A 144179-nucleotide genomic window follows, 5' to 3' on the forward strand; every position below is an offset into this window, starting at 1 on the left:
TAGTACATTTCGATCCTAACAAGTGGTATCAGAGCAAGGTCGTTCTTCGCCGGAATCATTGTCGGAAGGGGCAACAAGGCTAGAGGGTGAAGAAGTTGGAGCAAAATTCTTCAAGTCAAAGATTTCATCAAGCTCAACTTTAAATGGAATTCGGAGATGGATTCGGATTTGACATGAGGGTGCCTCCACCATTTATATCCACAAGCTTCGATCTTTGGAGATCAAGGATCGAAAATTTTCTTATAATGGAGATAGAGCAATGGTTTGCTCTAATAGAAGGTTTTGAAGCTCTAACAAATTAAAAGGGAAGAATTCTCAAGAGGAGAAAGTGGAGCCAAGAATAAATTCAAAGGAGCGAGGCAAATGACAAAATAACCAAGCTATTGGTCAATTTGTTGCCAAGTAATATTTTAGCTGAAGTTGGAGAATTCAAGGATGCCAAGGAGCTTTGGAGCAAATTGTCAAAGATTCATGAAATCTCCTCCACTGTACCAAATCAAGAAGAATCCAAAGAGGGTGATTCAGTGGATCAAGACCAAGAGGAATAGGATTTGGAAGTTGGGAGATGCTCAATTTCCGAAGAAAAGGTCCAAGAAGCTTCATCTTCAAAGGAATGCAATGAAAAGGGCAAGGAGAGAACATACTTCTTGTCCCATGTACAAGATGAAGATGGAGAAGTCTCCACATCTAGGATTGAGGGGGAGCAACCCTTGTTGACATCGGATCAAGAAGAAGGAGAAGTTTCTACATCCGAGTCAAGTGGAGAAGAAGATGATGCATCCTCCAAAAAACAAGAGACGTCAAATGGAGGATCAAGTGTCATCCCTACATGCGAAGGTAAAAATATTTCAATTAAAAATAAAAATCATATTATATGTTTTGAGTGTAGGGAACATAGGCACTACAAGAGTAAGTGCCCTAAATTGGCCAAGAAGAAGGGCCAAGTGGCACCCAAGGGCAAGGAGAAGCCCAAGGAGACTGCCCCCACAACAAAGAAGAGCAAGGAGCACATTGTGTGCTTCTCGTGTCATCAAAAAGGACATTATCGGAGTCAGTGTCTGAAGGGGAAGAAAGTGGTCAAAGCTAAGGGAGGAAGCATGAGTCAAGGGGGAGCTTCAAAGGCAAAACTCAAGGTATCATTTATTGAGCCTATCCCCTTGAATTATGGTAAAAAGCATGCAAATTCTAATTTATTTCATTTTAATGCTATTTACCATAAAAATAGAAAGCATGATAGCATTAAGGAAAAACATGTAGCTCTTCATGCTAAAACCACTTAACCCAAGGTTAGTAGGGTAGAAATAATTTAGGTAACAACTCTAAGGATTCTAGGTATTTGCCTAAGAAAAAGAAAAATCAAGGTGTTAGTGAAAAATCTAAGGTTGAGGTATTATGGAGAGAAAATCAAGTCTTGAGGTCAAAATTTGATAAATTGGAGAGGACCCTTAGAAGAATCACAAATGAAACACAAGGGTTCAAGAATCAAAACCTAGGTCTAGGAGCACATAAGCCATCCAATGGCTATAGGGGGTTGGGATACAAATCTTAAACCAAGAAGGATGTGTCTTCTTATCATAGGGTTCTATATAGCTATGGAACTAACCCTAGGTCTAGAGGTCAAGTCAAGGATACAAGGGAAGTTATCCCTAGGAGTATCTTTGCAACGACAAGAGTGACTAAGACTTATAAGAAGTCTAACAAAGTCACTAAGAAGGTCACTGTTGGTGCGGTTAGCACTAACGGTCTAACCCAGGTTTTGATCAATGATAAAATAGGTTAAGTTAGTTTTGTTGTTGATCTAACACTCTGACCGAATGTGTAGGAAAAGTCCAGACAGGTCAACGGGATGACCTGATGTCTGGCACGAAGCCCAACTAGGTCGACGGGCCAACCGGATAGTTGGTACGAAGTCCAAACGGGTCGACGGGCTCACCGAACGTTTGGCACGAAGTCCAGCTAGGTCGACAGGCTGACCGGATAGCTAACACGAAGTCCAGACGGGTCGAAGCGCTGATCGGACATCTGGTAGGTAAGTGAAGGTAAGTCACTGGAGGGGAGTGACTGTGAGGACACGTTCCCGGGAAGGGAACTTAGGCGCCGATCTAACTTAGAACCATTTCGGAATTCTAAGTCGAGATCGTGACTAGACTTCGGTCTCGGAAAGACAGAATCTAAGTCATACTCTTTCTATTTTTGAATTATGAACTATGCTAATAATCTGTTTTGCAGGAGATATGAGTGCCTCGGACTAACATTTTTCTTGCAGGAAGGAATCTGCTGGAAAATAGGATTCGGGCACCCAGGAGGTACCCAGGCGCCTGGGAGGTACCCGGGCGCCCTGAGGCGGAATTTTATCCCCAACGTCACTGTGCCACGTGGAGTTCACTGGTTGACTCGGCTATGTCATGGTCGAGGCACCCTGAAGGTTCCAGGCACCCCGAACCTCCTATATAAGGAGGGTTAAGGCTGAAGCTCCAAAAACAACTCTCAATTCGATCTCTGGTGCTCCTGCGACGCTGCGAAAGATCTCCGACAAAGTTCTAGTTCACTCCTTCTTTACTAATTGTTGTTTTTTATTTTTCCTAATTAATTATGTACTTAGTCCTGTAATAATATTTCGAATTATTTAGTGATTGCCCATCGAAAGCACTCTTGTGTGCGGGCCTTGGAGTAGGAGTCGACACAGACTCCGAACCAAGTAAATCGAACTGTGTCAGCATTGTTCTTTTCGCTTATTTTTTTCCACTGCTTAACTCTTTACGAAAGTTTTTCGATATTCACCCCCCCTCTATCGAACGATCATGATCCAACAGTTACAAGGGAAGCTATCCCTAGAGTTGACATAGAGAAAGTGACCAAGGCTTCTAAGAAGCCTAACAAGGTCACTAGGAAGATATCTAGGGAAGTTATCCCTAGTGAGTACCTAGAACATCCAAGGAGCACCAATAGATTTTGGGTTCCTAGGAGCATTTTCTCTACCCCTTAGATGGGTTAAAGAGTGGCAACTCTAATCGGAAAGATAGTTAATCCAACCTTGATGAAGTTGATACTCGGAGAGCATTTTCAAGGTTGTTATTAACCTTTGAAAATGAAATGGATTATTTGTTTACTCTTTGGAAGAGTAACATGTGCCAAAAATTTGAGAAATATGCTTAATTTTAAATTGGAACAATTAATCAAGTACAAAAGAAATGCCAAAGTGGGTTTTGGTTTTTTCTTAAGAAGATATGGCTAAATCTAGGATTACTTTTAGGTTTAGCTAAAGATTTAAGGATACTTAGAAAGACAATCTAGGTACATTCTACTTATGCTAATTGTCATGCCTTGTTTGCCCATTACATGCCATGACATCATTTTTACATTCATGATCTATTATGAAAATATAAAAATATCATGTCATGTCATATATACATCATGTAGTTATAGCAAATTTTCTTTTGAAAATTATTCACTTTGATGTATGCCATAACACATCATGCATTGTTATTAATTCCTTGCATTTAAGGACAAATGACATTTGCTATCAAGTAACATCTTAGGTGGATGTTCATAATCTCAAAATGCCTAAGTAGATGTGCATGATCCCTAGTTTAGGGCAAAACCAAACTTTACATCTCATAAAGAACTATAAGGTGACTTGTATGTATTTTAGTATACATTAAATACAAGTGAGATATTAGGGTGATGAACAAGATTCAAGACGTTGATTTAGTGCATCCTTTTGAGTTTTAGGTTCATCAAAACATATAGTTATATGTATTCCAATCATTGAGAAAGCTAATGTACAAGTCATGTGCATTGAGCCCAAAGAACATGATTGGATATTGGTTTTGAAAATCATTTTTAAATACTTTTGGAAAACCTTAATGAAGGTTATCTTTTGATAGTAATCATCATTGAAAAGTTAGACACAAACTAGAAGAAAAATATTGAAGATTTTACAAGTTTTCAAGTTTGTATCAATATTTGAAAATAGGAAGTATTTTCATAGAAAACTATTTTTCCTTGATAGTATATATCCTAAGTAATGTCTACACGAAGTTTCATGATTTTTAGAATTTTGTAGAAGTTTTAGGGAGTTTCTAAACTTCACAGAAATCAAATTTCAGGATATCAGACATTCAATCAATCACCCAATCGATTGAAATGCCTCAATCGATCGGGGGATCGATCGAGAGAAGTGTTATCACGAACAGAAGCTCACTGGATCGATCCATCGATCGATCCACACCTATTGAATCAATCCATGGATCGATTGGATCAAGTTCAATCGATTGGGACCCAACCTCAATCGATTGGAAATGCTAAATTTGGCTGGAAAAACTTGATTTCAGCATGTTAACCCATTTTTATTCTAGGTAACCATTTCTAACCTCTCAAGACACATTTGTATACATTTAGGGGGAGTTTTCATGATGAAAACAAGGATGGTTTGGTTAAGGAAGACTAAGTGGATGTTTAGGTTGAGGTTTGGTTTCATTATTAAATTTTTGAACCTCAAAACTTCTAAATTTGGGTTTCCTAAAGATTTAGAGATTCCAAGTCATTGTTGGTGCAATGACAGAAGTTACGTGTATGTCTTTAGGGGGGAGTTACTCTTTAAGAACATGAAAATTGATTTTTCTAAAACCATTGAAGGTTGTTAAACCTTCGTTTAGAAAAACAATGCTCAAGGTTGAGCGTTGAAAAATAATGAAGAGTGGATATCTTCATTGTGGGGTTGTGGATGCTCTAGGATGAGCATCATAACGTGGAATAATGCTCCAGGGTGAGCATTTAATACAGTGAAGGGTATGAGACCTTCATTGTTGATTTGGTTAATGCTCAAGGGTGAGTATTGGATAATGAAAGGTATGGGACTTTCATTATCGTGTTGAACATAACAAGAGAAGTTGTGAACAACGGTGAGAAACTCTTCAGGGGGAGAGTTCTTTTTGATGTGTGCCAATAGGGGGAGAATGTGTGGTTAAGTTAGGCCTTCATTACCTAAAGAGGGAGTTTGCCCTCTAGGAAAGGCAGAGAATGAAGGGAACCTTCATTCATACATTGTTATGAAGAAAGTTGAGGCTATAGGATTAGCTTAACTTAAAGGCATTATCAAACATCAAAAATGGGGAGATTGTTGGTGCAATATTCCCTAAGTCAAGGTTGACCTGGTTGATAAAGCTTGAGAAGACTCAAGTTTGAGTCTTGATGTTTAAGTTTCGATGTTTGACAATACATGGAGACTGACAATACATAGAGATTGCAGGTGCAATCGTTCATTTGGGGAGATTGTTGGTACAATTCTCCTCTGGTCAAGTTTGACCAGTTTGAGTGTGAAGAAGAGTCAAGTAGGTCAAGATTGATCGGATACTTGACTGGTAAATCCTGGTGAGTGGAGCTAGATGAAAGACCTAGTGAGTGAAGCCAAGCAGTATGAAAATCCTAGTGAGTGAAGCTAGGTGAAGGCCCTGGTGAGTGAAGCCAGACAGATGGAAAGACCTGGTGAGTGAAGCCAGGCACGTGAATATACAGATGGGTCAAGGTTGACCGGACACCTGGTATTGAGAAGTCCAAGTAGGTCAAAGGATTGGCCAGATACTTGGCACGAGGAGAAAAGTCTAAGTGGGTCAAAGAGATTGACCGAACACTGGTGAGGAAGTCCTAGCAGGTCGAGGGTTACCGAATGCTAGGCGCAATGTTCCAACAAGTTATGGTTGACCGAATGTTGAGTTTTTAGGTCTTTTGGACTTGATTAAGGCAAATAGAAATGGGTCAATCAATTGATTGATCGATTGAACGGGTGTTGCGATAAAAGCTCCTCCCAATCGATCACCTGATCGATTGGGAGCCTCCAATCGATCGAGCGATCAATTGGGAGCCTCCAATCGATCGGGCGATCGATTGGGAGGCTGGGAAATCGTGCTATAGCCCTGGAAATCGTGCGAGACATGTTGAATCGATTGGGCAATCGATTCAAATGATTTCTGAGAGCATAGAGGCACTCTGGATCGATCAACCGATTGATCCAAAGCCTCCCCAATCGATTGAGAGTAATTCAATCGATTGAGATTTGACCGTTGGCACTGAATAAAGTCGTTGCGAGCATCTTCTTCAGCACTGCTTCACTCGATTCTTCTCCGATCTTCACTGCGACATCTCCAGAGCTCACCGCCAGTTCTTGAAGCTTCTTGGAGCAGGGTGTTCTTGCACTTCCAAGGTCAAGAGGCATTTCAAACAAGAAGGAGAAGCTAGCTAGGGTTCATTGTATAAAATCTTGTAAGATTTACTTGTATTTGCTTCCTCTTTTCTTCTTGTTGTTGTGTGAGTTTGTACAAGGCTTCTCCACCTTCGGTAGTTACCGTAAATGAGTGTTTTTACTAGTAGAGTGTGTGTCGCATGTGGATTGTTGGTGCGGGAAGCATCCGACGATCGAACTCAAGTTTTAATAATGGAAAAAGGATTCAAAGTTAAGGTGTGGTGTTATTTGATATGTTGATTGAGCTTTGCAGGAAAGTCCTAGCTGTGGTTAGGCAGATGGAAAACCCTAGGGGATGGTAACCTTAGGCAGAAAGTCTTGGCAGGTCAGAGCTTGGGACAAAAACCCTAGGGGGCGGTAACCCTAGGTGGAAATCCTGGTGTCGCGAACCAAGTGAAAGTCTAGACGAGTCGTGGAGCGGGCGTCCAGCATGAAGACCGGAAGATTTGAGCACCGAGCAAAAGTACAGTTGGTCTGGAGGATCGAACCGGCAAAAGGTAACTTCTCCTGGGTGGAGTAGGAGAGGACGCATTCTCCGGAAGAGGGAACAGTAGGCATCGGTTCGACCTAGGATTTCCGGTCGAAAACCCAAAGTCAGAATCGGACAGTCCGAAGACTGTCAATCTATTTACTTATATATCTGCTATATTCTAACTCTGTTTTGCAGGAGAATATTTCTAACAAATTCTGTGCAGGGTCAGAATTGACCAGGATCGGTCAACCGAACCGGGTTATTGGTAGACCGAACCCCCAAGGCAGCTGATCAGACTTCCAACGAGTGGACCGGGCTTGACCAGGGGATCGGTCCACCGAACCAAGGTTTCGGTCGACCGAACCAGTGATAACTCTTGAATAGATTGAAGCGGAGCGAGCGGAACGTGCGGATCGGATAGGAGGAGACCGCCTGATCGGTCGACCGAACGCGGGGATCGGTCGACTAATCCGCCTTGGGTCAAACGTGATACCGAGACTTGGGGATCCGAATCAGTCTTGCAGAGCCTTTAAAAGGGAGCCTCGGGAAGCAACCAAATACACAACTCGATCAGAACATCCTGTGCACTCATACGCTGCTCCGAATGCTCAAGCAACGCTCTGCTGCTCCGACAACAAACGACTAATTTCCATTCATCTCTTATATTGTCGGTATTGTCTTAATTTGAGCTGTAAACTGTTATACTTATACACTTTCTCGATATTATAGTTGTTTCCCACCGAAAGCGATCAACGATCGCGGGCCTTGGAGTAGGAGTCGCCTTAGGCTCCGAACCAAGTAAACTCTTGGTGTCTCTCTGTGTTTGTGCTTATTCCGTTTATCATTTCCGTTGTTTCTAACTCGAACGTTTTTCTGAATCCGAAACAAGTGAAAGCCACGAGCGCTATTCACCTCCCTTTAGCGCTTTCGATCCAACAATTGGTATCAGAGCGGGGTAGCTTCGATTTGGTGCAACCACCAATCAAGCAATTTTTTCGTGGTGTCTTTTAAATTTTTCGGAGTCAATTGGAATTAGCATAATTGCTATATTCCAATCTGTTTTTTTTTCGTTCGACTCCACTTTCGCTCGAAGTTGGTGCAACACCACTCGAGTTCATTTTTTTATTATACATCCCACACTGCTAATCCAAGACCAAGTCTTGGAACAGATTTTTTTCCCCTTTTCTCTGTGTGCAGGCATTAAAATGACACTTCAAGAAGGTTATAGCACAGCTCGACCACCGCTCTTCACCGGAGATGATTTCGAGTACTGGAAGGGTCAGATGGAGGTGTACCTGTAAACCCAGTTCAAAGTCTGGATGATCACCAAGACAGGCCTCGAACTCCCACTTGACGGCTCAGGCAAATTAGTATCATACCAGAACTATGACACATCCTTAATAAAGAAAGTAGAGGCGAACGCAAAGGCAACTTGCATACTCCAGTGTAGTCTGACAAAGAAGGAACTCAACAGAGTAGGACCATTCTCAAGTGCAAAGGAGCTATGGGAAAAGCTAATCGAACTACATGAGGGCACATCAGAAACCAAGGTAAGTAAGCGAGATCTGCTTTTCAATAAATTATATAACATCAAAATGCAGGAAGGAGAGACAGCAAGCCAGCTTCATGCTAGAATTCAAGATCTGCTGAATGGACTCCATGCAATAGGACAGAAAGTGGAGAACAGAGATGTAATAAGGTATGCACTCAACGCCTTCCCTAGGAATACTTTGTAGGCATCCATGGTAGATGTGTACAAGGTATCCAAGGACTTGTCTTCAATTAAATTAGACGAACTCTTCTCTGAATTTGAACTGCATGAGCAGACTAATGCACGCCCGGTCGAGAAGGGTATAGCTTTGGTTGCAGGTAGTAGCAGAATTCGTAAACCGAGGTCGAGATGAAGAACTGAACCAGAGTCAGAAGAACAACCAGACTCAGATGATGAAGAAGACGAACTTACGATTGAACTCGTTAACTTAGTAAGGAAACTCTACAAGAAAAAGAAAGGCTTCACCAAGAAGGACCTCAAGAAGGCAATTCAATCTAAGGAGGCTCAACCAAAGTCAAAGGTAAAATTTGAAGTGACATGCTATGACTGTAATCAGAAGGGGCACATCAAAGCCAACTGTCCAAATCAAAAGGATGCAAAGAAGCAGCAACGGAAAAAGAAGGCTCTGAAGGCGACCTGGGATGAGTCATCCTCGGAAGAATCTGATGACGAAGAACTCGAACAGATGAGTTTTCTCGCGATGACAGCCTGGGACTACATCAAAGAATCCGGAAGCGAGGACGAATCGGAAGCTGAGTCTGAGAGAAGCCACGGATCCGTATCCGTTTCCGAAGGGCCTGACCCCACTGTAAGTATCCCGCGTTTACACAATTTAGTAAATTATTTAATGCGAAAATTAGTAAAATCAAACATTAGGATCAAGTCACTTCTAAAGGAGGTAACAACCCTTAAAGAAGTGACTAACTTCGAATCCTTGCCTGACCCAGTTCAGACTAGAAACTCAACTCAAGTTCAAAAGCTTGAGGAAGAAAAATCCAGCCTGAAAACTCAGGTCAAGGATTTGAAGAAAATGTTGGAATGATTTTCTTTGGGCTCCAAGAACCTTGACCTAATTCTTAGAAAACAAAGAGTCATTTACAATAGATCCAGATTAGGATTTAAAACTAAATATCGATCCTATCTATCCTTAGTTAATAGACCAAATAGAAAGATAGTTCAAACCTGGGTACCCAAGTCCAACTTAGTTAATCAAGTTGGACTTGGTCAATATTGGGTTCCCAAGGATCAAGTACATTACCTTGATAGACCATATTGAGGCTATGATCCAGAGGGAGCCAAAAGAAAAACTGTATTAATAAACAGATAAATCATTAAAAGAATATAATTAAAATATAATTAAAAATCTAATCTATAAATTAAATAAAAATATATAAAATTATCAATAATTTAGGTGGAAGCTCCAGAATAGCTGGCACCTTCAAAACTAATCTACCCGGCAGGGTAACCTAAACCAAGCTACCCGACAGGGTAATTAGAACCAATTAGAAAGGGAACGAGTTTAACTTGACCTATGGTACTGGTGAAATTTTGGATGATAGTTCGTTAGGGAAGCTTAGTCTATGTATGTTTAGGAAGATATGGTTTCAACCTGGTGCATTTGGCTAAGTGGAACTAACCGAAGCTACCCTTTATAGATCCTAACCAGTTAGACCAAGGTTTTGTATTAAGTTCAGTGAATAGGACTATTTGGAAAACCTCGAAGGCATGATTACATTAATGAAGTCCAAGTGACTCACCATAGCCTAGAAGTTTATCCAAAGAATGTCTATTTGTTGAGCCCAAAACTAAACCTGAATCTAACACAAAGTTAAACCAAACACTATAATTTAACCTAATTCATCTCACAAAATTATAGGATTCCCTGATTGAAAAATTTAGATTGGGTGAGATGACTAAGGATAAAATTAAATTAAAATTAAATTAAATAAAATTAAAACTAAAATTAAATTAAAATTAAATTAAAATTAAATTAAATTAAAGTTTCAAATTAACTAACTTAAAGTTAAAAAAAAATAAAATCAAGTGAGATGGATCTAGGTTGAATTTAGCCTAACAACTTAAAATAAATTCAATTTAAATATCTTCAAACAATTTAAAATAAATTCAATTTAAATATCTTCACATCAACTCAATCTAACTAATTTAATATACCATCTCACAACCACCCATAGGGATACCATGTTTTGATCATTTAGATTGGGTGAGATGGAAAATTAAATTGATTTCAGTTAAACTATCCTCTAAAATCCATTAAATTAACCCAAATCAACTACTTTATGTAGGATCATAAAGATTTGGATCAATGGATGTTAGATAGTGGATGCTCCAGACACATGACTAGAGACAGATTGAAATTCACTAAGTTGAAACTCAAGAACCTAGGGTCTGTCGCATTCGGCAATGACGGAACTCTTAAGGTAATCGGAATAGGTAATATCCAGTTAAATTCTGATTTTTATATTCGAAAAGTGCTATTAGTTGAACAGTTTAGTTTCAATTTACTTAGTATTAGCCAGTTATGTGACTCAGGATATTTAGTCACATTTTCAAAACTGAATGTATAATTAAGAATATTAAAAATCCTGAAATCACACTTAAGGGAATTAGAAAAAAGAACATTTATACTATAGACCTACCAACTTCCTCACTAGAGTGTTTATTAACACAACAAGAGGAAACTAAGTTGTGGCACAGGACACTGGGTCACACTCATACTAGACTCATTTCAAAAATGAGTCAAAACGGTCTAGTTAGAGGTTTGTCCAAATTAAAATTTATTGAAAATGTAACTTGTGATGCTTGTCAACAAGGCAAACAAACCAAGTCAAACCACAAGTTAACCAACCTAAACAGAACAACTTCAATACTTGAGCTCCTTCATCTAGACTTGTTTGATTCTCATGGAGCCAAGTCACTAAGCAAAAATCAATATTGCTTAGTAATAATCGACGACTACTCAAGATTTACTTGGGTAAAATTTTTAAAAACTAAAGATGAAACTTTTGAAGTCTTTAAAATCCTTTGTAAATTAATAGAAAATGAAAACGATACTCAAATAAAAAGGATCAGAAGTGATCGAGGGGGGATTTGAAAATTATAACTTTATTGAATTTTGTGAACTTAATGGGTATAAGCATGAATACTCTTGCCCTAGGACCCCTCAACAAAATGGTCTAGTAGAACGTAAAAACAGAACTCTACAAGAAGCTGCTAGGACCAGTTAAACGAATACAAACTATCTAAACAACTCTGGGCTGAAGCAATTAATACAGCCTGTTATATACAAAATAGGATTCTAATTAACAAATTTCAAAATAAAACACCCTATGAAATATACTATAATAAAATTCCTAACTTAAGCTATTTAAAAGTATTTGGGTGTAAAGTATTCATTTTAAACTCTAAAGACTACTTAGGGAAATTTTCGTCAAAAACAACCCCAGGAATATTTTTAGGGTACTCAACAACCAGTAGGGCATATAGAGTTTACAGCAAACACACCCTAAAAGTTGAAGGAACAATAAATGTAATATTTGATGAAGAAAATAAACCACCCAATGTAATAAATAATAATGCAGAAAATACTAATTCAAGAAACACAGAAGATGATGATGAAATTCAAGCTGAAGTTAATGAATCACAAGAACCAATTATCAACCCAAATATAAGACCAACTAGAACAAGTACTAATCACCCACCTGACCAAATTTTGGGTGACCCAACTCAAGGAGTCTTAACTAGGACATCTTATAGGAACCTAAGCCAAATAAACCTGATTTCCAAAATTGGACTCAAAACTATAGATGAAGCCCTACCAGATCCAGACTGGACCTTAGCAATGCAAGAAGAATTAGCCCAATTTGAAAGAAATCAGGTCTGGGAATTAGAGCCTAAACCCGTTAACAAGACCATAATTGATACTAAATGGGTCTTTAGAAACAAATTAAATGATCAAGGTGAAATAGTTAGAAACAAAGATAGGTTAGTAGCTAAAGGATTTAATCAAGTAGAAGGGTTAGACTATGATGAGACCTATGCCCCTGTAGCCAGACTTGAATCCATTAGGATGATGTTGGCCTATGTAGTACATAAGGGATTCAAGCTATTTCAAATGGACGTAAAATCCACATTCTTAAATGGATTTATTAAAGAAGAGGTATATGTAGGTCAACCCCCCGGATTTGAGGACTTAGAACAACCAAATCATGTCTTTAGACTAAAAAATGTCCTATATGGACTAAAATAAGCACCTAGGGCCTGATATGAACGTCTGTCTAATTATCTAATATCAAAAGGGTTCAACTAAGGTCAAATAGATCCAACCCTTTTTGTAAAAATCTTAGAAAAATACATTTTTATAGCCCAAATTTACGTAGACAATATTATTTTTAGATCAACCAACTCCAAATTTTTAAAAGAATTCACCAAACTAATGAAAAATGAATTTGAAATGAGTCTGGTAGGTGAACTTAATTTCTTCTTAGGATTACAAATTAAACAAACCTAAGATGGAATTTATATTTACCAAACTAAATATGCTAAGGAATTAATTAGAGAATTTGGAATGGAAAACTCAAAAAATATTAATACACCAATGGCTACCAATGTTAAAATTGACTCAGATTTAGAAGGTAAACCAATAGACTTGAAATACTATCGAAGTGCGATAGGAAGTCTACTGTACCTAAATGCGAGCCGACCAGACATTCTTTTTGTAGTAGGTATGTGTACAAGATACCAATCCTGTGCAAAAGAGTCTCACTTAACCTTTGTCAAAAGAATCCTAAGGTATATTAAGGGAACCCTAAATGTAGGACTATGGTACCCTAGAACTTGCACCCTTGACCTAACCGGCTACTTTGACTCAGACTATGTCGGGTGCAAGCTAGATAGAAAAATCACAAGTGGTAGCTGTCAATTTCTAGGTCAATGCCTAGTAAGTTGGCCAAGCAGAAAGCAACACCGTGTTGCTTTATCTACCACTGAAGCTGAATATATAGCTCTAGGTGAATATGCATCTCAATTGCTATGGATGATGCATACCCTTAAAGACTATCAACTAGAATATCAGAAAATAAAAATTTCAATTGATAATATAAGTTCAATAAATCTAACAAAAAACTCAATTCACCACTCAAGGACTAAACAAAGTAAAGTATCATTTTGTAAAGGATCAAGTAGCTAAGGGTGATATTGTACTTGACTATGTTGAGTCAAAATCAAACCTAGCTAACATCTTTACAAAACCCTTACCTGAACTTGAGTTCAGTTCACTTAGAAGACAAATAGGGATGTGCTTAGTAGAATAGGACTTATCTTTACTTGAAAGTTTAAATCGGTTTGGTTTTAAAATCCTAGGAAAAATATTTTTCAAAGTTCCAAATTTTGTTAGTTTTTCAAAAAACCGGTTTAGCCTTGGACTTTACCCCCTAGAAATCATGAACTCCTAGTTTCAGCCATACCATCTCACAAGCACACTATGACTAACTTGCTTGTGTTTGAAAATACTTAGAATGGTGTGAGATGCATAGGGTACTGCCTGGACTTCAAAATGCTTATGTCAGTGCATCGACATAAGTTTGGGCGTTAAATACTAAAAAGACATTAATCAAGTTAAGTAATCATGTCTTAGTCAAATCTAACTAGATCACTGACTTAACTTGACTAACCAAGTGAAAACTGTTGCCCTCTAAGTAAACAGCGAATAGCAAATGGTTAGACATGTGGCTAAAGAATTGAAGTTACTCATGCTTGAACTATAGGACTCTTTAAATGTTAGCTATGAAAGTGGCCTTAACTAAACTTATTTAATCAAGGAGTTTTAAATCGATTTCTTTTCTCTTTCCTATTAAACATCTTTTATCCTAAAGTTTTTACATCCTTTTTCAAATCCTTTCTGCTAAATTATTTTTCAACCTTCCTTTAGCCAAATTTTTTTTCTATAATTAAGCCTTGAAATTTTTAGTTTACTTGGCCTTGAAATGTTTAGTTTACTTGGCCTTGAAATGTTTAGTTTACTTGGCCAAAAAATGCCTCTAAAAAGCTAAGTATTCTTGCAATTTTTTTTTGACTAAGTACTTTTCAAAAGTCTTTTTAAACTTTTACATAAAAAAAAGGTTCCTCTAAAAAGCTAAATATTCTTTCAAAAGGCTTTTTACACTTATAATAAAACTTTTCCACTTAGCTAAAAAGTGTTACAAGAAAATTTATTCTAAAAAAGCTGTGTATTAAGTTAGCTAAATTCAATTGATCTTAAGATTATTTTCTTAATTTTGATAAACATTTGTTCACTTAGCTAAGTGTTTTAATATTTTACATATCTGTGTTCTTTAGGTATTAGCTAAGAAGACTTTGTGACAAACTAAAATTCTCTAAGTCTAAATTTCTTTTTAGCTAAGTTATACTAATAACTTAGGGGTAGAGTATAAATAAGTTTTGATATATGGCAAAGGGGGAGAGTATAAGAAAATTCAAAAGAAGTTAAGAAAATTCAAAGAAATTTAAAGAGGAGCTTTTATTAAGGGGGAGTTCTTCACTTACTATACTTAATTTATACTATCATGCTTGTATTGTTCTTTGAAAATTCTTTATAGCATTATTTTACTTAACTTTGAATTTTTTTTGTCCTAATCAAAAAGGGAGAGATTGTGTTGGTGCGGTTAGCACTAATGGTCTAACTCAGGTTTTGATATATGACAAATCAGGTTAAGTTAGGTTCGTCGTTATCTAACACTATGATCGAGTGTGCAGGATAAGTCCAGATAGGTCGACGGGCTGACCAGATGTCTGGCATGAAGTCCAAGCAGGTCGACGGGCTGACCGGACGCTTGGCGAGAAGTCCAGATAGGTCGATGGACTGATTGGATAGCTGGCGAGAAGTCCAAGCGGGTCGACGGGCTGACCGGATGCTTGGCGAGAAGTCCAGCTAGGTCGACGGCCTGATCGGATAGTTGGCGAGAAGTCCAGACGGGTCGAAGGGCTGACCAGAAGTCTGGCAGGTGAGTAAAGGTAAGTCACTGGAAGGGAGTGACTGTGAGGACGCATTCCCAGGAAGGGAACATTAGGCGTCGATCCGTCTTAGATCCATTTCGGATATCTAAGTCGAGATCGTGACTAAATTCCGGTCTCGGAAAGACAGAATCTAAGTCATAATCTTCTTTGATTAAAGTATAAACTGTTCTAACATCTTATTTTGCAGGATATACATATTGTTTGCCTTGGACTAACTCTTTCTTGCAGATAAAGGAGTTTCAAGAGAAAAAGTGATCCGGGCGCCCTGGTGTCTACCTTTTTGCATGTCACGTGGCACCCCAAATTGATAAAGATTGGAACTCACATTAAATAAATGAAACATGTGTAGTAAGGAGTCCCAAGTCGTATTTTTCCAAGGATTGACTAGTAAATGTGTGAGTGTTTTAGAATTGATTCAAATGAAGTTATTAGGTCGGCGATGTCTATTAAGCTCTTCCACTTGATTCACAAAACAAATTAAATTCTTCTATAATCAAAGATAAAATCAAAGAAGATTCATTCTCATCAAACTAATATCAGTGAAGTATCATTAAACACAATGACACTAAATCCAATCAATTAAACCAAAGAATTTGTAACTCTTTGAATTGAACCTAAGCACTAACTTATAAAAATCAAAGTATCATTCAATTCACATTTACAATCAAATGCAACATTTAAATTCAAAAACTCAATCACAGTAACATCGAACAGAGGTACACAACCAATAATTTCCAATTAACCATTCACCAATTAAACTCAATCACAGCTATAATTAATCTCAAGAGCTCAAATTAAACATCCAACATTCAAGCAAGATTACAATCACAAGATCAATTCAATTGAGCAAGAAATTGCTGATTAAATGACCATCTACTAGTTAGCAGTTAACTAAACTACGAAATCAGAATTTCAATGAAGAAAACAGAAACAGGATTGTAACAAAACTGAAACAACAATGAAATTGCAAGGGAAAGGAAATCAGATCTAAAGATCTGAGCAAGTTTGAGACAATTCAAAGACAAGTAATGAAGAAAACCTAATCTATGGCATTCCACAAACCAAAACCAAGCTCCACATCCTTCACCTCTGCCATGGCACAGAGCTGCCTCAGGGAACGCCCTTGTGGCAATCACCAGCAATCCACTAAATAACCAGCACATTCAGGAGAAGTCCAGAACTATAGAGAACGCCCTAGTTAGCTCAGATTCACCTGAAATCTCCAGTCGACGAAGAAACAGAGCACTCTTGCCAAATCCGGAGACGCGAGGTGGAAATGAAGATGGATCGATCTCTGGAGAACCGGAGAACGCCCCTAATCCTCCAGAGAGAATGGCAGCAGCTTAGATCGGAGAACGCCCCTAAATCTTCGCCTGGATGAAGCCCGCGGACAGCAAGATCACAACCGGAGAACGCCCCTGCATCGCTGCTCTGCGCTTCGTTTTCTGGTTGCTGGATCATAGAAAGCTCGCCGGCAACGAAGAGATTGAATCCTGGATCTGGAAGTATGGAATGGGAGGCTGCGGCGTCGCGGAGAAGAAGGATGAACAGTGGCTAGAATCGCGAGATCGCCGAGCTCGTCTTCTGCACTGTAGCTTCTCAGATTTAAATCAGATCTGGATCTGATCGGACGGCTGAGATGATTCCGGGCTAAATCAACGGTGAAAAGTCATTCAAAATATGATCTGAAGGTACTGATGTTGTTCTAGGGTCTGGATCTACTCTACTGTAGGTCGGATCGATCAGATCATCACTGGATGGTCCAAATCCGCCCAGTCTTCAATGAATGGTCCAGATTAATCCGGCTGGATCAATGGCTGGATGAACTCATATCTGGATCAAAACTTATGGATCTTCATAAATAGTTAAGATCTGCTCCCCATTAAGTTGGATCGGCCATATCTTCAACGGATGGCTCAGATCTACTCAATCTTGGATGAACGGCCTATAATGCTCCGAGGCTTGATCGACTTGATTAGCCCTTGATTTGAGCCCAAATGCAGCCTGATCTGATCGGGTCCATGACCCTTTTGATGCCTACAAAATAAGGATCAAATATTAGCATCAAATTAAGCCATAATAACATAATTTACAATTTAGTCCAAAATTGATACAATGTATAAAAATGTAATGTAAATATGGGTTCTATATATGAAAACTACATCAAACCATGATTATATGAATGAGAATAGTATAGTAAAATCATGGTTATCAAATTCCCCCACACTTACTCTTGAACGTCCCGTGAAAGTAAAGAAAACTAAAAATCATCTCCACACAAATTTCCTAGCAATACCTAGAAAATAGTAAAAAGAATTTAACTAAGATCATCTTAAAGATCACAAACATTCATGAATACAATTCAAACAATAATCAGTAGGTATGGTGGTTTCAATCCAATTGAAGAATTAAGCAAGTTACAATCTCACAAGGTATTCACCTATTCTAGCCCTCACACTCAAGCATGCATAAAAGTAGAGCTCACTCAATGTCACTCACAACATTTCACTACCATAAGCTTGCTTATTTTCTAATTCTCCACCACCATAAAACATAGCATACATGAATCAAAAGGATTTTATCATCAAGAATTGAAATGGAAGCAAAAAGAACAATGAAAGTGAATGAAAATGGCAAAAGAAAAGTATTTAATGAAGAAAATGAGAAGATAAGAGTATTGGAGGAGTATACTTGATGAGTTGACCATTTTGATGTAAAAAGAGATGAATACCATTTGTTATTACCACTTCAAAGTATCAAGCTAACCTCTCCTTCAATTTGAATGCAAATATAGAATCTTGATACTCTATCTCCAACTTTGATACTCTCTTGAATGTGTCATTTTTTTTTCTCTTCTTCACTGTTTTTCCACTTTAATTCCATCACTTGGAGACTAAAACAATCTCAATTCAACTTATAAGGAAGAGTTCCCTCCCCCATACTTAAAGTATTGTCCGTCTCGGATAATAAAATACAACATGTATCCAAAAACTTGATACTTTCCTTGACACTTTCTTAGTCTTCCTTCATTCTGCAGATTTACCTTTCTTCTGCTCTACCCGAATTTTTCAGATTTGAATTCATTTCTAGAATAAGTTCTGGAAATTTCAGAATCTGCTCAAGCCACAACCAATCAAATGTACAGCTACACATTTTAAAAATCACAGCAGCCACACCAAATCTAATTCCAACTTGACAAGCAAAATTTCCTGCCTAGTGTGTATATATTTTTCTCTGTAAAATGACATTCCTTTTGCAAGGTTGGGTCATTCCTGAACTTGGTCCTTAACTGATCAGATGTTCAAATCAAAGTCTTAGTTTAATCTTAACAAAATTGATAACTGGTTCCTGATCAGAATCAATTTCAGCAATTGGTACAAAATAGCTTCTGAATTCATTAGTTGTATATGCATTTCTATTACATTGGTGGAAAACCAAATCAAGCTTCATAGAACACCTACAACAGATTCAATTACAGCATTCTTCACAGCATGCCAAAACTGAAATCAGAACAATCTAAATATTACACGACTTAAGCTCATCACTAAGGATTCTGTCTTCAAAAATCCAGCTTCCAAACCTAGATTATCAGAATTGATGAACCAGAGAAATTCCAGCATTTACATAACCACTTCTGCTATAAAGATTTCACAAAACTGCAGCTGAGATGAAAAACATTTGTTACATAGAGTGCAAGATCTTCACTAACCTTCCCAATAAATGTAGAGCCGGTGATAATAGATGGATACAACATCTCAAGCTAAACCTAAAAGCTATAGCTCAGCTCATAGACAGCCACACCATCATGATAGGAAACTAGTTCCACCATTAAAAATCTGCACAAACAAAACTCTGTTTCTGAATTCTTGCTAATCAGAAGATTACAACAAAAATTCTCCACATGACATATTAAACTAATAGTTGCTCAACAATTCCTAGAACTCAAAATCAGCCCCTATTTTTTTCAGTCCAATTTCAGATATTGACATATTCAACTCAGCAATATATTAATCAGCAACACTTGTTTCATCAAATCAAACCAATTCTGGATTCAGATTCAAGATTTCAGATGTACCATATACATACTTCAGTTTCACATCTTACAGTAAGGCATTAGCAAAACTCTGAAACAGGGACCCTCAAGTTTGCTGATATTAATTCTGTTCCCATACATTTCAGCCAAATTCCCCTAGCTAGCAAGCCTTGGATGATAGCACGTTTAATAATGAATCAAGATGGCTTAAACTCCATTCATTTTAGATTGGATTAGCAAGAAAACTTGGCACAAATCAGCAACTTCCCTATGCCACCAAACTGTTCTGCATTTAAATCAGGACTTAGTTCCAATTGCATGTGCATACTTCTTTTACCTTAATATCCTCTTCAACAATTGCACGGCCTCAAAACTTAACCTTTTCTCTTGTAATAACACAAAATTACAGCTCTAATTTTGACTTTCTCCTGCTGCAATAACAGTCCAAACCACTGCCACTGATTTGATTTTGTCTTCAACATTCAGCTTCCACAATTTTGTACAATTACACAGCTTGATCACAGAATTATAGCTCAATTTCATAATATGAATAGAATGATTCCCACCAATTGAATTTCAAATTTTCCTTCCCAATGTCAGATTCCAGCAGCTACCAGACCCACTGTTTCTGTTTTGTTCTTAGATTTTCAGAAATTCTTAACTCTGAAATTCTGATATAGAATTTGAAAAGATCATGGAGAGAAAAGAACACCATTTGTTTTTAAAATAGACACAACCTTTACTTAGTTCCTCACTGATTAGAGGGAAAATGGTTTCATTTCTCTTGGCACAAGATTTCATTTAGCTTTGGAATGATTGAAACTTTATTCGAAACATCATCAGTTGGCACACAAATTACTGTTAAAATCCTCAGGACAATCAAATGAGCTATTGCTGAATTTAAATCTGAAATGATACAGAAAATGCAGAAATGAACTCATACTTCAAAATTGATCAAAAATCAGCATGTATCTAATTAGTTAGATTTCTCAAATTGAAAACTTCTCCTTTCATTGGCTTCCTTCTTCTCAGCAACTCGTGTACATCAAAAACAATTCTGATTTAATTAGTGATCCCATTACATTCTACTTCTTGCATTTCTCCTTGAAAGCAAATTGATTGGAGAGAAAAAAAAAACACCTCATAGTTTCAAATTCATATTCACTATTGTTTCCTTGTGCCAAATGATCACCAAAATTGAATTGACAGTAGCATCAATTAAAGGAATTGCTAATTAAAAACATCACTGTCTTTCTTCATTTCTTCTTCTACAGCTCGCATTAGTCTTCATTTGCTGTCAATGGTACAAAAATCTATTTGAAGTTTAACTTCCTCACTGTTCTCTAAGTGCCAATTCAGATCTCAACTCAAGGATTTAGCTTCAGTGACAGAATTGATGAATTTAAGCTAAAGGAGTTGCACATTTTGATAATTTCCAATTGAAGCTTTTCAAACAGAATAATGGACATTTATAGCTCCACAGCTTCAACTTACTTCGAGAGCATTAGTCAACAACAAAATCTATTATTAGAAATCAGTTTCAACCCTTCCAAGTCCAGGATTCATCACATAAAAATTTAAATCTTGATATTTGCATTCCCATTGTATTGACGAAACAGATTAAACTCATCAAATTCCCTGCAGATCAGTTCAAAATACCATCACTTCATCAACACAAATAGCTCTCACCAAATAAAGATATTACATAAGCTCTAGAATTCTGATTTCCCATCATTTCTTGCACTGCAGATACTTAGTTTCAGAATTCAGTTGCTGGAATATGAATCAGAATTCAACATAGCTTCATCTTCTTTACACCAAATCAGAACAACAACCCGTGGTCTCTTTTAAAGCATCAGCAGATTTTTACACCAACATGAATTACTGATGCATCAATTTGAATTCCTTATTCTAAAAATCAGTAACAAATTTCAGTACAATCTAGAGAAAGTTTCACTGGTTCTTGTTTCTTATACTGCTGGAAAAACAGAGCTTCCTTAATTGAGAGATTTCAAGACTGAATTCAGTTTTTTTTTTTTTTCAGATTTCATTGCTTATCATGCATTTTTCATTCCTGCACAGATTCCCTAGCAGACTCTAGTAACCTCTTTAACATTCCATAAATGCTTCATGGCATGCATCTTCAACACCTCGAATACTCAAATAGCTTCTCAATTAATTGCACAACCCATTCATTTCATATCAGAGTTACTAAGGACACTATAGCACAAAGATAATCCAGAAAACATTTATTTGTATTAGTTTCAGAATTCCTGATATCAATTCAGATTCAATCTAAAATCTTTATGCAACATCAGCAACTTAGTATCACCATAGTATCAAACTCCAACATTCAAAGCTATTGGAACTTTCTCTTTCCAAGAATAGACTCAAAGAACAATTAGATTTAGCATTCAATGCAAAGAACCATCCAAAACCTTCAACATCTTCAAATGTATACAAATATCTCCCCCACACTTAAACTTTACCCATTTTGCAAAAATCAAACTCATCAAGAATTCAACCAAAACTCTAAATAAAATAGAGCAAGCAAAGGTAATAAAAGGATAAAATGCAAGAGGAAATTATTTTAAGAGAATTATGAAGAAAGGAATTAGAATTAATAAGGGATCAAGAATAAAAACAATCCTTCATTTCCATGCACACTCATGCTATTGTGACTTTGAAAAGAAGCTAAGCAAGTTCTAGAGTTTAATTTGCTATGAGTGCATGTCACACAAAAGAAATTAATGAAGCATAGGCTTAAAGTGGACCTCACTAGGTATTTTTATATGCAAGCAAACTCAATTAATCAATATAGAATCCACCACCAAATTAACCAATATCATGTGAGAAAAACATCCAATCATGTCACATGACCTAAATTGATGATCAAATTTAAGAAGCTTTTACCATCTTAAAAATATCACTAGAAAAATTGATGGAGAATTTTATTCAAATGACATGCTATGTATACCAAACTAAATGCAAAGTATGGAAGCAAATGTGAAAATAAAATACAAAATGTAAAAACGAAGTGCAATTGCAAAGTATGTAACTAAAGAAATGCATAAAAAGAATTTATTAACAAAGCATGAATTAAAATGCAAGATAAAGTAAAATTAGAACCAACTCCCCTTTCATTCAGGTGGTCGAAGAAGATTTAGCAACAAAATCCACACCGGACATGTAGTAATCGTGGTTGCAATCAATTTCTTTTTATTAATCATTTTTCCTTTCAAGGCTTTTTCTGGAGGTCTGAGGCGGTTCAGTTCAAGCATCCACTCCGGAAGCTTGTGTTCTCCTACAACATCATGAAAAGAAAAAAACTCCCACACGCATATGGGGTAAAAAGAAAATAGGAGAGTATTAGTGTGGGTATAAAATATATCAAAAATTGAATCACAACTAATGAAATCAACAATTGGTACCTCTATTGAATTTTCTGATAAATCACAAGAAAAACTCACCTTTTCATGTTGAAATCATGTTGAAAGGTACCTGGAGTGGTGATTGTTACCTCTTCCTCATCATATTGATATGGCTCAAGCTCTTGTTCTTGTGAATGTTCATCCTTATGTAGTGATTCTTGGGTGCTTGGCTCCAGAGCACAAGTCCCTACACTTACATCTTCAACTCTTGGTGATTCTTGAGGTAATGCTTCCAGTAAGCACTCCCCTACACTTAAATCATCTTCAAAAACATGTTCAGAACCTGAATCACTAACAACATCTTCAACAACAAAATCATTAGGATCAGAAATCTGCATAATTACATAATCATCACAAAAATTACTAGAAAAATCATGTGAAGTAATGGGAGTAGGGTCAGGCCTGACAGAATCACTACTTTCCATCCCTTCATTGGCACGTTGTATTTGTAACTGATGAATGGATGATGCAATTTGATCTATCTGACTCTGTATGTTCTGAATCCTTGAAAATTGTTGCTCTTGATGTTCACTCATTTGTTGCATAATCTCCTTGAGTTTCCATGTTGATTCATTCATCTGAAAATCATTCTGTTGATAAGGATGTGGTTCAAATGATGTTGAAACTTCTTAAAATCCATATGAACTCTGGTAGGTAGGATATGGCTCTATAAATGGTCCTTGTGCACTTTCACACCTGAAACATGAATTATCCACCCAATTAGCATTAATACCATTTGAAAATGACTCATACCTATTTTGTTGATCCATGTTTGGGTAAATTTGATACTCAGGTTGAAAATGATAACTCTCCATTCCACTTCCAAAATTCTGAAAATATGGATCCATGCTAAAGAAATCTCCTGTTCTTCACTACAACACTCAAAAATCAAGATTAGAAGATTCAAGAGCATAAAGTTTCAATCTCATGAAAACATGAACAGTAAAGTGATTCAAGAACAACCCAACATGAAAATACAAAAGAGAAATAAGCAATCAAATCAATCAAGAAAGATGCTAACAAATAAAATCACTCAATGATCAATCTAAAATAAACACATTGCTAGTTACTGTCCCCGGCAACGGCGCCAAAATTTGGTGTCTACCTTTTTGCATGTCACGTGGCACCCCAAATTGATAAAGATTGGAACTCACATTAAATAAATGAAACACGTGTAATAAGGAGTCCCAAGTCGTATTTTTCCAAGGATTGACTAGTAAATGTGTGAGTGTTTTAGAATTGATTCAAATGAAGTTATTAGGTCGGCGATGTCTATTAAGCTCTTCCACTTGATTCACAAAACAAATTAAATTCTTCTATAATCAAAGATAAAATCAAAGAAGATTCATTCTCATCAAACTAATATCAGTGAAGTATCATTAAACACAATAACACTAAATCCAATCAATTGAACCAAAGAATTTGTAACTCTTTGAATTGAACCTAAGCACTAACTTATAAAAATCAAAGTATCATTCAATTCACATTTACAATCAAATGCAACATTTAAATTCAAAAACTCAATCACAGTAACATCGAACAGAGGTACACAACCAATAATTTCCAATTAACCATTCACCAATTAAACTCAATCACAGCTATAATTAATCTCAAGAGCTCAAATTAAACATCCAACATTCAAGCAAGATTACAATCACAAGATCAATTCAATTGAGCAAGAAATTGCTGATTAAATGACCATCTACTAGTTAGCAGTTAACTAAACTACGAAATCAGAATTTCAATGAAGAAAACAGAAACAGGATTGTAACAAAACTGAAACAACAATGAAATTGCAAGGGAAAGGAAATCAGATCTAAAGATTTGAGCAAGTTTGAGACAATTCAAAGACAACTAATGAAGAAAACCTAATCTATGGCATTCCACAAACCAAAACCAAGCTCCACATCCTTCACCTCTGCCATGGCACAGAGCTGCCTCAAGGAACGCCCTTGCGGCAATCACCAGCAATCCACTAAATAACCAGCACATTCAAGAGAAGTCCAGAACTATAGAGAACGCCCTAGTTAGCTCGGATTCACCTGAAATCTCCAGCCGACGAAGAAACAGAGCACTCTTGCCAAATCCGGAGACGCGAGGTGGAAATGAAGATGGATCGATCTCTGGAGAACCGGAGAACGCCCCTAATCCTCCAGAGAGAATGGCAGCAGCTTAGATCGGAGAACGCCCCTAAATCTTCGCCTGGATGAAGCCCGCGGACAGCAAGATCACAACCGTAGAACGCTCCTGCATCGCTGCTCTGCGCTTCGTTTTCTGGTTGCTGGATCATAGAAAGCTCGCCGGCAACGAAGAGATTGAATCCTGGATCTGGAAGTATGGAATGGGAGGCTGCGGCGTCGCGGAGAAGAAGGATGAACAGTGGCTAGAATCGCGAGATCGCCGAGCTCGTCTTCTGCACTGTAGCTTCTCATATTTAAATCAGATCTGGATCTGATCAGACGACTGAGATGATTCCGGGCTAAATCAACGGTGAAAAGTCATTCAAAATATGATATGAAGGTACTGATGTTGATCTAGGGTCTGGATCTACTCTCCTGTAGGTCGGATCGATCAGATCATCACTGGATGGTCCAGATCCGCCCAGTCTTCAATGAACGGTCCAGATTAATCCGGCTGGATCAATGGCTGGATGAACTCAGATCTAGATCAAAACTTCTGGATCTTCATAAATAGCTAAGATCTGCTCCCCATTAAGTTGGATCGGCCATATCTTCAACGGATGGCTCAGATCTGCTCAATCTTGGATGAACGGCCTATAATACTCCGAGGCTTGATCGACTTGATTAGCCCTTGATTTGAGCCCAAATGCAGCCTGATCTGATCGGGTCCATGGCCCTTTTGATGCCTACAAAATAAGGATCAAATATTAGCATCAAATTAAGCCATAATAACATAATTTGCAATTTAGTCCAAAATTGATACAATGTATAAAAATGTAATGTAAATATGGGTTCTATATATGAAAACTACATCAAACCATGATTATATGAATGAGAATAGTATAGTAAAATCATGGTTATCACGCCCGGAAGGGATCCGGGCACCCGGGAGGCAATTTCTATCCCTGGCGTACGTTGACACGTGGAGCTCATTGGTTGGGCGGGCTACGTCACACCAGGGCGCCTAGAAGGGATCCAGGCGCACCGAGCATCCTATAAAAGGAGGGTCAGAGGGGAGCTTCAAACACAACTGAAAAAAAAAAAGAGATCTTCTACTGCTTGCTCTGCGCTCCTGCGACGCTAACGAAGCTCCGACAACACACGTTTTCTTTTCGATTCATTCCTTTGTCGGTATTGCTGTCATTTTCATTATTTTTTTCTGTACTTAGTTTGTAATAAATTTCGACTTGCTAGTGATTGCCCACCGAAAGCGGTCAACGACCGCGGGCCTTTGAGCAAGAGTCGACACAGGCTCCGAACCAAGTAAAATTGGTTTGTGTTAGCATTGTTTCTCTATTTCCGCTACATTTATACTCGAACGAATTTTACATTCGATATTCCCCCCCCCCCCCCCCCTTATCGAACATCTACGATCCAACAAGTGGTATCAGAGCAGGTACCACTCTGATTTGGTGCAACCACCAATCAGACAAGGGGGTGAAATTTTCTTTTGTTTTTTTTCTTTCGCTTTCAGTCTTACGTTTAATTCCAAACTGATACTATTATCTTTTTGGAAAGTTTTCTCGTTGTAATTAAATCTAAATTGGTGCAACACCAATTTAGTTCCTCTATTATCTTTTAATTCTTCCCGCACTACTAATCCAAGACCAAGTCTTGGGAATTTGCCTATCTATTTGTTTGATTGTGTGCAGGGATTAAAATGTCTCAGCTTGAAGGCTTCAGCACAGTACGACCTCCCCTTTTCAACGGGGACGATATCCCGTACTGGAAGAAGCGGATGGAAGTATATCTTAAGACAGATTTCGACTAGTGGATGAGCGTCACCAAAGCCTATAGAATACCAATAGACAGCTCAAGAAATCTACTGGATCCTGAAGATTGGATAACAGACCTAAAGAAGAAGGCATCAACGGAGAACAAAGCCATCAACACTTTACAGTGCAGATTAACGAGAGAAGAACTAAACTGGGTCGGACCGCATAAAAACGCTAAAGAGCTATGGGATAAACTGATCGAGCTGCGCGAAGGAACCAGCAACGCTAAGGTAACAAAAAAGGATTTACTCTTAAATAAAATATTTAATATAAAAATACAGGAAGGGGAAACTGCAAGTCAGCTACATGCGAGGATCAAGGACATCCTCAACGGGCTCCACGCGATAGGCCACCAAATGGAGAACCGGGACTTAATAAGTTATGCACTGAATGTGTTTCCACGTAATAGTTTGTGGGCATCTATTGTGGATGCCTACAAAATTTCTAAAAACTATCTAAACTTAAATTAGACAAGTTCTTTTGTGAATTAGAACTACACGAACAAACTAACGTCGGGGCCGAGAAGGATGTAGCTTTGTTTGCAGGTTCCTCTAAGGAGAGGATAAAGAACAAGTCTGAACCTGAAGACGAATTTGATCAGAACTCTGAAGATGAAGAGCACCTGGTGAACTTGGTAAGGAAAATGTTCACCAGGAGGAAAATGAGCTTCAGCAAAAAGGACCTCTAGAGGATCAACTCTCCAACCGACCCGAGGAGTGTGACATGCTTTGGATGCAACAAAAAGGGCCACTACAAGAACGAGTGTCCGAAATTGAAAAACGAGAAACCAAGGACGGCCAAAAAGAAGGCCCTTAAAGCAACGTGGGACGACACTTCCTCGGATGAATCGGAAGCCGAAGAATAGAAGAACAAGAGTTACCTCGCGCTGATGGCCCGCGAAGAAGAATCGGAGGAAGAATCGGAAGACGGGTCCGAACCCGAATCGAGCCACGAGTCCGTACTCGTTTCCGAAGGTCCTGAAGAGGTATACCAAAATTTAAATAAGAAATTTTTTAAAATTATTTCTTGCTTAAACAATAAATTAGTTAAAATAGAAAAAGAAAATGAGTTGCTCTTTGAAGAAAATCAAAATCTCAAGGAACAAATAAAAAATTCAAATCCAACTCAAGATCTAACACTTGAGGAGGAGAATTTATCACTAAAAAATGAAATTAATAATTTAAAAGAAATGTTAGAAAAATTCACAACAAGATCCAAAAACTTAGATTTAATATTAAATAATCAAAAAGCAATTTATAATAAAACCGGACTTAGTTATAAGTCAAGCTCAAATAAAACATTCAAGTCATTAATAACCCAACACAAACCAACAAAACAAGCTTGGGTTCCGAAAGCATGTTTAATCACGCAAGTAGGACTTAATCAATACTACATACCTAAAGAAAAAATATTTTATATAAACTCGAATAAATCAAGTCAAAGACCAAAATACAAACCTAAACCAAAAATTTAAAATCTAAACATATTAAAACTCAACAAATTGTAAACTATCACCAAGTAAAATATAATTACAAAAGAAGTAGACATAAACCAAGAACAAAATTAAATTAAATGGCCATTAATTCAGGGGAAGGCTTTAGAATAGCTGGCACCTCCAAAACTAACCTACCCGGCAGGGTAACCCTAACCAACCTACCCGATAGGGTAATTAGGATTAGTTAAAAAGGGTTCAAGTTTAACTTGAAAAATGGTACTGGTGAAATATTGGATGATAGTACGTTAGGGAAGCTTAGTCTATGCATGTCTAGTAAGATATGGCTTCGACCTGGTGCATTTGACTAAGTGGAACTGACCGAAGCTACCCTTTATGAATCCTAACCAGTTAGACCAAAGTTTGGTACTAAGTCCAGTGGATAGGACTATTTGGAAAATCTCGAAGGCATGGTTACTTTTATGATGTCCAAGTGACTCACCATAGCCCAGAAGTTTATCCAGAAAATGCTTATTTATTGAACCCAAAGCCAAACCTGAATCTAACACAAGTTAAAAACAAACTCTAAAATTGAATCTAATTCATCTCACAAAATCATAGGATTCCCTGATTGAAAACATAGATCGGGTGAAATGACTAAGAACATCAAATTAAAATTTGAATTAAAATTAAAATTAAAATTAAAACTAAAATTAAATTAAATTAAAATTAAAACTTTAATTTTTTTTAACTTAAAAATTTATGTTAAAAATTAAAACTTAAATTTTTTCTAACTTAAAAAATTTTAAAAAAATTTAAAAAATTAAAACTTAAATTTGTTTAAAAACTTAAAAACTTATTTTAAAAATTAAAACTTAAGTTTTTTTAACTTAAAATTTATTTTAAAACTTAATTTTTTAACTTAAAAATTATTTTGAAAATTAAAACTTATTTGTTTTAAACTAAATTTTCTACCTAAAAAAACTTACATTTTTTAACTCTCAAACTTCTATTTTTTCAAAAAAAAAAAAAAAAAAAAACAATACCGGAGTCAAAAACCAGGGGCGGGCACCCCTGGTATACGGACCCGGGGCGCCCGGAGGGGATCTAGGTGCCCCTCCCCAGTTGACCCCGGGCGCCCTGGATAAGTCCGGGCGCCCGGAGCCCCCTTTATAAAGGGGGCAGGGGCGCCCCTCTCCACTCGCACTGCCTCAACTCGCTTTCGTTAAGCCCTCTTTCAGGCTTTTCTACGAAAGTGTTCAAAAATTAAATTTTCTCTCGTTCTACGGTTAATACGCGGTCGCGAATCAACCGAGATCGTTAATTCTAAAAATATTTTTAGCAATGGCTCCTCGGTAAAATTCTTGTCTTCTGTTTAAAAGTTCAGAATATTGTTGCATGTTTTTTTTCTTTAATTAGTATAATTTTGTTTTATAATTTAGGAAACGTTCTAAATCTGGTGCTGGGCCCTCTACTCCCAGTGTTGATCCTAAGTTTCCCACTGATGAGCTTAGGATTAAGTTTGAGTCAACAATTTACATGGCCATTAGAACCAAATGCATAGATAGAGCATTCTTTTTACGCTCTTGCGTTCCAGCTATGGAGGTCATAAACCACTATAGGTTGCAGAACCTTGTTGAATGTACTAGCCCAGTAAACATAAGTTTGTGTGCCAAATTTTATAATAAACTAGTGAAAGTAGACGACTTTACCTATACTACTAGGGCAGTTGGGACTGATATCACGTTGTCCCCTACTGCCATCTGAGAGTTTTTGGAGTTACAGGAGTCTACCTATCCCTTTCAGTGTTATCCTCCCAGGGACCTACCCTTTGGATATCCCTACTCGCATATCACACTTGATACGATTTATTCATATTTTTTTGAGGGCGAGCGAGTACCCACAGTGACCCAGTTTAGGTCAGTTACCCTTCGAGTCCAGAACTACGCCCTTTATAGGGTCTTAGTCTTTTGCATTCTACCACTGAGCACTCGCGACATCGCGGTGATGCGCCCATTCCATTCTTTTCTCCTCTATGCCCTATGCCATAGGTTAGATATTGACATTAGCCTACATATATTTTCCACCATTATTTACTCGGCCGGATATGTGACGAGTGGGCGAGTTTATATGTCCTACTGTCATATTCTGACAGCATATATGTCCTCTTTGGACATTGATGTCACCAGAGGTGACATCCGCTATATGACCGAGTTCGACATTATAGGAGCTAGGAACTTTTCCCTAGCTAGTATTCATATAGATAGTGAGGGTATCATGACTTGACAGAGGGGGGGCACAGCACCAGCCTGACCCAGATGCACAGCAGGAGGAGGCAGATGAGTTTTTTCTCGCACTGTTTCTTGACGAGGCCGCTCCTGCCCCAGCGTCGGCTCGAGCCCCACGTCCCGCTCCTTGCACTCTAGCTGATCGAGTATCCGGACTAGAGAGAGTTGTATCGAGCCTCCAGCAGGAGTCCTCCGAGTTTCACCGAGACATACGGCGAGAGGTCTCCGATCTTCGACGGGAGGTGCGGCAGGAGGTCTCCGATTTACGGCGAGATGTACGGTAGGAGATCTCCGACCTACGACGAGACCTACGAGAGGACGACCGGACTATCACACTAAGATATTGGCTCTGCTTCAATCGTTGGGTTCCGGACCACCTCCGTCATCGTCTCAGTAGTCGTGATTATTACATAGCACTGTTATGACACTATTACAGCCTTTGTAGTACATATTGTTCTATTGATCTTCATTTTCAGATCTGATTGGTTAGACTCTAACTTAATAGACTAGGACTTTTCCAAAACTCAAAACTATTTTTTCAAAAATAATTGTTTTAAATTCTAGGTTAAAATTGTTTTATTTTTTCAAAACCTTCCTACTTCTAGAATTTCAAAACAATTTTAGCCTTAGACTAGAAAAATTCCCTTAGAAATCATGCTCCCCTAGGACTAGCACTTGGGCATCTCACCAACACCCTAGGTTTACTTTGCTTGTGATTGACAAACATAGAAAGGGGTGAGATGTATAGGCCAATTGCCTGGACTTAAGATGCTTATGTCAGTGCATCGATATAAGTCTGGGCGTTAAATACAAAACATACATTAATCAAGTTAAGTTATTCAGCTTAGTCAACCGCTAACTGATCACAATGAACTTAACTTGACTAACCAAGTGAAAGCTGCTATCTTCTGATATTCAGTAAGTACCTAATTGGTTAGACAGCTATTTTAGATGTCAGGTTTAGGGGGGGGGGGGGGGGGTTTAAATCATCACTTAACACCAAAATTATTCTCTCCATCTTATACATAATATTTTTTAAGTTTTTTTTTCAGTTTTGAGATTAAATTTCAACTTTCAAATTTAAAGTTTTTACAAACTTAATCAGTTTTGAAAAGTAAATATTTTTTAAAACTTAGCCATGAAATCCTCAATCTTAAAAACTTTTGTGTTAAATTTTCTAAACTAACTTTTATAAAACTATATTCTTCAATTAGATTTTATAAACTAAGATTTTTGAATCTATTGCAAACTTAGTTTAGTAAATATCTTTTAAAACTCAGCTTTGAAATCTCAGGTTTGAAAAGTGTTTCAAAATTAAACTTATGTTTGTAAATTTTCTTGATAAATCTAGTTTTGAAAACTTAGTCTTAAAATTTTAATTTTTAAAACTTATGTTTGAAAATACTTTGAAAATTTAAAACTTGATTCTTATACACGTATAAGCTTTTCAAATTTCTGATTAGAAAATTCTCTTTGAGTTTGCAAAGTCATTTTTTAAAAAAATTAATTTTGCAAAAATGATCTTTAAAAATTAACTACTCTCTCAAAACTTAGCTATTTTCCAAAAGCTAAAGCTAATGTTTTAAACAAGTCTTCCAAAGTTTAAACTCCCCCAAGTTAACTTGTCATCATTTCTTAAATTTCTGTTACTTTCTTTATACTCTGTATTGATGCTTATGTCCTTATTTGATGAATGTCAAAGGGGGAGGGATAGGTGGTTAAGTTAGAGCAACTAAATATAAACTTGAAAAACTAACTTAAAACTTTAAAAACCTCGAAAATTATGCTTGATTTTTGCATATATTTTTCATTAACTTAACCAGGTTGTCATTCCATCAAAAAGGGGGAGATTGTTGGTGCGGTTAGCACTAACGGTCTAACTCAGGTTTTGATGAATGACAAATCAGGTTAAGTTAGGTTCGTCGTTATCTAACACTATGATCGAGTGTGCAGGATAAGTCCAGACAGGTCGACGGGCTGACCGAATGTCTGGCACGAAGTCCAAGCAGGTCGATGGGCTGACCGAATGTCTGGCACGAAGTCCAAGCAGGTCGACAGGCTGACCGGATAACTGGCGAGAAGTCCAAGCGGATCGATGGGCTGACCGGACGCTTGGCGAGAAGTCCAGCTAGGTCGACGGGCTGACTGGATAGCTGGCGAGAAGTCCAAACGGGTCGAAGGGCTGACCGGACGTCTGGCAGGTGAGTAAAGGTAAGTCACTGGAAGGGAGTGACTGTGAGGACGCATTCCCGGGAAGGGACATTAGGCGTCGATCCGGCTTAGATCCATTTCGGATATCTAAGTCGAGATCATGACTAGATTCCAGTCTCGGAAAGACGGAATCTAAGTCATAATCTTCTTTGATTAAAGTATAAACTGTGCTAACATCTTATTTTGCAGGATATACATATTGTTTGCCTCGGACTAACTCTTTCTTGCAGATAAAGGAGTTTTTGGAGAAAAAGTGGTCCGAGCGCCCGGGAGGCAATTTCTATCCCTAGCGTACGTCGACACGTGGAGCTCATTGGTTGGGCGGGCTACGTCACACCAGGGCGCCCGAAAGGAATCCAGGCACCCCGAGCATCCTATAAAAGGAGGGTCAGAGGGGAGCTTCAAACACAACTGAAAAAAAGAGATCTTCTACTGCTTGCTCTGCTGCTCTGCGCTCTTGCGACGTTAACGAAGCTCCGACAACACACGTTTTCTTTTTGATTCATTCCTTTGTCGGTATTGCTGTCATTTTCATTAGTTTTTTTTCTATACTTAGTTTGTAATAAATTTCGAATTGCTAGTGATTGCCCACTGAAAGCGGTCAACGACCGCGGGCCTTGGAGTAGGAGTCGACACAGGCTCCGAACCAAGTAAAATTGGTTTGTGTTAGCATTGTTTCTCTATTTCCGCTGCGTTTATACTCGAACGAATTTTACATTCGATATTCACCCCCCCCCCCACTCCTCTATCGAACGTCTACGATCCAACATGTTGTTGGTGCGGGAAGCATCCGACGATCGAACCCTAGTTTTGATAATGGCAAAAGGATTCAAAGTTAAGGTGTGGTGTTATTTGATATATTGATTGAGCTTTGCAAGAAAGTCCTAGCTGCGGTTAGGCAGATGAAAAATCCTAGGGGGTGGTAACCCTAGACAGAAAGTCTTCGCAGATCGGAGCTTCGGGTAAAAACCGTAGGGGGCGGTAACCCTCGGTGGAAATCCTGGTGTCATGAACCAGGTGAAAGTCTGGACGAGTCATGGAGCGGGAGTCCAGCATGAAGACCAGAAGATTCAAGCACCGGGAAAAAGTCCAGTCGATCTGGAGGACCGAACTGACAAAAGGTAACTTCTCCTGAGTGTAGTAGGTGAGGACGCGCTCCCCGGAAGAGGGAACAGTAGGCGTCGGTTCGACCTACGATTTTCGGTCGGAAACCCCAAGTCAGAATCAGACAGTCCGAAGACTATAAATCTATTTACTTATATATCTGCTATATTTTAACTCTGTTTTGCAGGAGAACGTTTCTAACAAATTCTATGCAGGGTCAGAATTGACCGGGATGGGTCGATCGAACCGGGTTATTGGTCGACCGAACCCCCAAAGCAACTGATCGGACTTCCAGCGAGTGGACCGAGCTCGACCAGGGGATCGGTCGACCGAACCGGGGTTTCGGTCGACCGAACCAGGGATAACTCTTGACCAGATCGAAGCGGAGCGAGCGGATCGGGCGGATCAGATAGGAGGAGACCGCCTGATCGGTCGGTCGAATGTGGGGATCGGTCGATCGATCCACCTCGGGTCAAACCTGATCCCGAGACTTGGGGATCCGGATCAGTCTTGCAGAGCCTATAAAAGGAAGCCTCAGGAAGCAGTCAAATACACAACTCGATCAGAACATCCTGTGCACTCATACGCTGCTCCGAACGCTCAAGCAACGCTCTGCTGCTCCAACAACTGACGACTAATTTCCATTCATCTCTTGTATTGTCGGTATTGTCTTAATTTGAGCTGTAAACTGTTATACTTGTACACTTTCTCGATATTATAGTTGTTTCCCACCGAAAGTGATCAACGATCGTGGGCCTTGGAGTAGAAGTCGCCCTAGGCTCCGAACCAAGTAAACTCTTGGTGTCTCTCTGTGTTTGTGCTTATTCCGTTTATCATTTCCGCTATTTCTAACTCGAACGTTTTTCCGAATCCAAAATAAATGAAAGCCACGAGCGTTATTCACTCCCCCTCTAGCGGTTTCGATCCAACATGGATCCTTGGATTAGTCACCTCTTCTTAAGGTGGATACCAAGTAAATCCTTGTGTTAGCTTTATTTTTTTTTGTTTCCTGTTCTTTTCGCTGCATATCATCACCAAGAAGCAAGCAACGATGAGCTATTCACCTCCCCCCCTCTAGCACATTTAGATTCAAACATCTTTTACCTTTCCTATCATGTATGTAATTTTATTAGGTAATAAATCTTAAATTAATTTTATTACCTTTTGATTTATTTCCGTGTTTTAAGAAGATCATTTTAGCTCCATGCCACCGTTAAAGTCGTTCATCAGGCTGATCCGCTTCGGTCCCTCTCTAGTCTATCATAATGGATTTTTGACAACCTGATATGCTTCACCACATGGGTATGCTCCGCCACGAGCCAACCCATAGCTCTAATCACATAGCTTCTAAATTTGAAACAGTCTTTGTAGCACAAGACTGGGCACATTAGTCACAATTAACACATTTAATCATATGTAAGACAAAGCCTCTTCAAGCAGGATGAAAAGAGCATCTCTAGTGACCCTAGGGGTACCATGGAACAGTTAGACCTTTTAAGCGATTAATTAGATATTTATGCTCTATTTATTTAGGAAGATGAATTCAGAAAATTGAGAAAAATTTTCCATGCAGAAAAATTTTCGTTATTTATTTTATTAGAAAAGATAGATTATTAATTAATCTTTGTATTATTTATCTATTATCAAATTAATTGACAGACGGATTTACAAAACCATCAACGGATGAATTTTTAGACTTTTTTTTACCACTCAAATCTGGCAGAAGTGAAATCCTTCCTCTTTCGTCACATCTCTGCTTTCAACCGAGAGCCATAGGTGTCGGCAGCCTCGCTGTTGTAGATCATGACATCTTCATCACCTACACTACTAGAAAAAAAATACTTTTTGAGACACAACAAAATATGTCTTAAATTGTAAATTTGGTGTCTTAAAATGTTTTTGAGATGGTGATGAGACGGTAATGTAGCCGCCCCCAATACAAGCGTCTCAAAAAAATATTGAGATAGTTATACTGTCTCAAATGCTATTTAAGACGGTGATGAGACGGTTGTTCAATTGTCTCAAAAATATTTAAGACAGTTATTTTTTTTTGTCTTAAATGTTATGTCTTATCTTGTGAAAAAAACTAGAGACACTAAATTGAGATGGTAATGTGCCGTCTCAAATAGAAGTGAAGACAGTAAATTACTGTCCCTAATGTTTTGATTTGTTAATGCACCATTTGTGACAAAAATTAATAATCTTAAAAGAACATTTACTATACAAATTAATCTAGATCAGATTAATTAAATTATCATTTCAAAACAAAAGGAAAAACTCTCTTTATAAATTAAAAGTAATATACATAATATAAAATTCAAATATTTTTTAACTTACAAGCTAGTCAGTACATAAGTTTCATGCCAACATTCATCCAATAATAGAAATATCTATATATTCATCATTAATTTGATAAGAAAAAAACTACTATTCCCATGAAAGTTACACAAGAGAAAGCCTAAAGAACAATTCCTCGTGATCTGGAGATAACTTCTATAATCCTTCTTCATCAGAATCCTGAACATAAAAAAACTCTTATTAGAAATCATAAAGATGATTTATAATATACACTGTTCAAAAAAATCAATAAACAAAACTTTTTCTTCATCTAATACATAATCCTCTTTCTTGCAACTATGTATATAAATAAAACAAATAACCCAAGCAATTTAATCGAGCATTTATAGTTTCAACATCTTTCATAGGCTACAATAAGTTTACATGAAGTAGTCTAGTCTTGAAATGCACAAAAATTTAAGATGGGAGGAAGAAAAGCAAATATGAAGTATGATAGAAGTATGCACAATTGCTCATATTTCATTTTAGAAAACACCAAACAAACTTTAAAAGTTGAAAAATTAACACTAATTTATAAGCATTAATATTACATGTATTACATGTTAACCATCTAATATAAGTTGAATTGAGTTTTTTAAATCTTTACAATTAAAAAGACAAAAAGAGTTGACTGAAATGTATTATACTACTGGATGTTAAGGTTGTACATGCACAAAAATAACGATGGAGGAATTGTAAGTTTCCCCATGCATAAAAAGAACGATGCACCAAAAACATCTTGAACCATCCTGAATATATTATCATTTGTATCCATATCAATTGTATCTCTAGAAGATGAGGTTGTTTGTTGAGAATTGTAAGTTTCCTCATGGTAAATCCAAACTCTATATTTGTTATAAAAGCCTCTAACAATAATATGCATCCTAGCATCTACCTTAGAGACAAAATAACGATTCTTGCAATCACAACATGGGCAATAAATTATGCTATCTTCCGTCTTGTCTTTGTAAGATAACTCTAAAAATTTATCAACTTTTCTCCTATATTCTTCTGAATTCCTATTCTTTGAATAAATCCAACTTTTTTTCCATATCACGGTCTTTATCGAGGAACAATTTACTGATAAAAATAATCATTTATAAAAGAAAAAGTAGTTCGCTAGGTTTATACATTTATGAAAAATAATCTATTTGACGATCATTTATAAAAGAACAACACCTTTTCTAGAAGTTCTCTCCAATGTGATAAAGCTCTAACTTCAGAACTCTCGGTATTCAATGCCTACAAACGAAATTGTAAAAAAATTAAATGTGCATCATGACATCAAAGAATTGACCACCCATCTTCAATTGTAACGCAAAAAATTATCACTAGATCTAAAACCTTATGAATAGATTATAGAAGTGAGTGTATGAGTGAATCTTGTAAAAGTATGCTTGCTTTGTTTGGTATACAGTAAGTAATAATCTTAAAATTGTTGGGTTCTCAAAAGTATTTATATTAACCTTTTATCGAACATCATAATTTCAATAGGATGGGGAACCCAAAATAGAAGCAAAACTCGAACAACATGCTAAAACTTGTCAAATTTTGGAGTGGTGTGATTAATTTCCTATCACCAACAAACAATTTCCTCTTTCTGACTTGTAATTTATCACAATTAAAATTAGGCTAATTTCGCCACCGCATCCATAATTTTTTTCAATCAGCACCGCAACAAAATACTACTAAAATCAAATCAAAGGCAATAAGAGATATATCATGTAAATTGATTTACCGGCGTGGCCTGATCGGGCAGATCACAGGGCGGGCATGACAAGGTGAGAAGAAGATGAAGAAGGTAGAAGTGGCGGCAGCGGCGGAAGTGGTGGCGGTGGCGAAATCGACGGCGGTGGCGGCGGAAGCGACGACGACGGCGGAAGCAGTGGCAACAACAACGGGGGCGATGGTAGCGACAAGAGAAGCGAAGAAGTGATTTAGGGCTCAGGCTCGTGAGAAGCGAAGTTGAGAAGAGAAGAGAAATTAGAAAACAACGTTAATAAAAATTTACAACTTATAACTTAGTTTATAAATAAAATCAATTTTCAAAAATATACCAATTTAAATATATAATATAATAAAAATTCATTTTAAATTTTTAAAAAATCAAAAAAAAATCTATATAATCATATAAATTTATTTTCCTAAATAAATTTAATTAAATTAAATTTATACAAATTTAGAACGTATAACTTAGTTTTGATAAATAAAATTAATTTTCTAAAATAGACTGATTTAAATATATAATATAATAAAAATTCATTTTAAATTTTTAAAAATCTAAAAAATTCTATATAATCATATAAATTTATTTTATTATTAAATATTAATTAAATTATTTTTATTTTCCTAAATAAATTCAATTAAATTAAATTTATACAAATTTAGAACTTATAACTTAATTTTGATAATAAAATTAATTTTCTAAAATATACTGATTTAAATACATAATATAATAAAATATAATAAAAATTCATTTTAAATTTTAAAAAAATCTAAAAAATTCTATATAATCATATAAATTTATTTTCGTATTAACTATTAATTATATTATTTTTATTTTCAGAAATAAATTTATTTAAATTAAATTTTAATTAGTTTTAATTAATATCATCCCCCCCCCTCTCTCTCTCTCTCTCTCTCTCTCTATATATATATATATATATATATATAATAAATTTATTATTTTTTCTTATTATTATGGTACTTAGTGTTTAGGCATATCCTCATAATTCTTAAATTATCAATATGTTTTATTATATCATTAAGTAACAAATTAAATATTTAATATGTTTTACTTTCATAATTCATAAATTATCAATAGTACCTAAACACAAATTATAGATTAAAAATTTTCATTAATTAAGTTAAATTTGAAAAAATATTTTTTCTATTTTATTATTGTATAATAATTATATAATGTATATATATATATAAATTCGAGCTATGACCATTCCGTGAAATGATATTGGATCTAGAATAGTAGAGTCTATGATAGATACCGAGACCATTTCGACAAATCATAATCAATATAATTTGAGATAAATATTTTTTTTACCGTCTTATTTGAATGTCTTATATAATTATATTTTCAAACGTCTTTATTAAGTGTCTTATTTAGTTGAATTTGAGACAAAATCTTAAATACCGTCTTAAATTTAATGTCTCCATATCAAATTTAAAGACGTCTATTATTATTGTCTTAATTACGTAGTATTTGAGATGAATTTTGTCATTGTCTTAAAACATTTGTCTCAAAAGTCTAGTTTTCTAGTAGTGCTACTAGGGCGGAAACAGTGGACCTGGCCCAACAACCCTAGCAAACGACGCCCCCTAGATCACCACCATTGTGGTTGGAACCCTCAATCGCGACTTCCTGACTTACGCCCATCTCAAGAACTAAGTGAAGTACACTGGCCACCCTGCTCGGCTTCCTTAAGCGACCTCGCACAGTTTTGAAGCACATGAACAATGAGCAATCTCTTTGGCATTTGACAAGTTGTAGAGAAAGGTATGAGAAGGTTCAGGAACCAATTCCACATGGCAAGTGATATGGTGCATGTGTTGGTTGCTACTAGGAATATTGTACTAGTTCCCCTGTACAAAAATTTTGTACAAGTTCTAAATCTTTCCTAACAACCTATTGTGTTCTTTAGAAATTAAATTAGGAATCGCAAACAGAACTTAACATTATTGATTCCAAATTCAATTTATATGTTCTTAGAGGTTTAGATTGGATCGCAAACGATGCTTAACATTCTTAATCCAAATCCACCTATGTTACAAATTTGAATAATATTTATTTCAGAGATTGGCTTCCAGGTTAAAAATGGTGAGGCACTAAGCCTTCTTGGGTATGAGATCATCCACCACTTCCTAAACAAAGCCTTTCACAAAATTCAATGTTTAATCTCCTTATAGTAACCCTAGGTTTAACCATTAAGAATAATCTAATCATAAGATCGAAAAACAAAAGAAACACAAATTCGAATCATAAATCCTAAACTTAGAATCACTAGCCTCTTGTGTTTGGTATTCCAAGATCTAAATAAAAGGATGAACTAGTTCTGATGCGGAAACTAATAACTAGTTATACCTTTTGTAGCTTATAGACCTCATGATCTTTTATCGTATTCCTCGTCTTATCTCGGACGTCGTGTGGGTGACGATCTACCGAGACGAGAATCCACTCAAGCTTCCTTCTTCTCCAAGCAAGTTTTGGCCACCAACAATCTTCAAGAGATGAAGAACTTTCGGCCACCAACCAAGCTCCAAGCGATGCTAAGAAACAAAGCCTCCTATCTCTCCTTCTTCCTCTAACAAGATCCGGCCACTATCAAGCTCCTTGAGATGAAGATGTTGTCGGCCACACAAGGAAGAAGAATAGGAGAAAAGGAGGAAGAGAGGGTCGGCCACCACAAGGAAGAGAAGAGAGGAATACTAGATGATATGTTGTACGTTGTGAGGTGAGACACCTCTACCCTCTCTTTTATATTCCTTGGTCTTGGAAAATAAGGAAAATTTTAATAAAAACTTCCTTATTTTCCTTGCCATTGAAAAAAAAAATTCCTTTTCTTCTATTAATGATCGGCCACCTCAAATCCTCCAAATAAGGAAAGTTTTAAACACAAAATTAAAACTTCCTAATTTATTTCCGAAAATTTTTAAAATAAAATTTCTATTTTAAAATTCCCTTCATGGTTGGTTATAAAAGGAAAGTTTTATAAATTAAAATCTCTCTTTTAAAACATGTGGATGATTACAAAAAGGAAAGTTTTATCAAAAATTAAAATCTTCCTTTAAACTACAAATAAGGAAAGATATCAAACCTTTTCCTTAATCCTTTGTAAAAAGCTATAAAAAGAAAGATTTACTTTTACAACTCTCTTTTACAACTCTCTTCCACATTAGGAAAGATTTAAATTTAAACTCCCCTTTTATTTTATTTTGGTGACCACCTAAGTTTGGCTCCAAGCTAGGCTTGGTCGGCCACCTTAAGGTGGGTAAGAAGTTGGGTATAGGTGGGTATAAGACTTTATAAATAAGAGGCTACGACAGGGACCGAGAGAAGGAATTGGTTTTGGTCTCCCGATGAACTTGAGCTTCCCGTGTTCGCCCCGAACACCCAACTCGAGTTCATCAATAATAACTCATACCCCTAAAAAGTTATTATTGAACTACCACACCAATCTCATATTACTATATGGGTTCCTTCTTATCATGAGTGTGTTAATCTCCTTGTGTTTAAGATATCGAATGTCCACTAATTAAATGAGTTACTGACAACTCAAGTAATATATAACTCCAAGAGTAGTACCACTCAATCTTATTGTCATGTCGGACTAAGTCCACCTGTAGGGTTTACATGATAATCCTTATGAGCTCCTCTTGGGGATATTATCAACCTAGATTACTAGGACACAGTTTCATTCTATAATCAACAACCCACAATATAAATAATACAATTTCCCAACTTATCGGGCCTATTGATTTATCGAACTAAATCACACCCTTTAATAAATTAAAGAAATGAATATTGAGTACATGTGCTTGTTATTATATCATGATTAAGAGCACATACTTCCATAATAACAAAGGTCTTATTCTTTTATACAGTCAGTATAAAAAGAACTTACCTTAAGTGGTCCTGCTCAATATACTCAGAGTGTACTAGTGTAATTTTATAGTCAAGATAAACTAATACTAAATTACACTATGACTATTCCAATTGTTTGTTCCTATCCATCTTAGTCGTGAGCTACTATTTATAATTTATAAGGAACTGATAACATGATCTTCTGTGTGTGACACCACACACCATGTTATCTACAATATAAATTAATTGAACAACTACACTTAGCATATAAATGTAAACATTTGACCAATGTGATTCTTTATTTCAAAATAAATGTTTATAAAAAGTTAGGCTTTTAGTATACACTCTAACAATCTCCCACTTATACTAAAAGACTATGCTGCCAGATACCCTACCATACATCTAATTCTCAACCCTTCAACATGCCCATCAAAAGCTCTTGTCTTAAGGGCCTTAGTGAAAGGATCCCCCAAGTTATCATCTGATGTAATCTAGGCGGCAACATCTTCTCCTCGTTATAGGATGTCTCGTATTGGGTGGTACTTGCGCTCTATGTGTTTACTCGCCTTATGGGCTCGTGATTCCTTCGAGTTTGCTACTGCACCACTATTATCACAATACAATGTAATAATTTTTGGACAAACCAGGAATCACATCTAAGTCCATCATGAAGTTTCTGAGTCATACAGCTTCTATGGCTGTCTCAGAGGTTGCCACATACTTAGCTTCCATGGTGGAGTCCGAAAAGTATCTATGCTTATCACTCCTCCATTCTTATGGCTTTACCTTCTAAAGTAAATACAAAATCCCGAGGTCGACTTATTATTGTCCCTATCTAATTGGAAGTCAAAATCTGTGTAACCCACAGGGATCAAATCATCTGTTTGGTAAACTAGCATATAATCTCTATGCTTTACGACAGTTCAATGTCTTTGTCTTGGATTACTTTAATATCTGCTAACCATGCCCTCGGCAAAATAGATATCCGGTATCGTGCATAACATAGAATACATTAGGCTTCTTACAGCTGAAGCATAAGGAACTACCTTCATCTCTTCTATCTCTTTTGATGTCTTCGAAGGCATCTCTTTAGATAAAGATATTTCATGCCTAAAGGTAGAAAACCTTTCTTGGAGTCTTGCATGCTAAAACAAGCTAGGATTGTATTGATATATGAAGCTTGGGATAAGCACAACATTCTTTTCTTGCGATCCCTTATTACTTTGATCCCGAGAATATATGCACATTCTCCTAAGTCCTTCATATCGAATTGCTTGGACAACCATACCCTTACTTCCGACAACACTTTGATATTGTTTCCAACTAACAAAATGTCATCTACGTATAGTACAATAAATACCACCACGTTTTCATCACACTTCTTGTATACACAAGACTCATCCAGACACTGAATAAATCCATATGACTGGATTACCTCATTAAACCGGATGTTCCAAGACCTTGAAGCTTGCTTCAGGCCATAAATAGATCGATTGAGCTTATATACTAAATGCTCTTTGCCCTTTGCAATAAATCTTTCTGGTTGCTTCATATGGATGTTTTATTTAAGACTTTCGTTAAGGAAAGCTGTCTTGACATCCATTTGCCAAACCTCATAATCCATATGAGCAGCAATAGATAAGAGTATCCGGATAAACTTAAGCATAGCTACTGGCGAAAAGGTTTCTTCATAATTGATTCCCTCTTTCTGAGTATACCCCTTCGCAACAAGCCTTGCTTTGAAGGTTTCCACCTTCCCATCTATCCCTCTTTTCCTTTTGTAGATCTATTTACATCCAATAGCTTTTACACTATTTGATGGTTCTACTAGCTCCCAGACTTTGTTAGAATATATAGATTCTATTTCTGAATTCATTGCTCTTTGCCAAGATGCTGCATCTGTAACGCCCGCCCTCCCTGCTACCCTAAGGGACGGGGCTACGATACTCTACGTATAAATTTTTCTTTTTAAAACAGCGGAAGACTTAAAATAATTTTCATAGTGTTAATAAAACTTTTCTTTTAAATTTCTTTTGAACTATACTATCACATGGCATCAAAAATCATAACATCAAATCCAGTGGAACCATAATGTCAAGCCACACATGTTTAGGTATCACAAGTCATAAAATACCAATGCATAGTTCTTTAAAGAAACTTTAAGCAGGTTCTTATTTATTTGGTTGCCTAGCCACCGCCACACACATCTTCGTTGCCCCTCCTGCTGCTCCTCTAACTCATCCAGCTTTTTCCTTTATCTGTGGTACAAGGAAAGTAAGCTATGAGCACTCATGGCTCAGTAAGTTCCTTTCCTACTCACTAAAACCAACAATCAGCACATAATCAAGAATGCATCAACAAGTCATAATCTAAACTAATCATGGCATAACATAGCATTCTATTCAAGCATATCATGCATCATAATATAATCTCAACTAGTCATAGCATATCAAGCATCACCATGGCCGAAACATATACATAGTGCATTGCATAAAACATAGCTAGACATGGCATAACAACAAGTATCATGGTATATCAAAGCATCATACTATGGCCGAAACATGTACATCAAGGCATCATCATATCCATGGCCGAAATCTATATATCAAGCATCAACAAATCAATGGCCGAAACATGTCTATAAGGTATAGCATGAACATAACGTAATCATACCTTATCATGGCATATCATAATCAAGAGCATAACATGAAACATAGCATAATCATAAGGTGTATGCAATATGATTTTGGAAAACATGTATCCGCAAAACATGTGTATGTCTCATGATCCTTTAAACCATTTTCTTTTACATATATACTTGAAAATAATATCAACATATTTAGGGCACCGGCTTGTACCATACATACATAACATAGATGCGCGCGTCCTAAGTATATCCAAGGTAGCAAGTCTTGAATCATACTAGGAACTAGGTCAAGATCACAAAGCATGGCCTAGGGGCGTATTTAAAGAGTCCATCCCTTATTAGCCCAGATCACAAAGCAAGGCTTAGCCTAGATCACACAGCAAGGCTTAGGGGTGTACTAAGGAGCCCATCCCTTATTAGCCCAGATCACAAAGCAAGGCTTAGCCTAGATCACAAAGCAAGGCCTAGGGACTGATTAGGAGTCCACCCTTGGTACAAGCCACTCACATATAAAGTAAAATACATGTCATACATATCATGTATCATAAAAGCATGCATCACTTAGGCACACATCATATCATAAAAGTATGCATCACTTAGGCATACATCATGTCATAAAAGTATGCATCACTTAGGCATACATCATATCATAAAGGTATGCATCACTTAGGCATACATCATGTCATAAAGGTATGCATCACTTAGGCATACATCATATCATAAGGGTATGCATCACTTAGGCATACATCATGTCATATCAATATGCATCACTTAGGCATAGATCATAAAAACATGCATATCTTAAGCATAAAGCATATCATCAAGCATGCATGATTTAACCACATATCATATCATGAAAGCATGCATATTTTAAGCACTAAACATAGCATCAAGCATGCATAATTTAACCACATATCATAACATAAGCATGCATAATTTAAGGACAAAGCATATCATATCATAAAAGCATGCATATCATATCATAAGTCATAAATCACAAGCATACATATTAAGCATAAGGGTGTATCTTGTGATTATCCTATCATAGGAAACATGGTATCATATTTATCTTGGTTTTAAGCTTCCTAAACCCTTGTGGCCGAAACCCTTTAGAGCTCAATTTAGGTTAAACACAACATCCAAGCATGTGGCACCTAAATTATCATTATAACATTTTCATAGGAAGCATTATAAACATGATTAACTTAGTTTCTAAGTTCCTCAAGTCCCTAATTTCATATGGCCGAAACCTTAAGGTGAGAAACAAGGTTCCATATGACATAAAAGCATGGACAACTTTAAATCATATTTATAACATTTTTACCAAGGAACAAGGTAAACACATTTGACACATTTGAATTAGTTCCTAAGTTCTTTAAGCCCTTAACATATGTCATGGCCGAAATTTAACAAGTTCTCATTAGGGCTACAAACAAGCATACAAGCATGTGAACTTGGACTAACATTATGTATAAATTCATACAAGGCATCATCCAATAGTTATGGCCGAAACAAACCCTAGCATCATTCTAGGTCATAAAACAACATATAGCATTTGAACCTTGGCTTTCTACTTATCATATTTCATGTAGAGTGACATGAGCATATTTAATTTAAGTCCTAGGGTTTCTAGGGCATCTAAACCTTCATGGCCGAGACTTACAATGGTCCATTTAGGTCATGGAAAAATCATACAAGCATGTGACACAATCAATAGGTTATCATATTTTCATAAGAAGCATTTTAACACCTTTGGTTTAAATTCTAAGGCCTCTAGGTCATTTAAATCCTATTTGGCAGAAACTCATCAGTGTTTAAACTTGCTTCAAGTAACATAAAAACATATGAAGTCATACAAGTTTCATAGCATGTGTAAAGACAAGCATAATGAGCATACATATGAATTGTGTCTTAGGCCTTCTAGGTTTCTTTTTCTCTTTTTCTTTTATTTTTTTTCTCATGGCCGAAACCTACCATTCTTTAGCTAGGTTTTTAAGTGGCCTAAAGCATGAAAAACCTAAGTAAATTTCATGGTAAAATTTACTAAGAAACATATATATAAATTTGGTTCATGAACAAACTTGGACTCTTGTGATCATACATGTCATATGTCATATAACCAATTTTTCTACACCCTAATCAAGCATGAGTGCATTAGACAAATTTCATATCTAAACATCACAGAGGTATTGAGCATATTAAAGTTTTGTTTAAGCTTTTCTAAGCTATTCATCTCATCATGGCCGAAAACCCTAAGAAAGAGTTCATGAAGTTCTAGCAATATTCAAACATACAACTCTTTTAAGATATTTGTATTCTATCACATGAGCATGTTTATTTAAATTTAAGGGTCTTCCTAACCCTAAACCCTTTCTTGGCCGAAACATATGAGTGGGTTTTCTTTTAGTTCAAATATCTTCTAAGCAAGAAAACTAATACATGATCCTTAATATTTCATAGGAAGAACCTTGTACTAGTTGGGTAAAACAATAAATTTCCCTAGCCTCTTAAAAATATTTTTGGCCGAAATTCTAGGGTTAAGTACTTCTCTGATCAAGCATCATATAGGTATAAAAACATGAAGAAGAACCCTTTTCCATGGCATAGAAAATCTATCATGTAGTGAAGACTAGTTAAACATCACTAGATTTTTGAAAGCTCTTCTTAGCCGAATTTTCTCAAACTTGTTTCTAGGTTTTAAAATCCTCATAAAATCCGAAAAACACATAAAAGCCTTGTACCACAGGTGAGGGGAAGCTTACATCCTTTTTCGCTTGTGGATCTAAGGTATGGTGAAGAAGAAGTAGCCTCTTCTTCTAGTTCCTTTCCCTTGGTTCCTTTGCTAAGTTCTCCTTGTATCTTAGGTTTTCTTAGGAGAAAACCTTGGCTTGGGGCCGAAGATGGAGGAGAGGGGAACTGAGGTTTCGGTGAGGGAGAGGAGGGAATGAGAAAAATGAGAGAAAATAGAATTTTCCCTTTACATATTCTCTTTTATGTTAAGGGGGAAGAGGTAGCAGACTTAGTTTTTGCTTTCCTTCTCCCTTAGCCTTTTTTTTCTATTTTATTTTTATTTTTATTTATTTATTTATCCCCATCATTCATGGTGAAATAAGGGGGAATGAATCCCCTTAATTCCTCTTTAAACATTTCGGCAAAATCAAAGAGGAAGAGGGAGAGGAAGGGAGGAAGGCAAATTGCCTTTCTCTTGCTCTTTACTTGTTTTCTTTTGGCTATCTTTTATTCTCACCTTTATCATGAGTTTCCCTCCTTTGCTATCAATATCTTCTCTCTATCCCAACTGGTTATTACCCATTAACTCTATGAAATATAATATAAGAGGTTCAAGGTTCAATCCTTGACCATCACTTCTTTTTATTTCATTTTATTTCTTTTTACTTCAACTCACTTCTTATTATTTTTCTAAGGCAAAATTCATCATTCTCATATTTATTCTTAAAAGCTTAGTGGGTGTTACAGCATCTTTACCTTGGAGTGCTTCGTCATATGTTCTGGGATCAAGTTCATGTTTACCTGGGATCAAGTCCGACGAATCTCCCAAAAACATGAATCTTTCATGTTGTCTAACAACCCTCCCAATACGACGAGGTACTGTCTGTTGTTGTGTATCATTTGTGATACGTGTTGCAGTTTCTTGTGATATTTCATCTTGCACTATTGGTACTAAAGTAGGCATATCCTCTCTCATTTCTTCTAGAACAATTTCACTCATGGGCTTATGGTTTATTACATAATCTTCCTCTAAAAATCGAGCATTGGTGCTAACTATAATCTTCTGATTTATAGGATTATAAAACAAACCACCTTTTGTTCCTTTAGGATATCCCATAAACAGACAAACTTCTGTATGAGATTCCAACTTGTCAGTATCTCCCTTCAGCACATATGCTGGACTACCCTATATCTAAATATGACTCAGACTAGACTTACGCTCATTCCACAATTTCATGGGAGTAAAGGGTACTGATTTAGAAGGTATATATTAAGAATGTATACTGTTGTTTCCAGAGCATATCCCCAAAACGTATTTGGTAATTCTGAATAACTCATCATTGATCTAACAATTTCCATAAGAGTCTTATTCTTTCGTTCTGCCACACCATTCTGTTGGGGTGTACTAGGTGCAGACAATTGGGATTGAATCCCGACCTCTGATAAGTAATTTCTAAACTCTCCAAAGAGGTATTCGCCACCACGATCAGACCGTAGTGTCTTGATACTTTTACCATGACGTTTCTCCACATCAGTCTTGTACTCTTTGAACTTATCAAAGCATTCAGACTTACAACGCATCAAGTAAATGTACTCATATCTCGAATAGTCATCTATAAAAGAGACAAAATATTCGAAACCACCTCTTGCCTGGATAGACATAGGACCACAGAAATCAGAATGAACCAGTTCCAACACATTTTTGGCTCTATACTCCTTGGCCTTAAAAGGTCTCTTGGTCATTTTACCTTCCAAGCAAGATTAGCAAGTTAGAAAGTTTTCCAACACTAATGAACCCAAGAGTCCATAGGCTATAAACCTTTGAATCCTACTCAAGTTAATATAACCAAAAGATATGTTTGGTTCATTTCCGAAAGTTCCTTTCTCTTATTAGAATTAAAAGATGTGCTATTAATTTCTATTTATTGCTTTATGGAGTTATTGGATTTAGAGTATACAAATTGCCAACTAATGTACCAGAACAGATAATTACCCTATTTTTCTTGACAACCACTTTGTTATAAAAAAAACAGTATATCCATCCACAAACAGTTTAGAAACTGAAATTAAATTCTTTCTAAAAGTTGATACATAAAGATAATTTCTCAAAACTAAAATTCTATTCCTATTGAATGATAAGTAGATGTCTCCCACTGCAACAGCCGCCACTTTCGTAGCATTACCCATGTAGACGGTTATCTCTCCCTCATATAGTCGTGGGGTTTCCTGGAACCTCTGTAATGTATTGCAGACATGATCAGTGGCTCCTGTATATACACACTAGTTATTGGTAGATAACACTGCTAAACATGTTTCAACTACTAGAGAATAAGATATACATTTATTGTTCTCTTTCCTACGAGGACAGTCCACCTTCCAATGTCCTATCTGCTTGCAAATGAAGCACTTTCCCTTTGGCTTCTTCACTCCAGCTTTAGGTCCAGTACCTAGAGATCTATTCACCACCTTTGCTGAGCTAGCCTGTTTCTTCTTCTTCTTGCCTTTCGACTTAGAAGTAGAAACATTTTCAGCAAATCAAATCTGAGAACTATGACGAAATATACCTTCTGCTACCTGAAGCTCTGTCAGAAGTTTGGCCAACGTATAAGCCCTTTTGTTCATGTTATAGTTCAGGCGAAACTACTCAAAATTTCTGGGTAGCATTGGGAGAATAATATCAATCTGGGTTTTCCCATCGATTTCAGCTCCAAGGATTTGTATTTCGTTCAAATAAGTCATCATCTTAAGGATATGATCCCTTACGGATGTCCCCTCTGACATGGTGGCTGTCATTAATTTTCTCATTGCCTAGTAGCTCGATTCTGGTGTCCGAAGAGTTCCTTGAGATTGTTCATCATGTCATAGGCAGTTGGCAAGTCCTGATGCTGATGTTGCAGTACATTTGACATTGAAGTCAAAATGTAACACCACACCATCTCATCTGCCTTGACCCATTTCCTATGATGCTCAATCTCCTCTTCACTAGAATCGTCGTTAGGCATATTAGGGCAGACCTCTAACAGTACAAACTTATAGCCTTCAGCAGTTAGGACAATGTCCAGGTTTCTTTTCCAATCTATGTAGTTGGGGCCAGTAAGTTTGTTCTCTTTCAGTATAATAGCCAGTGGGTTGAAAGTCATCCTAAGAATCACAAAATAAGTTTTGGTCAAGACTCTAAATTTAGAATAATATTAATTCCTCAAACAATACTATTTAAATTTACCAACACCTCAAAACACCGTGAATTTTGCATGCCACGTTAGTGTGGACGTATACAAATTCAATATTTGTAAGAGGAGGTTTTACCCATTAATTTTATTATCTTGTCATCCTAACTTTATGATAAATAAAATTAATAGTTGATTTTCCTTTGGTCTCACAAATAATAGCAGTGACTTCGTTGGGGAGGTTACTATTAAATGCGCCTAAGTGTATACCATTACTTGATACTTAGTCCATTAAATAGGATTGTGCCCCTTCAGTTGGAGAAGATCACATGGTCCTAAATGATTTCCTATAACCATCCATAAAGGAAGTTTGTCCTAGTGATCCGCAAACAAACTCATCCATTGTGGAGGAAGGCACTCAGAGCCAACACGTAAGTTTATTGCATCACTTACAAACTAGTATTGGAGACCGTGGAATTTATTTACTAATCCCTCTCCCACTTAGTTACTTAAGGTGAGGAATTTTAACATGTATACACACATCATAGGAAATAAAGCAATAAATATGGAAAAACAATTTTCCAACTATTATGGCCTTTTCTATCACTGTCCTCCGTGTGCTGCCAACCCTAGCTGCTGTCATCTTTAGCCACCGCAATCGGGTCTAGTCGTCGCATCTATCTTGCTTCTTTTTCCGCTGCACCTCTAGTCCACAAATAGTACCACACCTCGCAAGGATACGATCCACTACAAAAATAGAATTTTACATTTATCGATCCTATATTCCACGAAGGAATGTACATGTAATCTAGATCGAAACAAAAATGTAAAATCCTAAAACTAATACAGCTCCTGCTGTATTTAATACATACAATCATGCACACACATAAAATTCCCTTGACATGTCCAAGGGTTCAATCACACACAATCACTATAAGCCATAATAGTTGGAACCTGCAACCACAGAGTTAGCATATCCTACTATTATCCTGCCTAAATTATGTATGACATGTGCATAATTAAACTAAAAACCAAACACACAGAGACAAACCCTAGCTCTGATACCAATTGTTGGTTGCTACTAGGAATATCGTATCGGTTCCCCTGTACAAAAATTTGGTACAAGTCCTGAACTTTTCCTAACAACCTATTGTGTTCTTTAGAAATTAAATTAGGAATCACAAACAGAACTTAACATTATTGATTCTAAATTCAATTTATCTGTTCTTATAGGTTTAGACTTGGATCGTAAACGATGCTTAACATTCTTAATCTAAATCCACTTATGTTACAAATTTGATTAAAGATTTATTTCAGAGATCGGCTTCTAGATTAAATATGGCGAGGCACTAACCTTCTTGGGTATGGGATCATCCACCACTTCCTAGACAAAGCCTTTCAACGAAATTCAATATTTAATCTCCTTATAGTAACCCTAGGTTTAACCATTAAGAACAATCAAATCACAAGATCGAAAAACAAAAGAAACACAAATTCGAATCATAACTCCGAAACCTAGAATCACTAGCCTTTTGTGTTTGGTATTCCAAGATCTAAATAAAAGGATGAACTAGTTATGATGCGGAAACTAATAACTAGTTATACCTTTTGTAGCTTATAGACCTCACGATCTTCTGTCGTATTCCTCTTCTTATCTCGAACGTCGTGTGGGCGACGATCTACCGAGACGAGAATTCACCCAAGCTTCCTTCTTCTCCAAGCAAGTTTCGGCTACCAACAATCCTCAAGAGATGAAGAACTTTCGACCACCAACCAAGCTCCAAGGGATGCTAAGAAACAAAGTCTCCTATCTCTCCTTCTTCCTCTAACAAGATCCGGCCACCACCAAGCTCCTTGAGATGAAGATGTCGCCGGCCACACAAGGAAGAAGAATAGGAGAAAAGGAGGAAGAGAAGGTCGCCCACCACAAGGAACAGAAAAAAGGAATACTAGATGATATGTTGTACGTTGTGAGGTGAGGCACCTCTACCCTCTCTTTTATATTCCTTGGTCTTGGCAAATAAGGAAAGTTTTAATAAAAACCTCCTTATTTTCCTTTCCATTGAAAAAAAAATCCTTTTCTTCTATTAATGGCCGACCACCTCAAATCCTCCAAAAAGGGAAAGTTTTAAACACGAAATTAAAACTTCCTAATTTGTTTCCGGAAATTTTTAAAATAAAATTTCTCTTTTAAAATTCCCTTCATGGTTGGTTATAAAAGGAAAGTTTTATAAATTAAAATATCTCTTTCAAAACATGTGGACGATTACAAAAAGGAAAGTTTTATCAAAAATTAAAATCTTCCTTTAAACTACAAATAAGGAAAGATATCAAATTTTTTCCTTAATCCTTTGTAGAAAGTTATAAAAGGAAAGATTTAATTTTACAACTCTCTTTTAAAATCATGTCTTCCACATTAGGAAAGATTTAAATTTAAACTCCCCTTTTATTTTATTTTGGTCGACCACCTAAGTTTGGGTTCAAGCTAGGGCCGGCCACAACTTGACACATCATGCCATGGTTTGGCCGACCCTAGCTTGGGCTCCAAGCTAGGCTTGGTCGGCCACCTTAAGGTGGGTAAGAAGTTGGGTATAGGTGGGTATAAGACTTTATAAATAAGAGGTTACGACAGGGACCGAGAGGAGGAATTGATTTTGGTCTCCCGATGAACTTGAGCTTCCCGTGTTCGCCTCGAACACCCAACTCGAGTTCATCAATAATAACTCATACCCCTAAAGAGTTATTATTGAACTACCGCACCAATCTCATATTACTATATGGGTTCCTTCTTATCATGAGTGTGTTAATCTCTCTGTGTTTAAGATATCGAATGTCCAGTAATTAAATGAGTTACTGACAACTCATTTAATTAATATCTAACTCCAAGAGTAGTACCACTCAACCTTATTGTCATGTCGGACTAAGTCCACCTGCAGGGTGTACATGACAATCCTTATGAACTCCTCTTGGGGACATTATCAACCTAGATTACTAGAACACAGTTTCATTCTATAATCAACAACACACAATATAAATAATATCATTTCCCAACTTATCGGGCATATTGATTTATCGAACTAAATCGCACCCTTTGATAAATTAAAGAAATGAATATTGAGTATATGTGCTTGTTATTATATCATGATTAAGAGCACACACTTCTATAATAACAAAGGTCTTGTTCTTTTATGCAGTCAGTATAAAAAGAACTTACCTTAAATAGTCCTGCTCAATACACTTAGAGTATACTAGTGTAATTTTATAGTTGAGATAAACTAATACCAAATTACACTATGACTATTCCAATGGTTTGTTCCTATCCATCTTAGTCGTGAGCTACTGTTTATAGTTTATTAGGAACTAATAACATGATCTTCTGTGTGTGACACCACACACCATGTTATCTACAATATAAATTAATTGAACAACTACACTTAGCATATAAATATAGACATTTGACCAATGTGATTCTTTATTTCAAAATAAATGTTTACAAAAAACTAGGCTTTTAGTATACACTCTAACAGCTGTTGGTGCAGCGGAGACCGGCAAGAGGGGGGGGTGAATTGTTCCTGAAAAAATAAAAATATCCTCCTCGGATTTCAACTCAGAATTTAAATCAGCAATATAAAATAACAACTAAATTAAGGAGACAGAAAAAGAAACAGAAACAGAATTTAACCTAGTTACAACCAAGGAGGTTGTTAATCCAGGGCGATGAAAAGCTCTACTATCAGAATCTCCTTTACTGTAGGCGGAGAAGCCTTTTTACACTTAGAACGCTCACTTAGTTGCTAGGAATTGAGTACAGATTGATTGCTTGAGAGTTGTTGAATTCCTAGCTCCAGGGGCCTTTTTATAGCTCCTGGAAAGTCTATCCCGAGTGTCCAAGGCGCCTCCAACAAGGTTTAAGGCGCCTCCAGCTCGGTCAGCGGATAAAACTTTATCCGCATGCAAACGGTCAAAACTGACCTGTTTAAGGCGCCTTCAACAGGCTTGAAGGCGCCTTCAAGGGCGCCTTCAAGCTTGTTTAAGGTGCCTTCAAGCTACAGTAACTTCCTGCTACAGTAATTTCCCGCCTCTTTTGACTCCTTTTCTTCTTCGCTTTGGCTTTCGAGGCTCAGTTCTTTTGGGTGATTGCGGCCAACCGGAATAGGGCTCACCCGAACCCAATTCCCGGCCTTCTCTTCGAGTAGCCTTCCGTCCCGGCTTAACGTCCCTCAAACGCCGCGCACGCTCTTCACACCCACCGGAGTACTCTTCCGCAGCTTTCTCGTCCTTCGGACGCACCGAGCCCGTCGGCTCCCTTCCCGTGCCGTCCTCGCTAGCTGCGTCTTCCGCTCGACTTCCTGTGTTCCTAAGCTCCTGCACACTCAGACACAGGGATCAAACACAGCAGGACCTAACTAACTTGGTTGATCACATCAAAACTACCACGGGGTCCAACAATCTCCCCTTTTTTGATGTGCATCAACCCAAGTTCAAGTTAGGGTTAAAATAGACATAAAGAGTCATTTTAAAGAAAAAATTACTAAACTAACAAGTTAAGCATAATTTTTGCAATTAGTAAAATTGCAACACTTTTTATAAAAATAACAACAGAAATTTTAAATTTTTCTAACTCCCCCTAAACTTGTACTTTTCTCTCCCCCTTTGATCACAGTAAAAAATGGGGTTTTAAGAATTTTCAAGTAAGATTGAAGTTTTTGAAAATTTTCTAAGTTAAACATGAATTTTTGAAAAAATTGCTAAGTTAAAATCAATTTTCCAAAAAAAATCCTAAGTAAATGTTCAAATATTCCAAAAAAAACTTCTAAGTCAAGTGAATGATTTTTTAGAATTTTCCAGAAGAAAATTTCTAAACAAAAAAAAAATTAAGTTAGAATTTTTTAACAAATTTCTAAGGAATTTTTGTTTATTTTAACAAACATTTGATAAACTTTCAAAGCATTATTTAATTTTTGTTTAATGCTTTTTCAGAAAGTTAATTAAACATTTTCTTTCAATATTTTAGCTTCCGGGTCGTGGCGAGGCACTAGGCCTTCTTGGTTATTGGAGCAACAACCACTTCCTTAGACAAAGCTTCCATAAAGAATTTCAATGTTTAATTTTCTCATTGTAAGCTTTTAATTTTTGAAAAATTAATTAAGCACAGATTTTGGAACCCAATAGAGGTTCCTACCTACAGGGTTATTCAGATACTTAGGGGGTACATAATTTTTGGGTATTCTTCTAAGTTGACCCTGATGGTTTCTAATGTACCAGTTCAATTTTTCATAAACTTTAATTTTTGAATTTGGAAATCTATTTAAACATGTATTATTTCTTAACTTCTCAATTTCTAATTTTAGATTTTTATTTTCAGATTTTAAATTTTCATTTTCTTTTTCTAATTGATCTAATTCTTTAGACAAAGCTTTAATAAACTCAAAAGACTGTTTAGAGTTTAGGGAACGTACCTTACTTACCTCATCTTACGATGCTCCCCCTTCATCATTACTTTCTCCTTCTGATGTTCCTCCCCCTTCATCTATGCTCATTTCTGAGCTGGACGTTTCTTCTAGCTGATGGTTGGCCATCAGTGCTAGTCCCGAGAATTCTTTGACTTCAGAGTCGGAGGACGACGAATCATCCCACGTGGCCTTTAGATTGTGTTGGGGTCGAGTGGGCTTCTTGCTCCTTTCCTTACTTTTGCTCTTCAGTTTTGGACAGTCATCTTTGATATGTCCTTCTTCGTTGCAATTGTAGCAATGAACCACCCTTTTCTTTCGCTGGAGCTTTTTCGACTGCAATCTAAATTTGTTAGAATTTACAAATTTATTAAACCGTCTTACCAGTAATGTCGCTTCGGATTCGTTGATCGAAGCTTCGGAATCAGGATCGTCCCTCCTTGCTTGTAGGGCGACGTCGAGGTTTGACTTCACTACTTCTTTAGGCTCTGCAATCCGAGACTCGTGAAGTTCAAAGGTAGAAAACAAACTTTCTAAGGTACTTACCTCAAGGTCCTTAGAGATGTAGTAAGCATCTACTAAGGACGCCCATTCCGGAGTCCTCGGGAAGGCGTTGAGCGCGAATCGGATGGAGTCTCGGTTCGTTACCGTTTCGCCGAGATTCGTCGGTTGCGTTATCAGCTCCTTGATCCGTGCTTGGAGTTGCGCTACCTTCTCGCCGGTGTTCATTCGGAGATTCGTTAGTTATGTTCGAAGAATGTCGCGCCTCGCTAGCTTTGCTTCCGAGGTGCCTTCGTGGAGCTCTAGGAATTTCTCCCAGAGGTCTTTTGCGGAATCGTAGCTTCCGATCCGACTTACCTCTTGGGGCGGAAGAACGCTGAGCAAGTGAAACTCAGCTTTTCCGTTCGCCACAAAATCCGCCTGCTCCTGCTTCGTCCACTGGAACTCTTCTTTGTCTTTAGGAGCTGAAAAACCGTATTTCATTATTAGTAAGATATCGAACTCGGTTTTGAAGAATACCTCCATTTTTCGCTTCCATGTAGCGAAATCTCCGTCGAACTTTGGGGGATGGATGTTCGCGCCGTCCATTGTCTTGATCATAGTGCTTCAGTTGGCGGTTAGTCCTTCTGAGGCGATCAGGCTCTGATACCACTTGTTGGTGCAGCGGAGACCGACAAGAGGGGGGTGAATTGCTCCTGAAAAAAAAAAAACTATACCCACCTCGGATTTCAACTCAGAATTTAAATCAGCAATATAAAATAACAACTAAATTAAGGAGGCAGAAAAAAAAACAGAAACAGAATTTAACCTGGTTACAACCAAGGAGGTTGTTAATCCAGGGCGATGAAAAGCTCTACTATCAGAATCTCCTTTACTGTAGGCGGAGAAGCCTTTTTACACTTAGAACGCTCACTTAGTTGCTAGGAATTGAGTACAGATTGATTGCTTGAGAGTTGTTGAATTCCTAGCTCCAGGGGCCTTTTTATAGCTCCTGGAAAGTCTATCCCGAGGGTCCAAGGCGCCTCCAACAAGGTTTAAGGCGCCTCCAGCTCGGTCAGCGGATAAAACTTTATCCGCATGCAAACGGTCAAAACTGACCTGTTTAAGGCGCCTTCAACAGGCTTGAAGGCGCCTTCAAGGGCGCCTTCAAGCTTGTTTAAGGCGCCTTCAAGCTACAGTAACTTCTGCTACAGTAACTTCCTGCTACAGTAATTTCCAGCCTCTTTTGACTATTTTTCTTCTTCGCTTTGGCTTTCGAGGCTCCGTTCTTTTGGGTGATTGCGGCCAACCGGAATAGGGCTCACCCGAACCCAATTCCCGGCCTTCTCTTCGAGCAGCCTTCCGTCCCGGCTTAACGTCCCTCGAACGCCGCGCACGCTCTTCACACCCACCGGAGTACTCTTCCGCAGCTTTCTCGTCCTTCGGACGCACCGAGCCCGTCGGCTCCCTTCCCATGCCGTCCTTCTCGCTAGCTGCGTCTTCCGCTCGACTTCCTGTGTTCCTAAGCTCCTGCACACTCAGACACAGGGATCAAACACAGCAGGACCTAACTAACTTGGTTGATCACATCAAAACTACCACGGGGTCCAACAACGGCTTGATGATGGGATTCGATAAAGATGTGGCAGTCAGAAGTCAAAGGACGTGGCAGTCAGAAGTCAACGAGACACAGTAGTCATAAGTCAAGGGGACGTGTAGATCAATAGGTCGAGAATGATGTCAGCAACCTGATTCCAAGTCGGGTCCCAACAGGCCGAGATTCCATACCTGAAACACTTGGGTAGACAGTCGGATGACCTAACCAGGACTTGACGGGTTGTGCCCCACGGCTTGGCGGTACATAAACCTGAGGTTCCCAATAAGCAAAAGCTCTCGGTCAGCCAACTTTTGGCCAGCGCCAAGACTATCTCTCGACAGCCTCGACCTCCCAAGGTCTAGACTAGAGGTTATGCCCGACTAATCATCCCGGGTTGTCTTACTCTTTCATGGTCGGGATGAAAAGCGCTACATGACAACAAAATCAGAGAATTGTAATCGTTTGTCAAAGAATAACTGCCAAGTGTCAGGGAATATTCCAATGGTCTGCAGTCATTTACAAATGGAACCTTCCTTTAGGCTACAGAAGGATGTCACGTGTCCTCCATCATCCGACGAGGCTTGACACCCAACATTCTCTGACATCAGTCAGGCTTTAGAAGGTACGCGCTTTCATATAAAAAGGGAGGTCCTCTCCCTCACGCGGGTATGCTCTCTCGCACATTTACACTTGTCTTCTACTTTTCTTCTTCTTCGTACACTGTTCTTTTGGAAAAAAAATATTAGTGAAAAATTTTTATAGTTGCTAATGAAAAATTTTTATAGAATCGATTGATCATCTCTAAAATTAATTGGTTCAAAAATTAGATACTTAAATTATATTAAAAAAATACAATAAGGACACTAGCTTGCGTTGTCACCTCACGCAGTCGCTCGAGCAGGGTGGCATTATTGGCTGCCCATGCAGTTGCCCTGCGCGACCACTCGCCTTGCTATTTTTTCTTTTTGATGGTTTCCGTCTACCTTTCCATGGGGATTCATTAGGCATCCTTTGATTTTATTTCCCTTTCTCTTCCTTTACTTCGGTGGTTTTTTCACAGTGATTTCTTCCCTTTCTCAATCTGCATCTCTACACCTCAAATTAAACAGAGCATTAAAGCTTAAATCTCAGTTGTGACGTAAAATTTTCCTCTATAAGATGACAAACTTAAAAATATTGATAATTTGAATGAGTCTCTGTGAGCACTTTCAAATTTATCTTAATAGTCAATGAAAAATTTTTATAGAATTGAATCGATTTCTGAAATTAATCAAAGGAGATCTACTATTTTAATGGTCCTTATAATGTTAGCTTTATAAATATAGAGGAAAATAAATATAGAATGTCGGTTTCTAAAAATTAACCCTAGAGGAAAGTAAATATAGAATGTTAATTTCTAAAAATAGACCCTGATTATTACTCTAGAGATTTTACGTTCCTATACATAGGGTGTGTAATTGTAGGGATTGGTTTGTATAAGTTTCGTTATAAATTTATTTATGAAGTTTTACTATTTAAATTATTAAAATATAAATAAATAAAATAGAAGAAAGTAAAGGAGCCCGAGATAAAATTTTTAAGTATTTTTTTCGTGACCTTTAGTTGGAAAAATAGGCGGAAACGAATATAGGAGTGTTTTGGATATGAGAGTGCGTTCATTAACAAAATAAACTTATCTCTAAATATTAAAAGTTTTGCCATGATATATAATAAAGAGGGACCGCCATCTACGTAACTATCATTATGAATTATTATTGTTCAAACCAATGCCGTGTAAACATTTGCCCTAGGCTCAATTGGTATTTAATAATTGTCACAGTGAGAGGTTGAAATATGGCAGGAGGTTTATGACCACTATAGACTATGTTTATGCATTTATCGCTTTTTAAATCGTGTAGTAGTTGGTGTATGAGTTATTAGTAACTTAAGATTTAGAATTTAAATCTCAATATAGCTAAGATAAATCTCTCGCTTTGGTGTTAGTCGCTTTGGTGTTAGTCGCTTTGGTTTTTTTTAGAACCAAGTAAAAAATACAAAGAGGGCCATGGACTTATCAATTTAAATTCCTGCTAAATTCTCTCTTAATGACGTGGAATAGAACCAAGTAAATATGGAGAGAGCCAGTAACGTGGCAGGACCATGCACTATTTAAATCCCTCTCAATTACGTGAAGTCGCTAATGTGAAGAACCACATTTTTAGAGCAAGTAAACACGGAATTAATTACTTGGCCCTAGTTTATATGAATAATTAGTTTCAATAAGGTGAGAGCAGCCGCACGTATAGGTCAGTGCGTAGCTAGCGGTCCATCTTTATTATATATGGCAAAAATTTTCCGATAAATCTTGTTAAAATATGGTTAGATAGAAATTTTATCTTCCAATTATAATGTATACATGATAGGGATGATCATGAATCGGATTGGTTCAATTATTAGGATAAAAAACTATCCGACCCTACTAGATCAGATAATGTAAAATCGGGACCTACATCCGGCCCTATATCCTACGGTTCTTATGTTTCAGATATCCGACGGGTTGTCAGTTATTTGGATATCCGACCCTATATCCAATGAAATATAAAATATAAATATAAATATAACAAAAAAAATAATTTTTTTAAAAATGATAATAGACATTACTCATTACATGTTATAGTAGCTAATCGGAAATAACTATTATGACGTGTAGCAGCTTATCGGCAATAGTTGCTACAACGTGTAACAGCTTATCAACATTAGTTACTACAAGTATGGGTGATCAGATCGGGTTGGTTCGATTATTGGGATAAAAAACTATCCGACCCTACTAGATCAGATAATGCAATATTAGGACCCTACATCCGACCCTATATCCGGCGGATCATTTTTTTTCGGTTCGGTTCGGTTCGGGTCGGTATAAGTGGATTGATCGGTTTGGTGGATTGACTGCTCACCCCTAATACATGACATATATATAATTAATATATAAATATGATATTATTAAAATATCTTTTACATAAGTTTTATTTTTTCCAAGACCGCACTTTAATTTTTTGTTTGTTCATTTCCAAAACACTCCGATATTCATTTCCCTATTTTTTCCACCCCTAAAATAAAGGGCCGGAAAAAATACTTAAAAAAAAATTGCCTTGACCATTAGTCTTTGTTTATTTTATTTATTTATTTATTTATTTTATAATAATTTAAATAGCCAAATTTCATAAATAAATTTAAAACAAAATAAACTCCATAGATACCATTGTACATCCTAAAGATGCGTTTGATTGGGGATTATTTTTGATAATCTTAGTTATTCATATAAAATTATCAACAAAAATTCTGTTTGATTTAGGTAATCAATGATTCCCGAGTAATGTTTTATGCCCGACACGTCAGCAAAAGGGACATGCAACCAGAAATCGAAAAATCTCAAAAAATTGAGGTTTTTCTTGATTTTGGGGTTAACAAATTTTTTTTACCCAAAATATCTTCGGATAAGAGAAAAATGTGACAAAAAAAAAATATAAAGAAAAAATAAAAAATTAAATAAAACATAAAAAAAAATTAAAAATAAAAAATTATAAAAAACTTTAAAAAAATAAAAAAACATTAAAAATATATAAAAATTAAAAAATAGAAAAAAACTTTAAAAAAAATAAAAAAAATTTAAAAAAAAAGTAAAAAAGTAATAAAAAAACGTTAAAAATATAAAAAATTTTAAAAAAAATTAAAAAAACAAAAATCGTAAAAAATATAAAAAATAATTAAAATAAAAAAAATAAAAAAAGTAAAAAACTTTAAAAATAAAAAAAAGTAAAAAAACTAAAAAAACTAAAAAAATAAAAAACATAAAAAAATAAAATATATATATATATATATAGAAATAAAGAAAAAGTAAAAATTAAATGCAGAGTTTAAATAATAATAACAATAATAATAATAATAATAAAATAATAATAATAATAATATTATTATTATATATAGTTGGTTTTATAACTAAGGGTACTATTGAACCAAACAAATAAGTTAGGTTTTGTTACATTATCTAAATTGAACCAAACAACAATTGGTTATGTTTTATTCCCCATAATCTTGGTTATGTGATTACCAGGTAATCACATAACCAAGGTTATATATGATAACTTGAATCAAACGCACTCTAAAAGACATTATTATATTGTAGGTGTTGAATAAGTGAATGGAGAAGAAATAGAAGAGGAAAGAGACTTCATTATGAATGAGATTTTAATCCCACATTGGAAGTTTCAAAGTATTTTTGTTGGTTTATATTGATTCACATACATTGAGGATGTGTACAAATGCATGGGGAGACGCACTCTCTCATGCGTCGGTGTGCAATGGGGTGTAAATCCTGGGTCTGGATTATACTGAACCAAGTTGACTCATGTGCGAGCGCGACCTATGCACACGAATATCAGACCGGTCGAGGCAAAATTTGCCCAAGTGGAACAACCAATATTTTGCCACATAGATCTTTTGCTGTTGTGAAACGGATGCATTAAATTCGAGATTAATGCAGAACACACAGCAAGCAAAGCAAAGGCTCTACATTTTTCTTCCTCCTCTGTCGTGCATCTCCTGCTCGGCGAAATGCCCGTGGTAGCATTCGGGTACTACTCAGCTCGCTGTGACCACCAGTACTTGGTCAGATTCACGGTGGGTCGTTGTATCCTGGGAAACAGACGACCCCTGTAAGCCTCGAAGCACAGCCAGAGGTGGGTGAATCTGTTTCAAGGAAACTGCGACTCGCAGGCCTCGGTCAGCTCGCCCGATCGATCTCTTTGTCAGACCGACAGACTTCTCTGCCCGCCCGGGATCTTCAGCCGACCTGTCAGCTTGCCCGGTCGGCCAGTCTCTTTGACAGCTCGACCTGTCTGCTTTACTCGGGCTGTCTGTTCGACCCGGCCGACCTCTCTGACAGCTCGACCTGTCTACTTCGACCGGCCTATCTGCCGAGTGGTCTGTCTGCTCGACCCGACCGACCTCTCTGATAGCCTGACCTATCTGCCGCTCGATTTGTCTGCTCGACCCGACCGGCCTCTCCTGTTAGGCATGTCTGCCTCGTCCGACCGGCCTCTCCTGTTAGGCCTGTCTGCCTCGTCCGACCGGCCTCTTTTCTTGGGTGCTTTGCTCACTCAGTCACTCTGAGATTGACACTTAGATAAAAACCAGCCCCTGCTGGCAGCCTGAGATCATCTGCTCAGGTCAGCTCAACTGTAAGTTGAATTTAAATTCTGTGTAATTTTTAAGTTCAACTAAGTCCTCTAAAAATCTCCGGCAACAGATTATTTGTATTCCAACAATCTTGAAACAGGATCGCTTCTGTTAAGATAGTCACACAACGAAATGTTGAGGTGCAACAGACTCAACACGTGCAGGCCCCCTCCGCCCCGATTGGAACTGTGCCAATCAACCACGGGGAAAACCCAGAGAAGTTCAGTGGACTGAACTTCAAGAGGTGACAGCAAAAGATGTTCTTCTACCTGACCACGCTCAACCTGGCTCGATTCTTGACCGAGGACCCTCCCAAGTGTACTGAGGATGCTGATGCGCAGACCATCAGTACAGTGGAGGCATAGACTCATTCTGAGTTCCTCTGCCGAAACTACATCCTCAACTGCCTTGCCGACTCGCTGTACGCTGTGTATAGCATGAAGAGAACGACCAAGGAGCTATGGGAGTCCCTGGACAAGAAATACAAGACGGAGGATGCAAGGGCAAAGAAGTTCATCGTGGGCCGATTCCTGGACTACAAGATGGTTGACTCCAAGACGGTAATCAGCCAAGTCCAGGAGCTTCAGGTGATCTTGCACGAGATCCACTCAGAAGGGATCGTTCTGAGTAAAACCTTCTAGGTGGCTGCTATCATTGAAAAGCTGCCTCCCGGTTGGAATGACTTCAAGAACTACCTGAAGCACAAGCGGAAGGAGATGAATGTGGAGGAACTCATTGTTCGACTTCGCATCGAAGAAGACAACAAGAGTTCGAGAAAACTGTTCTCTCAGGCTACTATGAAAGTCAACGTGGTCGAGCACGGTCAAAGCTCGAAACGGAATAACCCTAAGTCTTCCAAGATAGGACCTAGAGGAGGCATCAATAAGAAAAAGTTCTCTAGGAAGTGCTTCAACTGTGACAAGATGGGTCACAAATCTTCAGAGTGCAGAAAGCCAAAGAAGAAGCAAGAGGCCAACTTGAACGAGAGATCAGAAATGGACGACCTCTGCGCAGTGGTCTCAGAACTGAACCTGGTCGGTTCAAACCGGCGACAATGGTGGATTGATACTGGAGCCACCAGATATGTGTGCTGCAACAAGGAGCTGCTCTACAACTTCGAAGAAGTCACTGGAGACAAACTGTTCATGGGAAACTCAGCAACCTCGGACATCATGGGCCAAGGAAAGGTGGTGCTGAAGATGACCGACCTTACTCTGAACAATGTGTTGTATGTTCTGGAGATTCGGAAGAATCTAGTGTCCGGATCACTGCCCGACAGACTTCTCTGCCTCGAAGCACAGCCAGAGGTGGGCGAATCTGTTTCAAGGAAACTTCGACTCGTAGGCCTCGGTCAGCTCGCCTGATCGATCTCTTTGTCAGACCGACAGACTTCTCTGCCCGCTCGGGATCTTCGCCCGACCTGTCAGCTTGCCCGGTTAGCCAGTCACTTTGACAGCCCGACCTGTCTGCTTCACTCGGGCTATCTGTTCGACCCGGCCGACCTCTCTGACAGCTCGACCTGTCTACTTCGACCGGCCTGTCTGCCGACTGGTCTGTCTGCTCGACCCGGCCGACCTCTTTGACAGCCCGACCTGTCTGCCGCCCGGTTTGTCTGCTCGACCCGACCGACCTCTCTTGCTCGGCCTGTCTGCCTCGTCCGACCGGCCTCTCCTGTTAGGCCTGTCTGCCTCGTCCGACCGGCCTCTTTGCTTGGGCGCTTTGCTCACTCAATCACTCTGAGATTGACACTTGGATAAAAACCAACCCCTGTTGGTAGCCTGAGATCATCTGCTCAGGTTAGCTCAACTGTAAGTTGAATTTAAATTTGTTTAATTTTTAAATTCAACTAAGTCCTCTAAAAATCTCCGGCAACATATTATTTGTATTCCAACAATCTTGAAATAGGATCACTTCTATTGAGATAGCCACGCAACGAAATGTTGAGGTGCAACCAACACGTGCAAGCCCCCTCCGCCCTGATTGGAATTGTGTCAATCAACCACGGGGAAAAGCCAGAGAAGTTCAGTGGACTGAACTTCAAGAGGTGGCAGCAGAAGATGTTCTTCTACCTGACCACGCTCAACCTGGCTCGATTCTTGACCGAGGACCCTCCCAAGTGTACTGAGGATGCTGATGCGCAGACCATTAGTACAGTGGAGACATGGACTCATTCTGAGTTCCTCTGTCAAAACTACATCCTCAACTGCCTTGCCGACTCGCTGTACGCTGTGTATAGCATGAAGAGAACGACCAAAGAGCTATGGGAGTCCCTGGACAAGAAATACAAGATGGAGGATGCAGGGGCAAAGAAATTCATCGTGGGTCGATTCCTGGACTACAAGATGGTTGACTCCAAGACGGTAATCAGCCAAGTCCAGGAGCTTCAGGTGATCTTGTACGAGATCCACTCAGAAGGAATCGTTCTGAGTAAAACCTTCCAGGTGGTTGCTATCATTGAAAAGTTGCCTCCCGGTTGGAAGGACTTCAAGAACTACCTGAAGCACAAGCAGAAGGAGATGAATGTGGAGGAACTCATTGTTCGACTTCGCATCGAAGAAGACAACAAGAGTTCAGAGAAAAAACTGTTCTCTCAGGCTACTATGAAAGTCAACATGGTCGAGCACGGTCAAAGCTCGAAACGGAATAACCCTAAGTCTTCCAAGATGGGACCTAGAGGAGCCATCAATAAGAAGAAGTTCTCTAGGAAGTGCTTCAACTGTGACAAGGTGGGTCACAAATCTTCGAAGTACAGAAAGCCAAAGAAGAAGCAAGAGACCAACCTAAACGAGGGACCAGAAATGGACGACCTCTGCGCAGTGGTCTCAGAACTGAACCTGTTCAGTTCAAACCCGCGATAATGGTGGATTGATACTGGAGCCACCAGATATGTGTGCTGCAACAAGGAGCTGCTCCACAACTTCGAAGAAGTCACTGGAGACAAACTGTTCATGGGGAACTTAGCAACCTCGGACATCATGGGCCAAGGAAAGGTGGTGCTGAAGATGACCTCGGGCAAAGACCTTACTCTGAACAATTTGTTGTATGTTCCAGAGATTCGGAAGAATCTAGTGTCCGGATCATTGCTAAACAAGCATGGCTTTCGCATTGTTTTTTAGTCGGACAGAGTTGTATTATCCAAAAATGGAGTGTTTGTAGGAAGAAGCTATGTATCTGATGGCCTGTTTAAACTCAATGTAATGGTGATTAGGCCTAAGATAAATAAAACTAAAAGCTCTTCCACTTATATGCTTGAGTCTTCGTGTTTGTGGCATGGTAGACTAAGACATGTTAACTACGATGTATTGCGTAGATTAATTAATATGCAAAGCATACCTACATTCCATCTTGACCCAAAACACAAGTGTGAGATTTGTGTTGAAGCGAAAATGACAAAGTCATCCTTTCAACATATTGAAAGAAGTAACGAACAACTTGACCTAATCCACACTGATGTGTGCGACCTAAAAGGTACGTCAACACGTGGTGGTAATAAATACTTCATTACTTTTGTAGATGATAACACAAAATACTGTTATGTGTATCTTCTCAAAAATAAGGATGAAGCTATAGAGAAATTTGCTCTATATAAGAATGAGGTTGAAAACCAATTTAATAGAAAAATTAATGTGGTTCGAAGTGACCGAGGCGGTGAATATGTATCACCGTTTGCTGAGTTGTGTGCTGAACATGGGATCAGACACGAAACAATAGCTCCTTATACTCCTCAGCAAAATAGAGTTGTTGAACGAAAGAATCGAACTCTAAAGGAGATGATGAATGCTCTTCTATTGAGCTCTGGATTGCCAGAGTCCATGTGGGAGGAAGTTGTGTTAACAGCTAATTACCTTTTAAATAAAGTGCACCAAAAGAAAATAGATAAGAGTCTTATGAGTTGTGGAATGAAACACAACCGTCCTACAAATATTTATGAATGTGGGGGTGTCTTGCCAAAGTGTTGGTGTCTAATCTGAAAAGGATTAAGATAGGACCAAAGACTGTTGATTGCATATTTATTGGATATGTACATAATGACAGTGCTTATCGATTTTGTGTGTATGAGTCACACATACCGGAGATACACAAGAACTCGATAATCGAATCGAGAAATGCCTCGTTCTTCGAGCATGTGTTTCCGTATAAGACCCGAGAGGATACTAGCTCCTCAAAATGGGTATATGAAACACAAGGTGAAAAAGATGATGTTGAACCAGTTGAGGTTGAGCTTAGACGGAGTAAAAAAGCTCAGGTAGAAAAATCATACGGATTAGATTTTATCACTTTCATGCTGGAAAGTGAGCCCCGTAGTTACTCAGAAGCAGTAAGCTCGTCTGATGGACCTCACTGGAGAGAGACAATTACATCTGAGATAGAATCTATCTTGCAAAATCACACATGGGAACTCGTGGATCTTCCTCCGGGAAGTAAACCACTAGGTTGCAAGTGGATCTTCAAGAAGAAAATGAAATCAGATGGCACAATCGATAAATATGCCAGATTGGTAATCAAAGGATACCGACAACGAGAATGCCTTGATTACTTCGATACATACTCTCCGGTGTCGAGAATAACTTCCATTAGAGTATTGCTGGCAATTGCTACTCTATGAAATCTCGAAATACATCAAATGAATGTAAAGACAGTCTTTCTAAACGGGAATTTAGAAGAGGAAATCTACATGGACCAACCTGAGGAGTTTTCTGTGCCAGGACAGAAAAACAAGGTCTGTAGATTGGTGAAATCATTATATGACTTGAAACAAGCACCAAAGTAGTGACATGAGAAATTTGATAATGTCATGAAGGAATGTGGATTCAAGACCAATGAATGTGATAAATGTGTCTACATGAGAGCCATAGAGAGTGACTATATCATCTTGTGTCTCTATGTACATGACATACTTATCATTGGGAGTAATGATAAGATAATTAAATTCACTAAAAATATGTTAAACTCAAGATTTGGTCTGTAGATTGGTCCATGTAGATTTCCTCTTCTAAATCTCCGTTTATAAAGACTGTATTTACATTCATTTGATGTATTTCGAGATTTCATAGAGTAGCAATTGCCAGAACAGAAAAACAAGGTCTGTAGATTGGTGAAGTCATTATATGGCTTGAAACAAGCACCAAAGTAGTGACATGAGAAATTTGATAATGTCATAAAGGAATGTGGATTCAAGACCAATGAATGTGATAAATGTGTCTACATGAGAGCCACAGAGAGTGACTATATCATCTTGTGTCTCTATGTACATGACATACTTATCATTGGGAGTAATGATAAGATAATCAAATTCACTAAAGATATGTTAAACTCAAGATTTGACATGAAAAACATGAGCCTAACTGATGTGATGCTAGGAATCAAAATTTTTAGAACGACAGAAGGATTTGTTCTTAGTCTTGTGTCATTACGTGGATAAGATTCTTGAGAAGTTCACCAAGGGTGATACTGTGTTGGCACGAACGTTGATAGATACAAGTCAACATCTATCAAAAAATCAAGGTGAAAGTATCTCGCAGATAGAATACTCTCAAGTGATTGGAAATCTGATGTACTTGATGAGTTGTACACGACCAAACTTGGCCTACGCAGTAAGCAAACTGAGTAGATACACGAGTAATCCCGGTGTTGAGCACTAGAAAGGGATAACAAGAGTACTGAGGTACTTGAGGTAACTCGTGAATATGGACTGCACTATACAAGATATCCTGCTGTGATCGAAGGATACAGCAATGCAAGTTGGATATCTGATATAAAAGACTCTAAGTCTACGAGTGGGTATGTCTTCACTCTAGCAGGTACAGTCATTTCTTGAAAATCTTCTAAGCAAACCGTAATAACCAGATCCACGATGGAATCTGAGTTTGTAGCTCTTGATAAATGTGGTGAAGAGGCTAAATGACTACGACAATTCTTAGAAGATATTCCACGATGGTTGAAACCTGTGGCGACAATTTGTATATATTGCAATAGTCAATCAGCAATCGGTTGAGCACAGAGTCATCTGTATAATGGTAAGTCTAGACATATACGTCATAGACATAATACCATTAGACAACTACTCTCAACTGGAGTTATCACTGTTGACTATATGAAGTCAAAAGATAACCTAGCGAATCCACTAACCAAGGGGTTAAATCGAGAGTTAGTTGCAAGCTCATCACGAGGAATGGGTTTAATGTCGTTGTCAGCGATCAGTGCAGATGACACCCAACCTATGCTGACTGGAGATCCCAAGAACTATGTTCAGAGGGACAACTAATCTGTACTGACTAAACACACTGTGGGGAATAGCCCAATAAAACAGTGATTACACCAAGATAAGCCGATGGACTTTTAATGATCAAGAAGAGTAAATGACAACTCTTTAGAGATCACCTATGTGAGAAAGAAGTGAGGCCGCTTCGAAGAGAATTGGAGGCACAATTCTTAGAGCTTCTCACAGAACCAGGCGTGTTCATGGCCAAGAATGAACACATTCATGAGAACTGAGTTGTATCAGGGAGAGTCTTGGGTGAGATTTGTCACTGCTTACACAGACGACAGTATAGTTCAAGGACATCGTGTCTACTATCAGCCAGTAAACAACCAAATCTTCACAAGGAAAGGTTCAAAGGGTAAAACCTACTTATCTTATACTTGACTTAACTGTTGAATGTTATCACTTACCCTATCTCCATTCATGTGGGGGATTATTGAATAAGTGAATGGAGAAGAAATAGAAGAGGAAAGAGGCTCCATTGTGAATAGGACTTTAGTCCCACATTAGAAGTTTCAAGGTATTTTTGTTAGTTTATATTAATTCACATACATTGAGGATGTAAACAAATGCATGGGGAGAGACTCTATCTCATACATGGGTGCGCAGGGGGATGCAAATTCAGGGCCCGCATTGCACTGAACCAAGTTGACTCGTATGCGAGCACGACCTACGCACACGAATGTCGGACCGGTCGGGACAAAATTTGCCCAAGTGGAACAACCAACATTTTGCCACGTAGATCTTTTGCTGCTGAGAAACGAATGCATTAAATTCTAAATTAATGCAGAATAAAACCGGCCAAGTAATAATGAGTAAAACGGTGGTCGTTTCACTGCTCGGTTAATAATAATCATTAAGATCATTAACTCTGGCCATTGATCCGAGCTCCTATAAAAGGAGGCTCCGATCATAGGCAGAGAACACACAGTAAGCAAAGCAAAAACTCTCCATTTTTCTTCCTCCTCTGTCGTGCATCTCCTGCTCGGCGAAGTGCCCGTGGTAGCATTCGGGTACCACTCAGCTAGCCGTGACCACCAGTGCTTGGTCGGATTCACGGTCGACCGTTGTATCCTGGGAAATAGACGACCCTTGTAAACCTCGAAGCACAGCCGGAGGTGGGTGAATCTGTTTCAAGGAAACTGCGACTCGTAGGCCTCGGTCAGCTCGTCTGATCGGTCTCTTTGTCAGACCGACAGACTTCTCTGCCCGCTCGGGATCTTCGCCCGGCCTATCAGCTCGCCCGGTCAGCTAGTCTCTTTGATAGCCCGACCTATCTGCTTCACTCGATCTGTCTGCTCGACCCGGCCGACCTCTCTTACAGCCCGACCTGTCTGCTTCGATCAGCCTATCTGTCGACCGATCTGTCTGCTCAACCCGACCGACCTCTCTGACAGTCCGACCTGTCTGCTTCAACCGGTCTGTCTACTCGACCCGGCCGACCTCTCTGACAGCTCGACCTATTTGCCGCCCGATCTGTCTGCTCGACCCGACCGGCCTCTCTTGCTCGACCCTTCTACCTCGTCTGATCGACCTCTTTTGTTAGGCCTGTCTACCTCGTTCGACCGACCTCTTTACTTGGACGCTCTGCTCACTCAATCATTCTGAGATTGACACTTGAATAAAAATCAACCTCTGCTAATAACTTGAGATTATCTACTCTAGTCAGCTCAACTGTAAATTGAATTTAAATTCTGTGTAATTTTAAATTCAACTAAATCTCTTAAAAATCTTCGATAACACAAATAGGTACGTAGCCAAGATGCAGCACATGCTATTAAACCAGAAATCAGTACAAATACAATCAAATGCAGAAGCCATTGACTCATCAACTAGGAAATTGGAAACTTGGGCTCCACACTCGTAACGGATAGGCAAAGCAGTTGAATAAAATTAGGAGCAGATAATTCAGAAAAGGAAGTATACCAAGATGGTAAAATGAGTCCAGGCAGACGATTTTTTCAAACCGCCGTAGGTCAACCCTTATGTATACATCAATCAGCCTGATCTACGTTGGTTGATGAAGAAGCACGAGAGAAGTTTCTTAATCCCAATCTTAACTTTTCAAGGTTGATACCATTCTCCACATGAATGCTTGTTACTCCCATTTTTGAGACCTGGAAAAATGGGAAGATAAATCAAGGCAAATAATATACCTGTTTCACTTGTGCTCAAGTTTAGAATCTACTTGGCGATAAATCAAGGCAAATAATATCATCAAAAAACTAGCAAAAAAAAAAGGTGAAGATATATAAACCTGATGCATGCAGAAACAGAATAATGAAACGGAATAGTGAAATGCAACATAAATCGTGCATAAGAGTAGGTATACTTTAAACTAAACTTAAGCTAAGTTATATATCATATTTTTTATCTAACAACTTTGAGAGCAAGCGGATCACAGGAAACATCAACAAACGAAATAGCATTAAACAACTTTGAGAGTAACAGGAAGCTGCAAGGTGAAAACAAAATTTGTTATACATAGATAGTAAGTCAATCAAACTTAACATGATTTCAACAGAGCGAATATTTGAAAACAAAATTGTTAATATTTAGAGCGAATATTACCCATATATTTTATGTTCTTAATATTATACAAATATATGGATAATATTCTTATTATTATCCAAATACCTTTGGACTTCAATACAAATATTTAATTTAATAAATGATTGCAAAATTATTAATATTCAGGCCAAATATTATTCAAATATTTTAATATTATTAATATCAAACTATCCGGGTAATTAATATTATCTAAATATTTTAATATTTGATTCCGAATTAATGATATTTTCTCTGTCAGTTTACATGTTGAGTTTGTACTTAAATCCTGTCAAGCTTTTGAATACATTAATAAATCAAGTTTAATTATTAATACAATCGTGCGGTACACTTATTTTCTCAACAAAATATATTTTTAATCATTCCAATTTTCTTCCCTCCACTTTCTCTCCAAGTAAAACTTCCATTAGGGTCCAAGTTTTCTCGAATACAAATGAATGGCATACATTATCTTGCAACTGAACTTAATAAAATATTATTAGAGGTTATGAACATCACAAGAATACAAGTAATGCTATACTTAAAATTGGGGATAATTTTGTGGATGCTTCGTCTTAGCTAGGTTAGATATCCAAAATATTTTTGCTGGAAATCAAGCCTACATGGAATATATCAGATGAAACTAGTAAACTACATGAGTTGATAAAAAAGTTATCTTGTATAGTTATATAGATTTTCTGACACCCTCACTATTTCTTATTACAACTTCACATGCAAAACAGGAGAAAAGTCAAATGAAATTACCGCTTCAATATTTCTGTACTCGTCATCAAAGAAAAGCATTGATTTCAATGATATTCCAGTTCTTCTTTGAATCCTCTGAAAATGCTCAGTCTTGTGAGTCCAGCTAGAGAATATTTCCTGAAACAGAAATAGATACATTCTGGTCTGTTAGCATAAAATTCTACTATAAAATAGTCTTCTTACTATCCTAAAGTTCATTGTTCCTTTGTTATTGAATATAATTGTACTAACTTGCTGACATAAATTTGAAGAAAGATTAATCTTCCTTTACAAATCTGAATAGTTAGCATTTGAATCCAGTGAATACCCAGGTATCAAAGCTTTAAAAGTCCAATGCATATATATAACCAAAGAACACAACTTGATCATGATGATGATATCAATATAGGCTATTTGATGCATAGAGCATATGCATACATGGGGTTGACATGTAGCTGCTGGATAACCTTTCTCAAACAGTGTTAGGCAGTTTTAAAAAACTCAGTATCTTCCACCTAAAACCCAAATGAGTTAACAAATCAAGGCAAAATACAACAACAATTGGATGTATGGTGAGAATTGCTACATGAATCACACATGCTATGCATGTCCCTCACTTCAAATATATTATAACTGGTGGAATTCCAACACAATGATAGAAAAAACAAATAACAAATGAATTGACTAAAATATTAATGTCACTAGTGTCAATCTATCTACTAATATAATGTTTTCTGCAACCACGAGATCAACTCGGACAAATTAAAAAGTATACACTTAAAATTGAACTCATATGAGCTAGATCATTGTCTATTTATACTTATGTACAAAATATAGTTTTGACATGTAGATCATGAATTAATTTTTGATGGCTAACCTGAGCAACAAACATGGATTGGATGCCTAACTTTTGGAGGAATGTTTTAGCTATATCAGTAGTCGGAGATCGAGAAGCAATTGCCACATCAATGCCTTTATCCTTGAGTGCATATAAGATACCCTTAGCATGTGGATAGAGAGATGGCATTTCATTTTTGGAGCGGCATTCACTGGAAAATAATCAAAAAGTGAACATGAGATTGATTTCATTTGAATCCCAATCACAGTAGATAGAACATATAAAATGCTGTTGATCTTATTCAGACCAGTCCAACCTCAAATTTGGATTGCCTATTTGCTAAACCCACTAACAGTGTTGCAAGCACACTTTCCCTTAAAGGCATTTGGTTTGAGCAAAGATTATTATGTAGAAAAATACTAGTCAGAAAAAATTCCAAGTGATTAAATGGATATGCAGACTGGCTTATCAAACATGATTAACATATTGCTAGGTCATCTGTTTGACAAATTTTGTATAATATCTTTTCTTTGGGCTTCTTTCCATTATCTGGAGTATTTCTCATTAAAGCCAGGTAACCAACACAGTATTGCATTATCAAAGAAGAGTCCCTAATGATGACAGATTTTAGATAACACAGACACTAACATACAGTAAAGACTGGATGCATCACAGCTTAGGAAATCTCTATATGCACGGTAGAGAAGGGAATATTAAAACAAAGACTGGATGAAGTTATATGGTTAACTGAAGTGTCACAATTCTTGTCCCTTAAGTCTTAACAAAAAGCATCATTTCTAGACACCATTCAGAACATTGCTTGATGCAAACAACATAACATACAAATTTAATAATTTCCTGAAAAGGAAATTACAAGATTTTCTGTAAGAAATAAATTTGAAGATTTTCTTATCATAAGAGATAGCATGGACCTAACCAAATGAATTGGATACAGAAGAATCCACATGCTTGACCATGTTCTAAAGTGTTAGCATTAGACTAAAAAAAACAAGGAGGGATAATGTTCTCCTAGTTTGGTCCATGCCAGGCAAGAGATGGAATGAAGCCGAGATTCCATGGATGACGTCAACCCAACACATGCACAGTCCTAGTGCCTAAGCCAGCCCTAATGGGCCAGAAAAATACTATAAAATTAAAATATAAGCTTAGAAAAAAATTTACAAAGTAATTAATCTAAAAAAAAAGTTACATGATTTAAAAATAAAAATGTTAAAAAATTACATATGAACATGAACACAAAGATTGACAAATGGTGCTTCAATCTTCATGCTTGAGCACTGTCAAGAAAAGATGTTACTGCTATGGAACCCCATCATATATAATTTGATGTTGTGGGGAATGACTAATATCCAATTTAATAGAAATAGATAATGCAATAAAAGGTTTAGTGCTGCCTAGTGAACACTTGACAGTTGCCAAAAGGGCATGTCAACAAACTCTAGTCAACAAACTCAGTCAACAACATATACTACCCTCATAGAGTCACTATCTAGATAGCATAATAGACCATATCAATGCAACTCCAAGGGAAGAGGTAAGAAACCATGTCTTTGATCAAGGACTTGGTTCGATTGTACAATGAGTGTTGATATTTGAGGATCACGAAACCGTGGTGTAAAACATAACTTGCAATATAACCTTAGCTTTAGGCTCCACCTACCATGATCCTTCATTGTCATGGCATTGTAGGCAACATCCTCATGCCCTCGCCATTGATGTTGACTTAACTTAGATCTCCAACAATATGGTAAAATATGAGAGAATAAGGAAACAATAATTGGCATTAGAGATGTAGAATATATAGATTAGAGAATGAGAAAAACACTCTAGAATTGAGATATGAACAATGAGGAATGATAAATCAAATATAAATTTGGCCAAATAATGGGGAGGAAAAGGAACTATTTGTATGAAAATTTTAATTATTTTTCAATGTTCTCTTTTTTCTTTTTCTTTTTTGAATTATTCTAATTATTTTATTGATAAAAAGACTAAGATACTGCCATGATTTTATTAAAAAGTAGGGACATTATAAGATATTTGAGGCAAAAGAGCACTTTAGGAATGGGCTTGGGTCATTCTGAGCACACATGTTGAACTCGTCCTGAGCCAAGGTATGTGCCTGACCCGATCCAAAATTGAGCCAAGTTGAGCCCGCGTGTCAAGCCGGCCCATGCCCTTGACCTTGTCATGCTTAACCTGGCTCGGCATCGAGCAATGCCAAGCCTAACACATTGACTGGCGAGCTACCACCCATCAGTTGAACCCGCTTCTGTCTGCAAGTTGTCAACCTCTGAACAAATCTCATCTCCATCAGAATTTCCTGACGAACCCTAAGGAACTTCTAGATCACTCTCTTTGCCGCACGCCCAATATAGCAAAGTGGCTGCTCAAACTTGCCAGGAACTCCCAAATCGCATCTCTAACTTCATCAAAGATCAGGCCGCTGCAGCGTCAAATCGCCACAAAAGCGACTCTTCACTCTCTCAAAAACAACTTCTAAAATTTACACATTATTTTGAGAAATCAAAGATAATTACGAACGATAGCATAAAGAACCAGGAGATGAACAACCAACGATTGCAATCGCGCATGTCGAAGAAACAGATTAAACGGACCAGAAGCACATCAAGAAGGTCGGGGTTGCGGAAACAACCAATCGGGTAGGGATGCAGACTCACTTACCAATAGAAAGGCCAGAGGGTGTAATCGAGATCGAAGACGACCAATTTGGGGAGCGCTTGGAAGAGGCCGAGGGTTCGAAGAGCCTCCTCCTTCGCCCGCTGTTCTCCCATGGTTTCTTCTGCTCGACTTCCAAAGAGAGAGAATGAGAGATGCTCCCCAATTCAATTTATTGGTCGCTGGTGGCCAGGAGATCAAACAATCTTTTTCCTTCTTTTTAATCAGGCAAAACTTATTAAATGCCATTTTAAAAACATTTTGTTTTGACTAGAGCACAATTTATAAAGGGGTGTATTTAATTCAGACTTTTAATAATTTTTATTGAGGGTATTTTTTAATGATAGATTTGTGTAGAGTTAAATTTTTATTAATTTTTATAATATTTTACGGAGTTATAAAAGGAATTATATGGAATTCAATAACTTGTTTTTACAAGATTTTTATAGATATTTGTAAAAAAATTATAGATTTTATAATTTAATAATATCTTATAAATTATTATCCAACCCTTCCATTAAATATGGAAATTCGAATCGTCCCTATATTTCATTGTCTATCAAACGAGTCAAATTACATCTTAAGTATGTTTTACATAACACGAAGATACCGTACATATCTTAAGGATGTCATGACCGTCTGATCGATAAAGAGACACGGAGACATAGTTATTTCGAGACAGAGGACCTGAATTATAAATATGGCTACGAAGAAAAAAAAGATTATTCTCATATATTTTTTAATTTAAAAATTATAAAAAAAATATTTGGAAAAAAATATTAGAATTTCTCCTGACCATTTTTTTATCTTTTTACTTTTTATTTTATATATTTTAATATTTTTTACTACATAAACAAATACAAATGAGTGATATTAGAAATCAAATTTTTAATTAAGTATAAATAATTAATTAATCAATAATTTTTAATGATACTGATCCAGCAATAAAGTCGGGGACCCCCTCTGGAGGGGAGTCAACGCCACGTGGAGGTTAAAAGTCAAAAGGGTCAGCATGAAGGCCAGCCGATCGGAGAAGGGGTGGGTCGACCGGCCGAACGGGTCTGAGCGGAATCAAAGACAACCCGACAGGGAGTCGGGTTTCCGACGCTCATGGTGAACAGGGTCGCCGGGCCGAGCGGGTAGCCTGCTCGGCCAAGGCGTAAAGCATCAATGCTGTGAAGGAACAGTCTCAGCCGAGCACCCGATCGGACCGCTACCTACGCCCGGTCGGACCGATGCCTGCCGAGCGGACGGACGCTCGGCTCGGGGAAAAAGGAGCCAAGGACAAGGGCACATTGGGAGGCATCTTCTGACAGCAGGCATAGTCGACGACCAGGTCATACGCAGAATCGTACGACGGAAGGTTCTGATGTCCCATCAGAGAGGTGCTCAGACTGTAGCAGTATGGTGTCAGGCATGCTCCTCTGGCAAACCCATACTAAGGTATGGTGCAGGACACGTGTACGCCTCGGTAGGCGTGCATACGCCTCCCCACAGCTCTATATAAGAGCCCTCAGACTTCGACGGAGGTACGCAATCACGCGATCTCGCATCTTGGGAGTCACTTCATCGTTTTCTTCTTGCCTGACTTGAGCGTCGGAGGGTCGTCGCCGGGAGCCCCTTCCCAGCCCGACTTCTTTGCAGGTTCGCCGGAGATCCGTACGGCCAATCAGAGATCCACGTGATCAGTTCGGAGAGCACCACGTGCCCAGCGCCCATCAATTCAGCGTTCGGACAGGATCAGATACGTAATATCAATATCAAATATCTAGATAATAAAAAAATACTAAGTATTTGTTGCATGTTTTCAATAGTTTTTTATGGAAAAGAAAAAAATTTAAGATTTATTATTGCTAATTGAGTATTTGTGATATATTTTCAATAATCTATTACGGAAAATAAAAAAAAAAATCTAAGGTTTATTATTATCAATATGATGAACATCTTTATATTCAATTCGCTATTATATCTCTCTATACATTGACATTTGCTCATTGTTGTTCTTGAGTATTAAATAATTGATCAAAACAATCACTATCATGAACCTATTCTGACAAGAATGATAAAATTTCATTATTTGGTTCATCTAGAAATTCATTAGAACGACACTACTTCCAAATAAAAGATAGAGGAATCAAAAGAAAGTAGGAAATAAGATGGACTAATTGCACGAAAACCAAGCAAGATTGAACTTTTCCTCCACATACTTTCCGTTTCTTCTTTTCACTCTCCACTCTCCACTCTCCACTCTCCACTCTCCACTGCTTGTAACTTGAAAGTAAGAAAATATCATCGAAATAACACCACATGACGTGAAGAAAAATTGGGTATGTCATATCGTACACCAAAATTTATCCAATTTACGAAAAAGGAAAACACGAAAAAAGATCAATTTTTACCATCACACATACAAAATACGCCCTTAAACAAAAGACGCACATACAAATCGACAATCACACAATAATCAAGGTACTTGATGCTCAGACGAGAGTAGATGCTTCAAATTCAAAAAAATACAAATCACCACAATTTCTACCTAATGAACCAAAACAATAAAGTCAAATGATGTAATCCCAATAAATGTTCACTTGCCTATGAGAAAGATCGAAGAAGAGCTGAGGAAACGGGAAGAGAACACTTGATTAGCAGATGGAACTCGGATTCAATGGCGGAGGAGGTCGATCTATGAGCAAAAAAGAGACAAAACCGTGGAGAAAGGGAAAAGAGAAGCGATGACAGTTGAAAAGAGAGAGACATGTTGGATTAAAAGCCCATAGAACTCTCAAGGATAAATAGATAACTTTTTCTTTTATTTTTTAAAGTTTACTAAGGATTTAAAGTTTGTACCCAAAGAATTTTAAAAGAATACATGAAAATCCATAAAATTTGGATATTAAAAGATTTTTAAAAGTCAAGTTTAAGTACCATATGACTTTTTAAAATTTTATAAAAATCTAATTTAGATACCATTAAATTTCTATGGAGTTTATAAAAGTCTAGATTGAATACATCTACACTTTTAAAATTCACCCTCAAGTTACTGCGAAAATCTCCCTCATGCTGAGCTGGGCGTGATGTAAATCCTTACACCTTGAAGAACTCATCCTCCATCTACTTGCTACTTTAGTTACCATGAAATATCTCCCTCATGCTGATCTTGAGATAAACTGACAGGATCCTAAGGGCGAGTAAATCACTCTTTTACCACTTAAATTGATTCAATCATGGGATCTAATCTTCACCCGAAATGACTTAAATACCATGGAGGATCTATGGTGTAGAAACAATGCTTTTAAAAAGACAAAGCAAACCTTCAGGATAGATTCATCTGCATCCAAAGCACTTATTTTTTTAATTTTTTGACAATCTAAATATACAACTCTTCAAACCAACTAAGTACAACTCTTCAAACCGACTAAGTCAACTGACTAAGTCAAAGTGATCGATTTGGTCCCGAGAAAATTTCTCACTGACCACTAAGACAAATCCATAAGCACAAATGACTCATCGCTCCGCAAACAATATTCCAAGATTGTCTTCTGACTAAAGAAAATTAATCCACAGTACATCCAAACACTTATAGATCCGCTATTTTAATAACTTCTTAATACCACCCCAGGAATATAAAAAAATATATAAATATAAATATACAAATGTTAGACGTATGATGAAATAAACCCCATATCGTCGTTCGTGAGAATCAATCACATGCATCCAAGCACTCAAGACTGCCTTTCTAATTGTTTATTTGGATTCAATTCCGCTACTTTCGGCTTCTAGTTAGAAAGCTAATGATTCTCTACACTTGAGAGATTGCATCTAACATAATTATCAGAACATCTCAACAACAACAAATTCTCACACTTGCAAGATCATTCTTCACACAGATCAGTACCACCATGACCATGCCTTGCAAAAGCCTTAGAAAATATGGCATTTCGCCCTCAAATCATACAGCACAAGCGATTCAACTTTTCCTCATTTCTAGAACTTCTACCACTCTTGATAAACAAAGAATACAGACATAAAAGAGGGGGGGAAAAGGAATCTCAATCAAGCAACATCAATCAACAATGTTGAAACATCAGCTGGACTCTTCATTAAGGGGCCTGGCATGCACTACATCCACAGCAACAGTTTAGTGCCTTTCTGATGACATCAATATATGAACACTGCTTTTTTCACTTTGACAAGTGTAAACTTCTACGGAAAGGTAAATTGATCACGCAGCAACCACTGGATCCTGCAGATGAAACGGAAAGGAAGGCCACAGTGAAGATAATGGTAGCAAAACAATAAAATTAAATCAGCAGCGTATAGTTTTCTTGTGCAACTGCATTTTTGTGTTATTAAAGAAAGGCACGAAATACTAGTCTTAGGATTCGTAAGGGTCGACGCTACTAAAAGAAAATGATGGATCAAATCAGGCATGCATTTTCTGATGCCTGATCGAACAGACAATATGCTTAAGATGTTTGATCAAACCTGTGAGAACCATAGTAACCTTATCCTTTTATTTCTATGAGTAAAAGACATTGCAATGAAAATACTGAATCAAAGAGGCAAATTTACAGGTTAATCCAGATAATTTGCTACAAAGTTACTTCCGATATAAATTTCAGCTATCAATTAACGAACCAACTGCGTGTTGATGTCTAATAACGAATCCAACAAGTTTGTTAGGTACTTAACCTCCTTCAAGGTTATTTATGGCTAGAGGACACAAGAAACCAGCAGTTTTTGATAGATTGGGCAAAAGTGATTCTAGAGTAACATCAGGAAACGATTAGAGTAGAATTATTAAAAGGCTTCAAAATTGATACCACAAGGTGCTAGAGACATCGATTTGAAGTAATGAGGACATATTGGGAAACAATAATTCTCATCTCCCTTAATGAAATCACCTAACAAATAATAAGGTTCCTCTCTAGACCAATGTAATGAAATTATATTTAGAAATAGTTTAAAGTAACCCACCCGTCAACAACATCTTCCATAAACAATTTTAACTATCAGCTATAGCAAGACTATGCGAGTGATTTCAGGTTTTGATGTTCAAAAATAGTTCAAATTAATAGTAATAAAGTTTAAACTTTCAATATGAAACAAGTAGGATCCACTACCTTTGCTGTTAAATTTGAGACTGCCAATTGAAACTTTTCCTTCGTTCTAGCGCCTGCAATATGACCAGCCTTTGCTACCTTTCCAAAAGCACCATTTAACCAAGACGTTCCAGCAGATACGTATCTGGACTCTCAAGCAAAATACATCAGCAATTGAATGAAAGTTTAAGACCCACTTGCTACTATATCCATGAGAATTAAGAACACTGAAACAATACTAAAAAAATAGAAGCAATGCACATGGCATTCAACATAAAGTTATGCCTAATTTCAAAAATTTGAATGGAACTATCTTCTGAAGATGGTTCTCTACCCTATAAAATATACTAAAAACATCACCAAAATAAGACTTGAATTAGTATTGCTAGTACCAGACAAGATGCTCAACACTAAAGTATGGATTAAATTTGCCAACATTTTGGATATTGAATAACAACAATGAAACATTAGTCAATGTTATTATTAGAAGATGATTAGGGAGACCAGAATTCGTGTAATAACAAATGATTTATTTAATTTTCACACTACTGATGTTATAGCATTGGAGTGCCAAATAGTTGGGACTGACACGGTTTGATGATGAATACCAGAAAATAGAAACAAAATGGATAATGAAACAGCTAAGGTAAATGAAGAATGGAAAGTAATCAAGGTTCTAAAAGCAAAGTATGCAAATAGCATGCAATAATCACCTAATGCATATATACATTAGATAGGCAACAGGCCTAAGCATATACACAAATGGAAATAGTTATATTAAAGAAATATATAATTTAAATAGTTGTCAAGCATGTAATCAATAAAAAGAATCATCCCAAGAAGTTTTAGATAATAGCACATTAATAAGTTTTAAGCTTCTAGCAATTGCCAACAATTTGTTAATGACTGAAAAAAATTATAGAATTCAAGAGCAATTGAAAATAAAATATTGTGTGATAGTGGACAATGTAAATTTCCAAACCCATGAAAAAAACCATTAAAGTTATCTGTTCAATCTAGTTTGCACTGAATTTTTCTTGTTCTCACTCATATATGCAATAGAACTGACTGATTCTGAAAGAAAGGATTCAAAAGGTTCAGAAAGGAAAGACCAATTAAATGAAAAAGTCAAAAAATTATGTTATTTTGCAAGGATAATTCAACTAAACCCTTTCTCCAATCGTAAAGAAGTAGCATGATGCTATAATTGCAGGAGAACAAATAGGAATATGCCTTCTACCAGAAAGTAGAAAATATAATCACTTGTTCCATTAGACCATAAATATCTCTCAATAATTCTCTAAAAAAAATTTTTGTCAAAGAAGAATCTATTTTCCCTTCGTTTTGTTGTAATCTTTAGTTTATAAGAAAGTGCAGCAAAAACTGATGCTGCAGATAACACAACTACCTGTTGGTCTTCACTGCTGTGCCAGTGTCATTCAGCTTGCGCTCTGCTGCAATTATTGCAGCCATTGTCTTATCAGACACATGTAGCTTTTGATCCACAGATTTTACTTTCTCATTGACAATAGATATTCCAACATTAAATTTCTCTGAAAGGCCAACACGCCTATCAAAAGAAATAACCCTTTCAGATGCAGTAGCTGATAATTTATGCTTCTCGTCAAATGCCTTAGCTTTGCTGAAAGCATCTTGTTTGAGGGCTGAACCCTTTGCTAGAACAGTGGATACAACAACATGAGCTTTATTTACATAGTCTTGTCCAGCACTTGGACTACTTCTACCACCCTACATGGATACAACCAGGTTACTCATTGCAATAATATCATATAATTAAAGCTCCGCGTAAAACATTGTATTGTTGTTTACAGACACCTCAATATTTGTCATGGAGTCAGGGATTGCAATTTCTGCCTCATTTAATGCAACTTGCTGCAGCATAAAAGGAAATTAACAAGTGAAACAGCCACAACATAACTATGTACCTACAAAGTCTTCAAAGAAATAAACATTAAACAATACCTCCTCAATTGTAGGAACATAATTTTCAACAGAAGCTATGTTGACAACTCGGTCAACGATAGTGGCACCCTACAGACAAACAACAAGCATAACAGACCATTAATTTGATGAAGAATCAACATTTAACAGCTGTAAATGATTAAATGAATAGCATTTGCAATCAAAGCAATAGCACTCAAAATTCCATGTGTTAAATTAATTCAGATCGAGGAAACTCGGAAGTCAATCTTTAAATATGTTGTCACACGTGAGACACATCAAAACACCTTTCAACTGGATAATCAAGAAGTGTTTAGTGCATTGTTTCTTTTTCCAATTCTAATTCGCAGAATTTTTTTCAGGCCCTAGAAAAATTTTACATGCTAAAATACACAATTTTCCTATTTAATTTAGAATAGGTGCAAAGTTGTCAAAGTATCATGAATCACTTTAAATAAATTTTGAACCATGAACCTTATTAGATCATAAGGTTAAGATAAAATTAAAAATGTTTTTTATGCTACTTCGTATCATAGTGTTATCAGTAAAGCAAACTAAAACTGATTCGTACAATGATGTATAGGTTCGAATCTATAATTACAATATACAGATTAATATTTATCTTATTTCTTTATGAAATAAATGGGCAATATGACATTTCACATTCAATACTTCTTAGCATTAGAAAATCATTCTTGACTCCACCCTTGTGGCCAACTTCAAGTTTGTATGAGATTGATATGGTGGAAGAGAGAAAGAGGAATGCAATAACCATGCCATGTAAAGAGAGGATGACTTTGATGCCACAAAACTTCTGAGTTGGCAATGGTTCCACCCTCATTGTTGTGTTGTTGTCTTAATGTACAACAACTTCTTCCCGATCACCATTGGGCACTGACTCATCAACACTTCAACCCTCACCATTGTTCTCATGCCTTAGTGTGGCATAGCTTCTACTCTATCACTATTGGGTGTCAGCTTCCTCTTGGCAATCGCCCACTCCATGCTTCCATGTGAAAAAGAAATTCTTCTATCTCTAACCTCTCCACTTTGTCTATCACATAACAATTTTTTTCTTCTTCTTTAGGATATATATTGATTTTAATACAATGCCTAATGGGTTATGTTTACTTCAAAGAGTTGAACTTGATATTAGATGATGCAATTGAACGGGACAAGATATTGTAAGTACCTCATGGTAGTTTTGATGTGATCAATCAAGTCAAGTTAGGTTCTGTTGTCTTTTGATGCCTTGTGTCTAAGTGTGCAAAAACTTAGGAGCACAGAAAATCAAGCGAAAGACGCAGTTAGCGAGAAGGACGGCATGCAAGAGAGTCGACGGGCTCAGTGCGTCCGAGGGATGAGGCGCTACGGAAGAGTACGCTGGTGGATGAGAAGGAAGCGCGCGGCATTTTCGAGGAACGAGAAGCCGGAGTGGAAGGTTGCTCAAGAAGGTCGGAAAATGGGTTCGGGTGAGCCCTATTCCGGATGGCCAAAATAACTCAATCGAGCAGAGTCGGAGCGGAAGACCCGAACAGAAAATCTACGTGGAGTTGACTGGAATCCGAGCGCCCAGAGCTACTCCGGACGCCCGGATCTCTTTTGTCTAGCAAGGCGCCCCTGGTCGAAGGCAATCCGGGTACCCGAAGTTGTTCCAGGCGCTCAGACCAGATAAAATATATCTTCGCCCGTTTCGAGTAGGTGTTACGATGTGGATAAAGTTTTATCCACACCCAGGCACCCGGAGCCCTTCCAGGCGCTCGGACTGCTCGACCAGTGGGTTATAAATAGAGTCATGGTCTTCTCCTTCAGAAAAACATAGTCAGTACTTCAATTCTAGTTCTGTCTTTAGTTTACGAGCTTAATTTATATGTACGAGACTTCTCCACCTCCGACATTTTGTTCAAGAAGGAGTTTTGTCTACTTAGCCGACTTTCCTTGGAATAGCAATATTCTAATTGTCAACCAAGTAAAAAACTCATTTGTCTCGTACTTGTTTCATTTTATTCTTTATTCTTGAAAGTGTGTAATTGTGCTAAAGCCCGATTGGTTGAGAAAGGTATTTTTGGCTTGTCTTGTTGTGCAGGGTAACTTACCCTCCTCTTGTCGGCCGCAAGGAACAAACAAGTGGTATTAGAGCCCCAACCACGTCAGAAGGACTAACCGCCGACCGAAGCATAAAAGACAATGGTCGGACCGAGCATCTATCCGCCTAAGTTCGAGGGGGAGTTCGCGACTTGGAGAAAGAAAATGGAGGTATTCTTCAAAACAAATTTTGAATTATTAATAATTATGAAGTATGATTTTGTAACACCGAAGGATCAGCAAGGGAACGACAAAGAAGAAAATCAATGGACGAAAAAGGAGCAAGACGACTTCATGGCAAACGACAAGATAGAATTTCATCTGCTGAGCGTTTTATCGCCACAAGAAGTCAACCAAATCAGAGCTTACGAGTCAGCCAAGGAGCTCTGGGAGAAATTCTTGAAACTACATGAAGGGACCTTGGAGGCAAAACTCACGAGAAGGGACCTGCTCCGGAACCAGATCAGCAACCTCCGGTTAGAAGAAGGTGAAACCGTCACACACGTACACTCGAGGATCAAAGAACTCATGACCGGACTCACGAATCTCGGAGAAAAGTAACCAACCGAGATTCACTAAGGTAGGCGCTTAACGCTTTCCCTAGAACATCTGAATGGTTAACCTTAGTAGATGCATATTACATCTCTAGGGACCTAGAGGTAAGTACTTTAGAAGAATTATTTTCTACATTTGAAGTACATAAAACTAGATGTGCATATCTAAAGGAGCTCAAACAAAATGTTGCCTTAAAGGCAAAAATCGATGAACCAGAGTCTAAAACTTCTCTCGACGATGATGAAACGACATTTATGGTAAGGAAGTTTAAAAAATTCTTTAAAGCTAATAAATTCAATCAAATACAGGCCAAAAGAAGAAAAAGAAGAGTGAGGTGCTATCATTGCAATGAAGAAGGGCATGTCAAAGACAACTGCCCAAAACTGAAGAACAAGGATAAAGACAAGAAACCAACCCAGAAGAAGCACCAAAATCTAAAGACGACATGGGATGAAACATTGTCATCAGATTCAGAAGTCGTAGTCATGCCGGACTTGCACTGATGGCAAGTCACCAAGAAGACGATCAAGCAAGCACATCCGAGATGAGCATCAAGAGTATCAATGAAGGGGGAGCAATGTTAGAAGAAAGCAGCACTACAAGGGGAACTTCAAATAATGAGATCGACAAGATAAGTCAGGTACGATCTCTATCTTCTGACCAATTATTTGAATTTATTAAAATTTTATCAAAAAATTCATGTCAATTAGAAAATGTTAATAAAAATTTATTAAAAAAAATAATAAGTTAAAAGGAACCTTACCAATATCTTATGGATTAGAAGATTACGACAAACTAAAAATTGAAATGAAAAATTGAAAGTAAATATAGAAAATTTAAAGAATTCTGTATATTCGAATATAGCTATTTCAAATTTTAAAAAAGACTAAACTGACACTTTAGATATCATAAGGGTCAAATTAGAAGAATATCACAAAAATATATTCCGAGAAAATTTTTGATTAATCAAGTAGGAAGGAACCTATATTGGGTTCAAAAATCATGCTTAGATTAAATGTTTATGCATGTCTTACTTTTAAATTTTGATGCATTTTTTTTTAAAATTGATTAACATTCTAAATAAATTGTTTCATTTAATTTCTATTCAAAATTAATTAGATATTTATTTTTCCGAGAAAGATGATTTAATAGAAAAAATTTCATAATTTTCTGTTCATAACATTATTTCTTATGAATTTTCTATCAGAAATCATATTTTTCAATTAAAAATTTTTCCATAGAGTTATTTTTGAAAAATTTATTTTTCTGTGAAAACTCATCATGTTCTCTATCAAAGAAAATATTTTTGAAATTTTTTTACCTTTATTGAATTTTCTATCAAAATACTGATTTTTAATATTAAAAATTCTTGAACGTACAATTTTTGAAAATTTATTTTTTCTGAAAAATAATTGCTCTATTTTTAGAAATTTTTTCAAGATTTGTTGAGCTTAAAAACTATTTTTAACGCAATTTTTAAAGAAAATATGTCTTTATGTAGAAAAGAATTTATTACTACTAAAATTAATTACAATTTTTCATAAAAAAATTATCTCTGCTTTGGATATGTCTATTTAACTGTTATAAAAATTTTCAGAATTTTCCCACGAATAAAAATATTTTTTCAAATTATTTTGTTTTAAATGGTTTATAAATTAAAAAAAATCCAGATTTTCGAAATTTAAAGCTCATGATTTTTCTAGATTTATCTCTTAGGCTCTGTTTTGAATTTATTTCAAGTTATACCCCTATTTTTAATGTGATCAAATGATGAGAATTAGAGGTTAAGTCTAGGGGGAGGGTACATCTTGATTTTTACACATTTTTTTAATTGCATAAATTATACTAATTATCTTACTGTTATTTGTTTTAGTTTATCCTAACTTAAGTTATTTTGCTCACATCAAAAAAGGAGAAATTGTAAGTACCCGTGGTAGTTTTGATATGATCAATCAAGTCAAGTTAGGTCATGTTGTCTTTTAATGCCTTATGTCTAAGTGTGCAGGAACTTAGGAGCATAGGAAGTCGAACGAAAGGCGCAGCTAGCAAGAAGGACAACACGGAAGAGATTCGACGGACTCGGTGTATCCAAGGGACGAGGTGCTGCGGAAGAGTACGCTAGCGGACGAGAAGGAAGTGCGCGACATTTCATAGGGACGGGAAGTCGAAGCGAAGGTTGCTCGAGAAGGCCGGAAAATGAGTTCGGGTGAGCCCTATTCTGGATGGCCGAAATCACCCAAGCGAGCAAAGCCAAAACAGAAGACCCGGACAAAAAGTCACTGTGGAGTTGACTGGAGTTCGGGCGCCCGAACCTCTTTTGTCCAGCCGGGGGCGCCTTGGTGAGGCGCCCCTGATCGAAGGCGATCCGGGCGCCCGAAGCTATTCCAAGACCTGGACCAAATAAAATATATCTTCTCCCATTTCGCGTAGTCATTGCGATGTGGATAAAGTTTTATCTACACCCAGATGCCCAGACTGCTCGACCAGTGGACTATAAATAGAACCCTGGCCTTCTCCTTCAGAATAACACACTCAGTACTTCAATTCTAGTTCTGCCTTTAGTTTACGAGCTTAATTTCCGTGTACGAGGCTTCTCCGCCTCCGATGTTTTGTTCGAGAATGAGATTTGTCTACTGAACCGACTTTCCTTGGAGTAGCAATCCTCTAATTGTCAACCAAGTAAAAACTCGTTTGTCTCGTACTTGTTTCATTTCATTCTTTATTTTTTTAAAGTGTGTAATTGTGCTAAAGCCCAATTGTTTGAGAAAGGTATTTTTGGCTGGCCTTGTTAAGCAGGGCAACTCAACCCCTCTGTTTTGCCGCTGCAAGGGACCAACAGATATAACACCTGAAAGCATTGTTTAGTAAGAAAAATTGAATCACAAATTAAGATCACTAACATCACAACCATCTCTACAATACATCACAACAACTAAAGTCTTCATAAATCCAGCAAAAAAGCTGAGAATGCCAGTAGCAATACTAGATGTGTAACACTGATCATCTTCATCTACCAATTAATCATTATTCACTCTCAGGGGAATTGTTTTGCTGGAAGTATTTACATCTTAACTAGCTTTTCCACTTGATATCATTTTGTTGCTTTACTCCTTTCCTCCTCAACTCCATTCCATTAACACTACAGAAGATACCTCATGAAAGCAACATCACCTACTAAGTGAAATGAAAGTTTTGTACATTGTGAGTGCTTCAATATGCCTAAGTAAATCACCTAGATTATGCAAATGAAGGAAGTTTCGAATAAACATAACGTGCAAGTAAATGAAAGTGTTCAAAAATAATGCAATCTTACCTAAGTAATGATTCCGAGCCTTTATAATCAAACCATAGTTTAGGCTATAGCGTCAGATACTCATACCTATTACACCATTTTTACACACCTTTTCCAATTTAGTCGGCACACTTTTAGTCGAATGAAGGTACTATACTATTAGTAATCTTTCCCAGATAAGAAGATACTTTATGGAACTAAACTCAGTCTTCAGAATAAGAAGCAAAATTATGAGTCTTCGCCTCCAAGAGAAAAATTATAAATGATAACCACATAACTAGCTAAGATCACCAATGATCCCCTCCTCAAGCAATTTTTGGAGTCATAAGAACAAAAAATTGAAGTAATTTAAGTCATCGGCCAGAAAATGTATAACTCTTACAGGTTTTTTTTCTATTAAAAAAATCTCCAGTAAAAAATAGTGAGTTGCGCAATTACATGGTTGGAAAAATTGGGAAAGCGAAGGTACCGATAGTAACAATGCGATCTCTAGTGCTCTTGGTTCTTTGAATGTTACAAACGCGACCCGCTCACTGCCAGTGTCCCTGCCGCTGCCGTAACAAAAATAGGCATTTTTCACGACAAAACGAATACACAAAAAATTCAAGAAAGAGAGTTCTGAATAGTGCTTCAATCGATAAGAGATTAAAATCAACCCAGCGAAAGGAAAATCAACAAAGATAGCGTTAACAAAACAAGAAACGCTTACCCACGGATCTCGATTTGTTCGATATCTCCTGAAAAAGAGAAAAAATCCCGGATCTCCCTTTCTCCAGCTAGATCCGAGATATTCCGAACTCGAACCGTTCTCGTCTAGAAGAAAAATGCCGGACCGCACACGCACCATAATCGAGTCATTCATCGGAAAACAATCGAAAAGAATAGCCAAAAATAACCAAAATAGAACATTTTTTTGCTCTAATCTCTGGCCATTACCTCCATCTCCTGGTCAGAAATAGGGAGAGAAAAAGTACTTTTTCAGTGATCGCTGCGTCGTCTCTCCCGGAATCTTTCCAACTTGGGGCGTTGGAGGAAGAAAAAAACCGATGTAATATCAATACCCTTCCATGTTTAAAAAACATCGAGAAGACCACTAAGCCGATTAACTGATAAATATCTGAAAGGGCATGATCGTTGATAAGGACTATCAGTAGGGGTAAAGTTGGGATCAGATTACCAGTTGCATTTCGGCTGGCGGCGCCCCACTGGCTATTGCTTGTTGAACTAGAAGACATCTGATCCGTCGGATGGATATCTAACGGTAGATATTGTGAACCAGTGGTGCGAGATTTGATTGGCATGGGCGACGTTTAACTTCTTTATAATTTTCCTAATTCCGTTGACAGCTCAATCACCTTCGCAGCCATTCGCTTCGCTTTAACGCTGGGTCTACGCTGATAGGGGCGGGGCCCGCTAGAGGTCTACGTGGCCCACGCTAATATTTGAACGATAAGGCGTATTAATTTGTCATCCCAGATTAAATTAAATATTTTAATTTAGAGAATGTTTGACTGAGTTTATAAATTTTCTAAAATCATTTATAAGTTATTTTGAAATTTATAAATTTTTCAAATTTATTTGATAAATTTTTTTTAAAATAGCTCTTAAGTTATCAAAAATAAATTGTTTTGGAACTTATAAGTTGTTTTTAAAAAAATATGGAAGCTCCTATTTTTTAAAAAAAAATTATTTTAATAATTTTCTTCTTTAAAATATCCTTATATAATTTCATAAATCCTTATCTTATCCTTCATGAATTTTTATAAATCTAATATCTTTCTATCTTCGTGGATTTTTCTTCCAGGTATCATCTTCTCCACCAATGTCTCTTTTCAATTTTCTCTTTCCTGATGTAGAAATTCACCCAAACCCCTCTATTAATAAAAAATCCAAAATCCTCGATTAATAGTATTATACTTTTTTTGATATTTTATTAATAAAAAAAATCTTATAATACCAAACACATCAGTACTTTAAGTTGATTGTAATAAGTTCACCCAAATATTTTAACATCTTATTTTTAAAATAAGACCTAACAACTTATAAGCTCCTAAAATAACTTATAAATTGTACGAGCTTATAAACTATTTTTAATAAGTTTAGTCAAACATCATCTTCATATCATTCTGAATAAAATTATTTACTAATTTAATTAAGAATATAGTCACTTTAATAATTAATTTTAATGAAGTCTAAAATTAAATTATATTAATTTATTTATCTTTTTACATTATCTAATTTTAATACTTATTAATAATTTTCTTTATAAGTATTAATAATTTTTTTACAAGTTTTTTTATATACAAATATAAACTATCTTTAATCTCACGTCTTAGATTAGATTGACGTATTATGAACGGAAAAACTTTTGTAAATATGACCGATTAAATTAAAAATCATATCTTTCTTTATCTATGGACTAAAATCAGGTATAGTATTTATTATTCTCAATTTAATATATAATATAAAAAAATAAATTAATTTTTATGAGAAAGAGTATGTTATTGTAGCTTGAACTGGTGCATCTTTACTATGTCCAATTTATAAATTTATATACTAATTTATATATATTCATGTGTATTACATGTGCAATAAAATATACTCTACAAATGATTGGTGTTTATTATTAATCTATTTAAAATTGACAACTTTATTATCCAAAAGATTTTTTTAACCAAGTTACCCCTATATAATCATAAATATTTTTAAAATTTAATTTAGTATTTGATAGGTTAATTAAAAATTTGTAAAATTAAATTAATAATAATATTAATTGTAAAAAAAATTAGGTTAATTAAAAAATTTTAAAAAATTAAATTAATAATAATATTAATTGTAATAATATTTTAGGTTAATTTAAAATTTTTTAAAAAAATTAAATTAATATTAATTGTGATAATATTCACGTATTTGTAACATAAGATGGTGTCAATTCTAACGATCCTATTCCACTCTAAAGCCCATAGCATCTCCAATGTAAGTTTTTTAAAAGGTTTATAAAATTAAAAAAAAACTCAATAAAAAAACTCTAATGAGTATGGAGATAAGTTTTGAGATTTTAGTTAAAGAATAAGTTTGAAAAATTAAACTCTTTTTTTCTCTTGAACATGGAGATATTAATCATTGAAAAACTAATATTGCATGTTTGACTTTTTAAACCATTAAATATTTTATTTAATAGTTAAATTATATATCTTTCTTTTGAAAATAAATATATTTGATAAGTTAAAAAAATAAAAATGATTATAATTAAATTAAAATTCATAAGTTAATTAAATATTAAATAAAAATTATAAATTAAATTAAATTAAAAACATAAGTTCATTAATTTATTAATTAAAATTTATAAATAAATTAAATTAAAAATGAAAATTAATTAAAATATTAAGTAAAAATTATATAGAGATATTAAATGAAAAAATAATAAATAAAGATATGTGATTTGTAATGTAGGACCACAAAAAAATTGTATGGAGATTTTTTTTTATTGTGAAGAGAATGGTAAGTTTTTTTCACTTTTGATGTGGCATATTAGAAATTACAAAAAAGCTTCTAGAGAGATTTGACTATTTGAGATGTTCTCAGGACATCTCTAATGGTTAGAGCTCTAAATGAATTTTTTTCATGATTCCAATATCACATCAATAATATGAAATTTTATTTAAATATCTCCAATAGTTAAAGCTCTAAATAAGTTTTTTTATGATCTCATTCATAGTATAAGTTGCATGGCTTCATGCATATTACATCAAATTCAAGATAAAAAAGCAGGTCTGTATTTTTATTACTATTAAATTACAAATCTCAAACCTCATATCTACAATGGTTTAAAAATTTTTATTTAGTTTTTTGAATTTTACAAACCTCTCATAAACTTTGTATTGGAGATGTTCTCTTTAGATTTTACAAACCTTTCATAAACCTTTTCCAATGCCCTCAAAGTACTTCACATCCAACTATGCGAGTCACAATATTACAAATTTAACACATCTATTATTTTTATATAAATTACACCGTCTATCCATGATTACTGTCTTTACATATTTATTTTTACATAAATTACATTGCTTATCCGTGGTTACTGGCTATACTTATTTATTTTTACATAAATTACATTGCTTATCCGTGGTTACTGTCTATACCTATTTACATAAATGTTGCAACCCAAGATTGCCACAATTATTATTTTCCATAAAAAGAGCATCACAAGTATTATTTTCCATAAAAAGAGCATCACAAATAGGGCTATAAACGAGTAGAGTCAAGCCGAGTTTTTGGGGTATTCGTTGATAAGGTAATTGAGCCGAGCCGAACTTAAAATGAACCAAGTTTTTGAAATAATTATTCAAACTTAGTTTAATTTATTTTTTATAAGTTTGAACTTATTTGAAATTTAGCTTGTTATAGATATTATCGAGCTTTTAATTCAAGTTTAACTTGAGCTTAATTCGAACTCGGATTGTTTAGATGTTATCGAGTTTCAATTTAAATTTGTTTAATTGTTTAAAAATTTTAATTATTTGATTGATTATTAAGTTTCATAATTTTAATTTATTTATTTTATTTTATTAAAAAAAAATTATTAATGAATATAATTCATAAACATTCAATTTATTTAATATATGTTAAAACTTATTTATTTAATTTAACAAATTATATTTATTTGTTTAATTTAACAAACTATTCAAATTTATAAACTTGTTCAAATAAGTTAATTTAACAAATTAAACTTGTTCAAATAAATTAATTTAACTCAAATTTATAACTGAACTAATATAAATAAACTTATTCCCACGAATATAAATAAATTCATTCACAAATAATTGGTTCATTTTCATTTAATTCACAAATAATTGGTTCATTTTCATTTACAATTGGTTCACTTACAACCTAATAGATAGTTCCCCGCAACACAAATTCTAGTGCGGTACTTGAGCATTATCGCTTGTACAAAGCTTAGACTAATATTTTAATGGGGGCCGCGCAGGCGCGTACCCCCCTCATTAACAAATTACGACGTCCACTCTCCCGCTTGGGGAGATGGTAAACCAACGCACATCCCGAGTGCAATGGAAGCCGTTGATTTAGGTCACAGACCTTGTTGATCGCCCGTCGACCCCGTCCAGGTAAGTATGTTTAACCGCCGTACACGGTCTCCTTCTTAAAGACTTCGGCCTGCTCAGTCTCCTGACTATTTTTCGATGTGGGACTGAGAGGCTGAATGCGATCTCCAACCGTCCACCAAGCGGATCGCTATCTCAAATGCTAACGAAAAGTCGAAAACCCTCCTCCTCCTCCTTCCTGTCGGAGAAACCGAAGCCCAGCGACATGGATCGATCTTTTTCCTCTCGCGTTCCTATTCCCCGACCTTGTGCAAGAAGGCGGCTCTACGTTGTAGCTTCGCCTTCGGTCTTTCAAGCTCGCTTTTGATCTGAAATAACATCCGTTACGTATTCATAGCGGCCGTTACAATGTCCTGACATGGCGCGGCGATTTCTTCTTTGTCTCTATCTGCCATCCCCGTGGTTCTTATTTGCCAGAAGAAGAACGCCACAAGCAATTGCATATATCGCGCACCGGCGTCAGATCGTTCTTTCCCATCCACAAGAATCTCGGCGTCTCGAATCGTCTTCGACAACGTCTTCCCGTCGCTTCAGATTCAAGCACACTGTCTCAAGCATCGCCACCCTGTTCGTCAGCGACATAATTCCAATCCGATGGCTCCAGAGGTGCGCAATCTTCTCCAAAACCGGAAACCCTAAAAATGAAATCGCCTGGATGTTCTTGATCCCTTGCATTTTGTGATCCTAAGAGTTAGCTAGTTTTGCAAATTGTTATTGTTTGTGGTTGTTTGTGGCTACTGGCTAGGCTTGGCTGATTGCTGAAAGCGATGAGGACCAGAGGCTTCCTCACCACAGGAATCCCAGAGAGTTTGTCCCCATGAGCAAGCTGCAAGGTACCAAATTCGAGTAGGTCTTTACATAGAACAGTAGGGTTCGCTTGTTTCTCTTACCAGTTTTGCAAGCTTAGTTTTCTATTCGGCCATCAACTATCTTGCTGATGGCGTTTGAGCATTTCGATAGCCTTTTTGGATTCTTGCAGTTTATTTCGAATTGAATTATATCGATGATATCTGGGGAAGTTTGCATCTTAATTCTCGTTCTACACATACTTATTAAGAATTGAGCAGTTTATCTATTGAATTGAATGGAGACCCGAGGGTTTTATCTAAGAGCATCATCCTTGGAGCTCCCACTGTGACGTGGATGCTCTGAAGGAGCTCCTTTGCGTTATCGACGGAGCTGCTTCTTCAATTTTGATTTTTTTATTAAAACTAGTGATCGTGCACATTGAAATCACATTGACCCTTTATAATGAAATTATATTAATTAAAGTATTTTAGTATTAAAATACTAAAGTAGAATTAGTAGAGTCGTTAGGGTAAAGTAAATTATTTGGGTCTTTGAAAATTGAATTGTTTGGATACGGCTTTCCCATGAAAAAAATTAATTTAATTTAATATTATACTTATCTTAGTAAAAAAAATTTAAAAAAGTATATTTTTTAACATTGTTGGTCTAAAATATTTATAGAAGCTTCTTTGATCATAGTGTTCTCAATTCTAAGATGTGGGACTAAAGAGAACTATATTTTTTTTATATAAAACAATTAGAGAAAATTAATGATGAAACAAATTTATAATAATATGTCGCAGTTGAGTATCGAACTCTAGATCACTGATTGTTTCGCTTGTAGAATTACTAATAAATCTTGGAATTATTTTTAATGTCAATAGAAAAAAGGATATTAACGTAAATTCATTTTAGTCTTCACCAAAGTTAGTCAGTAAAGGGGGGAGATTTTTAATAAAATAGTAAGGCTAAATAATCCCAACGTGTTACATAAGACAAATATTGTATGATTGTTCGATTTTTCGCTATTTTTTCCATACCCCTGTATAAATAACCCAATATAGGCTCACAATCAATAACATCTTCACCATCGAGAGTAACAATTAGTCGAAGAACACCATGCATTGATGGGTGGTGAGGACCCATATTAACGATCATGAAATCTTTTTTTTTAGTCGGTACAGTCATACATTTTCTTCCTTAATTCATTATTTCACGAATTTCTCAAAAAGTAGATTCGTCAGCATTTTAGTATTAAATACTAAAGTAGAGTTAGTAGAGTCATTAGGGTAAAGTAAATTATTTGAGTCTTTGAAAATCTGAATTGTTTGGATACGACTTCCCCATGAAAAAAATTAATTTAATTTAATATTATACTTATCTTAATAAAAAAAACTAAGAAAAGTATATTTTTTAACATTGTTGGTCTAAAATATTTATAGAAGCTTCTTTGATCATAGTGTTGTCAATCCTAAGATGTGGGACTAAAGAGAACTATATTTTTTTTATATAAAACAAACAGAGAAAATTAATGATGAAAAAAATTCATAATAATATGTCGCAGCTGAGTCTCGAACTTTAGATCGCTGATTGTTTCGCTTGTGGAATTACTAATAAACCTTGGAATTATTTTTAATGTGAATAGAAAAAAGGATATTAACGTAAATTCATTTTAGTCTTCACCAAAGTTAGTTGGTAAAGGGGGGGGGGGGGGGGAGATTTTTAATAAAATAGTAAGATGATTTTATTTTTTTAATATTTGTATGAAAAAAAATACAAGGTAAGTCGTTGCACAGCGGCTAACAACTTAGCCGTTTTTCATAATAAAATTTTAATTTTTTATTTAAAAAAAATATATAAATACATCTTCAATCCCTCATTTTTTTTATTCATCCTATCATTCTCTTCACTCTCTACTTCTTCTTTCTTCCTTTCATTCTCTATTTGTATTCGAAATGAATAAAAATTTCAATACTTCTTTTATAACTCAGTTGAATTATTTAAATGCGGAAGAAAATACATCTTCTCAAAATACTCATATTCCTCTAAATGTCCAATATCCTCTTTTTTTTTCTCTCTCACACAATACCCTCCAAATTTTTAAAATATTTCATATGCTTCACAAAATTTTTTTCTCAAAATTTTTCGACGAATCCAAGTAACATCGTCCCAACTCCATTGGTATGTATCTATCCCAAGATTGGTCTAGTCAATTTCGGATACCTTATTTGCCTTTCGTATTTTCTCCTCCTCAACCATCAGTCATGCTTTCTAATGAATTCAAGAAGGGCATATATCGGCAACAAAGAATTTCTAATGCTATCATCGGTTCTAGTAACTCAGTGGCCACCACACTCACCACAAGAAGAGCGTGAAGTTGAACCAGAGAAAGATGATTTGAAATGAAGATTTTGGTCTTTCGATGAAGATGTAGTTCTTGCAAAGTCATGGGCAACTATCAGCATCGATGTAATCCTTACCAGAAGGATCAAGTTTTTTGGAAACGTATAGCTGATTACTACAACAAACATCAACCCATTGGAACTTTGACAAGAAGCTATCAACGATTAAAATCACATTACTATAAGTTTGCGCCAATGATAAATAAATTTTCTGCAACTTATAATAATTTTTATACTCATCGTCAAAGTGGTTGGAGTGACAAGAATGTGTTGGAGAATGCACTAAACATGTAGAAAGCCAACAACAATAACAAGGATTTCAAGTATATGCATGTGTGGAGGTTTATATTAGTTGCTCATTACTCTAGCAAGAAGGCAATGCCATCTGAATCGGGGGGAATACTTCAACATCAAATCCAGATACGAGTGTTGATGTAGATGCCTTTGAAGTCCGCATTCATTCGATAGGGCAAAAGGTAGCAAAGAGGAAGGACAAATCCAAAGTTAGAGAGGGTGACACAATGGAACAAAGCATCGATAATGACAAGATATTAAAGAATATCAAATACAAAAAATGGTTTTGCGGAAAGCTGAGATCTTTCATAAGGATTATGAAATTCTTATGAAGGATACTAGTAGGGGTGAGCAGTCAACCCGTCAAACCGACCAATCCGCTTATATCGACCCGAACCAAACCGAAAAAACAAAATCCGCCGGATATAGGGTCGGATGTAGGGTCATGATATTACATTATCTGATCTAGTAGGGACGGATAGTTTTTTATCCCAATAACCGAACCAACCCGATCCGCGATCACCCCTACTTGTAGCAACTACTACCGATAAGTTGTTACACGTTATAGTAGCTATTGCGGATAAACTGCTACACGTTGTAGTAGCTACTGCCGATAAGTTGTTACACGTTGTAGCAGCTATTGACGATTAGCTACTACAACGTGTAATGAGTAATGTCTATTATTATTTTAAAATATTTTTATTTTTTATTATTTTATATTTATATTTTATATTTCATTGGATATATGGTCGGATATCCAAATAATTGACAACCCGTCGGATATTTAATACATAATAACCGCCGGATATAGGGCCGGATGTAGGGTCATGATATTACATTATCCGATCTAGTAAGGCCGGATAGTTTTTTATCCCAATAACCGAACCAACCCGATCCGCGATCACCCCTAGATACTAGTGATAGTGTTGTGCAAAAAAATCGAAAAACCGAAAATTGGACCGGAACCGGTAGCTTATCGTTTTCGGTTTACCAGTTAACCGATTTTTACTAATTTACCGGATCGGTTCCCGGTTTGAAATTTTTTTTTATTGGTTTAACTGATAAATCAGTAAACCGGTTAACCGGTCTAAATATTATTTATAAAATTAATTAAAAAAATCAGAGTAAGAACTAAGAAGGATGAAATGTTACAAACTTTAGGGTAAGAGGACAGCAAAAAAAACATACCCAATACAGAGTCATATCAAAATCCACTGTCAACCAAATTGAGCAAATTGAGAACCTCACTAAGACAATAATAGTAGTGATGAGCAAATTCCCATTGCAGTAAGTTCAACCAATGTAGATGTTGCAGGTTCAGGACTTTGTGGATATAAAGGTCCTGTTAATGAGAAATTTAGGGGTGTCTGCCTTAGTGTTAGTGAAGCCACATGAAGAGGAAATAGAGGGTGTCTTCCTTAGCTTCTGCACGCTCTGACGGAGTTGGTGACGATGACCGGCGATGGCGTGGGAGCCTCTGATTTAATATGATTGGAGCTTCCTGTTCCTTATGCGGGGGAGTTTTTTATTTGCTTTAGTTAATTAGTTTGCTTTAGATTTTTAACATATTCCCTGGTTGCACAATATAACCCTCAAACAAATAGTAGATCCGACAATAAATAAGTTTAATTAATTATTATTGGTATTTCATCTACTTATTTCTTTTTATCTTTAATTGTTTGTCTAATGCATGTCCACTCAATCTTCTTTTAGTTTTTTTTTTTTTGAAAACTAAGTGCATCCGTATTAGTGGGTGTTACACATACATATTATATTAACACCTTCATTTTATCATATTCATTTTAACATTAACACTCATTATTTGTAGATTCATCTACTCATTTATCTTTATTCTTATTTTATATTAAAAATACAATTTAAATTTTATTTACATAATTTAAATGATTATTATTTAAAAGAAATAATAATAATTTTAAATATATTTATTACGTAAAATAATTTTTTATTATTTTATGAGTGCCATTTATTTAAAATTAAAATATTATTATAAATTTAAAATGAAGGAATACAATATATAAAAAAAATCACACTTGCATAAAATTATAAAACAATATATAAATTAAACATAAAAAGAAACTATAAAATACTAATTCAAGGATTGTTGTATTGACTGTCACATAGTTCGAAATTTGTCCAAAGATAATCATGAAATCCTTGATTTGAGCCTTGGACAAGTTATGCGGGATCGTCACCTTCATCGTTGTACCAATTTGTCATGTGACCCCCTCATCTTCAACAATTATGTTGTACAAAATAATGCATGCTAATATAATATGTTTTAACTTTTTTCTGTACCAATAACAAACTCGACCTCTGACAATTACCCTAATACATTTGTTCAATAACTTTTCTTGCATCTTCTTATCTTTCCTTAAACAATATCCTCTTGGGATCTTCCAGGCAAAGAAAAGCCTTCACGAAAGTAGCTCATTCCGGATATATTCCATTTGTTAGATAATACTCCTTATATTGAGTCTCGTTGACTGTGAAATTAATCTCCGGGGCATTTACTTGCAAGACGTTATTGAATATGGGAGATTCGCACAACATATTAATATCATTACGTAAATCTGTGACATCAAAGAATGCATGTCATATCCACAAGTCTTGAGACACGACCGCTTCAAGCACGATTGTTGGTGATCCATGACCTCTTGTAAACTGGTCTTTCCAAGCAACTAGACAATTTTCCCATTCCCAATGCATGCAATTAAGGCTGCCCAACATTCTAGGGAAGTTGTACCTCTCATCATGCATTTGAAGAAGATGTTGAACATCATCAGCATTCGACCTTCTCAAGTATCGATCACCAAATATTTCAACCACATACCCGCAAAACTTTAAAAGACACCTGATGCCGGTTGATTCACCCATGTGTAAGTACTCGCCAAGATGGTCGACTGGGACTCAATAAGCCAATTGCAAATCACAACCGTACATTTTTGTAGTGGTGACTGTTGTGCAATTTGCACTAACAGCTTAACTCAGATTTTGATGAATGACAAGTGAGTTAAGTTAGGTGTTGTTGAGATCTAATACATTTACCGAGTGTGCAAGGTTGACTAACTTAGCAGGAAGTCCAATCGAGATGTTTGATTCCCGATTGGTAGTCAAGATGTTCGATTCTCGATTAGCAGTTGGGATGTTCGATTGTCAATTGGTTGAAGTCTGAATGTGTGATTCCGGAAGGAAGACCGGGATGTTCGATCCTCGAAGTCCGGATGTGTCATTCCGAAAAGAAGACTTGGATGTTCGATTCTCGAAGTCCGGATGTGTAATTCCGACAGGAAGATCGGGATGTTCGATTCCCGAAGTCCGGATGTGTAATTCCGACAGGAAGATCGGGATGTTCGATTCCCGAAGTCCGGATGTGTAATTCCGACAAGAAGATCGGGATGTTCGATTCCCGATGGGTTCACTCGACACTGGGTAAGTGAAGGTCACTGGAGGAGAGTGACTAAGTGACGACGTATCCCGGTTGAGGGGCATCGGTCCAATTTAGGTCCATCTTAGAAATCTAGATTGAGATCCTGACTAGATCCTGGTCTAAAGGACAGGTTCTAAGTCATAAATTAACCATATTATTGTCTTGCTAATTTTACTTTACAGGTTAGATTATTATTGTGTTAAATAAACCTAACTTGCAGGGTAAAATGAGCAAAAAGGTCTCGGGTAAATAGTACTTGTGGCACCTTTAAGCATTGGAAGGCGTCTTCGTACTGTTTACGGAAGGCGCTTTCGGTGCTATGGAAGGCGCCTTCAAATGGATAAATTTCAAACTTCGTCGCAGATAAGGAGCAAGTTGTTCGGGATTATATTTCTCACATTAGAGGCACCTTCAAGGCTATGGAAGGTGCCTTCCATACTCTTCATACGACTCTGCTACGCCCGACTGCCACCGAGAAGCCGCTCAAATACCAAGCTCGAGCCGACCGATTATAAAGTGTTTGGTAAAAAGTTAATTACTGTATTTAATTTCTACACGCGGGAAGTGTAGTACATTACACTTCTCCAACCCTTTTTATACTCGATTCCTTCTTCCGATGGTTTCGGAAGAGGTTTTTTGTGAATTACCCGTCGATAGGTTCGCGACCTGGGTCTTCGAGTAGGAGTCGCCGAAGGCTCCAAATCAAGTAAAATTGACCTCTTATTTTTTGCTTGCTTTTTATATTTTACTTTATTACTTAATTTTTCGCTGTGCACTTGATTTTATAAAATTGAAAAGAATAAGTTTTTGAAAACCACGTGATTCATCCCCCCCTTCACGTGCGTCTTGATCCAACGGTGACAAGCCTTTTCTTCTCCTAGCATTGCCCTTCTGCTAAAAATACAAGAAATGACTCTCAAGTGCATTCACAATGCGACAAAATAAATCTTTTCACATGCGAAATCGTCTTCGAAATATTTGATCTGCATATACCAGGTTTGTGGAGAAATAATCATTGAAGACCCTTGCATACCCGGCTTCAGGATTTCTTTGGATAAACCTTCTTCTTCGCCGCATCTCGTTATTACTTTGATATGCTTCAACTATTTGTCGGCTTTGTTGAAGTATCAATGACATTAGCTTATTCCCTGAATCATAACCTTCGTCAACAACTTCAACTTGGACTTTATTTTCACTTGTTGAGTCAGAGCTAGTGCTACTTGAATATTGAAACATTTTGGTGGAAACAAATTCAAGTTTGTGTTTGTCAAATGGTATGTTCTTAGAATGAAGAATTGTAGAGCACAAGGGGTCTATTTATTTTTTTTCTTGTCAATGGTTATATTACAATGACTATATTACAACGACTATATTCCCATGAGTATTTTGCAATGGCTATATTAATTGACTAGGAATTGTACATTAATTGAAAAGTACAATAATAGAAAATTACATTAATTGAAAAGTACAATAAATGAAAATTACATATTTCATCTCCCGTAATCTCTTGACATAGATGTTTATGGATGATAAGTTGCTCCTCTGTCATTTACAAAGTGTCCTTTAAAAAGATTTTGTATTCCCTTAGTTAAACTTTGGCTAAGGCAACTTTTGCTTTCATGTCCTCAACTTTGAGTTCATTTCAACTTCAGCGATTTTTATGCTTGTATACTCAGTAAACTTTGTAAACTTATTGTCCAAATTTGTTGTCATACCGTCAATGCCCTATTTCATTTTGCCTTTTCCCTTTCATTTTGCTGTCTTTTGACCCATTGGGTGAGTTCCTTCTTCGTTTCGGTTTACATGTAGACTCGCATTTTGGTTAGATGAGGTGTTGCTTACCCCCGACTCTTGGGTCCTTGCCTTCTTCGTGTCAACAAGGTGATCAACGGAATGTGGAGTAAACATGGGACAATTTTTTACGATTCTCCATACATGCTCGAGATTATTATTTTCCTTGCGGTATTTTTCATATGCAAGCCGACTGCTATGATACACATTATAAATACTATTGTAATTTGCATTGAAGCGGTATACCTTTTTTTGAATGGTATTGTGTCAGTACGATCGTATGACACTTGCAATTATGCTGGATGTACCTGGAGGACGATTCTCGTTGTAGTAGCTTGCAACACGTCCCTAGAAAGCATCCACCTTCTGATCATTGTCGATGATTGGATCATCACTAATAGTGACAAACAATCTCGCTAAAACCTCGTCTTCAACCTTACTTTATGTTGATCGCTTTCTTCTATCCGCAGCGCCAGAATCTGCCTTCTTCAAATTTGTGAGTTCAATTGAGGATTCATGGCCAGACAGTTGAGTTTCCGGAATAATTAAATGTTTTAGTTTCCGTCGATGATGTAAAAGACATACCAGTTGTATGTGGATTAGATGAATAATTTTGTGGATATGGATTATATGGATAATTTGGTGGATATGGACCATGTGGATTGTTTAGTTAGTATGGATTGTGTGGATAATTTGGTGGATATGAAAAAAATGAATAATTTGATAGAGTTTATGAATTTTGGGAAGGAACCTTTTCTAAAAAATTTTCAGATTATTTTCATAAAGAGAAGTTTTTTTTAAAGGGATTTATGTGTTTGTATGATTAAAATAAGTTCGGTTAAATGATGAATAATTATGGATGAAAATTTATTTATTTTTTATTAAAATAGTTGTTAACTGGTCCGTTAAAATTATGTGGATTTACTAGCCATTTAATTTTTTTATTTTAGCCTTATCAAAATATACCACCAATTCCATTTTATTAATTGGTATTTAATTTTAAATTTTTAAAATTTTAATTTTTTAATAAAAAAAACATGTGAGGGTACCCATGATGAGGCCCTCCCATATTTCTGTCACCTGATGCTTGCATGCATGCACCATGTGAGTATTTTTTTTCATGAAAGAAAACCTTTGAACGTGTTCTAGTGTTTAAACGTATTCATGATACATTGGATTTAACACCCCTCATATTGCTTTTAACACCAATTGAGGTCTCCGGGGCATAGTGCAGCGGTAGGATATCTAAATTATCATTTAAGTACCCGTGATTCGAGCCCCAATTATGACGAATTTATAGGAATTTTTCTTCCAAATGGGGCACACAACTAAAGGATGTTGGACTTCTGGACTGCCTGATCCTGGTTGGCCGGTGAGAAATTTTCGTGGGACCAGACCAATCACCCCAGGCTCGATGTTACCCAACCTGATTAATTATTTTATTTTTTAACACAAATTGAGTATTATATCATCCAGTAACTTCTATCAACTTGGAAGCCCTTAGACTAGATGTAAGGTTATATATCATGTGATGAAATTGTAGATTTATTTTTTGGTCTATATAGAACATAATCTCTTCTCTTTTATCTCAAAGTCAGTGGAAAAATTTTATAATTGGATTGTCCAGGAATTGAAAAAAGAATACTTATTCTAGTTAAATTTTGTGCTTTTGTATTTCTATATTTATTTTAAAAAATATTTTATATACTTATGCTTATTTTGCAACTGCCAAATCATCACTACTTATCTTACTATTTTATTAAAAATCTCCCCTCTTTACTAACTAATTTTGGGGAACCCTAAAATGAATTTACGTTAATATCCTTTTTTCTATTCACACTAAAAATAATTCCAAGGTTTATTAGTAATTCCACAAGCGAAACAATCAGTGATCTAGAGTTCGAGACTCGGCTGCGATATATTATTATGAATTTTTCTCATCATTAATTTTCTCTGGTTGTTTTATATAAAAAAATATAATTCTTTTTAGTCCCACATCTTAGAATTGACAATACTATGATCAAAGAAACTTCTATAAATATTTTAGGCCGACAATATTAAAAAATATACTTTTCTTAGTTTTTTTTACTAAGATAAGTATAATATTAAATTAAATTAATTTTTTCATAAAAAAGTCGTAAGGGTGACACTCGAAAATCCAAACAATTCGAATTTTCAAAGACCCAAATAATTCAGATTTTCAAAAGTCAGTACTTTACCCTAATGACTCTACTTTAATATTTTAATGTTAAAATACTTTAATTAATATAATTTCATTATAAAGGGTCAACGTTATTTCAATGTATTATATTACACATGCGACGCTGATTGAGGAAATAAATGTATTCCTGTAATTCATATTTGTTTAATTTGTTATTTTCGCTATCTTTTCATGAATCAACCATGCAGAAATTGGGGTTATCTACTGGTATTTGGATCCCAAAAACTATGAGAGCAATGAAGAACTGAAGAAAATCCGGGAAGACAGAGGATACAGCTACATGGTTTGCACTTTTCTATCTTATTACACTGGCACGGGAATCCAAGTCACTCTATTCTAGTTCTTTCACATTTCCTTATGCTGGGGCATGCGATATGAAATCAAGAATGCATTTTTTTTCTTTAACTGTACTCATCTAGTGATTCTAGTCTATGCATTTTGTTTGATCCAACTTCTTGGCATTGCAGGACCTTCTTGAGTTATCTCCTGGGAAAGTTGAGAACTATGAAGAGAAACTAAAGAATTTTTACAGAGAACACATCCATGCAGACGAAGAGATCCGTTACTGTTTGGAAGGCAGTGGCTATTTTGATGTTCGTGACAAAGACGATATGTGGATACGAATTTGGATCAAAGAGGGCGATATGATCGTCTTACCTGCTGGCATCTATCATCGCTTCACCCTGGACACATCAAACTATGTTAAGGTACCTAAAACATGCATAGTTCAGCAATATTTATTGAAATTGGTTCATCTTCTTCCCCCATTAACCATTATAAGCCCGTGTAGTGCAATCTTGATCTAGTAGAAAACCACATTGGTTTTATTTTACCAAATACAATACATTCCACAGCGCGAAGAAATCGCGTTGCGTTTGTTTTAGAAGACAGTTGTTATAGATACTAAGAGGAAGCCATTGATTTTATGCTGGATTGCTACATGCTTGCAGCTGATGAGGTTGTTCATTGGAGAACCTGTTTGGACTGCTTACAATCGCCCGCAAGAGGAACATCCTGCAAGACAAGGCTACGTCGAGTCTCTGATGAAAAAAGGTTCAGGAGTTGCTGTGGCAGCCCACTGAAACACAGGTTACCATACCAAACACATTACATATGGATCTTTAAGTATCTACTATTGTGGAGTGTTCCCATAAACTCAGTTTCTTCTGATACTTACTCTTGCTATAAACGCATGTACTGAAGAAAGTATTGATATTGAATAGCATACTATTCCGACAAGACAATCTGGCAGATTCGAGATTCAATTGTGTTGAGTTAGCAGCTTATAATGTATAACTGTTCTGTTTAGCATATTGTTAACATAATACGTCGAAAAATATGGCAACAAAGTGAAGCTTCATATTTCAGTGTTAATTGAGAAGCAAAACCAAATATACAGAGGAGAAGCAACCAAAGACTCTCTAAAAGGAAACAAGAACAGCATCTGAAATGACTGAGCTATAAGATTTAAATGAGACACACTAAGTGAAGCTGTAGAGCCGTTTCGCAGAGTCAAGGGTGTTTGCAAGAAGCATGGCAACCGTCACCGGTCCTACACCACCAGGAACCGGTGTTATTGCCGAGGCCAACTGCAATGCTTCCTCATAGCACACATCACCTTGAAGGTAGTAACCCTGCTCCGAATTAGGATCCTGAAAGTTAAAAGGGTTTAGTTTCTACACTGGAATTGAACTGGTTCAGTATGTTACTAAAGCTTGCTTCATCTCTTACAGTCCAAGAGTAGGTTTTGCAACATCTCAGACTAGAACTTACCTCAACTGGATTCGTCCCCACATCGATGACGACCGACCCTCTCTTCAACCAATGTCCACGCACAAGGTTGGGAACTCCTGCAGCCGATATCACAATATCAGCTTCGCGAGTCACGTCCTGTGGATTGTTTGTGAAAGCATGAAGAACACTGACAGTGGCATGGTGTCTCTGTAATGAGAATCCCCTGGGTGGTTTATTCAACTGGCCAAGACACTGGAAATATCTAGGACACTCAGATGTTATACCTGCAACAGCAAGGAAGTAGGCAATCCTACTACATTACTTCTTCCAATCACTGCCACATGTTTGCTCTTCAGATCGACGCCGAGCCGGAGCAGCAACTCGACACAAGCTTTCGCGGCACAGGGGATGAACAGAGGCTCCCTGCCACTTAAAGCGAGGTTCCCCATGTTCAGTGGATGGAAGCCATCCACATCCTTTTCCAGACTTACAGCGCCCAAAATTCTTTCTTCGTCCAAGTGCTGCAAACCAATTCGAAGGCAACTAAATTTCTAAGCTCTCAAGTATTGAACTTGTCTATCGGAATTACCTTTGGCAAAGGTAGCTGCACGAGGACGCCATGGACCGATGGATCTCGATTGAAGTCGGATACGACGTTGAGTACATCTTCCTCCCCACAATCTTCAGGAAACTCTGCCATCAAAGATCTCATTCCGACCTCCTCGCAAGCCTTCGTTTTATTGCGAACGTAGGCTTGGGAATCCCTTCTTTGACCCACAAGCACCACGGCTAATCCGGGAACTTTGTTGATCATCGCCTTCATTCGGAGCACTTCTTGGGAAAGACCTAGCCTGATTTCTTCCGCAATGGACTTTCCATCGATGATCACTGGTGTCGGCGCTTCATCAACTATCAAAGTTTTGAGCACAAAGAGACACAAAAGAAGATTGCAATCAGAAATAGCGGCCGTGATTTTTCCCAAAATCCGATGACGACAAACTGTTCGCGATTATTCCTCAGCGAATCTAGACGGGATGTAGGTTTACCGCAACTGGATTGAGGTTCCGGTGGAGGGAGGAGGGGAGAGGCGGCGCTGGGAGTGGCCCAGATTTCCGGGAGGTCGCGGCCGAGGATGGAGCTGCCAGGCCTCTGCTCGGCCGGATCACTGCTTTGGCAGTGGTGGAGGTGGAAGTCGAGGCATTTGGACGCTACGCAAGGTCGGAGAGCGGTTTCCGCCGCCGAGAATGCTTTCCTCAGCGTCGCCGCCAGCGCTGCTCTCATCTCTTGTCCCAGTCCGCTCCGCGCCGCATGAACTGCCGAGTCGTGCGCTTGGCAGCGGGGGAAAGGGAGGGCCAGATGGGAGACGACTTTGAGGCCCGATTTATTGGGTTAATAACCAAAGGATGGGCCGGGCATTTCTTGAACCACATTCCTCATTACTGTGCTCAAAATAAATAGGCCAACCATAAAAAAAAAAAAAACGATGCTTCTGTTTTTTTTTTTTAATCATCAGTGCTTCCAATTTGATTTTTATTTTTTTTTTAATTTATCAAAAAAATGGTCCTCCAACAACCTTCCACTTAGGGATGACAATTTTTGACCCGACACGAAAACACGATCCGAACCGAACACGAAAAAATCAAGTTAGGATTGGGTAATTTTGGGTTCGGGTCGAAATCGGGTCGACCCAATTGACCCAATTAATAAACAGGTCGGGTTCGGGTCAACCTGAAATGACCCAATTATAACCCACGAACCCGTTTATAATTATAAATTTAAACTAAAATTACAAATTTAAAAAAGTTAAAAATCCTACACAGATATGTGCTATTGATTGCAATGTTGCTATGAATCCTATGATTTATTATTTATGATATGAATTTTCAATTTATGTAGATAAATGTTATTTTTAATTTTTAATTTAATATACAAAATTTCTTTATTGAATTCAGGTCATGTTCGGGTCAAATGAGTCAAACGGGTTAAATGGGTCAAACGGGTTAAACGGGTCAACAGGTTAAACAGGTCAACCAGGTTAAACGGGTCAAACGGGTCGGGTTCGGGTCAAGTGCAAATAAACAGATCAGGTTCAGGTTGAATAGTTTGACCCGAATTCATAATCAGGTCGGGTTCAAGTTGTTATTTTCCAACCCGCCAATCTGCCAATCCGAACCTGTCAATCCGAACCCGAACCGAATTGTCACCCTTACTTCCACTATATTATCCTTATTATTCTTTCACTATATTATCGGTATTATTATCTTTTACTTATATTTCTTTCTGAAAACTGAATTAGAAATGCGTTATAGCAATTACATCGTAACAATCTAGGTGTTACAATTGAGCTGTCACACAGTTTAATAATTATGATTTTATGATTATGATATAATTATAATATAAATGTCTAAATCTTGAATTGGATATATGTAAATGTTATAATATCCACCCAATCATTTAAATAGAAGATATAGTAATATGAATTTATGTCATTTTATAAGACATCCTTTTGCATCCAAAAAAAAAAAAATAATTAAAATGGACTGTTATTTTAAAAGAAGATTTAGAATATCATTCAACAGTTAATTAGTCTCTTCGGGATGATCTGACGGTTAATATATGAAATATTATTATCATGAAGTCTAGGGTTTGAATCTTGATAAAATTAAGATAAATGTCTCTCTTATGTGTTAATTATTATTCAAAGATTAGTAGTCGTCCGTGATTTATCTCTTCCATGTTTATCTTAGAATGGATTAGCAAAAATACTATGGACGAATGTATTCATCTTTTACCATCATGGACAGAATCAAATTCAACAAAAACGGATCGAACAGAAATACTTAGGATTTAATTCACTTGCCGGTCCAAATAACTCTGGGCCAACTCATTCTCCGTTTCAAACTTTGAATTCACACATTCATAATTCAATACTAAATTAATCTGCGTTTAAGGCAATCACGAGCAGCTCTGTTTATTATACGTACCAAATTACCCTACCAAATTACCCTTAATAGATTGCAAATTAAACTTAACATTACACAACCAAACATCAGAAATTATTAATTATCACTCCATCTCTAATTAAGCCAAAAGAACCATCTGCCCATTCGACTCGTTTCCTCGCTCCGACGCCACGGTCTTCTTCAAAACCTCACTGCTCTGCTGCTCCTTCTCCACAGTCTGCAATGGCAGAAGCTGCTTCTCCAGGCACGCTTCGATGGCAGAGTCAAACATGTCCTCCACACTGTACTTGAACTCGAACCCGAGCCCCGTCAGCTTCTTGGACGAGAAGTGCACCCTCCCGATCTTCTCGTCGATCCCTTCGAACCTACACAAAAATTAAATCCATCGAAATGTTATGTTAGTCGATTCTATCTATGTGCCATGGGCTGGGGCTGTTTATTTACTCTTGGGGGATGATGTACTGCGGGTATCTGTCCCTGAACATCTTCGCCAGGTCGTAGATCGTGCGATCGTCCGAGGAGCAAATGAACCGCCCCTCTGCGCCGGGGTGCTCGTACAGGAAGATGTGGGCGTCGCAGAGGTCGTCCAGGTGCACCAGCTGCACTTGCTTGAGGATCGTGTAGTGAGCTTCATTGCCTGTCCATGCACACAATTGTCCAATTACAAGAGTAGTCGATAGATAGATTATTTATATAAATAGATAGATATGCCTGTGATTAGTGAGAGGGCAGTGATCATGCTGGGAGGCATGGTGGTGGTGATGAAAGGCCCGACGACGAGGGTGGGGATGATGCTGATGAAGTGAATGCCATGCTCCTGTGAGAACTCCATAGCAGCCTTCTCGGCGAGGGTTTTGGACACAAAGTACATCTGCGTTGATTCGGTAAACATGGATTATTTAGTTTGTGTTAAAGTATATTAAGAAGCTTTATGTATGTTTAAGTTAGGATTTAGCCCGATTAATCCTAAAAGTAGCTGATTTTAATTTCCCTTTGAAACAGAGTTTATGCAGGCCTATTTTGAGATTCAAATCTTTTATTTATTCACCCAAGTGTTCTATTAGATACTTTTGAATTGTGTTTTGTCCATAGATAACATACCCATCCGGTCATCTTGACGCGGCGGCAAAACTCCATGTCACTCCACGACTGCTCGTCGTAGTCCGCCATCTGTTGCTCTTGCACGTTGACGGTGCCGGCGGAGGAGGTGAACACCACCCGCCTCACCGTCCCTGCCTCCTTGCACGACCTCATGATGCTCAACATCCCGCTCACCGTAGGCTTGATAATCTCATTCTACATTTGCATCCACCAATTGCTCAATTCGTCAATTAACCAATTCCAAATTCATCAAAGAACTACATCTCCAATGCCAATCCACACTACAAATACGAATACGAATACAAATACAATACGCACCTCGGGATCTTTGGACTCGAAATCCATGGGAGTTGCGACATGAAACACTCCCTCGCATCCCTTCACCACCTCATCGAAGCTGCCTTCCTTGTCCAGGTCTGCCTTCCATATCGACAGCCGTTCCTCCGATCCCGGCAGATCCAACAACGGCCTAATCTTCCCCTCATTCGCTGCGTGCGTTCATTCAATAAAACATTAAAAATAATATTCATGATCTATCTATCTATCAATCCATCTATCCAAAGCACAATAACTAACAGGGGTCTCTGACGGTGGCTCTAACGGTGTAGCCCTCTCGGAGAAGCTTCATGATCAGCCACGAGCCGACGTAGCCGGAGGCTCCGGTCACAGCCACGACACCTTTCATTGCTGAATTGCGGTCTGTGGTTATGTATATTAACTGCGAAGGACCTAACTAGATCTGAAGCCTCTGTTTCTTTGGGGAAGTAGATACTGCACTTGTTGGATGAATATATACATATATATAAGGCATGGTGGGCTTTGGTTTCCATTAGGCGATGAGAGAAGAAGAGCGATGAGTAGAGTTTGAGGTCGTTGAGCAAAGAAATAGCCCTATCTAACGTTCTGGTTTAACACAACACAAGAAGTGGTAGATGGACACGTGAGGCAGCAGCTAACTTTTTTTTCTGGGTTGGGACTTGCGAGAGAACAAACAAGTGGTCGGCGGCGCCCAGTAAAGGACTGTGAAGTGACGTTGGACTTGTGTTTCAGAGAGAGGATGGGTAGGCAGAAGAAGGCGAGGAATGCCTAGCGTTCCTTCCTCCTTCAACTTCGTCGTTTTCGGCGAGAATTTTATATGGAACGGAGATCGCCTTTGACCGCCTTTCTCTGCTGCAGATTTAATGTCGTATGATCTGATGGTAAGGTGGGACCCGTCTGGCAGGGAGTCAAGGTGGTCAGCCTCCCGGAAGTTCGTCCGATCAGGTGACCCATCTGTCAGATCGGCACGGGAGATATCCGACCCGACACTACGATAGCTCGGCCAGATACCGAACTTCCGACGCTCAAAAGGCCCAAGTATGCTCGGCCGAACAGCGGACACATCCTTGACCAAGTAGGCATGGCTCCTTTGTTCGACAGGACGGAGCCAAGATAGCATACCATTGGCTGAGCGGACATCCCACTCGGCATGGTAGCGATATCAGCCGGACGACAGACTGGCCGAGCGACTCCCCCGCTCGGCCCAATAACGGACAAGAGGAGCAGCTGGCGATATCCTTCTAAGAACCCGTGCTACTGGCAGATGACGTGGTCGGCAGCATAGTTAGGCGGAGGATCATATGATAGAAGTTTTCGCTGTCTTGTCAGAGACAAGCGTACACGCGCGTTCCCGGGGGTCCTATATATAAGGAGCCCCAAAGCTTCATTGGAGGTATGTTCACTACTGTAGCTACAGTTACGCTGCTGCTCTTTTCTCTTCTCTACTTCATTCGCTTGCCACCGATGGCTGATTTGAGCGTCGAAGGCCCATCGCCGGAGAACCCCTCCTTGGCTCAGCACTAACGACTTGTGGTTGCAGGCTCAGCTCGTTGGAGGTCCAGGTCATCTTCAGTCTACATCCAGTCAACGTGAGCGCCATCTCCCCAGCGTCCGTCGACTCGATTCTCGGATAGGATCAAATTTAGCGCTGTCTGTGGGAACGCACCTGCGTCTGAGCCTAGAAGATGGAAGAAGCTGGACGTCTCCACACCGTGACTCTCACTCAAGAGGAGCTCGACGTGCTTGTACAAGTACGAGCGGCAAAAATAATCGACCAGCAGTAACAAAAGGCGCTAGCCGATCGGCTGGCGCAACAAGCGACATCGACCTCGGGAGGCCAAGCGGCACAAGAAGACTAGCCGGAGCAACTCTGCATATGGGGTCAGAATAAGCTGCCGACCGGCACTCCTGGAGAAGCTCCTCCTGCACCCATTCCGTTTCACCGAGCATTGTTTCAAATGCCCTTCGAAATAGCGCAAGCAAATCAAGAACAAGGATCCTTATCAGATGGAGCTCCCGTTCGAGATATGCGAAAGGGCAAAGCACCCCGAGTTGGTCTTTCTTCCGAACGAATCAATCGACAATTCTCCGAGGCAATCCTAAGAGATCCACTGCCAAGGCATTACACTCCCTTGACGATCAGAGAATATAACGAGTCGACCGACCCGGACAACCATCTAAGTAAGTTCGATAACGCCGCTACTCTTCATCAGTACACAAATGGAGTCAAGTGCCGAGTTTTCCTCACTACGCTCTTCGGCTCGACCCAACGGTGGTTTAGAAGGCTGTCGGACGGGTCTATCCGAAGCTTCAAAGACTCCCGCACGGATTTCCTTCACCACTTCGCGAGCAGCGGAAATTATCAGAAGACGAGCGTCAGCTTGTTCTCCATGAAGCAAGGCCCCAAGGAGTCCCTCCGAGCTTACATCTAGTGCTTCAATCAGGTGGCGATGGATATTCCGTCGGTCTCCTCAAAGACCATGATGAACGCGTTCACACAAGGGCTCGTGGACGGAGACTTCTTCCGATCGCTCGTTAGGAAACTGTCCCGCGACTACGACCATATGTTGAAAAAGGCCAATGAATATATAAACGTGGAGGAAATCCAGGCGGCCAGAAGGAAGGAAGCGCCATCTAAACCATCACCAGATCGAATGGAGGTCGCCGCCCAGCCATCAGCCGCCAAGAGGACCATGAGCCGAAGGAGTACGTCCACACCAGGAAATAAGGTCACACGTTGTCCAACATGTGGCCTCCGAGCAGCCAAAACCAAAGTGGAAGGTATGGATCCCTATGTTCTATACATTCTATCAGTCCGCAACCCACAACACCCGCGACTGCCATGGATTCAATTTGGTCGCCCAACCGGCGCCCGGAAACTATCGTTGTCGGTCCCCCTCTCCTGAACGGTGACACAGGCATCAACACCCAAAACGGCGAGAGGAAGCAAGGTGATCACCACGGCAGCCTCATCGGAGAAGCGCAGAGCCTACAAGAGCCAGACGCGAGCGAAACAGGTCGTCCACTCGGGAGGAGGAGAACAGAAGCAACGCTGCTCGAGGGGAGATCAACATCATAGCTAGTGGGCCGACCGTCGAGGATTCCAACCGAGCTCGGAAGTCACACGCTCGGCGGTTGGAAATCTATGCGGTAGGCTGCAACCGGGAACATGCCAGTGGACCCGAGATCAGCTTCGGCCCCCAGGATCTCAAAGGAGTTGAAGTGCCGCATGATGACACACTCATTATTCGAGCGGTAATTGCCAATTACACTATTCACCGTATATTCGTTAACACAGGCAGCTCAGTCAATATCATTTTCAAGAAGGCGTTCGACCAGCTCCAAATCGACCGAGGTGAGCTGCTGCCGACAACAACCCCCTGTACGGGTTCACCGGCAATGAAGTCTTGTCGATTGGCCAAATCAAGATGGTCATCTCGCTCGGGGAGGAACCACTTCGGAGGATAAGGGCCACTAACTTCATCGTGGTAGATGCCCCCTCAGCTTACAATGTCATTTTGGGGCGACCGACCCTCAATGAATTCCGAGCAGTCGTCTCAACTTTCTGCTAGAAGATTAAGTTCCCGGTAGAAGATCGAGTTGGTGAAGTGAAGGGAGATCAGCTGGCCGCTCGGCGATGCTATATTGGGATGGTCAAGACCGAGGCAAAGTCCGCTCGGAAAGCACTCCGGATGGAGGTAAGTGACATAACCGAGAAGTCCCCTACTTTAGTTTATGAGGAGAAGGAAGAGCAGAAGGTCGAACTGATCAGTTGTCTCCAGTAGAATCACGACGTGTTTGCATGGTCTACCCATGAGCTACCTGACATCTCCCCGAGCATTGCACAGCATGAACTCCATGTCCGACTGGACGCTCGGCCCGTGAAACAGAGGAAAAGAGACTTCAGCGCTGAGCAAAATCTCATCATCCGTGCGGAAATTGAACAGCTCCTAGAGGTCGGGCACATACGGGAGGTACAATTCCCAAGCTGGCTCGCGAACATAGTACTGGTCTCCAAGCCAGGGAACAAACGGAGAGTCTGCATCGATTTCCGAGATCTCAACAAGGCGTGCCCAAAGGACTTCTATTCCCGTCCGAGGATCGATCAGATGGTAGACTCCACTGTCGGATGCTAGCTGATATGCATGCTGGACGCGTATCAGAGGTATCACCAAGTGCCACTCGCCAAGGAGGATTAGAAGAAGGTTAGTTTTATTACGGTTGATGGGACCTACTGTTACAACGTGATGCCGTTCAGATTGAAGAACGCTGGAGTCACCTACCAGAGGCTAATGAACAAGATGTTTCAGCAGCAGATCGACCGTAATATGGAGGTATACGTTGATGACATACTAATCAAATCCCTCTGAGCGGCTGAACTCTGTGCAGATATCATGGAGACCTGCCAAAGACTTAGGACGTATGGAATTAAGCTAAACCTCCATAAGTGTTTGTTCGGCAGGAAGAGTGGTCGATTCCTGGGCTACATAGTTACCGAACGGGGCATAGAAGCGAATCCGAGCAAGGTAAAAACACTGCAAGACATACCGACCCCCAGAAACATGAAGGAAGTCCAACGTCTACTAGTCGAATAACGGCATTGTCTCGGTTCATCTCCAAGTCATCCTATCAGAGCCTACTCTTCTTCAAGATATTACGCTGAGCCACCAAATTCCAGTGGGACGAAGAATGCGATCGGACCTTCGAGGAACTCAAGGCGTATCTGAACTCGCTGCCAGTACTGGCTAAGCCAACCACCGATGAGCCTCTCCAAATCTATCTGTCCTCGACCAAGCATGTTGTCGGCTCGGCGTTGGTTCGGCAGAACAGCGAAGAACAACCAGTGTATTTCCTGAGTCATATTTTAAAAGATGCTGAATCCCGCTACACTAGTCTCGAGAAGCTTGCTTTGGCGTTGGTTTTGGCCGCTCGGAGGCTTCGTCCGTATTTCCTCGCTCACACAATCATTATGATGACCAACAGTCCTTTGGGAAGAGTCCTTCTTAACCCAGAGGCATCCGGCCGACTGATCAAATGGACAACGGAGCTCAGCAAGTTTGATATCCAACATCAGCCCGAACGGCCATCAAGGCGCAGTCCTTAGCAGATTTCGTCATGGAGGTACAAAACTCTAAACCCGACTCAGTCTGGAAAATATATGTGGATGGATCGTCCACTCGGCAGGGAAGTGGGATTGGGATACTGCTGATCTCCCCCCAAGAGAAACGAATGCAGCTGTCTGTTCAGCTAGACTACCGGGCGAACAACAATGAGGCCAAATACGAGGCACTCATAGCTGGCCTGCAGGCCGCTCGGCACGTAGGAGCCATCCAAGTCCAAATTCACTCGGATTCACAGTTGGCCGCTTAGCAGCTAACCGGGACGTTCGAGATAAGCAACACGTGTCTTAGACTCTACGCAGAAGCCTTTGAGAAGCTCAGGGCTAATTTTTGAGAAGTCAGCATACAGAAGATCCCCCGATCGGAGAACCAAGCGGTTGACGAATTAGCTAAACTGGCTAGCTCATTATCACCGGTCGTCATACCCCAGCCGATCGAGCAAGTGCCTCTAGTAGCGCATATAGACAGGATGGAAGGGCTTACCTTCACAAATGATTGGAGGATGACAATAGTCGAGTTTTTGAGATCGGGAGCTACACCGTCCGATCAGGAGAAAGCCCGACTGCTCAGGAAAAGAGCTAGTGGATTCACCTTGATCGGGGACCAGCTCTACAAGAAAGCTTTCTCCCGACCTTTGCTCAAGTGCGTTGGGTCAGTGGACACCGACTACATACTGCAAGAAGTACATCAAGACTCATGTGAAGGACATCCGGGTGGCTGATCACTAGCGAGGAAGATCTTGCTGGCTGGATATTTTTGACCAACCTTATAAGCAGATGTCGCTCAGACAGTTGCCACCTGCCTGTCCTATCAGAAGTACCACAACCTCTCGCATCGACTGATTGAAGAAATGAAGGCTTACACGGTAGCGTGCCTGTTCGACCAATGGGGCATGGACATCATGGGTCCCTTCCCTATGACGACCGGTCAACGAAAGTTCTTGCTTGTTGCTGTGGACTACTTCTGCAAGTGGGTTGAAGCCGAGCCGCTGGCAAGAATCACCGAGCAGATGGTCCAGAAATTTATTTGGTGGCATATCATCTGTCGGTTCAACATCCCTCGCTGGCTCATCTCAAATAATGGTAGGTAGTTCACCATCAGAAGCTCAAGGAGTGGTGTGAGGGGTATGACATCCAGCAGGCCTTCACCTTAGTGACATACCCTCAAAGCAATGGACAGGCTGAGATCGCCAATCAGGAGATCTTGCGTATATTGCCGTCTCAACTCCACCATGTCAGAAGAAGCTGGGTCGATGAACTCCCTAGCGTGTTGGGGGTGACCAGAGCAACTCCGTTTCACCTGGTTTACGACGGTGAAGTAGTCATCCCAGTCGAGGTCAGAGTCGAATCCGATCGGATACGACACTATAGTGAAGACAACGTCGAGCGAAGACAACGTCGACAGAGACTTCTGGAGCTGAACTTTGTGGATGAGGCGCGCGATAAAGCAGTCGTTCGAATGATGGCCTACCGACAGAGGATGAGGCAGAACTAGAACCGAAGGGTGATCCCGAGATGATTCTAGGTCGGCGACCTCGTGTGGAAGAAGGTGAAGCCGGTCGGCGAGGTCATCAAACTGGAGGCTCCCTGGGTCGGACCCTTCAAAGTCATGGAAAAGCTCCGCTCAGACGCCTACTACCTAGAAGACAAGGACGGACGATCACTAGAACATCCGTGGAGCGCGAACCATCTCCAGCCGTGCCGATCTAGATAAAAGGTGCGCTGATGTAGTTGATGTCATGTATTTTCCATTTTTTGCACCCTTCGACTGCAGGATTGAAATCAAAAGTGAAAGGTTTACAAAACTATCGCCGAACAGCGAGTCTTCATCAAATCGTCGAGCGGCGACGTTAAACTCAGGTCTCCATCGACGGTCGAGCGGTGACTTTAAACCTGAGTCTTCATCAAATCGTCAAGCGACGACGTTAAACCCAGGTCTCCACCGACGGTCGAGCGGCGACCTTAAACCTGAGTCTTCATCAAACCGTCGAGCGGCGACGTTAAACCCAGGTCTCTACTGACGGTCGAGCGGCAACCTTAAACGCGAGTCTTCATCAAACCGTCGAGCGGCGACATTAAACTCAGGTCTCCACCAACGGTCGAGCGACAACCTTAAACCCGAGTCTTCATCAAACCGTCGAGCGGCAACGTTAAACCCATGTCTCTACCGACGGTCGAGCGGTGATCTTAAACCTGAGTCTTCATCAAACCGTCGAGCGGTGACGTTAAATCCAGGTCTCCACCGACAGTCGAGCGGCGACCTTAAACCCGAGTCTTCATCAAATCGTTGAGCGGCGATGTTAAACCCAGGTCTCCATCGATGGTTGAGCGGCGACCTTAAACGCCTTACTTCATCAAATTGTCGAGCGGCGACGTTAAACCCAGGTCTCCAGCCTTGGAAAATCGTCGAGAGACGACGTTAAACCCAGGTCTCCACCGATGGTCGAGCGGTGACCTTAAACCCCAAAGGTTAGAAACCTAAAATATTCTCCACAAACTCCTTGCTCACTCAATATAGTCAAAGGCTTCGTCAGGAATGGAGTCAAGAAGCTGGACGCGGTTAACGTCGTTGTCGGGCAGGGCTTCGGAGATGTGGTCGTTCACCTTCAGTTGGTTGAGCGTCGCATCGATGGCCAACTCAAACGATCGAACAATCCGATTGGTCACCTTTTCAAGGAATTGGTCCGAGCGGAGGTATTGTTGCCTCAGAACCGCGAAGCGGCCCAGTTCAGCCTCCTGGTAGGCCGTCATTGCAGCACGGGAGGCCTCCAGAGCCTCTTCAAGGCGCTTCACCTGATCTTGAAGCTCAGCCTCCCTAGCCGAACGATTGTCCCGCTCGATGGTCAGAAAATCCTTTGTCTTTTTGAGCTTCTCAGCCAACTGTCGAGCCTCCTGGTTCTTCAGTTCCAGGTTGACGATGGCCCGCTGTTTCCTTGTGGAAGCCAGTTCGAGTTTCCGGTCGTAAGTCTTCAAATGTGCCTCGATCTGGCCCAACCTACTAGCCTAGTCGGTCGACTTCTGTTGCTCCACCGCGAGAAATTGTTGGGCCTTTTCCAGGTCGGCCTGCAGCTGAGCGATCGGTGGCCCCTAGGAGGAGAGGCTTTTTTGAAAATCTTAAGCTTATTCAGCTCATGAGCCACTAGCACATGACCACGCTCTCCACCCAGTACTGCAAAGGACCAAAAAATGTATATTAATGACCGATCAGAGGAGAAGCATGAAGTGATAAAATACATACCTCAGTGGCCATCTGAAGATGGTTGTTCCCAAGTGCTCCTGGCGATATCGTTACCGCTCGGGCTCACGCTTCCTTCCAAACGCCAGCAAGCGGCCCGCGGATGATAATCTTATGTTCGAGGACGGTCGGACGAGCATACTGCTCAAGATAGTCCTCCGTCAGGAGTTTAATAGTCGTCATCACCGATCTCCAGCGGCTCGGGTCTGACGAGAAGGAGACCACCAGACCAGAATGAGCAGCATTCGGCGCAACTTCGATACTGGACATTCGAGGCCTCCGTGGGGTTCGGGAAGGGGCCAGGGAGGCGAGCGGTTGCATTGGGATAGGATTCGCTGGTAGATCGGCCATAGAGGGGGTCCGATAGAACAAAGTGGCCTCGACTGTTAGGACAACCGGGAGAGAAGTGCCCTCGGCGACACCCACGGCTGAGGTGGCGAATCGAGAGGTATTCTCCATACGGCGCCTCTTGCACCTAAGGGGCGGCAGCCCCTCATCAGAAGATTCAATGCCCTCGGTCTGAACGTCGAGCTGGGCTTCGAGAGTGGGAGGCGGCATGGCAGTTTCTTCGACACTGGCCGTTTGAATGGTGGAAGGAGCCTCCGCGCTCTCGGCTTGTGTGCCCTTATGGGAGATGATCGACGCCAGACCCAAGCTCTCCATTTCCTTCACCACAGTTGCCTCGATCTCAACCTGCTTGAGCTTCATTATACCGGTTGTCCAAGCGCACATCATGATGTCAGCTGCAAAAGAAGGAAAGAATCAGTTAGACTTAAGGGAGCAGGTCGAGAAATTTCATACCTAGGCTGCTGGGGAGCTTTGTTCGGCTCGGGCTCAACCCGAACATATACATAACACCATCCGACAGTAGCTTGCTGATGTCAAACTTCTGGCCGGATATCATGCTCACCACGTGGTGGTATTCTGGTTGGGTCTTATACTTCTTCAAGTCTGGTTGAGGAGGAAGTCCAACCTGCCACTGGGTGCGAAAGTTTGGCCGCTCGGGAAGCCGCATGTAGAAAAAGTAATATTTTCAATACTTATTGGAAGATGACATTTTTTCAAAGAATACCAATCCAACCCGAGACGGGAAGAGATAGGTACCCAGCTCGAACTACTTGGGATAGTAGAAGTAATAAAATACTTGGGGGTCAGGGGGATACCGTGCACCTTGAACAAGACAACCACACCGCACAAGAGGCGAAAAGAATTGGGGACGAGCTGAGCCAAAAGGACACGGAAATAATTGCAGACCTCAGTTATGAAAAGATGGATGGGAAACCGAAGACCGACCACGAATTAATCTAAGAAGAAACAAACATTGTCGTTTAGCGGGTCATTAGGTCGATCGGAAGGGGAGGCCAGGACTATTTCATGGTTAGGAGGAAGGTCAAAGACGTTTATGAGGCTCGCTGCGTCGCCCGCATCAAACCGGGTCTCCATGGTAGTATACCAGAGACTGGGAGCGAGGTCAGACGGCTGAGATGAGCTCTCCATTATCGGAAAATGAAAAAGTAGAAGGTTCGAGGAGAAGACGATCGGGAAAAACCAAGCAAACACAGGAAAAAGGAAAGACTACGAAAGCTACAAAGAAGCGGGGAGATTGTGAAAGGTCAAAGGGCTTACGGAGAGAAAGGTCGTTGGAGGAAGAAGCCGAGGATCGCCGGAGCACTGGACATGGGCAGAATCGCCGGAGCACACGAAGAAGACGCAGAGTAGAGACTAGGGCTGTAAATGAACCAAGCATTCATGAACAAGCTTGGTATTCAGCTTGGTAAGAGCTTATTTAAGTTCGTTCAAAATAAATAAGATTAATTAAACAAACAAGCTTGAACAGCTTGTTAAGCTAAATAAACCAGCTTGAACACATATGTGTTCAGCTAGTTAACGTTCGTGAACAACGTTCGTGAATAACGCTCGTGAACAACGTTTGTGAACAACATTCGTGAACAACATTCGTGAACAACATTCGTGAACAACGTTCATGAACAATGTTCATGAACCATATTCATTAATAAAACTCTTTTCAATATGCTAAATAAATAATAAAATAAATAAATAAATAAATTTAAATTATCAAGCTCAATAACCAATCAAACAATTAAAAGTTTCAAACAATCAAACAAACTTGAATTGAAAGTTTGATAACATCTAAACGAACCAAGATCGAACCAAGTTCAAGCAAAGCTCGAACCAAGCTCAAGCCAAGCTCAAGTCAATCTTGAATTGAGAGCTTGATAATATCTAAATGAACCAAGCTCAAGCCAAGTTTCAAACAAACTCAAGCTCATAAAAAATAAATCAAGACAAGCTTGAACACTCATTTCAAAAGCTTGGTTCATTTGAAGCTCGGCTCGGCTTGGTTACGTTATCAAACAAGCTTGAACACCCCAAAGCTCGGCTCGGCTCAGCTTGTTTATAGCCCTAGTAGAGACAGAGGCGGTGCTGCGCCTTTATAAAGATTGGCTCGGCCGACCAGAATCATCCGATCTAGGGCACGAGAATCGAGGCACACATCCAGCCATTGAATTCAAACCGTCAAACGTCATATCTGCAGCTGTCATCTCGAACGTGCGACAGCTGTGACAACAACGCGTGGCGCCCTCCCACAGGGCAACATTTAATGGGCGAGGGCGCGTGCTCGACCTTAATGGGGGTGATTTGCATGAATTTCGAGGAGATTCAAGAGACGTCAGCATTGACCGTGCAGGTTGCGTCCATCCGAAGATGCCGAAAGAGAAGTTTCCCAAGTCCTCAGGGTGCTGAACGACCTAGGAGATTAGCCCTACATGGATCGATCAGGACGCAACCAACCCATTGGTCGATCGACCAATCGGTCACCAGACTACTTGTCCAATCAGTCGGACTTGCAGCCTCCTTCGACTAGACTTGAGGGAGAGGCATGTGATCCAGTGGTAAGGTGGGGCCCGCCTAGCAGGAAGTCAAGGTGGTTAGCGCCCTGGGAGTTCATCCGATCAGGCGACCCATCTGCCAGATCGGCGCAGGGGATATCCGACTTGACACTACGACAGCTCGTCCAGATACCGAGCTTCCAACACCTAAAAGGCCCAAGTATGGAGGAACGGAGGCCGAGCACTGTCCTGCTCGACCGAACAGCGGACACATCCCCGACCAAGTAGGCATGGCTCCCTCTCTCGACAGGATGGAGTCAAGATAGCAGACCATTAGCCGAACGGACATCTCGCTCGACCCAGTCGCAATATCAGCCGGACGACAGACTGGCCGAGCAGCTCCCCCGCTCGGCCTAGTAACGGACAAGAGGAGCAACTGGTGATATCCTTATAGGAACCCGCGCTACTAGCAAACGACGTGGTCGACGCATGGTCAGGCGGAGGATTGTACAATAGAAGCTTCCGCTGTCTTGTCAGAGACAAGCATACACGCGCGCTCCCGGGGGTCCTATATAAGGAGACCCAAAGCTTCATTGGAGGTATGTTCACTACTGTAGCTACAGTTATGCTGTTGCTCTTTTCTCTTCTCTACTTCATTCTCTTGCCATCGGTGACTGACTTGAGCGTCGGAGGGTCATCGCGGGGGAACCCCTCCTTGGCTCGACACTAATGACTTTTGGTTGCAGGCTCAACTCGTTGGAGGTCCACGTCATCTTCAGTCTACATCCAGTCAACGTGAGAGTCATTTCCCCAGCGTCCGTCGACTCGATTCTCAGATAGGATCATCGTATGATTTTGTAGATCTTGGGGATGTCTGGATTGAATTTAGACACCTAAAGTTGAATCTAAGCATCTAGATTCAATCAAGGTAAGCAAATTGCATTTTTTTTAATTTTTAATTTATATTTTGTTAGATATATTATGTATATTTATGGTTCAAAATTTTAAAATTTAAGGGTAGGATTATAATGTATTTGAATTAATAAGATTTTTCTTATATTGTTCATACTTACCTCTTAGTTTATTGTGTTTAAGATTAACAGTTTTAGATTCTCATGAGGTATATTATATGGATTTAGAGTTTAAAATTTTAGAATTTAGGGGTTGGATTATAATAGGTTTAAACTAATAAATAATATTTTCCTTCTAGGGTCCAGACTTTCATATTGGGTTATAGTGTTCAAGATTAAAAACTTTAGATGTTTACATGCTATAGTATTTTCTTAGGGGAATATTGATTAAAAAAATCTAGGTGTCTGGATCGTGGTGCAGGCACCTAGACTACTGTTGCACAGTTCGCAGTAGAGATTTTATGTCACACATCTAATATAAACCTAAAAAAAAATTTATTTGAAAATTTTTCGCAACTAGTGGTGGGCAGTGGCGACGGTGACCGACAGTGGCATCTATGACGACCGATGTCAGCGGCTATGACGGAGGCATGCAACAGTCGACAGCAATAGTGGCCTCAACGACCGGTTGGTACAAGAAATAGATTAGGGCTATATTTGACATTTAAATTTTAGTTAAATATTGAGCTTGGAATGTAATTTGAATTATGTGTTGTTGGCCTTATAATCCATATTATAAAACTTTATTATCTTTTGTAATCAAGATTACATTATGATACAGTGATGAAGAGGGGTCTCACCAAAAGTAGGCCAAAGTAAGAAAAACCAGCTGGTGAGGAGGTCAAAGTCAAACAAGGTGTCAAAGTCACCGGAGCGGATCAGTTATGGTTGCACGAATGGTAGGACCGAACAGACAAGCGAGGGCAAGCGGATAACACAAGATCAAGAGGCGAATAGATAGTGCCTTCCCCGATCGTCGTCCTTGCCGAGCAGCCGACGCGTCCGTCCGGGTAAAAAGCGACCTTCCGCTTAACGAAGAAGACGAGCAGAGGAAGATTGCTCTGTTCAGCATGACCGAGCGGGGGTGCCCGGGCCGAGAGTGTTAGAGTGTATACTGAAAGCCTAAGCTTTTGTAAACATTTATTTTAAATAAAGAATCACATTTGGTCAAATTGTCTACATTTAATTGTAGTTGTTCAATTAATTTATATTATAGATAACATAGTATGTGGTGCCACATACAGAAGATGATGTTATCAGTACCTTATAAATTATAAACAGTAGCTCACGATCAAAATGGAAAGGAACAAACCATTGGAAGGTCGTAGTGTAATTAGGAATTAGTTTATATTGACTATATAATTACACTAGTACACTTAGAGTGTATTGAGTAGGACCATTAGAGGTCGTTTCTTTTATACTGACTTTATAGAGGAACAAAAACCTCAGTTATTATGGAAGTGTGTGCTCTTAATCCTAATATAATAACAAGCACATATATTTGATATTTATTTCTTTAATTTATCAATGGGTGAGATTTAGTTCGATAAATCAATAAGCTCGATAAGTTGGGAAATGATATCACTTATAGTGTGTGTTATTGATTATACAAGGAAACTGTGTCCTAGAAATCTAGGTTGATAATGCCCCCAAGATGAGCTCATAAGGATTGTCATGTTAAACCCTGCAGGTGGACTCAGTCCGACATGATGATAAGGTTCAGTGGTACTATTCTTGGATTAAAATATTAATTAAATGAGTTATCAGTAGCTCACTTAATTAGTGGACATTCGACATCTTAAACACAAGGAGACTAACACACTCATAATAAGAAGGAGCCCAAAAATGTAATTTGGGATTGGTGCGGTAGTTCAATAATAGTTCTCTAGTGGAATGAATTATTATTGATAAAATTAAGTTGTGTGTTCGGGGCGAACACGGGATGCTTAATTTTATCGGGAGACCAAAATCAATTCCTCCTCTCGGTCCCTATCGTAGCCTCTTATTTATAGAGTACTATACCCACCTATACCCACCTTTGTACCCATGATGTAGGGGTCGGCCAAGCTAGCTTGTGGTTCAAGCTAGGGCCGGCCAAGCCTTGGTTCATGGATGGCCGGCCCTAGCTTGAACCCAAGCTTAGGTGGCCGGCCCCCATTAAATTAAAAAGAATTTTAATTTTAAAATTTTCTTATGTGAAAGATATAATTTATTGGAGAGATTAAAAATTAAAATATCTCTTTTAAAAGGATCTACAAAAGATTAAAGAAAGAGATTAGATCTCTTTCCTTATTTGTAGATTGGAAAGATATTTTATTTTTCTTCTTTATAAATTATTCACATGTAGAAAAATTAAAATTATAGAAATTTATTTTTATCAACCATGAAGGGATTTTAAAGGAAAATTTTATTTTTTAAAAAATTTCTGAAGACAAATAAGAAATTTTAATTGTTGATTGAAATTACCTTGTTTGCTCTTATTGAGGTGGCCGACCATGATATAATTGATTAGGAAATTTTATTTAATTTTTCTTAATTAATTGTTGTCAAGGAAAGTTAAGGAAATTTTATTGTAATTAAATTTCCTTATTTTCCAAAGCTAAGAAATATAAAAGAGGGGGTTGGGGTGCCTTCATGAGACACAACCTCTATTATTCTCTCCCTCTGTTTCCTTGGTGTTGTGGCCGGCCATCCTCTCTCCCTCTCTTCCTCTTTGTGGTGGCCGAAACTCTTCCTTGCTTGGAGCTTTTGTGGTGGCCGGATACTACTTGGAGAAGAAGAAGAAGAAGGAGAGAAAGCTTGCATCCCTTGGAGCTTAGTTGGTGGAAAAAGTTCTTCATCCTTGGATTTTGGTGCTTGGCTGAAACTTGAAGGAAGAAGAAGAAGGTGCTAGGTAGTCCTCATCTTGGAAGATCGTTACCCACACAACGTCCGAGGTTAGAAGAGGAATACGATAGAAGATCAAGAGGTCTTTCTAAAAGGTATAACTAGTATTTTTCTTTTCCGCATCATACTAGTTATTTTTGAAAATAATACCAAATACAAGAGGCATGCGATTCTAGTATTTCGAATTTGTTTTCGATGTTGTGTTTTTTTGTTTTTCTTTTCCTTGTGATTTGATTGTTCTTTTCGGTTGACCTAAAGTTATTTAAAGAAATTAAATATTAACTTTCCTTAAGTCTAGGCGGTGGTGGTTGTTCCCATATCCAAGAAGGTCATGTGCCTCGCCATGCAGTCCTGGAAGCCAATTTTGGAAACTAATATTTAATGAAATTAATAACTTAGGTGATTTGGATCGAACGTGTTAAGTTCCGCAGGAGATCCGAGTCTAAACCTAAAAGAACAAATAGATTAAACTTTGGATCAAACGTGTTAAGTTCCGCAGGCGATCCAAGTTTAATTTAAAAGAACACATGGTAGCTAGGAAAAGGTTCAGACCTTTGTATAAAATTTTTGTACAGTGGAACCATTAGGTTTTCCGAGTAGCAACCAACAATTGGTATCAGAGCTAGGGTTTTGCCTCTGTGTATTTGGTATTAGTTTAATTATGCACATGTCATATATAATTTAGGCAGGTTAATAGTAGGATGTGCTAACTTTATGGATGCAGGATCCAACTATTATGACTTTTAGTTATTATGTGTGTGATTGGACCCTTGGACATGTCAAGGACATTTATATGTGTGTGCATGATTGTATTATAAAATACAACAGGAGTTGTATTTAGTTTTATTAGGATTTTATTTTTGATCTAGTTTACATGTAAATTCCTTCGAGGAATATAGGATCGAAAAATGTAAAATTCTATTTATGTCGCAGATCGAATCTTGCAAGGCGTGGAACCTTTTGAGGACCAGAGGCGTAGCGGAAAAGGAGCAAGATGGATACGACAGCAAGACCCAATGGCGGTGGCCAAATATGACAGCAGCTTGGGATGACAACACACGGAGGACAACCATAGATAAAAGCCATAATAGTTGAAAATTAGATTTTCTATTTATTGCTTTTATATTGTGTTGTGTGTGTATGTTAGTATACATGTTTAGTAGGCTAGCATAGTTAAAATTCCTCATTTATAAATAACTAAGTGGGAGAGGGATTTTAAATAAATTCCACGGTTTCCATTACTGGTTTGTAAGTGATGTAAACAAGTTTGCGCGTTGGCTCTGAGTGCCTTCCTCCATATCGGATGAGCTTGTTTGTGGATCACTAGAACAAACTTCCATTTGGGATGACTATAGGAAGTTAATTAAGAGCGTGTGATCTTCCCCATCGGAAGGGGCACAATCTTATTAATGGACTTAGTGTCAAGTAATGGTATACACTTAGGCACAACTAATAATATCCTCCCCATCGGAGTCACTGCTATTATTTATGTGACCAAAGGATACCAACTATTAATTTTATTTGTCAAAAAGTTAGGTTGACAAGAGAATAAAATTAATGGGTTAAAACCCTCCTTTTACAAATGTTGAATTTATATACGTCCACACTATCGTGGCATATAAAATTCACGATGTTTTGAGGTGTTGGTTAATTTAAAATAGTATTATTTGAGGAATCAATATTATTCTAAATTTAGAGTTCTGACCAAAAGTTATTTGTGATTCTTAGGATGACTTTCAACCCACTGTCCATCATACTATAACAGAATAGACTTACTGGTCCTAACTACATAGATTGGAAAAGGAACCTGGACATTGTTCTTACTGCTGAAAGCTATAAGTTTGTACTGACTGAGCCTTGTCCTGATGCACCCACTGGTGAATCTACCCAAGAGGAGATTTAATATCATAAGAAATGGGTAAAGGCAGATGAGATGGCGCAGTGTTATATTTTGGCTTCAATGTCAAATGTATTGCAACATCAGCATCAAGTTTTACCAACAGCTTATGATATTATGAATAATCTCAAGGAACTCTTTGGTCATCAGGATCGGGCTTCTAGACAAGAAGCCATGAGAAAGATAATGACAACCACCATGCAAGAGGATACTCCTGTGAGGGATCATATCCTAAAGATGATGGCTTATCTGAACGAAATACAGATCCTTGGAGGAGAAATTGATGGGGAAACCCAGATCGATATGATTCTCCAAACACTACCTTGAAGTTTTGAGCAATTTCACCTGAATTACAATATGAACAAAAGGGTATATTCATTGGCGGAACTACTGACAGAACTTCAGGCAGCAGAAGGATTGTTTCATCATAATTCTCATATTCACTATGCTGAAAATTGTTCTACTTCTAAACCGAAAGGAAAGAAGAAGAAGAAACAAGTTGGTTCAGCAAAGAAAGTGAATAAATCTCAGAGTACATGACCTAATGCTGGAATGAAGAAGCCGAAGGGCAAGTGCTTCATCTGCAAGCAGTCAGGGCATTGGAAGGCGGACTGTCCTCGTAGGAATCAGAACAACAAAGGTATATCTCATGCTCTAGTTGTTGAAACATGTTTAGTGGTGTTATCTACCAGCACCTGGTGTGTAGATACGGGAGCCATTAATCATGTCTGCAATTCCTTGCAGGGGTTCCAGGAAACCCGACGACTAACTGAAGGAGAGATTACCGTCTACATGGGCAATGCTACTAAAGTGGCTGGGAGATGTCTACTTATCTTTTAATAGGAATAGAAATTTGGTTTTAAGAAATTGTCTTTATGTACCCAGTTTTAGAAAGAATTTAATTTCAGTTTCTAAACTATTTTTGGATGGATATTCAATTTCCTTTAGTAACGATGTAGTTATTAAGAGAAATAAAGTGATTATCTGTTCTGGTGCATTAGTTGGCAATTTGTATACTTTAAATCCAATTTCTCCCACAAAGCAAAACATGAAAATTTATAACTCATCTTCTAACTCAAATAACAGAAAAGAACCTTCGGAAATGAACCAAGCATATCTTTGGCATCTAAGGCTTGGTCATATTAACTTAAGTAGGATTCAGACGCTTATAGCCGATGGACTTCTGGGTTCATTAGAGTTGAAAAATTTTCCGACTTGTGAATCTTGCTTGGAAGATAAAATGACCAAGAGACCTTTTAAGGCCAAGGGGTATAGAGCCAAAGAAGTGTTAGAATTGATTCATTCTGATTTGTGTGGTCCTATGTCTGTCCAGGCAAGAGGTGGTTTTGAATATTTTGTCTCTTTTATAGACGATTATTCAAGATACAGATACATTTACCTAATGCGCCGCAAGTCCGAGTGCTTTGATAAGTTCAAAGAGTACAAGGCTGATGTGGAGAAACGACTAGGTAAAAGTATCAAGACACTACGGTCTGATCGTAGTGGCGAATACCACTTAGGAGAGTTTAGGAATTACTTATCAAAGGTCGGGATTCAATCCCAACTGTCTACACCTGGTACACCCCAACAGAATGGTGTGGCAGAACGAAGGAATAGGACTCTTATGGAAATGGTTAGATCGATGATGAGTTATTCAGAATTACTAAATTCGTTTTGGGGATACACTCTGGAAACAGCAGTGTATATTCTGAACTTAGTACCTTCTAAATCAGTTTCTTCTACTCCCACAGAATTGTGGAATGGGCGAAAGCCCAGTCTAAGACATATTCAGATTTGGGGTAGTCCAGCACATGTGCTGAAACCAGATGCTGATAAGTTAGAATCTCGTACAGAAGTTCACGTGTTTGTGGGGTATCCCAGAGGAACGAAAGGTGGTTTATTTTATAGTCCTAAAGACCAGAAGGTCATTGTTAGCACCAATGCCCAGTTTTTAGAAGAAGACTATATAATGGATCACAAGCCCAGTAGCAAAGTTGTTTTAGAAGAACTTAGGGAGGACATGTCTACTTCAGTACCAACAGTACAAGATGAAGTACCACAAGAGACTGCAACACGTGTCACACATGATACACTACCACAGACTGTGTCTCGTCGTAGTGGGAGGGTTGTTAGGCAGCCTGATAGATTCATGTTTTTGGGAGAGTCTTCGGACTTAATCCCGGGTAAACATGAACCTGATCCCCGAACATATGACGAAGCACTCGAAGATATAGATGCAGCATCTTGGCAAAAGACAATGAATTCTGAAATAGAGTCTATGTACTCTAATAAAGTCTGGGAGCTTGTAGAACCACTTGATGGTGTAAAAGCCGTTGGATGCAAGTGGATCTACAAAAGGAAAAGAGGGACAGACGGGAAGGTAGAAACCTTCAAAGCTAGGCTTGTTGCGAAAGGATACACTCAGAAAGAGGGAATCGATTATGAGGAGACTTTTTCACCAGTAGTCATGCTTAAGTCTATCCGGATACTCTTATCTATTGCTGCTCATATGGATTATGAGATTTGGAAAATGGATGTCAAGACAGCTTTCCTTAATGGAAGTCTTGAAGAGAACATCCATATAAAGCAACCAGAAGGGTTCGTTGAAAAAGGCAAAGAGCATCTAGTGTGCAAGCTCAATCGATCCATTTATGGACTAAAGCAAGCTTCAAGGTCTTGGAACATCCGGTTTAATGATGTAATCCAGTCATATGGATTTATTCAGTGTCCGGATGAGTCTTGTGTATACAAGAAGTGTAACGAAAACGTGGTGGTATTTCTTGTACTATACGTAGATGATATTTTGTTAATTGACAACAATGTCAAGGTATTATCGGATGTAAGGGTATGGTTGTCCAAACAATTTGATATGAAGGATTTAGGAGATTGTACACACATTCTTGGGATCAAAGTTATAAGGGATCACAAGAAAAGAATGTTGTGTCTGTCCCAAGTTTCATATATAGATACAATCCTTGCTCGTTTTAGCATGCAAGATTGCAAGAAAGGTTTCTTACCTTTTAGGCATGGAGTAGCTCTATCTAAAGAGATGTCTCCGAAGACATCAAAGGAGATAGAGGACATGAGAGCAGTTCCTTATGCTTTAGCTGTAGGAAGCCTAATGTATGCAATGCTATGTACGAGACCTGATATCTGTTTTGCCGTGGGCATGGTTAGCAGATATCAAAGTAACCCTGGACAAGGACATTGGACAGCGGTAAAACATATATTAAAATACCTGAGAAGGACCAGAGATTATATGTTAGTTTATCAAGCAGACGATTTGCTCCCTGTGGGTTACACGGATTCAGATTTCCAATCAGATAAGGACAACAGTAAGTCTACATCAGGCTATGTGTTTACTTTGGGAGGTGGAGCCATTGCATGGAGGAGTGTTAAGCAGAAATGCGTTTCAGACTCAACCATGGAAGCTGAGTATGTAGCAGCCTCTGAGGCGGCTAAAGAAGCAGTATGGCTCAGGAACTTTCTAATGGACTTAGATGTGATTCCTGGTGATCCTGTCCGAACGCTGACTCAACGGACGCTGGGCACGTGGTGCTCTCCGATTTGCTGATATAGATCTCCGGCTAGTCGTACGAAGCTCTGGCAAACCTGCACAGAAGTCGGGCCGGGAAGGGGTTCCCGGCGGTGACCCTCCGACGCTCAAGTCAGGCAAGCAAGTAGTGAGAAAGGTGGCTTCAAAGATGTCTCACGCGTACCTCCGGCGAAGTATGCGGCTCTTTATATAGAGCGGTGAAAGAGCTCCTACACGCCCACCGAGGTGCGTACGTATCCGCAGCCCATACCTCGGTATGTGTCTGTCAGAAAGCTTACCTGACGCCATACTGCTACAGTCCAATCACGTCTTCGATGGGACAACAGAACACCTCGTTGTCAAACTTGGAGTATGGCCTAGCCATAGGACTTGACGGCTTGTCAAAAGATGTTCCTGTCCTTTTTTACCCACCACCGGCCGGGACGTCCATCCGGCCGGCCGGACGAAGAGCGTCGTCCGGACGACCCTCATCCCCTGCGCCGGCCGGGCGGCATGCCCATCACGTCCCGCCTGTCGTTTGCATTAATATGCTGGGGAGACTTCCGAGCGGGTGCTACGTAAGGACTGTTAGCACTATGCTACCTTATATCTTCGACCAAGCCCGACTTCCGCTCGGCCATTCTTTACTGTTCCATTGAGCACCGGATCCCGACTCCTATCCGACCGGGAGGTCAACCCCTCCCTCTCCGGTCAGCCGACCTGTCCACCTGGCCTTTTGACTTCCACATGGCGTCGACCCCTCCAAACGAGGGCCACCTATTCTATCCGCCGGATCACTTGCCTCCCCTTCAAGTCTAGTCGAAGGAGGCGAAGTCCGACTGACTGGACTGCCGATCTGACCGAGTAACGATCGCCATATTAATCCGCTCGGCCAGGCTTATGGACGCTAATCCGTTCGGCGATACCTTGCCCATGCCTTGTATTGCCTTGGAATTTATGCCGAATCTTCTTCTCTACTACCAACCACGTGCGTTGCGTGCGGTATAGGGAGCTCATTAAATGTAACCCGTATCTTGCTGACACGTGGCGACCTTTCTATTGTCAGGGTATGGCGGTGGCATCACCTCCGATGGCACATCCGTCGTTTGAAACGAACGGCTAGATGATGGCCTCGTTCTTCACGACCTGGATCGGACGATGGGGGTAGCTCTCAGGCGGCGATATAAAGCCCCCGACCTCTGCTCGTCGCCACACTTTGGCTTCATCGATCCAGACACCTCATTGCTCTCTTCTTCTCCGGCGACCTTGTACCTCCGACGACCTCAAAGCCCCCTGCGACTATCTTTTTACTAGTAAGCCTTTCTTCTGCTCGATTCTTCGCTCCTTTTCTTCCTGCTAGTCACCTTTGCCATTCTGCCTTCTTTCCTGGCTTTATTTCTTCTTCCCCTTCCATTCCGCGTTCATTCCCGATCCTAGACCATGACTAGTACCTCACAGTCGACCGGCGGCGCTCCTGGTCTATGGTATACGACCATGGAGAGCCGTTTCGACGAGGAGGACGCGTTGCGTTTTGCTCGGACCTACGATATTCCTCCTGACCATCACATAGTATTAGCCACACCGGCCGATCGGCCTCATGAACCGTCGCCCGACACTGTTCTTTTCTTCCGAGACCAATTTTTATCCTGGCTACGCTTCCCACCCCATAAGTTTATCTTGCAAGTCTGCAATTACTTCTGCATCCCGCTCGGCCAGATAGTTCCTAACTCCATTAGGCTAGTGAGCGGGATGATAATTCTCTTTAAACTGAACGACATCCCCCTCGACCCTAAGATTTTTCATTACTTTTATTACCCCAAGCAAGCCGAGTGGGGTACTTTCATTTTCCAGTCTAGGATAGGTTTCGTCCTCTTTGATAACATGCCGAGCTCCAACAAAAATTGGAAGGAGCATTTTTTCTACGTACGTTTTCCCGAGCCACCGACCTTCCGTATCAAGTGGCAGACGGCGATGCCAGCGCAACCGGAGCTCGGCAAATTTAGAGGCGATGCAGCCTATCTTCATGCAGCCGATCGGCTGGTCGGCCAACGATATCACATCGACAAGCTGCTCCTTCCGGGAGTAATGTACATATTCAGCTTGTCTTCTACCCCAGCCGATCTGCCCTGCAGCATGAGTAAGTTCCCTTATCTTCTCGTTTATTTTGTTCTAACTGATTTATTTTTTGCTTCTGCAGCTGAAGTTATGTGGCACGCCAAGGCTACCGAGCGGCTGAAACTGCGAGCCGCCGAGAACGAGGCAGCCAAGAACAAGGAGGTCGCCGAGCGGGGCCTTGCTCCAGCGGATCCGGCCGGCGAAGAAGGTGAGGGGACTCAGGATGTCCCCGAAGCCTTAGCCGCTCCTGCCTCTCACGACGAGGCTGCGGGCGACATAGAACCCTTCGCTCAAGTCGAGGTAGAGGGCCGTTCGGCCGACGACGTTCCTCTGGCAACTCGGAAGCGCAAACAGCCGGAGGCAACCTCTCAACCGATTCCATCCGATGAACCGCAATCTGAGCGGGGCAACGAAGCTCCAGTGTTGTCCGGGACGGTTTCTATTGAGAGTACCCCGACGCCACTCGGCTCTCCAAGGGCAACCTCTGAGGTGCCGCCCTCCAGTCCTCCAAGAACGCTGCGACGTATTAAGCGATTGGGCGACCGTCCTTCCTCCTCCGCCGGTGAGCCGTCCGACAAGGCTACTGCTTCTAAAGGTGATCCGAGCGGTCCGAAATTGATAAAGACCATCTTGCGCCTCCCGTCTGAAGAATACATGGCAGCCGCTGATCGGCCTATCGTCCCCGAGCAGCAAATCACACTCACGGGTCCCCTCGCCGAAGCTTGGGAGGATGCTCGTCTTCGGATTACCATGATGACTCCTGGTCAGCTCGGCGACAACAATCTACAACAGGCGACCGGGGTATGTTGTCTTGCTTTGTTAGTTATTTCGGATCGAGCTTCTAACCTGCTCATATTCGTTCGCAGAACTGGGTGGAGCAGATTGCCATCAGCAATCGCCTGGCTGAACTGGAGGACGAACTGAAGAAGCTCAAGGCTGCGGGGGACAGCAGACAATCGACGGTCGCTCTGGAGAAGGCCAAAAGGTTGCTGGAAGCTGAGCGGGGTAAGACTTCCGGCTTGACAAGTGAGGTTGCCCGCCTCGAAGCCTTAGTCAAGCAGCGGGATAAAGAAGTAAAGACCGCGACCGCTCGGAAGCTCAAGGCCATTGATGATATGGACTTGATGAAGGTGGAGAACCGGGGGCTGGAACAACGGGTGAAGGAGCTAGACGCCTCACTAACTGTCGAGCGGGAGGGTCGCTCCGCCGATCGGACCAGAGTAGAAGGAACCTTGCAAGATCTTCAGGCTGCCCTGGATGCTTCCCAGACCGCTCTCAAGGATTACCACGATGGAGAGCCCGGTCGATCGGCGGAGGAACGCAAAGCCTTCGTCCGCTTGGACGAGTTTGGCGAGAAATTTACCGACAAGCTCTCCTTGACTTTTGAGGAGGCAATCAAAGTGGCGGTGGACTACATGAAGAACAAAGGCCATGCTCCTGCCGATCTGTCCGTCCCTGCCGAAGACCTGGCGACCATGATGGGCTCCATCCCTGACCATCTTTTTAATTTTGATGACTAAGAATCTATCTGCGAGGCTATTTTGTAATTTTTCTGTATCCGTGCCGGTCGGGGCAAACTTTAGAAATTTTGTCTATCTGCCGGTCGGCGTGAATGAACTGTGTCTTGTTATTTGCCCATTCTTCCTACGTCCGATTTTTGTTTTTCGCCTTGGTCTTAAGCTTTTTGTGCCCCAAGTACATTTTATAAAGGGGCCGCTCGGCCTTACGCTTTTACGTCGGATCCGACCGAGGGCTACGCAGAAAACCATCCATCCGGCGGCCCTATAGGCTTCGGTCGCCCGTCGAATTTTACCTTCAGAACTTGACTACTGTCCGATCGGCGGGTTTATAAACGCCGAGTCGTCTCTCGATATTTAACGTCGGAGCTCGACGGTCTTCCGCTCGGACGTTTATAGACGCCGAGTCGTCTCTCGATATTTAACGTCGAAGCTCGACGTACTTCCGCTCGGACGTTTATAGACGCCGGCTCGTCTCTCGATATTTAACATCGGAGCTCGACGGTCTTCCGCTCGGACGTTTATAGACGCCGGCTCGTCTCTCGATATTTAACGTCGGAGCTCGACGGTCTTCCGCTCGGACGTTTATAGACGCCGGCTTGTCTCTCGATATATAACGTCGGAGCTCGACGGTCTTCCGCTCGGACGTCTATAGACGCCGGCTCGTCTCTCGATATTTAACGTCGAAGCTCGACGGTCTTCCGCTCGGACGTTTATAGACGTCGGCTCGTCTCTCGATATTTAACGTCAGAGCTCGACGGTCTTCCGCCGGACGGTTTATGCCGGCTCGTTCTCGATATTTAACGCCGGAGCTCGACGGTCTTCCGCCGGAGTTTATAGCCCGCTCGTCTCTCGATATTTAACGCCCGAGCTCGACGGCCTTCCGCCGGACGCTTATAGACGCCGCTCGCCTCGATATTTAACGCCGAGCTCGACGGTCTTCCGCCGGACGGTTCGCCGGCCCGCCTCTCGATATTTAACGCCGGAGCTCGACGGTCTTCCGCCGGAGTTTATAGCGCTCGTCTCTCGATATTTAACGTCGGAGCTCGACGGTCTTCCGCTCGGGAGTTTATAGACGCCGGCTCGTCTCTCGATATTTAACGTCGGAGCTCGACGGTCTTCCGCTCGGGAGTTTATAGACGCCGGCTCGTCTCTCGATATTTAACGTCGGAGCTCGATGCCCTTTAAGGCTACTTTTAACACAGCCGGTCGGCGAAGATATTCGCCATCTTTATAATTTTGCTTCCTGCATTACAAGGACATAGGCGACCGACATGTATATAAATTTACATTTAGTGCACCTTTCACCCAGCTCGGATAACGTACTCCCGGCCGAACGGCTCGGGGTCTTCTTCGTCGAGCGCTTTGGCTCGGATAACATACTTCTGGCCGAACGACTCGGGGCCTTCGTTGTCGAGCCTTTAGCTCGGATACTATACCTCCGGCCGAATGGCTCGGGGCCTTCATTGTCGAGCGCTTGGCTCGGATATTATACCTCCGGCCGAATGGCTCGGGACCTTCGTTGTCGAGCCTTTGGCTCGGATACTATACCTCCGGCCGAACGGCTCGGGGCCTTCGTCGTCGAGCCTTTGGCTCGGATGGCCTTCATTGTCGAGCGCTTGGCTCGGATATTATACCTCCGGCCGAACGGCTCGGGGCCTTCGTCGTCGAGCCTTTGGCTCGGATACTATACCTCCGGCCGAACGACTCGGGGCCTTCGTTGTCGAGCCTTTGGCTCGGATACTATACCTCCGGCCGAACGGCTCGGGGCCTTCATTGTCGAGCGCTTGGCTCGGATATTATACCTCCAGCCGAATAGCTCGGGGCCTTCGTTGTCGAGCCTTTGGCTTGGACACTATACCTCCGGCCGAACGGCTCGGGGCCTTCGTCGTCGAGCCTTTGGCTCAGATACTATACCTCCGGCCGAACGACTCGGGGCCTTCATTGTCGAGCGCTTGGCTCGGATATTATACCTCCGGCCGAACGGCTCGGGGCCTTCGTTGTCGAGCCTTTGGCTCGGATACTATACCTCCGGCCGAACGGCTCGGGGCCTTCGTCGTCGAGCCTTTGGCTCGGATACTATACCTCCAGCCGAACGGCTCGGGGCCTTCGTCGTCGAGCGCTTGGATCGGATATTATACCTCCGGCCGAACGACTCGGGGCCTTCATCGTCGAAGCGGTGGCTCGGATCTTATACACCATGAAGATAGGTCGCTCGGCATATAATGTCAATTGCGTTTTTTAACATTTTGCTTCCTGTATTTCAAATATACAGCCAAACAGAAAATATACAGCATACATTACATTGGCACACCTTTCACCCTGGCCCGGAAAGGCTGGAGATAATTTGTGCTTCATGGTTGATCCAAGTCCCAATCCATCTTCGTCCGCTCGGCGGTGCTCCCCCTTGAATGCCGGTAGGATCTTTGTCTCAGGGGAGGCGTCCGCTCGGCCACCTGATGCTGACGTTGTTTGTTGCTCCAGCCGCTCGGCTTGCGCATTCTTTCTCTGTTGCTCCACGAGCCTAGCTACTCTTGCCTCTATCAGAGCGTCGGGTTTCTCTACGGAGAGCATCACCATGTGTGGTCGTCCAGCTTCATCCATTGCTTCCGATCGGATGCAGGAGCGTTCCCACAGACGGCGCTAATTTGATCCTGTCCGAACGCTGACTCAACGGACGCTGGGCACGTGGTGCTCTCTGATTTGCTGATATAGATCTCCGGCTAGTCGTACGAAGCTCCGGCGAACCTGCACAGAAGTCGTGTCGGGAAGGGGTTCCCGGCGGCGACCCTCCGACGCTCAAGTCAAGCAAGCAAGTAGTGAGAAAGGTGGCTTCAAAGATGTCTCACGCGTACCTCCGGCGAAGTATGCGGCTCTTTATATAGAGCGGTGAAAGAGCTCCTACACGTCCACCGAGGCACGTACGTATCCGCAGCCCATACCTCGGTATGTGTCTGTCAGAAAGCTTACCTGACGCCATACTGCTACAGTCCAATCACGTCTTCGATGGGAATATAGAACACCTTGTTGTCAGACTTGGAGTATGGCCTAACCATAGGACTTGACGGCTTATCAGAAGATGTTCCTGTCCTTCTTTACCCACCACCGGCCGGGACGTCCATCCGGCCGGCCGGACGAAGAGCGTCGTCCGGACGGCCCTCATCCCCTGCGTCGGCCGGGCGGCACGCCCATCACGTCCCGCCTGTCGTTTGCATTGATATACTAGGGAGACTTCCGGGCGGGTGCTACGTAAGGACTGTTAGCACTATGCTACCTTATATCTTCGACCAAGCCTGACTTCCGCTCGGCCATTCTTTACTGTTCCATTGAGCGCCGGATCCCGACTCCTATCCGACCGGGAGGTCAGCCCCTCCCTCTCCGGTCAGCCGACCTGTCCACCTGGCCTTTTGACTTCCACATGTCGTCGACCCCTCCAAACGAGGGCCACCTGTTCTATCCGCCGGATCACCTGGTTTGCCCAAAATCATCACAATTTATTGTGATAATAGCGGTACAGTTGCAAACTCGAAGGAACCACGTGCCCATAAGGCAAGTAAACATATAGAGCGCAAGTACCACCTGATACGAGATATCGTGAAGCGAGGAGAAGTTGTCATCGCCAAGATTGCATCAGCAGATAACCTGGCAGATCCTTTCACTAAGCCCTTCCAGTAAAAGCTTTCGATCGGCATGTGGAGGGAATGAGAATCAGATGTATGACAGAAGATATGGCAGCTTAGTCATTAGTATAAGTGGGAGATTGTTAGAGCGTATACTGAAAGCCTAAGCTTTTGTAAATATTTATTTTAAATAAAGAATCACATTTGGTCAAATTGTCTACATTTAGTTGTAGTTGTTCAATTAATTTATATTGTAGATAACATAGTATGTGGTGCCACATATAGAAGATGATGTTATCAGTACCTTATAAATTATAAACAGTAGCTCACGATCAAAATGGAAAGGAACAAACCATTGGAAGGTCGTAGTGTAATTAGGAATTAGTTTATCTTGACTATATAATTACACTAGTACACTTAGAGTGTATTGAGTAGGACCATTAGAGGTCGTTTCTTTTATACTGACTTTATAGAGGAACAAAGACCTCACTTATTATGAAAGTGTGTGCTCTTAATCCTAATATAATAACAAGCACATATATTTGATATTTATTTTTTTAATTTATCAATGGGTGAGATTTAGTTTAATAAATCAATAAGCCAGATAAGTTGGGAAATGATATCACTTATAGTGTGTGTTGTTGATTATACAAGGAAACTGTGTCCTAAAAATCTAGGTTGATAATGTCCCCAAGATGAGCTCATAAGGATTGTCATGTTAAACCCTGCAGGTGGACTCAGTCCTACATGATGATAAGGTTGAGTGGTACTATTTTTGGATTAGGATATTAATTAAATGAGTTGTCAGTAACTCACTTAATTAGTGGACATTCGGCATCTTAAACACAGGGAGACTAACACACTCATAATAAGAAGGAGCCCAAAAATGTAATTTGCGATTGGTGCGGTAGTTCAATAATAGTTCTCTAGTGGAATGAATTATTATTGATAAAATTAAGTTGTGTGTTCGGGGCGAACACGGGATGCTTAATTTTATCGGGAGACTAAAATCAATTCCTCCTCTCGGTCCCTATCGTAGCCTCTTATTTATAGAGTACTATACCCACCTATACCCACCTTCGTACCCATGATGTAGGGGCGGTCAAGCTAGCTTGTGGTTCAAGCTAGGGTCGGCCAAGCCTTGGTTCATGGGTGGCCGGCCCTAGCTTGAACCCAAGCTTAGGTGGCCGGCCCCTATTAAATTAAAAAGAATTTTAATTTTAAATTTTTATTATGTGAAAGATATAATTTATTGGAGAGATTAAAAATTAAAATATCTCTTTTAAAAAGATCTACAAAAGATTAAAGAAAGAGATTAGATCTCTTTCCTTATTTGTAGATTGGAAAGATATTTTATTTTTCTTCTTTATAAATTATTCACATGTAGAAAAATTAAAATTATAGAAATTTTTTTTTATCAACCATGAAGGGATTTTAAAGAGAAATTTTATTTTTATTTTAATTTCCGAAGACAAATAAGGAATTTTAATTGTTGATTGAAATTGTCTTGTTTGCTCTTATTGAGGTGGTCGGCCATGATATAATTGATTAGGAAATTTTATTTAATTTTTCTTAATTAATTGTTGTCAAGGAAAGTTAAGGAAATTTTATTGTAATTAAATTTCCTTATTTTCCAAAGCTAAGGAATATAAAAGAGGGGGTTGGGATGCCTTCATGAGACACAACCTCTATTATTCTCTCCCTCTTTTTCCTTAGTGTTGTGGCTGGCCATCCTCTCTCCCTCTCTTCCTCTTTGTGGTGGCCGAAACTCTTCCTTGCTTGGAGCTTTTGTGGTGGCCGGATACTACTTGGAGAAGAAGAAGAAGGAGGAGAGAAAGCTTGCATCCCTTGGAGCTTAGTTGGTGGAAAAAGTTCTTCATCCTTGGATTTTGGTGCTTGGCCGAAACTTGAAGGAAGAATAAGAAGGTGCTAGGTGGTCCTCATCTTGGAAGATCGTTGCCCACACAACGTCCGAGGTTAGAAGAGGAATACGGTAGAAGATCAAGAGGTCTTTCTAAAAGGTATAACTAGTATTTTTCCTTTCTGCATCATACTAGTTATTTTTGGAGATAATACCAAATACAAGAGGCATGCGATTCTAGTATTTCGAATTTGTTTTCGATGTTGTGTTCTTTTGTTTTTCTTTTCCTTGTGATTTGATTGTTCTTTTCGGTTGACCTAAAGTTATTTAAGGAAATTAAATATTAACTTTCCTTAAAAGGCTTTGTCTAGGCGGTGGTGGTTGTTCTCATATCCTATAAAAGGGGGTCCTATTTATAGGCGGAGATATGTACAACTTTATTATTCTACACGCTTTAGCTATAGTTTTCCACTATTCTCTACATCATCGGAAACTAACTTGAGCTTCGGAGGGCCAACACTCTGACCTGACACTAATGATTTTTTTTTTGCAGGACTACATGAAGTCTTCGTTTCGTCAAACTTCCAGTCACATTCCAAGCTTTCCATCTTCCCTGCTTTCGGATAGGAATGTATTTGGCGTCGTCTGTAGGAATCTTTGCCTGCATTCAAATCAAAAAGATGGAAGACGCTGGACGACTCACCACCGTGATGCTAACATAATAAGAGTTGGAGATGCTCATAAATGCTCGAGCTACAAAAATGGTGCAATAACAACAAGAAGCAACGGCTGAAGGCTGAGTGCCAAATGACCTTGTCGTGTCATCGACGGTTTAGCAAGCTGATCCCAAAGGCTGAGCGGAAAATCCTGTTGTGTGCTAACCAAACAACATGCCGACTGGTGTCTTCGGAGAACCACTGAATGCACTAATTCCTTACCACCATGCATTATTCTGCACGCCATCGGAAGAGCAGAGTCGGGTGAAAAAACTACAGAGTTCCTCTTCAAAGGATGTGCTCATCCGGGATGGACGGAAAGGAAAAGCACCTCGACTTGACGACTCTCCCGATCGGATCAATAAGCAATTCTTTCAGGAGATCTTTGACGACTAACTGCCATCCCATTATAGACCACTGACGATCGGAAAATACATGGGGGTAACCGACCCCTAGGATCATCTGATCAAGTTCAACAACATGGTCACACTTCACTAGTACACTGATGGACCCAAATGCTGAGTATTCCTCACCACGCTCTCCAGATCAGCGTAAAGGTGGTTCAAATGATTGCCGATCAGATCTATCCGCAACTTTAAAGACTTTCGAACGGTGTTTATTCATCACTTCGCAAGTAGCTGCCGCTATCAGAAGAGGAATGTCAACCTATTCGCGGTCAAATAAGGGCCCAAGGAAACATTACGGACTTATATTAAGAGATTTAACTAAGTGACCATGGAGATTCCATCAGCCACTCCAGAGATCTTAGTGAGTTCTTTCTCACAAGGATTGGTGGATGATGAATTCTTTCGGCCACTCATCAAGAAGCCCCCGAGAGGCTTCGATCATCTACTCAGGCGGGTTACCGAGTACATCAATGTCAACCAGACGCAAGGCCGATGAAGTAAAAGAAAAGAGATTTCAATGTGGAACAGAATTAGATCATCCAAGCGGAGGTAGATAAGTTACTTGAAGTCAACTACATACGCGAAGTTCAGTTCCTGAGCTGGCTCACCAATGTTGTGTTAGTCTCTAAGCCAGATAAGAAATCACGAGTCTACATCGACTCCGTTATCTGAATAAGGCTTGCATGAAAAATTACTACCCGCTGTCGCTTATCAATCAGATGGTGGATTCTATGGCCGATTGTGAGCTGATCTGCATGTTGGACGCATATCATGGCTACCACTGGGTTCTGCTCACCAAGGAAGATCAAGAGAAGGTCAGCTTCATTACAGCGGACAGAACCTTCTACTACAATGTCATGTCGTTCAGGCTGAAGAACATTGAAACCACATATTAGAGGATGATGAACACGGTGTTCATCGCCAGATTGGCCAAAACATGGAAGTATACGTAGATGATATTTTGATAAAATCCCTATAAACTACTAACCTCTTTGCAGATATAGAAGAAACCTGTCGAATGCTAAGTATGGAGTCAAGCTCAACCCGAGCAAATGCCTATTCGGGGCATACAAAAAGTGGAAGATTCCTTGGTTATATCGTCATCGAGCGGGGGATTGAAGCAAATCTGAGAAAATTGAAGGCACTCCAGGACATGCCTCCTCTGAGCAACTTGAAGGAGGCCCAGCGTCTGACTGGACGGATTACGACCTTATCAAGATTCATCTCTAAGTCATCCTACCGAAGCCACCCATTTTTCAAGGTGTTGCCCCAAGCTACGAAGTTTCAATAGGACACCGAGTACGACAAGGCGCTAGAGAAGCTTAAAAGTTATTTAACTTCTTTACCTGTACTACAAATCCCATTGCTGGCGAGCCGCTCTAGATGTACTTGTCGTCCACAGAGAGAGCGGTTGACTCAGTGTTGGTGCGACAGAATAGCGTTAAAGAACATCTGATGTACTTTTTAAATTACATATTGAAAGATGTTGAATGTCGCTACACCTATCTCGAGAAACTGGTGTACGGGCTCGTCCTAGCTACTCAAAGGTTATGCTCATACTTTTTGTCACATCCAATAATTATGTTAACTTCAATACCTTGAATTGGCCAGAATCGCAGCTCCTTCAAGGTAGGTCGGCGAGCTTCAGTACCTCATGAGCGGAGGAGGTTTGGACAGTTCAATCTGCCAGCTAGTCAAAAAGGTTGGCCGAGTGGGTAAACACACATAGAAATAATGCTTTTTTCAGTGTTTATTCGAGGAGGGCATTTTGTCAAAATATGCAGCGCCCACTTGGGATTGGAAAAGGAAGGTGCCCGGATTGAAGAGCTTCAGGTAATAGAAGTAATGAAAGACACGAGGCACAAGCGGAATCCCGTACAGATGAAATAATGCAACAACTCCGCACAGTAGTCTGAAGGAGTTGGGTACTAACTGATACATGAGAATGTGAAAGTATGTGTAAATTTCAGAGAAAAAGGGATGGATGGGAAAACATAGGCCAACGTAAAATTGGTCCTTGAAAAAGGGCAAAAAAAAACATCTGGAGGTGTGTGAGGGCAATCGTGTGCAGAGGGAATGACAATTTGATAACCGTCGGGGATAGGTGAGTTTTATTTGATAGGCCTCATCACCATTAAATTTAGACTCGGTGTAGATATATCACAGCCCAAGAACAACCAGGGATGGAGAAGGAGAGATTGTCATGAAATTTTAGGTCAAAAGGGAGAAAGGAGAAGGAACTTACTGGAGAGAAAGAGATCGTCGACG

General features: G+C 39.1%; 5 protein-coding genes and 1 non-coding gene across 7 annotated transcripts; 1 reads left to right on the forward strand and 5 right to left on the reverse strand.

The window, feature by feature from the left end:
* Window positions 1-70981: 70981 nt before the first annotated feature.
* Window positions 70982-76225, reverse strand: LOC122030257 (magnesium-dependent phosphatase 1-like). The gene is made up of 4 exons (XM_042589439.1): window positions 76067-76225; window positions 73400-73571; window positions 72544-72660; window positions 70982-71348 (listed from the first exon to the last, which is right to left on the reverse strand). The coding sequence occupies exons 1-4, from the start codon at window positions 76174-76176 to the stop codon at window positions 71226-71228; spliced, it is 522 nt and encodes a 173-aa protein (XP_042445373.1). The 5' UTR covers window positions 76177-76225; the 3' UTR covers window positions 70982-71225.
* Window positions 76226-79888: 3663 nt separating this feature from the next.
* Window positions 79889-90133, reverse strand: LOC122030248 (binding partner of ACD11 1-like). The gene is made up of 8 exons (XM_042589433.1): window positions 89993-90133; window positions 89766-89869; window positions 89526-89607; window positions 83146-83214; window positions 82999-83055; window positions 82571-82911; window positions 81184-81307; window positions 79889-80303 (listed from the first exon to the last, which is right to left on the reverse strand). The coding sequence occupies exons 1-8, from the start codon at window positions 89996-89998 to the stop codon at window positions 80283-80285; spliced, it is 804 nt and encodes a 267-aa protein (XP_042445367.1). The 5' UTR covers window positions 89999-90133; the 3' UTR covers window positions 79889-80282.
* A 3895-nt stretch (window positions 90134-94028) lies between these two features.
* Window positions 94029-94190, reverse strand: LOC122039106. Its single transcript, XR_006128003.1, has one exon. It is a non-coding gene; the product is annotated as a U1 spliceosomal RNA (small nuclear RNA).
* A 97-nt stretch (window positions 94191-94287) lies between these two features.
* LOC122030283 (1,2-dihydroxy-3-keto-5-methylthiopentene dioxygenase 1-like) lies at window positions 94288-106363 on the forward strand. The gene is made up of 5 exons (XM_042589462.1): window positions 94288-94785; window positions 94925-95012; window positions 105313-105407; window positions 105592-105831; window positions 106075-106363. Exons 1-5 carry the CDS (start codon window positions 94774-94776, stop codon window positions 106204-106206), a joined length of 567 nt encoding a protein of 188 aa, XP_042445396.1. The 5' UTR covers window positions 94288-94773; the 3' UTR covers window positions 106207-106363.
* A 98-nt stretch (window positions 106364-106461) lies between these two features.
* LOC122030268 (bifunctional protein FolD 1, mitochondrial-like) lies at window positions 106462-108248 on the reverse strand. 2 transcript variants are annotated; one of them, XM_042589454.1, is made up of 5 exons: window positions 107905-108248; window positions 107448-107767; window positions 107143-107379; window positions 106898-107014; window positions 106462-106776 (listed from the first exon to the last, which is right to left on the reverse strand). In XM_042589454.1, exons 1-5 carry the CDS (start codon window positions 108137-108139, stop codon window positions 106606-106608), a joined length of 1080 nt encoding a protein of 359 aa, XP_042445388.1. In that variant the 5' UTR covers window positions 108140-108248; the 3' UTR covers window positions 106462-106605. The 2 variants fall into 2 exon arrangements, with proteins under 2 accessions (XP_042445388.1, XP_042445384.1); XM_042589450.1 differs by having other exon boundaries at window positions 106898-107065; window positions 107905-108243.
* Window positions 108249-109803: 1555 nt separating this feature from the next.
* On the reverse strand, window positions 109804-111715 carry LOC122009647 (dihydroflavonol 4-reductase-like). Its single transcript, XM_042565896.1, has 6 exons — window positions 111499-111715; window positions 111241-111410; window positions 110923-111117; window positions 110533-110692; window positions 110266-110458; window positions 109804-110186 (listed from the first exon to the last, which is right to left on the reverse strand). The coding sequence occupies exons 1-6, from the start codon at window positions 111605-111607 to the stop codon at window positions 109940-109942; spliced, it is 1074 nt and encodes a 357-aa protein (XP_042421830.1). The 5' UTR covers window positions 111608-111715; the 3' UTR covers window positions 109804-109939.
* Window positions 111716-144179: the final 32464 nt, after the last annotated feature.

This window comes from Zingiber officinale, chromosome 1A (genome assembly GCF_018446385.1).
Source record: "Zingiber officinale cultivar Zhangliang chromosome 1A, Zo_v1.1, whole genome shotgun sequence".
Lineage (NCBI taxonomy): Eukaryota > Viridiplantae > Streptophyta > Magnoliopsida > Zingiberales > Zingiberaceae > Zingiber > Zingiber officinale.

Bases quoted from the DNA above. Each gene is read 5' to 3' on its own strand.
- LOC122030257 (XM_042589439.1), bottom strand. From the start codon at position 76,176: ATGGGAGAACAGCGGGCGAAGGAGGAGGCTCTTCGAACCCTCGGCCTC. The intron at 73,572-76,066 runs GTAAGTGAGTCT...ATTATTTTCCAG, and splicing joins ACCCTCTGGCCTTTCTATTG to TGAATGCCGCTCCAAAAATG. The intron at 72,661-73,399 runs GTTAGCCATCAA...TTTCTGTTTCAG, and splicing joins AATCCATGTTTGTTGCTCAG to GAAATATTCTCTAGCTGGAC.
- LOC122030248 (XM_042589433.1), bottom strand. The intron at 82,912-82,998 runs GTGTCTGTAAAC...GTATCCATGTAG, and splicing joins ACTCCATGACAAATATTGAG to GGTGGTAGAAGTAGTCCAAG. The intron at 80,304-81,183 runs GTAGTGGATCCT...TTTCATCTGCAG, and splicing joins TCTCAAATTTAACAGCAAAG to GATCCAGTGGTTGCTGCGTG.
- LOC122030283 (XM_042589462.1), top strand. The intron at 105,408-105,591 runs GTTTGCACTTTT...TTGGCATTGCAG, and splicing joins ACAGAGGATACAGCTACATG to GACCTTCTTGAGTTATCTCC. The intron at 105,832-106,074 runs GTACCTAAAACA...ACATGCTTGCAG, and splicing joins ACACATCAAACTATGTTAAG to CTGATGAGGTTGTTCATTGG.
- LOC122030268 (XM_042589450.1), bottom strand. From the start codon at position 108,139: ATGAGAGCAGCGCTGGCGGCGACGCTGAGGAAAGCATTCTCGGCGGCG. The intron at 107,380-107,447 runs GTAATTCCGATA...ATTGGTTTGCAG, and splicing joins TGCAGCTACCTTTGCCAAAG to CACTTGGACGAAGAAAGAAT. The intron at 106,777-106,897 runs GTAAGTTCTAGT...TTTAACTTTCAG, and splicing joins TGGGGACGAATCCAGTTGAG to GATCCTAATTCGGAGCAGGG.
- LOC122009647 (XM_042565896.1), bottom strand. From the start codon at position 111,607: ATGAAAGGTGTCGTGGCTGTGACCGGAGCCTCCGGCTACGTCGGCTCG. The intron at 110,693-110,922 runs GTATGTTATCTA...GAATCAACGCAG, and splicing joins GCGTCAAGATGACCGGATGG to ATGTACTTTGTGTCCAAAAC. The intron at 110,187-110,265 runs GTAAATAAACAG...ATTTTTGTGTAG, and splicing joins CAGTACATCATCCCCCAAGA to GTTCGAAGGGATCGACGAGA.